The 120,158-nt window shown below is 39.5% G+C and overlaps 4 protein-coding genes across 8 annotated transcripts; 1 reads left to right on the top strand and 3 right to left on the bottom strand.

Annotated features, from left to right (window-relative positions):
* Positions 1 to 1,846: 1,846 nt before the first annotated feature.
* On the bottom strand, positions 1,847 to 11,271 carry LOC127663170 (wolframin-like). 3 transcript variants are annotated; one of them, XM_052154660.1, is made up of 8 exons: positions 11,150 to 11,271; positions 6,744 to 6,983; positions 6,068 to 6,132; positions 5,842 to 5,986; positions 5,561 to 5,734; positions 5,279 to 5,356; positions 5,016 to 5,176; positions 1,847 to 4,868 (listed from the first exon to the last, which is right to left on the bottom strand). In XM_052154660.1, exons 2-8 carry the CDS (start codon positions 6,979 to 6,981, stop codon positions 3,030 to 3,032), a joined length of 2,700 nt encoding a protein of 899 aa, XP_052010620.1. In that variant the 5' UTR covers positions 6,982 to 6,983; positions 11,150 to 11,271; the 3' UTR covers positions 1,847 to 3,029. The 3 variants fall into 3 exon arrangements, with proteins under 3 accessions (XP_052010620.1, XP_052010622.1, XP_052010621.1); XM_052154662.1 differs by having other exon boundaries at positions 11,221 to 11,265; XM_052154661.1 differs by having other exon boundaries at positions 11,090 to 11,225.
* Positions 11,272 to 15,275: 4,004 nt separating this feature from the next.
* On the top strand, positions 15,276 to 60,206 carry LOC127663173 (janus kinase and microtubule-interacting protein 1-like). 2 transcript variants are annotated; one of them, XM_052154665.1, is made up of 21 exons: positions 15,276 to 15,447; positions 23,497 to 23,765; positions 26,439 to 26,933; positions 29,549 to 29,728; positions 29,893 to 30,006; positions 30,526 to 30,672; positions 32,163 to 32,312; positions 34,875 to 34,934; positions 36,200 to 36,328; positions 39,399 to 39,524; positions 39,917 to 40,000; positions 44,995 to 45,057; positions 45,153 to 45,251; positions 47,117 to 47,212; positions 49,937 to 49,990; positions 50,479 to 50,544; positions 50,941 to 51,009; positions 51,536 to 51,613; positions 58,987 to 59,190; positions 59,535 to 59,600; positions 59,817 to 60,206. In XM_052154665.1, exons 2-21 carry the CDS (start codon positions 23,622 to 23,624, stop codon positions 59,865 to 59,867), a joined length of 2,475 nt encoding a protein of 824 aa, XP_052010625.1. In that variant the 5' UTR covers positions 15,276 to 15,447; positions 23,497 to 23,621; the 3' UTR covers positions 59,868 to 60,206. The 2 variants fall into 2 exon arrangements, with proteins under 2 accessions (XP_052010625.1, XP_052010624.1); XM_052154664.1 differs by having other exon boundaries at positions 15,276 to 15,451.
* Positions 60,207 to 71,549: 11,343 nt separating this feature from the next.
* LOC127663184 (reticulon-4 receptor-like 2) lies at positions 71,550 to 77,370 on the bottom strand. The gene is made up of 3 exons (XM_052154681.1): positions 77,235 to 77,370; positions 75,597 to 75,823; positions 71,550 to 73,964 (listed from the first exon to the last, which is right to left on the bottom strand). Exons 1-3 carry the CDS (start codon positions 77,290 to 77,292, stop codon positions 72,882 to 72,884), a joined length of 1,368 nt encoding a protein of 455 aa, XP_052010641.1. The 5' UTR covers positions 77,293 to 77,370; the 3' UTR covers positions 71,550 to 72,881.
* Positions 77,371 to 90,753: 13,383 nt separating this feature from the next.
* On the bottom strand, positions 90,754 to 112,754 carry LOC127663180 (equilibrative nucleobase transporter 1-like). 2 transcript variants are annotated; one of them, XM_052154675.1, is made up of 12 exons: positions 112,522 to 112,754; positions 112,309 to 112,438; positions 109,931 to 109,977; positions 109,766 to 109,842; positions 109,074 to 109,166; positions 108,327 to 108,466; positions 107,399 to 107,529; positions 102,128 to 102,271; positions 101,825 to 101,932; positions 94,837 to 95,023; positions 93,240 to 93,363; positions 90,754 to 92,949 (listed from the first exon to the last, which is right to left on the bottom strand). In XM_052154675.1, exons 1-12 carry the CDS (start codon positions 112,706 to 112,708, stop codon positions 92,830 to 92,832), a joined length of 1,488 nt encoding a protein of 495 aa, XP_052010635.1. In that variant the 5' UTR covers positions 112,709 to 112,754; the 3' UTR covers positions 90,754 to 92,829. The 2 variants fall into 2 exon arrangements, with proteins under 2 accessions (XP_052010635.1, XP_052010636.1); XM_052154676.1 differs by lacking the exon at positions 108,327 to 108,466 and having other exon boundaries at positions 107,399 to 107,459.
* Positions 112,755 to 120,158: the final 7,404 nt, after the last annotated feature.

Raw genomic sequence — 120,158 nt, 5'->3', positions numbered from 1 at the left:
CACATGACTCCTCTTATTACCATATTTTAGATTTTCTTGTATTATTAGTATGGTTTTACTACAAATGTCATGGTTAAAATATGGTTACTGTAGTAAAATCATGGTAACTTTTGTGGTTACTATGGTTTTACAACACATACCATAGTTAAACTGTGGTTACTTCAGAAAATACATTTGCTCCCAACGTCTCCCAAGTGAAACCTGTTTGAGAAACAATCTTTATTTTTGCAATTCCAATTGATGACACTAGTGGCCCAGAAATTACATACTTCAGTTTTTACCTGATAAACTCAGATTTTGTTTTTTTAAATGGTTCACTGGGAGTATTCCTGGGTAATGAAATGAATTTGTGTGTGTGTGTGTGTGCTGAGGGTTTATTCAGTTCATTTGCTCTCTAAATAAAAAAGGATCTAATATAATGTTTTTCCATACAGGCCACTAATGTTTGATACTCTGTAGCAGTACATTGTTTCATACCATTAATTAATTCAGTAGCATCATACAGTATATTTTCATAAAAAATACATTAGCGTCCCAGTGTGGCATATGGGTCAATGTAAAATGAAAAGCAATCCTGTTATTTGTAGTATGAGCAGGTAATCCTTTATAAGGAGGCTGTTGCCACTAGTTTATTTTGTTTTATAGACACCCTAAATGCTTCTCTGCTGAACTGATCATGTATCATTGGCTTTCAACTGAAGCAAGCCACATGTCTGCCAACCACTGTAACTCTTCTAGTTACTCGGGAATAGGAAGACTGGAAAAAGTCTAGCTTTAACCATGTCTGTGGCTGACAAACGCAAGCTTTCAAAACCGATTCAGGAGAAACCCTGCATTTCATACATACATTCAATTACTGAATTTAATAACAAAACCAGTTTTCCAGACATGTCTTATTTCCTCTCTAGACAACACCCCACCTTTACAGAAAATATTAAAAGGGATGGCTTAAGATAATAAGTCACATTTGAGATGTTTAGATGTTTTTTGTACAGTAAACTGTATGTTTTCTTATCATCTGTGATCACTTAAATATTTGAAAACTCTGATAATCTCCTGAATCACTGCCGGACATCAATGTGATAGATTTTACATACAGTCAGTCAGTCATAAACCTTTTCTGGTTTACTGAGAAGGATCTTGATGAGTAAATTTCATATTTAGATGAATTATCCCTTTAAGCTAAGGTAACACTTGTATTTGGAGGTGGCTCCCACTGCTGTACTGAAGTTCCAGTTGATATCAGTATTTGTACTTCTACTGCCATCTAAAGGTTAAACAGTTCATTTGACATCTCAAGTGTCTACCGCTATTATAAAATACTATTGCTCCTCAATATAGAACACAAAATAAACCAAATGGCATTATCAAGTAACAAAGATGATGCACAGACTCATCCATTCAAACATTTTACAAATATTGCATTAAGCATGTTGAAAATATACTGGTTTGCTCAATGGGAACACTGTGGTATTGTTAAGAATTTTTGTGGGGCTCCTGTATGCACGTTCATCAGATTACTGAAGTACAGTATCTTTACGTTTCTGAGTAAATAATGAAAATAAATAAATAACTGAAATGTATAATCTTGAATTCTAGAATTGTAGCAGGACAGAGTCAAATGTGTGTAAAAACAGGCAGCGTCTGTGTAAATGGGGAGAAAGGATGTGTGGGTGGCATCTGTTTGGTTGTATAGGAATAATAAATTATGAGTGGCAATTAAGCAATGACTGTTATCTAACATAGTAATGGTACATTCCCATTATATATTTCAGCTACCTAGAACTCAAATGGAATTTACAAAAGCAAGGACAAATTCAATCACTACTGTTTTAATATTGTGCAATGTAGTGTGTCAGATTGTACATTCAATAGAGTCACAAGCCATCCCATGTCTAGGTTTGAAACATGTGAAGAAATCTAAAATCAAACAGATCTTATTGTTTAGCATTATGATTTGTTTGATTTCAAATGTATCTGATTTTCAGGTTTATTAGTCTATATGATAACTCAAAATCTCAACTAAATATATAAATCCCAACTTTATCCCAACATTTTGTATGTATATATATATATATATAAAAGATCTGCAGACTTATCAAAGAAATCTATCATACAGTATTTTCACAGAAAAATCTAATAATTTTCATATTTGTTCTATATGTCTTAAATTACAAAGAAAATAAAATCAGTTACATCTTCAAAACAACACTGCTGCTAATCTAAGGCAAAAATAAAACACAGATACATGGCAAAAAATCATATCCTTACTCAGTATATTTGTCATGTTTTTTGGTAAAAATATGTAAACATCCTTAAAACAAGACAAGTTTATTGACAAAGCAAAATTACATATTAATATGTAATTAAGTCTTGTTTACAGAGAAATCTAACCAAATTAAATGAGGTTTTACTATTTGCCAATGGAGCAAATAAACTTAATTAAAAACAAGTTATTTTTCCTTATCCCACTGGTAGATTATTATTTATACTTTATAGAATTTTGTTAGATTTCTCTGAAAACACAACTAAATATTGTGTCATTTTGTACATATCTTGTTTAAAGGTTGTTTAGATATTTTTACTGGAAAACAAGACGATAATACTGCTTAAGAAATCCAAAATATTAAATAAATCAGATATAATCAAATATCAGATGAATAAAAGCCCTATTATTCATGAAACAAAAGGGGGAAAAGCCAGTGCAACTTCGTTGTAGTAAAGGAAGTTAGTCCATATCCACTGGCTTATACAGTAACTAATGCATATGATTGTGAATTTTTCCATGATATGCATGAGATTCAAATTAAAAACAGTGTTGCGACAGTTCAGGAATTGTAGTGATATCTGTTTGTTTGGTTCTCGTAGCAGCTACCGAGACTTGCTTCAATCGTGAAACACAAAACATGATGTTAACGCCTGTCATCAAAAGCACTTTACCAAATCTCAACAGTCTCATTGCTCTTCGAAATTCAGTATAATACTGCGGTGTATGCCAAGGGTGAACTTGGTTAATCAGATAAATAGCTTCATACGGACACTTCTGTAGTACCAACATTAACGTCCACCTCCACCGAAATCAGGGGGTGAAACAAGAAATTGAAGGCGAAAGCCAAAGCATTTCTAGCGTTAACCCTCCAGTCCTGCTCGATCTTGACCTGTCGTTGTATTGGTACAAGTGGTGAGGCACATGTCTTGCAGTGAAGCGCTTTGAGCTCAAACACAGGCCATTTGCTGCCCAGTCTGCCTTCAAGTACCGTACTAAACTCAACCACACTCCCTGAGCTGAGTGCCAGCAAAACGCCACGGAATTCGTTGCTAGCCCGCAGCACAATGTCTTTGGTCGCATCGTCGATATCATGCCCTCCATTTCGCCCCTTCTTCTCCTGCGGCATCCCCATAGTCACTTCAAACTTGTAATGGTCGAAACGTTTCACATGGCACTTATGCTTTGTCAGTGTCTTGAGCTGGCATAGCGGCTCCGCAGGCCCCGGCTGACTTGCATCGCAGGCAGGATACTCCTCTCCATAAAGACAGCGAACCCAGTCTGCTATAAAAACTGGTAGAAGATTAATAACAGCTTGTGCGCCATTCTCAATCTCAGTGACGCGAACATACTTAAACCGGCCCTCCCACGTAACGCGGTGACCCTGCAAGTGGCTGCAGATGATCTGGGTGTGTGCCATGTTACGCTCCTTCCAGGCCCGAGGACCACAGATGTCGCTGTACTGGTGCCAAGTCAGAGTCGAGTTGTATACCTTCATTCCCTCTGAACGGTACACGTAGAACCAGCTGAAGAGCACCAGGGCTGAAATCCAAACCAGGATCAACTTGACCACGCTACTACGCCGCAAGGAGCGCAACACCGCTAGTGGCGACATGCTAAAACGTGTCCACCAGCGCAGTAGCACTGGCAGCACGCAAACGCACACCGTTAAAGCCATTTTGGCCAGTTCTAGAGCGAGAAACCACTGCACCAACTGCACCAGCATTACGACTGCAAGGGCCAGCGATAGCACGGGCAAAGCAAAGAAGAAAAGGAGGTAACCCACAGTGGTGCGCATTAGCCCCAACGCTGTTGATTCTTGCAACAATGTGACGGACAGCTCACACCAGATAAAGCATACCAAGTACGGAAGCAGCACGCTGTAGGTCCCACGTGCCCCACCTGCTGTGGCCATACGAGCACACAGGTATAGAAGGTAGAAGTAGGAAATGCAAGGCACACCCACGTGCAGTACAAACAGGTCACTAAGGTGTATGCTAAACCAAGAACCTCCCACTATACGACCCTTCCACCCTCCCAGCAGATGATTTGACAGTTCACATATGGCGGAGGCAACTTGCATGAGCAGAGCGAGTTTGGCATGTTGTCGCGCTGTTGGTCGCAAACTCAAGTAGCTACTTACGGTTAAAAAAAACGCAATGGTAGCCAGTTCCGAGCATGGCAGCCATGATTTGTCTGCAAGTGGAAATGAAATTATTAGAAATAGCGTTGAGAGGAGGAAATAAAGGTATGGCTCCAGATGGTTCCAAGTAAAGTTACACTCGGCCTGCACAAGGTCAATGCCCGGCTCGAAATGAGCCAGCATGGCCGTTAGCGCTCGAAAGTTCTCCCACGCTTTGCTGTTCTGGAAGACTCGGAGTGTACAGATGACCATCGACATAAAGGAGAGGTAGAATATGATGAGGGGAATGACAAGAACAAAGAACTCCAGGGTGAGGTTGGAGATGATAAAGAAGAAGATAAGAGTATTGACGTGATGTGTGGGAATGAGGGCGCTAATCCACTGCATTCCTGCGCGAGACGCCCAGTCAATCAGCACCTCTTTCACTTCCATCACAGCATGAAGGGGAAACTTCAACACCTATGGACATGGAGAAAATTATTACGTTAATCCTTTTAACTCATTATATTTCCATATAATTAATCACACGTTAAATCAACAGCCCTAGTTTTTAACGAATTAAGAAAATCCTTAATGAATTGATTGATCCCGTGTACTTAACAATACCTTTTGATTCAAAGGCAGTTCATCTGGGTTCTTTACAGGCTCTTCATCATCGTCATCATCATCATCAGTCCCTACTCCTTCCATGGCAGGTGTTGGCGAGATACCCTGAGCAAATAGTTTCGTATTCTCAACAAACTCCTCTAGATCTACATTATCAGTCCCTGTAGAAACACAAAAACATAGGATTCAGGATACTATATTCATAAAACTATAATACATAATAGAGTCTAAAAGAAAGAAAACAAAATCTCTTTTGCACTCACCATCTCTTGATACCAGACTCTCTAAAACTTTCCTTTGTTTCCGTGCTGGGCTTGAGAGAGAGCTGCTGGGAGCGCCATCTAAATGAGAAAGACACACATGAATTTCAAATGTCCAAGAGATATTTAAGACACTGGGGAGTGCAGCATTCACTCACATTGTATGGAAGAAAGACACAATGAAAGTGAATAGTGACGTTTTGCCTAACATCGTCTTTTGTGTTCAATAGAAGAAATAAAGTCAAATGGGTTTGGGCATGAGCAAATGCACTACTGTTGTTTTACCGGTCTCAGTGTTGAGCTGGCTCATGTTTTCCAGAATTTCAGAGGCACTGATCGTTTTCTTCCTCTCTGGATTGAGTTTCCAGTACATGAGCAGAGCTGCTTTCCTGACACTGCGCTCAAAACGAGATTCGCACGCCAGTGAACGCACTTCCTCTCTGTTTTCAGATGTGATACCTGCCACAAATACACACACTCATCTGTTATAAAATCAGTCTTGAAGATATGAGAAAGACACATTATGATATCTTGAATCTCAGTTTATCAAAAGTATCTGTTTTTACCCCTCCTGTCATGCAGGCAGCGTTGAAGAAGTTTCACTGCATCTTTTCGGCCATGTTTTGCCGCCTGGAGTAGCCATGTTACCGCAGTAACGCAATTCACCTCCTCATCTTCTTGCTCAGCTAGTCTCAGGTAATACCTACCAATCTGTCCAGCAACAGAGTGTACGTTTTATAATTATTAAAAAAATGTGAATAACTCAAATCTGTTTGTTTGTCAAATCCAAACCTCTGTCTGTGCTTTGGCGTCCCCATTTTTAGCCCTCTGTTTAAGCTCGTCAATGCTCAGCTCCTCTAAGAAATAAAAGGAACCACAAAGATAAACAGACTCATAATCCTATTATGTGACTATTTACTCATATTATGTCATTATCACAATAAATACGTATGGTAAAACAAACCAGGTCAGTTCGTACTAAGGTTATTTTAACGCTGCAGATTTTGCTCACAGATTTGTTTTTCAAATCAGATCATTACGATCGACTGCCCACACCACATTATTTGCAAGTTATCAAATAGACCAGCCGTATTTGATTTAAAGGGATAGTTCAATCAAAATGGAAATTCTGTCTTCATTTACTCACACTCATGTTGTTCCAAATCCATATGACTTAAGTTCTTTCATGGAACACAAAAGGAGGTGTTAAGCTGAATGTTAGCCTCTGTCAACTGATCATCTTTTGTGTTCCATGGATCGAAAAAAAAACACACCAATGTGAAGGCGAGTGATTTTTGGGTGAACTCTCATTATGACTGATAACTAATAAATGCTCTTCTTAGATCTCAGCTGTATTGTACTTTTCTTAACCGGGTGAAACAATCACTGACACTGCACTAAGTAACTAGACAAAGTGTCTAAGTTTAGGTTTTGGAATGGTGTTAGCTAATGTTGATTGTGTCTGTACCCCATGGAGAAGATGATGATTGTCCTGGAAAGCCAGTGAGGGCATTACTGGCTGCATTCAGCTGTGAGCGTCCTGTCTGAGAGGCAAGGTGTGGGGGTGAAGTCATTGTTGAAGGGGAGGGGCTAGGTGTTGATAAAGAGGAGGACACCGGATGAATGGCGTGTCCAGATGCAGAGAGAGCTGAAGGCACATGAGAAGCTTGAGACGGTAATGGAAATTCAAGATGAGAAGCATCCATTTCTAAACAAGGAACAAAGACAAAAAGACAAAGATTGTAATCTCTTGAAGAGTTGCAATCAATGTTCCCAATGTAAAATTTTTTATGAAGCTAAAGCTTAATTGAAATCTTGAGAGTACACAAGAATGGTTAAATGTGCTTCATGGTTAATGCCCATCCCACGAGCGATGAACATAAACAGTCACTTATGTCTTACACAACTGCAAACAGGTGCAACGAATCAGGTGTCAAAATATCAGATCTGTGGATAAGACTTCTTGTTTGTTTATTATGCTGTTATTATTAATCAAACAACAATATTGAAAAGAAATCCACTGACGTCTTTATTTATTTGTCATTATTAACCTACTTTGTTCTTAGTGTACTTAATTCTTAGGCTACTTCTTTATTATTATGACTATTTAACTTAATTAAAAAACATGAAATTAATTGAGAAGTAATAAGGCAACATGCCATTGTTTTTGTTTAAAATGTTTATATTTACATTAATATTTAAACTGTGTTTAATTATAATTGCACAATATGATATTATTCATTGTTACTGTGGTACTGAATTGCAAGAACTGTGTGAAATTTCACTGGTATTGGTACCAACTAAAATGTTGGTATTTTAATACAAATTACATATATAAAATATTCTGCTCAGGTGGCCGAAGGTTTTGCTGACAATAAATATGATTTGCTCAGCAAGAACATAAGTTAGAGGGAACATTGGTTACAATGGAAGAGTTACCCTTCCTCTGCTGTGATCATTTTTTATTTATTTTCATCTGGAATGTCCTACTTCTCCTTTCCTGCTAAAAAGTCTGCATTTCTGGTGAGAAAAAAAAATGAAAATAAAGCAGAGCAGTAGCAACTCTTTTAATTTAAAATATATTAATTTAATATAATATTATTTTAAGTTAAAATCAAAAGTGTAAAAAAAAAAAAAAGGTGTATATTTTAGGTTTATATTTTATAGTGTATATATAATATAGTCTAAAAAAAATTGCCTTCACTCTTACTCTGAACAGTCCCTTGGTTACAAATTAAGTTTTATTTTCCATGTACATTTGAAGTCAGAAGTTTACATACACCTTAGCCAAATACATTTAAACTTAGGTCAGTTAGGATCACTACTTTATTTTAAGAATGTGAAATGTCAGAATAATTGTAGAGAGAATGATTTATTTCAGCTTTTATTTCTTTCATCACATTCCCAGTGGGTCAGAAGTTTACATACACAGTTTGTTAGTATTTGGTAGGATTGCCTTTAAATGGTTTAACTTGGGTCAAACTTTTTGGGTAGCCTTCCACAAGCTTCTCACAATAAGTTGCTGGAATTTTGTCCCATTCCTCCAGACAGAATTGGTGTAAATGTGTCAGGTTTGTTGGCCTCCTTGCTCACACACGCTTTTTCAGTTCTTTCCACAAATGTTCTATCAGATTGAGGTCAGGGCTTTGTGACGGCCACTCCAGAACCTTGAATTGTTGTCCTTAAGCCATTTTGCCACAACTCTGGAGGTATGCCTGGGGTCATTGTCCATTTGGAATACCCATTTGCGACCAAGCTTTAACATCCTGGCTGTCCTGAGATGTTGCTTCAATATATTCACATACATTTCTTTCCTTATGATGCTACCTATTTTGTGAAGTGCACCAGTTCTCTCCTGCAGCAAAGCACCCCCACAACATGATGCTGCCACCCCCATTATTCACTGTTGGGATGGTGTTCTTTGGCTTTTTCCTCCAAACATAACGATGGTCATTATGGCCAAACAGTTCAATTTTTGTTTCATTAGACCAGTGGACATTTCTCCAAAAAGCAAGATCTTTGTCCCCATGTGCACTTACAAACTGTAGTCTGGATTTTTTTTATGGTGGTTTTGCAGCAGTGGCTTCTTCCATGCTGAGCAGCCTTTCAGATTATGTTGATTTATTACTTGTTTTACTGTGGATATAGATACTTGTCTACTTGTTTCCTCCAGCATTTTCACAAGGTCCTTTGCTGTTGTTCTGGAATAGATTTGCACTTTTCGCACCAACCTATGTTCATCTTTAAGAGACAGAGTGCATCTTATACTTGCATACAATTGTTTATTCAGATGAATGTGGTACCTTCAGGTGTTTGGAAATTGCTCCCAAGGATGAACCAGACTTGTGGATGTCAAGATTTGTTTTCTGAGGTCTTGGCTGATTTCTTTTGATTTTCCCATGATGTCATGCAAAGAGGCATTGAGTTTGAAGGTAGCTTTAAAATACATCCACAGGCAGGGTTTTTCCTGCATAGAGAATTACTTGGTGGCCTCCGTCAAATTTCGTGCCGCCTCTGGCTGTCTACAAAACTCTGGCGTGTGTCTTTTTGGAAAACACTAACAAGCGTTGTGTCTGATAGAAACACAGATCACAGCTTGGCAATATATCTTAATTTTATCCTTAATTAAAGTTTGTATAATACAGGAACGTAACATGTAAATAACCACAAACACCAAAACAGTCATTCTCTGTGCGGTCAGAACTGCTTCAACCAGTCACGGAGGTGACCCAATCTGAGCGGGAGTCGAGACCGGGAGAGATATAAAGTTCCGACCGGGTGATGCGCACTCTAACACGGAGACACTCGTCTCTCACCCTCGCTGTCTGCAGCTCACAACATGTTGCATCATTGATGAGATCATCATGATAAGATCAATCTTTTGTGAAAAATAACCCTAAATTTACAACATCAATAGTATATATATATTGGTATTGGATAGACTAGATTGACAAATGCTTATCAATAATACTCTTATGGCTAAAATTGTTTACAGTGTTCAGTGACTAAAATATCAATATGACTAAATGTTACTAAATTATGACTAAATGTCATAGTCAACTAAAACTTGACAAAAAAAATAAAAAAGGATACGGTTGACTAAATATGATAAAAACTAAAAAGGACATTTGACACCAAAGACTAAATTAAAAAACAGCTGACAAAATGAACACTAGTATTCAGTTGCCAGGTCAGTAGCAGTGTATTAACGCAAAGCCAATGTTTACGTGTTTTTAACATCACTTTTTTTATCAGTATGGTACCACCTCCACCTTATTTTGAGCCAGAAACAACCCTGCACAGCTACACCTCCAATTTATTACACCTCGTATCAGAAGCTAATTGGCTAATAGTCTAAAGGTTTGACATAATTTTCTGGAGTTTTTCAAGCTGCTTAAAGGCACAGTTAACTTAGTGTATGTAAACTTTGACCCACTGGAATTGTGATATAGTCAATTAAAAGTGAAACAATCTGTCTGTAGACAAATGTTGGAAAAATTACTCATGTCATGCACAAAGTAGATGTCATAAAGGACTTGCCAAAACTATAGTGGCTAATATGAAATCTGTGGAGTGGTTAAAAAAATGTGTTTTAATGACTTCAACCTAAGTGTATGTAAACTTCTGACTTCAACAGTAGTTTCTCAATTAATATTAAAGCTGCATGCATAATGATAAAATAATGAGCAAAAAGCTGTTTTACAATTGAGTTGTTGATGGAGTATAGCACTGTCAGCTACTTATATATATAAGTTATAATATATATACAGTAAGTTACAAGTAATAAGTACACACAATGCCTATCAAAAATGTACCATCTTAACAATATTTCCATAATAGTTCATAGTAACTATAGCTGCTGTTACTACAGTAGTACTGTGTTGCGACTGTCATCTAAAAGAAGAAATTACATAAATTGACTTACACTGTTTGAAGAAGATTCCTCATTAATTTACTATGGTATTACAGTAGTAACAATAATAGTAACTGTGGTATTTTTTTGGAAACTATTGCTGCATGAGTAAATGTTTGTCAGGGGTGTTTTTATCCACCAGTCAGAGACGCAAATGAAGCTGAGCTGTCATACTCTCATTGCACACTCGTGTCACCTTCACTACAGACCGACCGGGCAAAAGAGAAAGCAAATTTAAACACAAACAAAAGCACGTTAAATTATTTAAACAGCGTCAAAGCACTGGTCAATATCACAATGATCTCCGTACGCTTAAAGCTTCACAGATACACAGAAATTAAGCTACTGCGAGTTATTCCCTGACCAACTGATATCACATTCTTTCGTTGTATTTCTCTTACCCGAGTTAATTTATTACTCCATCATGAGTGAGTATATCAGAGCTGTCAGTATTGTCTTACTTTAGTCTGTTTGACACCAGATACGATGTAAGTAAAGTATGTGACGCTCCAGTGATGTGCAGACAGCTGACCTAGGCCTGTCCAGATGCTTCTGCTGTCTGTCTGACTGGACAACAATGTTGACATCGTCGTAACAAACTTCCTGTTGCAGCCTCCTTTGAATTTCAAATTAAAAGCCAGTTAAATAAAATAAAATAAAATTAAATCAATTTAAATAAAATAAAATTAAATTAAAATTAAATTAATTTGAATTACTGAGGAGCTGAATGAACTGTTTTAAATATGTTTTTAATTGTAATAAAAAAAGAAAAACACACACACCAACATAACATTGGGGACATGCAGATATTACAGATATTTTTAGGAATCAGTTTTACATTTTCTTTATGACTTTTTTAAGAATATTGTATGTTTTGATTCCTTAGTTTTCAGGGCTCTGAAAATGTTCTCAATGGAGGCAACAAGGGATTTCACATAAAATATATATTCATCATATTTTAATTTTTTTTCTTCTAAAATTTATTTGGAATGTATAACTCTGGCTTTGTGACTATAAAAGTTACCCAGAAGACAAGGTAACATTAAAGAGTAATCAAGATTAATATCGTTCAATTAAATATCTGAAGCAAATAGGTATATAAATCACCAGATCTGTCTTTCACATTTAATCTTTGACTAGTTGTGCCTACATGTGAAATCTTTTCCAGTAATTAATACAATACTGCTTAGTAAGTATGCATAACTTGTTACTGTACATTATGAATTGATTTCTTCATGTTTTGAAGAAATTTTTCTTCATGTATGTTTAACAGCACAGCTTCAGGAATGTCAGATCAGTTGACCTGAAAAGACAACCCCTCAATATAATTATTATTTTGAAGGGGCAGTGCTTTAACCTAAAAAGCTTTAGATACCAAACTTTGTCTAACTGGTTGAAATATAGTTTATATTTATGCTCAAGGAAAATTCTCCTGTTATACTTCCAAAATTATTATTATTATTATTATTTATAATGTTCAGTAGATTTTTAATTCACACAATCTACTCAAATAATTGTTGCAGGCAAATAAATGGCAGAAAATGTGTTTATCTGAGGGCTGTTTCATTGGTTGTGTGAGTGTCAGTGTGTGGAGTGTATTCTTTTCTGCTGATGAGGGATGTGTGCTGTAACCATGGTGACAGAGCTTGCCACACATAACCCCATACCATCCAACGCTTATGGCATTCTCTTATAAGAATGGAAAGCATATCATGATTGCTTTAACTTGCAAAAGTGAGCTAAGACAAATTTAGTTAACATTTTCCTTGTGTCATTCTATGTGTTTGAAGAGTGTCATAACTGTCAGAAATGTATTAAACAGAAGAGGAAGATCGTGGTATCTGAGATGGCTCAGATGATCAGATTTCCCTTTTCATCACATTTTCTGTCACTCATGTATTTCACCGTCTCTCATTCTCAGGGGTCGTTCACACAGAATGTTTCCTTGTGTCCATCCATACTCTTTTTAATTGACTGAGCATGCACTACAAGGACATCTTGGACACTTTGAAGGGATAGTTCACCCTCGTGCCATCCCAGATATGTATTACATTCTTTCTTTGGCTGAACACAGGCAAACATTTTTTGAAGAATATATCAGCTATGTAGGTCCATTCAATGTAAGTGAATGGTGGCCAGAACTTTGAACCTCTAAAAAGGACATAAAGGCAGCATAAAAGTAATCCATATAAATCCAGTTATTTTATTTACTATTAAGTCTCCTCCATGCCCAATAGGTGGTGATATGCACGAAGAATGCAAATTGTTAAAAACAAAAGAAGAAAGTGAAAGTGGAGATTTATAGTAAAAAAATATTTAAATGTTTATCTTTTTCTCACCCACACCTATCATATCACTTCTGAAGACATGGATTTAACATCTGGAGTTGAATGCATTAATGCTTTCTATTTTTCTGCCTTCAAAGTTCTGGCCACCATTCACTTGCATTAAATGGACCTACAGAGTTGAGATATTATTCTAAAAATATTTCTTTGTGTTCTGCAGAAGAAAGAAAGTTATACACATCTGGAAAGCCATAATGGTGAGTAAATGATGAGATAATTTTCATTTTTGGGTGAACTATTCCTTTAAGACACTGTGTCCAGTTAAACTTTTGAAAACATGTCTCCATGTTGTTTTTAAATGCAAGAATCAGTACTGTATAAGAGCCTCCTATCTCTTGTCATTTTAATTTTTTCACTCTCATATGATCAGCTATTGCTTTGGCCAGGTAGGTTCACCAACAGGAAGAGAGAATAAAAAAAAAGAAAAAGAGATCTAATCTTTGCCTCATTTGAGTTGGACTTTGGAAGGGGGTTTAGCTGAAGGTTAATACACACTCCACAAGCTTTGTTGAGTAATAAAGATTAGACTGGCTTAAGTTAATGAGCTTGCTATGAGATTCACAAACAGAAAAAGGAAAGAGAGTATCTATGCATATTCCATCAACTGCTTTTATATGTATGGAAAAAACAGGGTTTGCCTAAATTTGTGTGTTACTGCAATCAAAACCAATAAGTGTCTATATTGAAATTAAAGTAATCTCGCTTTATAAACCTCAGTGTGTTTGCTGGCTGATTTGTGAAATGAACAGTAAAGAATAGTGGTCTACACAGAGCAATTCTTGCCCATTTCCTTACTGTCGTCCATTTGTTTCTGTTTAACATACTGTGAACTTCCTAAAATTTCTTGTAATAATCATTACTAATGATTATTTGATAATTAAATATGCAGTTTGTGCAGAACAAAATCAATTTGCTATTGACAGCTTGAGAGAGTAGCCTACATTTGAGAAATCGCACTTGTGTACGCAAGCATAGAAACCGCTCAATTGCAAAACTCTCAAAAATAGAGTATAGTCTCAGGCATCAGTGTTTTCCCATTTGCACGATAATAGAAAATATATTTTAGCAAATTCACATTTCACTTTACAATATTGCTTTTAAAATCATATCCTCTGATCCTTCAGAACTAAGTAAGAAATTGCACAGTTCAAGAGCAGTGTGTGTGTGTGTGTGTGTGTGTGTGTGTGTGAGTGTGTGTGTGTGTGTGTGTGTGTGTGTGTGTGTGTGTGTGTGGGTGTGGGTCTGTGTGTGTGTGTGTGTGTGTGTGTCGGTTTGGCCTGGGGTAGTGGCCCGCATATGGTGCTAATCATGCATGCTGTAATGTCTGCACTCAAACATACGTTTACATGGGGAGAGTCAGAGAGAGGCAAGCAGATGAGGAAATCTAGGTCAGTGTGATGCCACTTCAGTGATGTTTCTGAGTCTGATTTTCCACTTCACTCAGCACAGACCCACTCCCAACCACACACCCCCCTCCTTACCCCTTTACATGACTGTGCCAGTGGTTGGTGGAATTTTGCCCTATGACTGTAGTTTCATTCATTCATGCTGTATACCATGTTGTCCACTCGCCCTTGTTTTCACAGCCATCACAGCCCAATTCCTGAGTTAATTAGCTGGGAAAGGAATCCTGTAGACTTATTTAAACACACCAATTTCTGAGTGAGACAGTAGCACAATGTGTGTTCTTGTAAGATGATTTACAGATGAACAAGATACATATATACAAATGGCATCCATATCAAGGTTGATATACAAAAAGCTGGGGGTTACAGATTAATATAAATAAATAAATAAATAAATAATGACTAATTTAATGTCTAATTTAATTCTAATCTTCAATTATATTGAACTCTGTAGCATATAAAATATCTCGATTTATTATCATTTATATCATAGTATAAAACTCTATTATTGAAATATGTAATAATATGAACATTTTATTCAAGGATTTCTTGGTGGGTGTAGTGTGTTCGTGTGCCCGCCCGGTGAAATTACGAATTTTACTATGACGAAAGGCTTGGCTCATGAATATTAATTACATCATGCTGAACTTGCAAGAACGACCTTCCCATAGTGATTGCTTGGCTCACGAATGATAAATATGCAGGAATGATTTTGGGTCTTTAGCTTCTACTAGCGACGCCCTGGCTCATGAATATTAATAAGCAAACCTTCACGGTAGTAGGATTCGTAATTTCGCCGTCGGATTTCTCTCGCGTGTGTGCTGTGGTGGGTACTTGTGTAACGCTATCCGGTAATACTATCAACAGCATTGTAAAACAGCATCAACTCTCACACCACCCTCATCTACACTTCCGCAAATGCTGTCAGATGCCGCCGCCTGGGGTGTTTCTGTGGATATAGCGGAACACATTTTCGGCCTCCGTGGACACCTGAGACGCTCACGGCAAGTTAGTATGTAATATACGATCATTTATAACCTGGATCAATGATATGCCAACCCATGTACTGTTAGGTTCTGCCTAACATAAGACATGCATTATTGAATGTGTGCATTGGATAAGGGTTGGTGTGCGTTTTGAATACATTTGATTGTCTCATCACTTTTAACAGAGAGTTTATTGATCGCGCTCATCGCTTCAGCAACCTCACCCATTTTTCATTTCATTGCATTTATTTTGTTCAAATGGTATGTGACAGTAACATCTGATATTCTCTTCTTTTAATGCGATGTGTCATGGTTTGAATTGTAAACGGTGTAGATCCAGTCCAGACTCAAACCCCAGATGACGGATGTTTTGCGCCGATTGCTCCATCTTTCGGCTGTCAGTCAGTCATGATATCCCGACGCTGTCAGTCATAACGCCATCTGGCCGTGAGTTTGATATGGTGTGGTTTTATGTCCACATAAGTGATCTTGATGTTTAGCTGCATTGGATCTGTGATGGCTGGTGCTGTGGGTGTGGTTCTGCCGGCCCGGTGCTGATAAATTTCAGCCTCCACAGACGCGCTATGTGTCCCTGGACGCAGCACACATGGTTCCCACGGTCATGCAAAAGCTGGCAATATCAGAGACATTTTCAAATTGTGATTTCCAGGCTTGTAAAAGTAATTGAATTAAATAATAATAATAATTATTGACATTTTTATAGTGAATTTATTGAAGAACGGTGATATTGTCCGTTTTCAAGTCAAAAAGCCAATTACATAAATGCTTGTTTTCTATAGCAGTTGCTTTGTAGCCTATGCCGATCAATTAGATTTAGATTTTTTGTGTGTGTGTGTGAATTCTATCCTTGTTTACATTTATCTGAAGAGCCTAAAATGGGATGTTCCATGGACAACTTGCCCCATACAATGTAACAACATGCTAGGTCAATTGACTACCTGCTATCTTGTTCCTAGGTAGCTAGTAATGGTGGAAATGTGCAATATATTTTTGTAGTCAGTACATTAAGGTACTGTACTATATATACACTGGCAGCCAAAAGTTTGGAATAATGTACAGATTTTGCTGTTTCGGAAGGAATTTGGTACTTTAATTCACCAAAGTGGCATTCAACTAATCATAAAGTATAGTCAGGACATTACTGATGTAAAAAAACAGCACCATCACTATTTAAAAAAAAAAAAAAAAAAAAAAAAGTAATTTTTGATCAAATTTAGACAGGCCCCATTTCCAGCAGCCATCACTCCAACACTTTATCCTTGAGTAATCATGCTAAATTGCTAATAGAAAATCACTTGCCATTATATCAAACACAGTTGAAAGCTATTTGGTTCGTTAAATGAAGCTTAACGTTGTCTTTGTGTTTGTTTTTGCGTTGCCACATTATGCAATAGACTGGCATGTCTTAAGGACAATATTAGGTCAAAAATGGCAAAAAAGAAACAGCTCTCTCTAGAAACTCTTCAGTCAATCATTGTTTTGAGAAATGAAGGCTATACAATGCTTGAAATTGCCCAAAAAAACGGAAGATTTCATACAAAGGTGTTCACTACAGTCTTCAAAGAGAAAGGACAACTGTCTCTAACAAGGACAGAAAGAGATGTGGTAGGCCAGATGTACAACTAAACAAGAGGATAAGTACATCAGTCTCTAGTTTGAGAAACAGATGCCTCACATGTCCTCCGCTGACAGCTTCATTGAATTCTACCTGCTTAACACCAGTTTCATGTACAACAGTAAAGAGAAGACTCAGAGGTGCAAAATTTATGGAAAAATCCACTTTTGAAACAGAAAAACAAAAAGAAAAGGTTAGAGTGGGCAAAGAAACACAGACATTGGACAACAGATAATTGGAAAAGAGTGTTATGGATCTTAACCCCATTGAGCTTTTGTGGGATCAGCTAGACTGTAAGGTGTGTGAGAAGTGCCCGACAAGACAGCCACATCTATGGCAAGTGCTACAGGAAGTGTGAGGTGAAATGTCACCTGAGTATCTGGACAAACTAACAGCTGGAATACCAAAGATCTGCAAAGCTGTCATTGCTGCATGTGGAGGATTTCATGATGAGAACATTTTGAAGTAGTTTAAGAATTTCTGAAGTTTTTCTTTAATTGTAAAAGTAATTTTTCTCGTTATTAATGTCCTGACTATACATTGTATTCAGTTGAATGCCACTTTGGTGAAAAAAGTACCAATTTCTTTCCATAAGAGCTAAATCTACTTTATTCCAAACTTTTGGCCGCCAGTGTACCTTTACAGAAATTGACATTCATATATAAACCAAACTTGAGAAAGAAAGTGTGACTGGACCTGGTCACCCCTTTTATAAAGTGTTTTACACAGCCGAGTTAAAGGAATAATTCCCACAAAAATGAAAATTCTCTCATCTCCCCTCATGCCATCCCAGATGTGTATGACTTTCTTTCTCCTGCAGAACACAAACAAAGATTTTTAGAAGAATATCTCCGCTCTGTTGGACCATACAATGCAAGTGAATTGTGAACAGAACTTTGAAGCTCTAAAGAGCACATAATTGAAGCATAAAAGTAATACATATGACTCCTGTGGATAAATCATTGTCTTCAGAAGTGATATGATAGGTTTTGGGTGAGAAACCGATCAATATTTAAGTTCTTTTTACAGTTAATCTATTTTCAAACAGCCTTAAAGGGACGAAAAAGAGAAATAAACCATATTTGCACAACAGCCCAGTAGATGGCGATATGCATGAAGAAAGCGAATATATTGTTTTTTGATAGAGCCTATGGTTTCTATGGAAAACTTTGTAACAGCCAGTAAAGGGGCAGTCACTGAACACGTCACACTGCATTCACTCCCAATGCATCCGAACGCAGGAGACCGGTAACGAAAGCTAATGCAATACATTTTGTACTCCGCTGCATATAAGAGGTCAAGAAGTGGCAAACTCTGATAAGCGAAACCATATGACCAGAGGACAGGTGACCAATAGAAGAGTGAACCTTCAACCCACGCTGACCTTTTGGCTAAATACAAAGAAAACATACTTAAAAGCTGTGTATTGTATTGTAGCAGGAGAGTCAGGAAACAATAACATTTTAAATATAAAATATTGGACTGTTGCATCTTCCAAAAAAAAAAATGGTAAATGGTCTGCACTTATATAGCACCTTTTTAACCTTAACAGTATTCAAAGCACTTTACACTGTGACTCATTCACCCATTCACACAGACATTCATACACCAATGGTGGCAGAGCTGCCATGCAAGGCACTAGCCTGCAATTGGGAGCAACCTGGGGTTCAGTGTCTTGCTCAAGGTCACTTCGGCATGTGGAGTCAGGTGGGCCAGGATTCGAACCACCAATCCTGCAATTAGTGGCCAACCTGCTCTATCAACTGAGCCACAGCCGCCCCGCAAGTAAAATTTGTATGCTTAAAGCCTAGTGTGAACGCTCCTTAAGTTTGCCAAATCTACCTGACAATCAAGTGCTGAACCAAGTGTTGCACTTATTGTAGTGTCAGGTTGGTTGTGTGTAAGTGGGTGTATGCATATTTTTCATTGTTGGGTGTGTATTTGTGTGCTGGAGTTTGTTTGAGGTTTCATATTTGATTAGCTACATTTTGTTCTGCACCTTCAATAAGTGCCCAAATGTTGCACATTAATACTGCAACCCTCCTTCCCAAATAACTAAACATACACAGTAGAGTTTACATTGTCAACACAACTATTACACCCTTACAAAACTTCCCTTATTGCTTCAAACCTGTCCTGCATGTGTACACATATTCCTAACTGAAATAATTTCATTCTTAACTAACTCTACATAGAGAGAGTCTTTATGAAAGAGAATGGATATCACATGCGTTTGCCCATGACCAACGAGCTGCTTCAATAATTTGAATGTGCTGAGATAACACTCAGATGTTTTATACCCTAGCCATTTAGATTATGGGGTTATGCAAGTTCTTAAGATATCAGGGCTATTAAAAGTTTCAAAAGTCCACAAAAGAGTTCAACAAAGTATAATTTTAATCAGATTCTGCTCTCATATTGGTTGTGTTTTGGTTTGTTAGGTGTTCCTAGAGTGGAATACAATTTGCTAACTATAAAGTCTGTTCCTCTCAAGTTAACCCTTGTGTCCTAGGAGATTACAGTATGTGTGTCCAAATACTTTTGTCTTTATTTTAAACAGTATATCTAATTTGTATTGTTTCATTTAAAGCAGGGGTCCCCAAACTACGGCCCGCGGGCCGTATTTGGACCAGCCCTCTGAACAATGCCATGCAGAGAAATATTTTTACAATTTAATTTTAAATATGTTTTAATCATATCATATTTGTATTTGATAATACCTATTGGCTTTCAAAATAAAATTTCCCTTAGTTATAATTATTAAAGTAACCAAATTATTTGTTAGATTCACCCGGATTAACGTTCCATCGTGATCGAGCGGGTGCACGCGATCCAGCAAGAAAATTTAAAATGACAACAAAATGGCCAAACGGTTGGGAAAGAGAAAAGTTGATTCAGAATGCAGGGTATTTAACCAAAAGTGGACAAGTGATTATTTTTTGTTCAATGCAAAGAAATGGCTGTTTGCCTCATCTGTCAAGAAACAGTCTCCGTGTTCAAAGAATACAATCTGCGCCGACACTATGAAACCCGCCACAGAGACAAGTATGCGAGTTTACAAGGCCAAATGAGAGCAGACAAAGTGTCGAAGCTAAAAAGTGGACTATCTGCTCAGCAAAATAGGTTTGTACGGCAAACCCAGTTGAACCAGTCATCCATTCGAGCTAGCTTTCAGGTAGCTAAACTGATTGCAACCTGCGGTAGGCCATTCAGTGATGGTGAGTTCGTAAAGAAATGTATGAATGCTGTTGCGGAGGAGGTGTGCCTCGATAAGAAAGACGTCTTAAATGCGGTGAGTCTGTCCGCAAGTACAATCACCAGACGAATTGAAGAAATGGGGTATAATGTAAATGCTCAGCTGAAGGAAAAAGTGAAAGAATTAGATTTTTTTGCATTAGCGCTGGATGAAAGTAATGACATGCAGGACACGGCACAGCTGCTCATTTTTCTTCGCGGAGTTAGCTCAAACTTTGAAGTGTCCGAGGAGCTGGCAGCCCTAAAAAGTCTCAAAGGTACTACGACAGGGGAGGATATTTTTGGTAAATTGTGCCAAACGATAGAAGAGTTGGATCTAGACTGGTCTAAGCTGGCCAGCATCACGACTGACGGAGCTCCTAGTATGGTTGGCGCGTCAAGGGGACTGATAGGACGCATGAATAGAGAAATGGAGGAAAGAGGTCTCATGCCCCCTTTACAAGTACACTGCCTAATTCACCAGCAAGCACTGTGCTGCAAAGTTCTGAAGTGGGAATCGATTATGAAAGTGGTGGTGTCATGTATAAACTTCATCAGAGCAAACGGACTTAAACACAGGCAGTTCCAAGTCTTTCTGTCCGAGCTAGAGTCTTCTCACGGAGATGTGCTTTACCACACAGAAGTCCGATGGTTAAGCCGGGCAGAGTTTTGAGGCGTTTTTACGAGCTGCTACCCGAAATCAATGTTTTTCTTCTGACAAAGGGCAAAACTGTCCCAGAACTGATCGACACAAAATGGAAATGGGACCTCGCCTTTTTAACAGATGTGACAGAAATGTTGAATGGCCTCAACGTGCAGCTCCAAGGCAAGGGAAACTAATATGTGACATGTATTCCCACATAAAAGCATTTGAGGTGAAACTAGCACTGCTTGTGGGACAAGTGCAAAAGCAAGACTTCACCCATCTCCCTGTTACCCAAAGCCTCTCAGCTGAGAAACCAGTGGTCCCATTCCCAGCTGAAAAGTCAGTGGAAGCGCTGGAAATGCTGAAGGCGGAGTTTGATGTGCGATTCCGTGAGCTACATGTCCACGCTAAAGAAATCAGCCTTTTTCAGAACCCTTTTGCTGCTGACATTGACAAAGCCCTGCCTTCTTATCAGTTTGAGTTGGCTGAGTTACAGAACTGTGATGTTCTGAAAGACGCGTTTAAGCCCAACAGTCTCATTGAATTCTATACTGTCCTCCCTAACGAGACCTACCCAAACATCAGAAGGAATGCAATGAAGATGTCCACACTTTTTGGCACATATATCTGTGAGCAAACCTTTTCACGCATGAAACTGATGAAAAATCCGATGAGATCAAGACTCACTGATGAACATTTGCATCAGTCTTTGAGACTGGCTGTGACAGGAATGGAACCTGACATTGGACTTCATTGTGCTTGTGCTAGCTCAGACTGATCTCACAGTGAAATCAGAAACAGTAGGTTGACTTTTCCTTTAGCTGAAATTGGTCTAAGCTTTCCAAAATTCTAAACACTGCCTCCAGTGGCCAAAGTGTTAATTGTTGTTGGGCGTATATGCACACATGAGCTCCACTTTGCATGTGATACGTCCACAGAGGGGCGCCAAAAGCAAGTTGTGATTATGAAGTGAGTTGTTTTCAGCTGTACAGGCTGTATACAGTGAAGAAGAGGAATGCATGTTTTATAAACTTATAACCCAACCCCCCCCAACACCCACCCAAACCCCAAACCTAAACCTAGCCATCAGTGGAGTAAAAATGTAGCCTGATATTAGAGGGAAAAATGCAACCTCCGAATCGCACTCGTCTCTTATTATGCGAACGCAATTTCTTACTGGTTTCAATGCTGCATTGAAACTCGGGTCTCCCACGATGCTAACGCAATGTGTTTCCGATCGCAACACGTTTCTTTGCTTTCATAGTGTTCAGCTCGGCTTTTAATTTAATTTTTCCCCTGTAAAATGTTCCTGCAGAATGCCGGTAAACTCCTGTGACTGGCTGGACATCTGGTAGCCATATGTGTGTGTGTGTGTGTGTGTGTGTGTGTGTGTGTGTGTGTGTGTGTGTGTGTGTGTGTGTGGTAGATATTTTTAGCAAATGTTCAACTTTTTCACATTTTCTACTGGTTTTTGTAAACCTCTCGTTTGATGTAATTGTTGGAACAGATAACTTCATTACGCAACGTCATTTTCTTAGAGAAACTGAACTAGATTCCAGATGCTGATGAGTTGTTGTGGAGTTCAAATAGGAAAAAATAGTAACTTGTAGTATTTGTGCCGTAGTGTACCCTTTTTCATTCTTCAGATTAGAGATATTTTGGCATCTAGACGTTAATCTGTGCTTTAGATAGAGTCTGTGTACTTTTGGAGCAGTTTATTAATACCACACTGAGGTCAATATAAGCCCCTGCTTAATTTGAGTTTAATTAAGTTGTATGGATATTCTGTTTTTTTCCAGAGTCTTAGATTAAATCAAGGAATTTACTAGGCTCTGTTTGTCTGATGTTCTGCCTCTGTCACACCGCTGGTTTGAAACACTGAACATCTTCCACTTGTTGGAAAGTTACTAGCCTATCACAAGGCTCAGCCATTTAACATTTTAAGCATAAAGCATGTTTATGAATTTATGGCTTTCACTGAGTTACATTCTAGCTGGAAAATTGCAAATTTAGAGCCTAAAATGATTAGTTGTAACTTACTTTTCTTTTGTAAATAAAACTTTGACACATGAAATTGAAATAAATATGTTAATTTTAATCTTAACTCGCAGAGAATATTGTTGAGCCCTGTAATAAACAAATAAATAAATTAGAGCAAAAAATAAATAAAAAAACACAAGATATTATCAAGAAGATTCAGATATCCAGTTTTTTGTGCAGGTGGCCTATATGAAAAGATCACGGGCTTCTTCCAATGTGACAAAGTTCTGCTTTGAACCATGTTTTATCCATATTGTGCTTGAAACTATAAGTAGTGCCATGAGGCCCCACTAGGTGGAGTCCCAAACATGCCAAACACATGGTAGCCAAATTCCAGTGAACAAATGGTACAAGTGAGTGTCCAGGGCAGTGTGCATAATTGTTTATGTTAACTGTGGCTTTGTGAGCATGTGTAAGGGTAACGCCCTCACTCTTACCAAGTGGAACAACTTTGTGTGTGTAGTCAGTAGTCAGTTTTAATGTCAAATTTAATGACCGGCTGTCTCCGTTTCCAGATTCAAGGCAACTGAAGAACAGGAAGATGAAGTTGGCGGTGCGGTTGATTTCTAGTCTCAAAGGTTTAGCGTGAGATTTGACTGCAGAAGTGTGGATTTGACTAGTAAATCTGCAACACAGGACGATGGCTGCAACCACACCCACCTTGGCCCCGCCTCCCAAAAAGAGCAGAGGGAAACAGGAAATGGAGACTCTACAGACAGCCAATGAAGAGCTGAAGAGCCGATTTAGTGATGTACAGAATGAACTGCAGCAGGAGAAAGGCAAGGTATATCCCATTTATTTACTATATTTAAAGAAATAGTACACCCAAAAATAGATTTTCTTTTACCCTAATGTTGTTTCAAACCACCCATCTGACTTCCATCCTCCATGGAACACCAAAAGGAGATGTTAGGTAGAATGACAGCCTCAGTCACCATTCACTTTCATTGTCATTGGAAAAAACATACCCTAAAAGTGAATGGTGCCTGTGGACAACATTCTGCCTAAGAAAGTCATACAGGTTTGTCCTTTTTGGGTGAACTATCCCTTTAATATGTTTTCTTGTGTGCGTGTAAACCAGGGGCTGTATTACAGAAACATCCTACCTTAATTTCTTAAATTAAAGATCTTCATTTAAGATACTGAAGATAGGAAGTTTCTGTAATGCGTTCCCAGGAGAATTAGCTTGTCATGACCATTTGTTTTAAAATCAACTGACTGAGTTGTGGTTTTACATTATGCCGCTCCAGACTAACTTCTTTTACTACGAGCACTGTAGCCCCTAACTGAACATTTTATGGGTACAGGCAGAAAACTTAGGTGCACACACCTTAAATTGCCCTGCAATGCTATTATTCACATTTTCCCCATTTTAACTGTATTTCTGATAAATGCTTTGGTAATAAATACAGAAACTACAATGTGCTGTTTTATCTTAAATCACAGTCACATTTTAACTGAAGCCCCTCCTCCTGTCCTTTTCCAGAAGAGAAGTGGGTTCATGTTATTTGCGCGAATTCGAGTTTAAACACAAATTTATAATCCAGCGGTCAAACTCGTACGAGCAATGCAAGACGAATATTTTCTTTGCGTTGTATATGAATGCACCATTACGGACGATGAGTGTGATGCCACGAAAGCGAGACACACGAGTGTAGATGACGTTACCCACACAGTTGACTAATCACTCACAGACCCAACTCTGGCAGACTCGCACCCACCTCATTTTCAACATGAAATAAAATACAAATATATGTCGTTAAATTTGCATGTCGCACATGTGCGAGTAGTTGAACAAAATACTCGCACTGTCTCAAAAAATAGTTGCAAAATGCGACCATTTGGTTGCAGTCTGGAGCCCTGTACTATCTATGAAGCAATCAATGGAACAAGTTATAAAAGAGAACTTGCCACAGTCTTTGAAAGAGTCAAACAATGGAAAAGCTCAATGCTGCTGTATAAAGCCTGGACAAACGTGGTGGTGTAGGGTGTTAGTGGGGATTATTGCACATAATCAAATTATGCAAACTTACTTTTGGACATAAACATAAATGGTAGAAACTGTGGAATTACAAAGAAATAAAAGAGCCTATTGTAGTGTAATGTATGCAAGTATTGTATTGCAAGACCAGACTAGTACCTTTCATTATTTATTTACAGCTTATTGCATTCCCACACTCTCTCTCTCTCTCACTCACTCACTCACTCACTCCTCACTCTATTCAACTGTAAGGTTATAAAATATTGACAAAATATAAAGACAGATTTGAAATAGAGAATAGAAATATATTAATTAAAGGTATTTTCTTAATTTTGGCTTCAGCTAAGTCAAGACTTGCCTTTCTGTGTTGCAGGCCTACATGTGGGTGGCTGTGGCTCAGTTGGTAGAGCGGGTCGGCCACTAATCGCAGGGTTGGTGGTTCGAATCCACATGCCGAAGTGTCCTTGGGCAAGACACTTGGCTAGCCTGCCAAGTTGCTCCCAATGGCAGGCTAGCACCTTACATGGCTAGCTGCCATTGGTGTATGAATGTGTGTGTATGGGTGAATGAGACGCAGTGTAAAGTGCTTTGAATACCTTTAAGGCTTAAAAAGGCGCTATATAAGTGCTGACCATTTACCATGTGCATGATTTACATGTTTGCAGAAAACCTGGAAATATCAGGGAGTAAGCAGTAGAAAATTTGTTTGTCATGACAAATTATCCTGAATTGCTTGAAGGTTATATTGTTTGAATACTTGGGCTGTTTAAAAAGAGAGTTGAAGGGTTTAGTGTTTTTTTTTTTGTCAAGTCGTTTTTTATATGTATAGTACTTTTCACTAGAGGTAGACAGATATATCGGTTTTACCAATTAATTAGGTTCTTTTTGGAACTATCATCATCAGCAAAAATCAATGGTGATTAGTTGCAGATAATTGTTTCATAATTTCTTCATTTCAAAACAAAAGTCCCCGGTGTATTTTGGGCTAGTTTAGACTTAAAAGTCCTGCGTTATGCACCAGATTTTTTCTGGGTATTTTGGTTGAACAATGAACTGCTTCTAGGATTTTATACATTTAGTACTCTTTGTCTGTGCCCGTCATAGTAAGGAAAGAATACGATTTTAAATTTGTTTTTTTTACATTCTATAAATCAATTTTAAAAACCATTGGCAAATTATTTGGTTATTGGCCTTTCCCACCACCTTAGTTATCGGTATCTGCAAAATCCTCTATCCGTCGACCTCTACTTTTCACAATATACATGGTTTTCAAGCAGCTTTACCGAAGATTATGCTGTAATGTCTTAAAAACAAAACTTCATTGAAATTCATGCCTTAAATTTATTTGTCTTTCGGCCCCAAGTTGTTTTAACTAATTTGTCTTTAGGTTTCTAGGGCATTCTTGGTTGTTGCTGTTGCTTTTTGGCATCTTTCAATGAAATGGTCAATGCCGACATCTTGTCTCTAACTTCCTAGGTGGGCAAATTACGGGAACGCTTGCAAGAGTTGAGGGCGCTGCGCGAGACAGAGCAGCACAAGCACTCGGTCGCTCTCACTGAACTCCGCGTCAAACTCCATGAGGAGAAGCAGAGGGAGGTCGTGGCAGCGCGAGAGAGCCTGTCCCGGCAGCACGAGGCCGAGCTGGCCCGGGCGGCACGCCTCAGGGAGACCGAACTGGCTCGGCTGCAGGCGCTGGTGTGCGTGTTCCGGGACGGAGCCAGCAGCGAACTACGGAACGCCCTGAAGGAGGAGGCACGAGAGGAGGCCCGCAAGAGCTACGAGGCAGAGAAACTCAGGCTCACACAGGAGCTGCAGGAGGCGAAGATGTCACGGCGACAGGCAGAGGAGGCGCTGGCTAATGCAGTGCAGGCAGACAGGGCCAAAGCCACGGATCTCAGAGTCGCCCATCAAGCTCACCAGGAAGTTATCCAGAGAATTAAACGAGAGAGCGAGAGAGAAATCAGGAGATTGGTAAGATGGATGGATGAAACTATGCAGTAAAAGTACTGACAATCAGTGTTGGGGAAGTTACTAAAAAGTAATCTACTATATGTTACCAAATACTTCTATAAAAATTGTGATCAGTTTACTTTACTGATTACTTTATCAAAGAAGTAAACACGTTACTAATTACTTTACTTTTAAGTTACTTACTAAAAAATGTTTCACAGAACCTTTTTTTTTTTTCAACGAATTCAAAGTAATGTCTGTATTTCCTCCTTGTTCACTGTCGCACACAAGACAGGCACTCAGCACCACGTGTCTCTCCCTTAAAACGACTTATTGGGGGTGTGCGCCCATCAGCTACAGTAAGAAAATAAATAGCTTTAAATTCTACATAAATAATACTGTTTTTGCTAATGTACTTAAAAGTAATTAACGTACTTAAAATTCACTAACTAATCTGATTACTAGAATTAACAGTGTAAAGCATTATACTACTGTTTAGGGCTGAAACGATTAGTCGACGTTATCGATAACCTCTTTTTTTGTGGACAAAAATGTTCATTGTCGAATAGTCGTTTGATCTAATTTAATGTGACATGAGATCACTTTAAACTCTAAAGATGACGTGTGAGAGCAGCACTGCAGCTCGTGTCTGACTGAGGAAGAATTACACAGATCACAGTCCAGATGCACTCTAATCCTTCCAAACAGATTCAGCTTATGTAGATCGCAAAGTAAAAGGGAATTATACAAAAGTACCAAATAAGTAAATAAAGAAGCACTCTCCTTGTGGAATAAGTGGAGTCGGAGCTCTTTTAAGGTAACACCCCGGTGTTACATCTTAAATGCAGTTTTAATGCGTTATAGCTTTATTAAAGTTCAAATAATACAGAAGCAGATCATGTAAATTACTACAAACTCTGAAACTGACATTTCTCTGTGCGGTCAGTGCCTCTTCTATGAGTTGTGTGAATGTCCCGATCGGGGGGTGGGGGGGTTTGAAACTGCACCCAGCTGAGACACTCCATCACCGGGACGCTCGTCCCTCGAGCGCACACACACTTAATGCGGCTAGATTACAACGTGATGGCTCGTGACTTATTTAATCATTATATATGTCACTGTGCATTTCTTATCGTGTAGAAAATTGGTAATAAGCAGCTTTATTAATAAGAGAGAGAGTTTTTAGAATGATTGAAGTGAACAAAAAGGTGAGAGATTATACTTCACCCCATTATACACTGCAACAATATACGTTTATGATTTGTTTTGGCTTGTTTTCCAATAAAAATATCTAAAAATAATTAAAACAATGTAAAAATGTTTTGCAACTATACTGCAGATGTTATCTGTGAATGTTGAATACAATATTAAAAATACAAATATTTTTAAATATCTAAAAATCCTTTAAAAAAAAAAAGATGCATTCACCTGAGAAGCAGCAGATAAGATATTCAGACTTGCTTTTAGAGAATAGATCTTGAAAATAAGTATAGTTTGTCTTACTTGACTCGTAGAAGTATAACCAAGTGAAATAACAAGCCCAGCCCAAATCAGATACTGTGTGTTAATCATGGTCAAGCTCCCAAAATGACATAATAGAACAACAAAAGCACCATTAAAGTCTCTCTAAGACTAATGATAGCTTTTGAATCGCAAAAGGCTGCATTTAATAAATAAATATATAGTCTGCATGCGCAGTGTGTTTCACTAAATATGCGCTGTTCTGTTGACACACTCATAGCACGTGAGGGGCTATCATGATCATGTTTTCAGCTCTCCGAGTTGTAGGGCACAATCGGTGTCTGGTTGGGTATCTGATCAGAGTGTATCAAGGTTCGAGAAATACATTTCTTTTTTTTGAAAAATGATGGAGCAACATAAATTGTGTGAAAAAATAATAATAACGGAAGTACAAATGTTCAAAGGTACAAAGTACTAAAAGGTTGTTTTAAATAAAATTTATTAAAAAAAGAAAATTTAATTAAACCGGGGTAAAAGTCCCCCTCACTTGGGGTAAAAGGCCCCCAGGGGGGGCTAAAGTGATATAGTGTAGATACCAGGGCAATAGTTATAGGGCACAATTTGTCAACTTTAGCAAATTACGGCAAGATGACAAACAATTAACTTAATGCTTATTCAAAATTACCACTTAAGAGTGCAAGGTTTCAGTCACGCCCAAATCTCATTTGACATTTCATTACATCTCAAGCATTCTATGAACAAATGAATCTCCATTGTGATTGGATCAGTCTATGTAAGCCCACTTTAAACATTCTTCATAACAATTCCCCCCACGTTAGAAAAACACTGTGTTTAATGGGGGCCTTTAGCCCCAGCAACAGAGGGACTTTTTACCCTAAATACTGTCTTTTTGTTTTAATTGGATTGGGAAAAAACATTTAATAATAATAATAATAATAATAATATTGAATCATCTTGAACAAATTTGGAAATAACTCCCAATTAGTATATATTCTATATAAACTGATGAAGAAATAAACAACATTGGTAGTGGTTTGGGATCTGTATCATCCGTGGATCTGTATCAAAGTGGTATCGGTACATCCATAGTTACAGTTTGGTCAACTGTCCCACAAAAGCATGTTTGGTCTGATGCATTCTTGTGTTTGTCTCAGATGGAGGAGTTGAAAGGCAGAGATCGTATGGTGCAATCCCTGGAAAAAGAGCTCGGCGTGCAGGCAGGACAGACACAGCGGCTGCTGCTGCAGAGAGTGGAATCAGAGCGACATCATGGGAGTCCAAAAAGAGAGGTGGCGCCTTCCCTCGGGGAGAACACAGACTCTGTCATTAACCAGGTCTGTTTTGTTCCACATGTGATCAGAAACAGCTGACTAAAAGCTTTTACATCATTAGCGTTTATTAGTTCATGAAGAACGTGTCAGAGACCTTTTCTTGCATGCTGCAAACAAACAGTTATGCATCATGACACAATAAATCATGTTTATCCATGTGTTTATAGGAAGTGGATGAGAGGGATGTGCGCAGGTTTCAGCTGAAGATCGCAGAGCTGCAGGCAGTCATCAGAAAACTAGAAGACAGAAATACATTACTATCAGATGAGAGGAATGAACTGGTACATAAACATAGACTTGAACTATGGCCATGTACACACGCATAAGGTAGTATTCAAAATATCCAGACAGAATTTCAGTTCCCATTCTGTCACTCACTCGACGTTGTGTCAAATGAAGTGACACAAGGGGTCTTCCTGGGGCGCCTTGTGTCACTTCATTCGACACAACTTCTCGTTCCCTCCATCGGGGAACGGAGGTTACAACAGTAACCATGACGTTTATCCAGCAGGATCTCCTATTGGATATGCTGTCATATTTAACACATCCCAACCTGAAATTGGTTGGAATAATTATTATTATGTTTTATCACTGCCTGGGCATTTAAAGGAAAACACAAGTGGAGCTATAAGCATTTTGAAAGCATAAGAGTCTTTTTGGGAATTAGCTAATGTTTCGTGTTAAGTGTAAAATTATAGTAAAATACCCTTGGTAGGAATTCCAATTGGAACACTGTACTAATGGCTTTGTCTAAGTAAAGGCAACCAGCTTGTACGTCGACCGGTCTCTTTCTGTTTTAGCTTAAACGTGTGCGAGAGACAGACGGAGAGATGAAGCCACTCGTGGAGAAGAATAAACGGTTGCATAAAAAGACTGATGAACTTCAGCAGACGCTACAGCGCATGGAAGACAAACTGAAGACGCTCAGCAGAGAGAACGCCGAACTGGTGAGAAGCAATATGAAACTGCTTTCACAATTCACTACTGTTATGCGTTGCATTTCCAAGTGAAACAGAATAAGTGAAAAAGTGGGATGTAATGATAACATGTGATATAGGTTACAACGAGGCTAAAGGCTCCATGGGGTAAAAGGCTCCATTGATTTTATTTTCTCCCAAAACACTAAATAGCAACACAAACTATCACAGCACTTTCCTAAACACCTGTTTGTCACTATACACTGCAAACTTTCCCCCATCCATGAGCTCTTTGCGTGTTATGTCTAAAGACTGATTTTGAGGCAATGTGATCAAATTTTGTACATATTTTTTTACATTTTGCAAATGTATGAAGCTAATGAGAATCCCTGAAATTAACACATTTCTTTTTAAACAAAATACTAATTTATCATTTTCAGTTTGGTATGAGGTCATTAAATAAAGCATTTTTCAATAACTGTCTAATATGTGTAAGGATAGCATTTTGGGTAAAAAGGCCTCCTATTGCAGAGGCTAAAGGCCAATATTAAACACATTGTTTTTTAAAGTGGGGCGAATAGATTTGTTATGAAAAATGTTCAAAGTGGGCTCACATTGACTCATCCAATCATAATAGAGATTAGTTTGTTTATAGAATACTTCAGATGTAATAAAATGCCAAATGTGTTTGAAATTAACAGGAAATGGTTGACTTTTTTCTGAAGTAGTTGTTTTGAGTTGGCATCATCTTTATTTGTTACTCAAAAAAAAGCATCTTGGTGTATCTACATGATATCACTTCAAACCCACTAGGGGTCTTTTACCCCAAGTGTGGGGTAAAAAGCTTCCTCACCACTTTAAAAAAAAAAACGGAATTTTAGGGGGCCAGGGTAGCTCGGCGAGTATAGACGCGAACTGCCACCCCTGGAGTTGTGAGTTTGAATCCAGGGCGTGCTGAGTGACTCCAGTCAGGTCTCCTAAGCAACCAAATTGGCCCGGTTGCTAGGGAGGGTAAAGTCACATGGGGTAACCTCCTCGTGGTCGCTATAATGTGGTTCGCTCTTGGTGGTGCACATGGTGAGTTGTCTCCGCGGTAACGTGCTCAACAAGCCACGTGATAAGATGCGCAGATTGACGGTCTCAGACGCAGAGGCAACTGAGATTCATTCTCAGCCACCCAGATTGAGGCGAGTCACAACGCCACTACAAGGACTTAAGAGGGCAAGGGAAATTGGGCATTCCAAAAATGTTTCCGAAACAACCTTATTATTTACTTAAAGTTATTATTTCTTTTCAAACAGATTATGTTGCTCAATGTATATATATATATATATATACATTTTTATTGAATATTGATATTTTACCTTCATACATTTTGTGACCATGAAAAAAGCAAAATTTCCTTAAGGGGTGCCTTTAGCACCATTGTACCCTAGCATGTCATTAAAACACTCATGGACTGTACTGTATTCACAAACGGACACTTAAAATGTATAACGCTCTCTCTCTGTTTCTGTTAGAAGGAGAAATCGCAGCAGAACTGCCAGCAGGGTGTGCTGAAGAAGCACAGCTCTCTAACGGACCTCAGTCACGCCCACGAGCAACAAGAATTCGAGTATCTTCGCCTTCAAATCAGTGAGCAGCGTGGCGTTATCGAGGAGCTCACACAGGTTTGTTTCTTTGACTTCATACACACCGTGTTGATATCAGTGATGTAAGAATGTTTGTCTTTCTCGTAAGACAAAATGTCAAAGACCCAAATGTTTTTGAAACAAAATAAAAAGGCATTCGAAATGTGTCTACTTTTCATTTTGTGACATATTTCTGAGTTAAACAGTCATTTTCAGTGGGTAAAAATGTGGAGTGGGACTTGATTTCATCCAGCAGATGAAAACTTCATCATTTTTCCCCGCCCATGCGCCCTCGGTTACATCAAAAGGGGGAGAAAGTTAATCATTTTGATGGAGGGTTATGCAAGCAAACATTTGATCCTTTTCAATAACGCTCTGTGATGAATTGTGCACAGTAAGACCAAGAACATTTATTCTGAAAAATGTAATGGTCCATTTCGTTTTCATGTTTTCTAAATATATTGTCATCATCTTATTCTGCCTCCTAAAATAGGTGTTTGTATGTGTTTATCCTCTAATTGTTCTCACTCTAATTATTTGTGCACGGTCTTTGTTAATTAGCTGGTTTCATTAAGAAGAGGCCTAATTCTAAATGAGTCAAGCCCTTTATGAGTTCTGTTCATTTGTTCGGTGCTGTCACAGAATTATCAACAACATGCAGTTATTTCATTTGAGGCAGCCATCCATAAAATTATATAAAGAATAATTTATTATAGAAGATTTTTATTTTGGATCAACATTGTTTCTTGAATAAAACTTAAAAACCATGCTAAAAAACTATTTTAGTTATGTCTTGGAAGTAGATTTTATTTTGTAGTTTTATTCAATGTTTGTATATATATATATATATATATATATATATATATATATATATATATATTAGGGCTGTCAATCGATTTTTAATCTAATTAATTACACGGTGTCCCAATTAATTAATTGCGATTAATAGCATATACAAATATTTGCTGAGAAAGCCCCTCATATAACAATAATTCAATATATAATGCTGAAATAATGATACATAGTTATCTTTAAAAATTAAACAAAATAATAATATATATATATATATATATATATATATATATATATATATATATATATATATATATATATATATATAAACAAAATTCAGATAATTAAAATGCATTACATTCTTGTGGCAGAAGGGTTCATCATTGATAAGACAATATAAAAAGCGGCTTTAGAATATAATGTATTGTTTACTACCATATTATTGATCATAAGTCAATCATTGGCATACAGTTCACAGCAATCCATTTCACAAGTGAATCTGTCAATCAGTTCCACATTTAATATGAGGGCTTGTTTAAGGACCCATCAATGAACAGCGGCATCAGACATGCTTGTGTAGCGTCTTGGATGCGTTGCGTCATGAACATAAAATGTTTAGGTCAAGTTAAATATAGTTTAATACTTAGAACACATCTTGAGATCCCTTAGTTCGGATTTTCGTTCAATCAAACAAAATGAATGTGTTGTTCTTCTGCTCAAGGGTGTTTTTCAAGGGAGCTAAAACAGAACATAATTCCAAACTTTTCCGCCAGTATGTGTGTATGTATATATATTAAATAATCATCTGGTAATTTAACAGGATATAAAAAGCTACATTTGGTAAATACAGATCATTGTAACAGAGCCAAGTCTCCGTCATTTCAAAATAAGAGTCCGTTGTGTGTTTTTGGGTTGTTTATTGTTACGAGTCCCATGATATGTGGCATATAAAAAAAATTTGTTATTTTTGGAATTTTGGTTGAACAATAAACTGTATTTTGGATATTAATTTTGGACTCTTGTAGCCTCCGAGATTAAGATTTTTTTTCTCCATATTCTATAAAACTAAAAACTATTGGCCGAGTAATCGGTTATCGACCGTTTCCACCACCTTAGTTATTGGTATCGGCAAAATCCCCTATTAGTCGACCTCTACTTCAGGGATACCAGAATAGTATGATACTACAATGGTATATGTCCAAAATTGTGGTGTTGCATTGGTACATATCCAAAAAAAAACATACTATAGACCTTATTCACGCTAGCGGCATATTTGATTTTTAATGGGAATGACAACGAGGCTGTGAGGGATAGACTTACCATCTCTTCTATGGCATGAATGGTATAAAGCTCCTAGATCACATCTGATTTTCCACAACTCATGTTGTATACTGAATGTTTTGTCCATAGAATGATCCAAAAACACTTTAAACTGCAGTGCAGCCCATTGAAGAGACTGTATGTCTATCCCTCACAGCCTTGTTTTCATTACTGTTAAAAATGGCAAAGATGGCACTAGCGTGAATAAGACCATGACCATGGTACTTGTTGGTACGTTTTTGCTAGTTGTGTTTAATCTTTGATTTGTGTCATTCTGTACAGTAGGTTCACTCTGTCTTTAAACTTGTACATTTCATTTACTGATGTAAAACTCATTCTGGTCCAATAGAAAGTAGAACCCCACTCTGATATATCCCAGTCTGATTCTGGGATATATCAGAATGTAGTAATGGAGTGTGTGTGTGTGTGTGTGTGTGTGTGCTGTGCATGAGCTCAGCAGTTCAATGTGATGTTTGGTTGTGTTTTCAGGAGCGAGACAGACTGATGATCCACAAAAAGAACAGGCGGAAAAACATCAAACTGCCCAAGGTGAGCTACTCTCATTCATAGAAAAATCGCTCTCATTCACTACAGTTTCCTTTTCAGTCGCACATTTTAAGGAAGTTTCGCTTGGCTTACTTTGTCTTTATGGGCACACACTCACTGTCCTGTCACTAAGCAACTGTCTCATGTGAGAAGCGTGCATGTGTTGGTTACATTGGTGCCCTAATTGGCCTCTCGAGACATCTGAGTCAAGCCAAGCTCTTTCATTTCCATCGTCTTTTTTTGTTTCTCATGCATTCTCAAGCTTAATGTCATTTAAACAGTCTCTGATTTCTTTTCATTGGTTGTTTTGAACATTGTACTTGGCCAAAAATAAAATCCTTTGTATTTTTGAAACCGAGACCTAAAATTCTACAACCACAGACACGATGTGGAGAAAAACCCCCACAATAAAAACAGTACAAGAATGTGCTGGAATATCAGAATTATTTTTCCATTTACTCTCAGTTGGTGTGTATGAATCTGACAAAATCTCCCTTGAAGGCAAACATTACAAAAATGGGTAATTGTTATTTGCTTAAAATAAAAACAATGGAAGTCTATGCTCTGTCCTCATTTAAATAGCTAGTTCTCTGTGTTTGTGTGATTTCTGGTGTTGTGGGTGGGGTTTAGTTGTGCGTTCTCCAGAACTGTTGCTAAGGAGGAGGAGTCTGTGGACTTCACTATTAACTTGTGTTCTAGAGAAATATCAAACATTACCATAACACAGACCTAAACACACATACAGTCCTCAAGTTGGAACTCTTGTTTCCTGTGGACACTGGAGAACATGAGGAAGATGCTGGGTGGAGAAATGATTTTGGAGTTTTGCTCAACAGTTTTTTGAGAGACAAACCCCAGACCATGACACTGGACTGAGGAAGATCTATAGAAAAAGCACACGCACAGTATGCCAGAATATTTCCTGCTGGTGCTGTATCTCTCCATGTTCCTGTGTCTGTGTGCTCTGGTGTGTCTGTATTTCTCTGGCTGTCAGGAGATGACCTACAAACACGATGGTAAGAGTGATGGAAATTTGTGTTTTTAAGGAAATGTTTCAAGGTTCATAACAAGATTAAGGGATAGTTGGCCCAAGTATGAAAATGTTCCATACAGTTGCAAGTGAATAGGTACCACAGCTGATCCTGATCACCCTCCAGCTTGGACATTCTGCTCAATATTTCCTTTTTTGTTTCTCAGAAGAAAGTAAGTCATACAGGTTTTTTTTATGTGCTTTATCCAATACTAGTGACTTTCTCTCTCTCTTTCAGAGGCATGTTGTGGAGACATATTTTGGATTTGATGAGGAATCGGTTGATTCTGAGACATCATCACTGACATCATATAACACAGACCGCACAGATCACACCCCTGCCACACCAGAAGAGTATCTTGATGAGGTGCGTTATGTAATGTATTTTTTTTGATAACTTTAAACACCTAAAATAAAACACTGTCAATGCTATCAACTCATAAGTGCCTCATCTTCATCCAAACCAAATGCCAGGATGACAACTCGACGAGTATTGCAATGTTTGTATAATTCAATGCATTCATTTGACTTTTGGCTTGTTATTTTGGCCAATCTCAGCAGTTCTGGGGTTAAGTGGCTCCCTACCTGGATGTTGTTCACTCATATCCAGAGATACTTCATAGAGCTGCACAATTAATACGTAACGTTAAAAGATCGCTATCTCGATCCAGACACCCACGCAATCTAATTTCTAAATGACAACAATTCTGCAATGCATATCAACGTTCCTGTGGCATACCTTTGCAAGGTGGTCAAATTTAAATGAGAAATTCACTTCAAGATGCATTTTTAAATGCTGAAACTTTATATGGCATCTACAAAACATAGCGCTTCTGCACGAGATGCTGAATAAACATGTTTATTATAAGATATTAAAGCAAACACAGATGTTAATGTATAAGCAGATGGGACAAATTCTTCAAAGTGTTAGATTTGTGTTGTGATCTATATAAGCTGCTAGCTGCTATATACCTGGCTGCTACCTCAATAACTGCTATGTACATAGAACACTATCTCATAGTATGTTATGTTTACATTTGCCATTTTTAGAAACTGTCATCTTTTTGCACTACTGGTCGGCACTGCACTGTCTCTGAATGTGCCTATTGTCCTGTTCATTGTTAGTAATTTATTGTACTGTCTCCGTACTTTTTGCACACGTTTGCACGTGCACTTTATATATGTATGTTATTAAGTCAGTGTAGTCTCCTGTGGTTCTGTGTTTGTCCTATGTTGTTTTATGTAGCACCATTGTCCTGGAGGAACGTTGTCTCGTTTCACTGTGTACTGTACTAACTGTATATGGTTGAACGACAATAAAAACCACTTGACTTGACTTGACTTGACTTGACTTGATAAGCTGCATGCTGTCGGCATTCTTACTGCATTAAGTCAGTATTAATGTATATCTAATAATCACAAATGTTTCAGTAGCTTCATTTTGCATTAAATTAATATAGATAGATAGATATTTTTTTTAATGTTTAATTACTGTTGCTGAAAAACACTGTTTACTCTGTTCTCTATTTAATTACTGGCTCTTGAATAATTCCTTCATTTATTTATTTATATTTGCAAAAAATAACAAGGTGCTGTTTAGTTTGTAATGTATTCGTTGCGCCCTCTTGTGGATTTAGGACATTTTAATATTTGATATTTGAACTTTTTTTGCATAGATTGAAGTAGAGAACATTTTGTCAGAACCTCTAATACATTACATGTTCCTTTGTTTAGTACCCTTATGTCCAGGATTTGTAAATCACATAAGCATTTTTTTCTTCCAAAACGTGAGAGAATCTGGATCTTTATTCTAAGCAAAAATCTCAATTTATCCATAATCGTGCAGCTTTAATACTTAATGAGGAAGAGAATTGTGAGCGAGTCATTAAAGGATTCACACAATTTTTTTTTATACTTTTATTCACCCTCATGCCATCCCAGATGTGTATGACTTTCTTTCTTCTGAAGAACAGAAATTACATTTACATTTATGCATTTGGCAGACACTTTTATCCAAAGTGACTTACAGTGCACTTATTACAGGGACAATCCCCCGGAACAACCTGGATTAAGTGTCTTGCTCAAGGACACAATGGTGGTGGCTGTGGGGATCGAACCAGCAACCTTCTGATTACCAGTTATGTGCTTTAGTCCACAACGCCACCACCACCCCAAAAAAATTAAGATTTTTAGAAGAATATTTCAGCTCTATAGGTCCATACAAAAGTGAATGGGTGCCAAAATTTTGACCTTCCAGAAAGCACATGAAGACATCATACAATAATCCATACGATTCCAGTGGTTTAATCCATATTTTCAGAAGTGATATGATAGGTGTGGGTGAGAAACAGATCAATGTTTAAGTACATTTTTGCTTGAAATTCTTCTCTCTGCCCAGTAGGGGTCGAATTGCATGAAGAATGTGAATCACCAAAAACACAAGAACAATTTGAAAGTGAAAATTAATGTGCAGCCTGACTGAGCCGGGAGGAGAATTTATAGTAAAAATGGATTTAAATATTGATCTGTTTCTCACTCACACCTACCACATCGCTTCTGATGATGATTCAAAATATTGGTACCCATTCACTTGCATTGTATGGACCAAAAGAGCTTAGAAATTCTTCATTTGTGTTCTGCTGAAGAAAGAAAGTAACACACCTGGGATGACATGAGTGTGAGTAAGTTAATGGACATCTGAAAAGTCTTCTTACTTTACTTTCGCTATGCCGTTTTTTTCTGCCGTCCTTCGATTTTATGGTGTTTCACCCATTAGTCATATTACACACTTGACCTTCGATGAGCGCTATTTTGCAGCATTCAAATCAAAATTAATTAATTTAAAAATACTTTATCCAACAAGACTTGGACTTGGACTTATCCAAGTCTTTCACCATCACTTGCTGACATAGCTTAGATATATATAAGTGTCCTAACCGCTTAAAAAAACAGTGTATTACATTTTTTAATGTAATTTAATTCATTATTCATATTAAAATTATGAGTTTGTTGTCCGCATGCTCAGAGAGTGTTATACGTATGCGGGTCAGTTTAGGAGCGTCGGCTGTTCAGACCAGTATCTGACATGGGCTACATTTAAAATATAATGTGTTAATCTGCTTCTGAAGACTTGGAATATAGAGCATGAGTCATATGGACTGCTTTTATGTCCTTTGTGGAGCTTGACAGGCCTTGTATGATTTTCATTGTATGGAAAAGAGCGGCGTGAACATTCTTTAAAACATTTTCTTTATTCTTAAATGAGTTTGGAACAACACGAGGGTGCCTAAACAAGGAACTCATTTTCATTTTTAGGTGAACTATTTCTTCAAATTTGACTACATTTTTTTCACCTTTTACATTTAAAGCTGGCACTTACCAGGTCAGAATTGCAATTAACAAATGTTATGTATGGGATCGCATTTGTTATTCGCCAGGTCTTTTCCCGGGAGGAGGCAGAGTTGCGTTTTCGTCAATTGACGCGAGAGTACCAGGCGCTGCAGCGAGCATATGCCCTTCTGCAGGAGACCACGGGGCCCCTGGACCCTGAACGACACTGTAGGGTGAGGGCCCATGATGCCAAGCCCACAGATGCATGTTTAACCTCACCAACCCAGGACATTCTGAAGGATCCTTTTCCTGCAAACATATTTGTCTTCCTACATCTGAGTTTAACCACCATAATGTTTTCACAATAAAATTCTCAATATTCGCAAGCAATTTTCAAGACCTTTTCAGAATCTCCTTTGCCCGATATATTCCGATAATAGCCAGCAGTCTAGCAAGCATGGCCGAAAATTCCTGCCTCGAAAACCGAAATTTCACATATTTCTAAACATAAATCTGAAATTGATTTGAAATTCAAGAAAGCCAAAATACTTTTGTGTTTAGATTATACGTACAGTAAGTATGCCCTAGGCTGGCTCTTTGATTGGCTGTATGCTCTGTCCGTCAGACACTGGAGCAGCTGCAGACGGAGCTGATTGGCTGTCAGGCACGGATTGCCGACCTGGAGCGGAGCTTGGCAGAGAGGGGGCAGGTAAATGAGAAAGAGGGTGGGGAGAAGAGACCCCTGACTCCACTCACATTGGCTTTGCTGCTTGTCTTTCTGACAGCCATGCTTGTGTGCTGGCACTACACACAAAGGATATGCCGCCAAATCATGTGACCATCCGGCTAATCCAAGCATGCACATTCTCCTGCTGGATAAACAAATTAGAAATGAGTTAGTGTAAAAGTAATTTTTAAAGCATAGTCAAAGTCATTATTTCTTTAAATATACTGTGCAAACCAGTAGTACAACATTGTGAACAGTTCTAGTTTAGCAGAGTTATATGGATAATGAGTGTGACGGTCTGGTTCCGGAAGCAAAGAATCCATACATTTTCTCCATAGGTGAATTTATTTAAAAAAATAACATAAACTTTTAAAGACAGACCTACCATGAGATCCAAGGTTGTTAATCGATGGTATATGCCTCTGCTGAAGCCATCAGTCTGCGTTATTTCAACGTAATTTAACAATAATTGATCCTGCACACAAAGATCTACCAGTCAGAGAATCGCGGCCAATGATGTGCGCCAAACGAGCCTAGCTGTGACCACACCCTTCCATGACACACTGTGAATGATGCAATCAAGCCAGTCTCCTTATACTCTCAAACTACTTATATAATTGCATATATGTAAATATATATGAATATTTTGCAATAAACTTAAATGTATTGTTTCTATACTTACGTACAGTTGAAGTCCGAAGTTTACATGCACTTCAGCCAAATACATTTAAACTCCGTTATTTACAATTCCTGACATTTAATTTTAGAAAACATTAACTGTCTTAGGTCAGTTATGCAGAGTTTACACTACATGATTTTAAGCCCGATTTACGCTCGCCGACAGATTTGTGGTAATCGCCGACAAAAGCCCGAAAACGTAGGCAAATCAGAGCTCACTCCAGTGAGCGACGATCGCAATGTATGAATTATCAAAGATGCGATCTGAGAGAATCGCCGATGTCAGCGAGATATTTAGATTGTTAAATATCTGGAACAGTCTTTTGACGTTTTGACTGAATACAACTGCCGCGTTGACCTACAGCCAATGAGAGAGCAAGATACGGGGCACGGGAAGTTTCAGTGTGAGTCCAGGTGTACCAGCAACAGGCTGCGGTATCGAGAAAGTCACATTGGTCCGAAGCAAGGGAGGAAAAAATAGTGGAACATTGGCAGGAGCACCAGGTTTGACAGTCCTCTGAACTGTACCACAACCGGGTGGAGAAAGAGAAGAGTTGGAGAGAAATTGCCAATTCTCTTGGAGAATCAGGTAAAAAAATAGATAGATTTTTCAGTATGAGGTACTTTTTCATATTGTAACCAATAAAACATATGATGCCTTTAGGTGATTAAAAACATACACATCATATTCTGAAACGCATAACATGTGATCATGTATTTGCTTTCGTATCTCTTATCACTTCTCACGTGTACTCTGTTGGGAAATGTAATTTGGAGTCCAGGCAGAGCTGTTGGGGATTCGTCAACAGTGAAATGTCTTGTAATGTGTTCACCCATGTCGCCGATTCCTTGTGTAATTTGAAAACGCTACGACTTATATGACAAGACAGACAGTTGTGTAATATGAATAGTACCACGATCCGACGTCTTTGAAAGTTGTGTAGTGTGTAGGAGACATTAGGATTACTACTTTATTTAAGAATGTGAAATGTCAGAATAACACTAGAGAGAATTATTTATTTCAGCGTTTATTTCTTTCATCACATTCCCAGTGGGTCAGAAGTTTACATACACTTCATTGTATTTGGTAGCAATGCCTTTAAATTGTGTCAACTTGGGTCAAACATTTTGGGTAACCTTTCACAAGCTTCTCATAATAAGTTGCTGAAATTTTGTCCCATTCCTCCAGACAGAACTTGTGTAACTGAGTCAGGTTTGTAGGCCACCTTGTCGGCTTGCAAGCATCACCCTTTTTTCCTCCAAACATGACGATGGTTATTATGGCCAAACAGTTTAATTTATTTCATCAGTCCAGAAAACAATTATCCAAAAATTAAGATCTTTATCCCCATGTGCACTTGCAAACAGTAGTCTGGCTTTTTTATGGAGGTTTTGGAGCTTCAGGTTATGTCGATATAGGACTCGTTTTACTGTGGATATAGATACTTGTCTACCTGTTTCCACCAGAATCTTCACAAGGTCCTTGCTGTTGTTCTGGGATTAATTTGCACTTTTCACACCAAACTGCGTTCATCTCTAGGAGACAGAATGTGATCCCATGATGTTTATTCTTGCATACTATTGTTTGTACAGATGAACGTGGTACCTTCAGGCATTAGGAAATTGCTCCCAAGTATGAACCAGGCTTGTGGAGGTCCACAATTGTTTCTCTGAGGTTTTGGCTGATTTCTCTTGATTTTCCCATGATGTCAAGCAAAGAGGCGTTGAGTTTGAAGGTAGGCCTTAAAATACAGCTACAGGTACACCTCCAATTGACTCCAATTAGCCTATCAGATGCTAATTGCCTAAAGGCTTGACATCATTTTCTGGAATTTTCCAAGCTACATAACGGCACATTTAACTTCTGACCCACTGGATATAGTCAATTAAAAGTGAAATAATCTGTCTGTAAAATGTTTTGGGGAAAAATTACTCATATCGCACACTAAGTAGCTGTCCTAAAGGACTTGCCATGTTTGCTAATATGAAATCTGTGGAGTGGTTAAAAAAGGAGTTTTAATGACTTCAACCTAAGTGTATGTAAACTTCTGGCTTCAACTAATTTAAATCAATAATTTTATATTTTTCTACCATTTGTAATTAAATAACATCATTCACATTGCTTCATGGGATAGTAGTTAATTCCCTCATTAAAGATTTTAAGTACACAGTCTTGAACTTTTTGTCTGATTTTCAAATATTTTTTGCTTCGTATCAAAGCTTGTAGTGTTGAGATCCATCGCTCAGAACTCATTTAATAAGGATTTTATTAAATCTCTATGGAAAAAAATAAATGACTGGAAAAATACTTCCGGAACCAAGACGACTCAAAAAGTGGACAGGCACTGTTGCGCTCTATTAGACCACACTGTTAGTGTGAATGGGTCACCTAACGTGTTACCAATGCAAGTTTCTTACATGTTAACTTACATCTGAATCAATCAAAAACTCACAGTGGAAAGGTTCAGACTGGTTCAACAGTAGATTTGAGAAATTTGCTCCATCCCGAACATTGACTGAAACCTCAGGGTACACTAGGGCATAAAAATATATGTGCTCATTTATTCCCATTGGCTATGTTCAGAATAGAAAAACAGCTTACAGAATACTAAGCAGTATATACTGTATACTATCTACTATACTGCCTGTATGCAAAGCAGAATGCATTATGCAAAGATAAACATTTGAAACAGTAGTGTGGTGCTACATTGTTGTCAGCAACCTTGTCTCACAGACTGAACATTACTATAAAAACCTTTTTGCAAACTGCCTTTATGTGCCGATTTGACGTTTCGTCGCAGTTTTCTGGTGAAATTAACTCTAGAAGTGCTACAACAACTGTGTGTTTTATTCACTTTCACACAAATCAGCTGACACGTGAGATGATACTGTCATAGAAGCTACACGAGATGACGTGGATGCATCAGAAAATGTGCTGTTCATTTCTCATTTTGATTTTGGACACTATTGGTTTGGATTAGGTGTTGGTATAGGGTAAAGATGTCAGTTTTGTTTCTATCTCCCATTTGATTTTATATTACTATTGGTTAGGTTTAGGAGGTATGTGAGGTACATTTTACTTATTAAAACCTCTATCGAATGTTCACCTTAAAAATCTTGATTACAACACCATTTCACTCGCTTTTGCCGCCCCCTGGTGGACATTTCACTGGGAAACTGCAGCCATAAGTGTTATAAGGCGCATAGTAGTTTCGTTTTGCAAAAATGTTGCTGCAGTCACATAATGTTCATATATTTATATTTGCTTTTGTCACAACAATGAATTTCTTAGCTAAAAACAAAATGTATCAATTACTAGTATGATGCAAAATACATACTTTATAGGTTCTCTGTGTGAATGTGCTGCTTATAAGTATGAAATACATGAAAAATGTAGATAGTATTTCAACTAAGCAGGGAGGTTTAGGTGTAGGGGTTGGTGTAGGGTGTTTGTGGGACTCTATGCTGTATGGTATTTAATTTAGGGCGAAAATAGCATCAAACACTATTTGCCCTTAGTGCAAAGAGGATGATTGTTGTTGCTATTTACACTAACCATCAAAAGTCACTGCCTTCTTTGTTTATTTTATACTTATAAGTTGCACATTCACATAGTGTAATGAGAACCTAAAAAGGATGTATTTTGGTATCTTATTAGCTATTGGTATCTATTGTTTTTACATAATAAGTACATTTTTAGGAAGAAAACAAATGTAAATGGGCTATTAGTCAAGAGTAAGAAATCGACAAAAAAAAGGCCTAATAAATACATTATAATTCCAAACAAGTCCGTAACTAGTCCTTTACAAGTCCAATTATTTGTCATTACTGTCTAATTTCTGATCCTTAAAATAAAGTGTTACCACATATGTTATACTGCAGAAATAGTACGAGTAGTGTTGTAGTATGCTATTCCAAACGTAGCCAATCTTATTGGAGCTTATTGATTTGTTGGATCTCAGTGCATGTTTCTCATTGGTCAGCTTGCTTTTGCATGTGTTTCTTGTCTGTTCTCTGCTTGTCACTCGTTGGTTGGTGTCTTTACCTGTATTAAATGGAAATGGACATGCCTGCATGTGCCCTAATAAATCTCAGCCATTTCTCCATCAGCATCTCCTTATTTAATTTGTATGAGTGTGTGTGTGTGTGTGTGTTAATGTGCTTTGTTTATGTTAAGTTAAATGTTTTAGGTGCAATCAAGTGAGTAAGAGTGCATGATTGGTATGTAGTGACAAATTGGTCAATAAGTGCTTGTAGTGTAATTTGTAGTGGTGTGTATGTGGGTTTATGTAATGCAGGACTCAAAATGGGTGGAGGAAAAGCAAACTCTCATCAAGGTAAACCTGGAGCTCAGAGAAAAGGTAATGCTTTTGTCCTCTGTTTCCACCATACAGTCATATCCAAATGCAAACTCTTACCATTTCTTTTGGTGTGTGTTTCTGTGTATGTGTGGTAGATAGTATCATTGGAGCAGTGTGAAATGCGATTACGCTCAGAGGTTCAAGACACCCTGGATCAGAATGAACTACTTGAATTCCGCATTCTAGAACTGGAAGTAAGAGAATCCGTCTTGTTCCCACAGCACCCAACAGGGGTGGCCAATCCCGGCTCGTGTCTACATCAGCTACATACATAAATCCATTTGACCCCTTACATGCACAAAACTTGCACTGCATTTTTTATGTGTTCATGTTAAGTGGAAAATGTTTTCATTCATGTCATTTTGAATGTATGTTTGTTTTGTATTGCATATTTATATTTGTTTTATTAATTAAATAATTGTTTTGATTCATGTACTGTAAGTTTCAATGGAATAAAGTTTTCTTTTTTAAACTCCTCACCAATCCTTTTTTTCTTTTTATTTTTTGACCACCTTCGGCATGTATTTGTTTTGTTTTTTGTGTGTGTATGAGATGTATTTTAGTTTTTTAAACCTTTGCTTATGGCACCACAATGCACAAATTCAATATTATTTTATGGCCTTGTCAAAATGTACTATGGAGAAAACAATATTACCATAGTTAACATATTATTAGTCCCAACATATTTGCTTATTTATGTTTTACTTTTGTGTACTTGCTAAATGTTGGATGCATCCATTTTATTTGTATTTATTTCTTGGATTTGTGAAAAATAATCTCCAACTTATAACTGCAATTTTCCATATATACGCTGGGTAGTGCACAGTCCTAAGAGTTCTATATTATTACAGGAATTAAACAAAACATTTGGTTTATAACTCAATTGAAACATCTAAATGCATATGTAGTTCCTATGGGCAGTTTACTCACCATTACAAGGAATAATTGACTGAAAAATGAACATTTTGGCATCATTCGCCCCTCATTGTCACTCCAAACCCGCATAAGTTTCTTTCTTACGTGAAACACAAAATATGTTTTGTAGAATGTGGACACTGTTCTTTTCCAAACACATTAATGCATGGGTATTGATAAATTTCCCTAAAGTTGGGGGGCTCAAAGGTACAGAGAAGGAAGGAACTTTTTTTTTAAATGGTAATAAAGAATAGGGATTTTAACAAATTAAAACATTTTTGTCTCACAAAAAGTTTTGTGTTCCCTCAAAAAGTTTGCTTTCCCACGCAACAAGTTTTGTGTTACCTTGCAGTTATTTTAGATTTAGTTATTTTACTACAGTAACTATAGTTAAACTACAATATTTGTAGTAAAACAACAGGAACCACAAGATTTACCATAGTTTTACTACTGTAACTATAGTTGAACTATGATATCTCTACTAACAACAGTAACCACACAATTGACCATGGTTTTACTACAGTAAGTTAAACTATGATATTAATCAGAGTGAGCTTTATTACCAAGTATGCATACACATACAAGGAATTAGTCTTGATGACAGAAGCTTCCAGTGCACAAACAACACAACAAGACAGAGATCATAAAGTGTGTGTGTGTGTGTGTGTGTGAATCTGTTATATAAAGATAGTGCAAGGAATGTAAATGACAGAAGAGTTAGGATATGTTGGATAAATATAAATAGACTAAGCTGTGTATTTATATTTATCCATTATATCCTACCTCTTCTGATGTTTCTAGTAAAGCAATATTAACCACACAATTGACCATGATTTTACTACAGGAACTTTAGTTAAACTGTGATATTTGTAGCAAAACAATAAGCACAAAATGTGATTTTTTTATAGTTTTTTTATTACAGTAACTCTAGTTGATCTATGATATTTGTAGTAAAACAACAGTCATGGTTTTACTACAGTAATGGTAGTTGAACTATGTTTACTATAGTAAGGCCATGGTTCATTTTCATAAGTGTTGCATAAAGCTGTAGCGAGGGAACGCAAAACTATTAGGCTATTGAAAATAATTTTCCGTACAACAGATTTTTTCTTTGTACATTTTGTGAACTTCTTTTGAACAATAGGAGAGGGAGCGCCGTTCTCCTGCCTTTAACCTGCAAATCTCTGCCTCTGAAAACAACAGTAGCCTACAGCTATACTGCCAACAGGAAGGTGTCAAGGTAAATAGGCTACATGATCAAACGAACATTGCTGTACGTCTGTATGTTATAATGTGTGGATTTGAAAGTATATATATATATATATATATATATATATATATATATATATATATATATATATATATACATACATACATACATACATACATACATACACACACACACACACAGGTGCTGGTCATATAATTAGAATGTCATCAAAAATTTTGATATTATATTCATTCATTACACACAGACTGATATATTTCAAATGTTTATTTCCATTTAATTGTGATGATTAAAACTGACAACTAATGAAAATCCCAAATTCAGTATCTCTGAAAATTAGAATATTACTTAAGACCAATACAGAAAAAGGATTTTTAGAAATGTTGGCCAACTAAAAATTATGAACATGAAAAGTATGAGCATGTACAGCACTCAATACTTAGTTGGCACTCCTTTTGCCTGAATTACTGCAGCAATGCGGCATGGCATGGAGTCCATCAGTCTGTGGCACTGCTCGGGTGTTATGAGAGTCCAGGTTGCTCTGATAGTGGCCTTCAGCTTTTCTGCATTGTTGGGTCTGGCGTATCGCATCTTCCTCTTCACAATACCCAATAGATTTTCTATATGGTTAAGGTCAGGCGAGTTTGCTGGCCAATTAAGAACAGGAAAGTTGGTCAGCAGCAGGAAGCATGAAGTGCTCTAAAACTTCCTGGTAGACGGCTGCGTTGACCTTGGACCTCAGAAAACACAGTGGACCAACACCAGCAGATGACATGGCACCCCAAACCATCACTGACTGTGGAAACTTTACACTGGACTTCAAGCAACGTGAATTCTGTGCCTCTTCTCTCTTCCTCCAGACTCTGGGACCTTGATTTCCAAAGGAAATGCAAAATGTACTTTCATCAGAGAACATAACTTTGGACCACTCAGCAGCAGTCCAGTCCTTTTTGTCTTTAGCCCAGGCGAGACGCTTCTGACGCTGTGTCTTGTTCAAGAGTGGCTTGACACAAGGAACGCGACAGCTGAAACCCATGTCTTACATACGTCTGTGCATGGTGGTGTCTTGAAGCACTGACTCCAGCTGCAGTCCACTCTTTGTGAATCTCCACCACATTTTTGAATGTTTCACAATCCTTTCCAAGATGTGGTTATCCCTATTGCTTGTACACTTTTTTTCTACCACATCCTTTCCTTCCCTTCGCCTCTCTATTCATGTGCTTGGACACAGAGCTCTGTGAACAGCCAGCCTCTTTAGCAATGATGTTTTGTGTCTTGCCCTCCTTGTGCAAGGTGTCAATGGTCGTCTTTTGGACAGCTGTCAAGTCAGCAGTCTTCCCCATGATTGTGTAGCCTACAGAACTAGACTGAGAGACCATTTAAAGGCCTTTGCAGGTGTTTTAGTTAATTAGCTGATTAGAGTGTGGCACACGTTGTCTTCAATATTGAACCTTTTCACAATATTCTAATTTTCTGACATACTGATTTTGGGGGTTTTCATTAGTCGTCAGTTATAATCATCAATTAAAAGGAATGAACACTTGAAATATATCAGTCTGTGTGGAATGAATGTATACATTATCCAAGTTTCACTTTTTGAATGGAATTACTGAAATAAATCAACTTTTTGATGATATTCTAATTATATGACCAGCACCTGTATATATATATATTACCTACTATTGTAACAGTACTTACGTTATTTGCTATTAAAGGCAAAGTTCATCCAAAAATGAATTACTTGCCTGCTCCAAACCCACATGATTTTCTTGCTTCTTTGGAACACAAAATGAGATGTTATGCAGAATGACAACCTTAGTCAACACGTACATTCATTATATGGTAAAAAGAAACAATGAAAGTTAAAGGGATAGTTCACCCAAAAATTTTAATATCTCATTATTTAGTCACCCTCATGCCATTCCAGATGTGTATGACTTTCATCTGCAGAACACAGACAAAGTTTGTTAGAAAAATATCTCAGCTCTGTAGGTCCAGACAATGCAAGTGAATAGGTGCCAACATTTTGAAGCTCCAAAATGCACATAAAGGCAGCATAAAATTAATCCATAAGACTCCAGGTGTTAAAGTTATATTTTTAAAAGTGATCTGAAATTATAGGTGTTGGTGAAAAACAGATTCATATTTACGTCCTTTTTTTACTATAAATTCTCCTCACGGTCAGTGATATGCATGAAGAAATTGAAAGTGAAAAAATCTGTTTCTCACCCACAACTATAACAACACTTCTAAAGATTTAGATTTCACCACTGTCGTATGGCTTACATTTATGCTGCCTTTATGTGGATTTTGGAGCTTCAAAATTTTGGTCAGCATTCACTTGTATTGTATGGACCTACAGAGCTGAAATATTCTTCTAAAAAAAGCTTAATTTTTGTTCAGCAAAAGACAGTCTTACACATCTGGGATGACATGAGTGTAAGTAATTGATGAGAGAATTTTCATTTTTGAGTGAACTATCCCTTTAATGGTGACTGAGGCTAACATTCTGCCTAACATCTCTTTTTGTGTTCCATGGAACCAAGAAAGTAATATGGGTTTGGAAAGACAAGACAGTGAGTAAATGATGACAGAATTTACATTTTTGGAGGAACTTTCCATTGAGGATTAATTCAAACAGACCAAATTGCATGGTCACGCATAGAAGCAGTTATTAGGAAAACACCTAAATAGTGTTATGTATTGTCATGGCATTTGGATGTGTGTTTGCTTTAGGATGTCATTATTCCTGACCTCATGAAAAAGCTTGACATTCTTGGGGATAATGGGGTAAGAACTCTCTCTCTCTGTGTGTGTGTGTGTGTGTGTGTGTGTGTGTGTGTGTGTGTGTGTGTGTGTGTGTGTGTGCGCGTGTATTTATCACTTTGTGGTAAGGATAGTAAAACCCGAAATGTTTGACATTGTGGGGACATTATGTCAGTCCCCATGAGGAAAACAGCTTCTAAATTATGTTTTTTGAAAATGTAAAAATGCAGAAAGTTTTCTGTAAGGGTTAGGTTTAGGAGTAGGGTTAGGGGATAGAATATAAAGTTTGTACAGTAAAAAAGCTTGACATTCTTGGGGATAATGGGGTAAGAACTCTCTCTCTCTCTCGTGTGTGTGTGTGTGTGTGTGTGTGTGTGTGTGTGTGTGTGTGTGTGTGTGTGTGTGTGTGTGTGTGTGTGTGTGTGTGTGTGTTTATGCCATGACATGTGCATGCAGTGTTCTTGTTTTTCACAAATGAGAGTTGAAATTAAAGTTTTATTTCTCACTGACAGAACTTGCGGAACGAGGAACAAGTGACAGTAATTCAAGCAGGGACTGTGCTGTCTTTATGTGAAAAGGTGTTGTCTCTAACCCTCTTCCCTCCTCATGAAATCTTAAGTTTAATTTTATTGGACCCCTTTTCTAAAAAGTTTCTAAAGTTTCTAAAAGGTTATATGCTATCTTACGTTTGATATATTTAGTAAAATTCTGTTCTAGGGCTATCTAGTTATGGGTATAGACACCAATTAACTTTCAATTAACTGATTCAAAGAAAATATTTGTCATAAATGAACAACATGCTGTGTGATGACTGAACATGACTGAAAAATATATCCTCATGTAGCTAAAAAAATCCCTCAGTGTTAATCACAGGGATCAAATATCACTCTTTAATTAGTGTAAAATAAATTCTAACACAAATGTAATTGTTGGTTTAGATTAATTCTCTGTTTTACCATTTCTTTTGTAACCAGTGGTTGAAGCAAATAGACAACACTGAAGCTGCACTGACCCAGAAGATGATCGATCTGGAGAATGAGAAGGTGGGAACATGCCATTTTAGATAAATATCTCATAGTGTCTGTTCTAAAAGCTGGTCTGCTGAGAGATTAAGCTTAATTACATTTCATTAAAAAATGCATCAATTCGGGGGGCCTGGGTAGCTCAGCGATTATTGACATTGACTACCACTCCTGGAGTTGCGAGTTCGAATACAGGGTGTGCTGAGTGACTCCAGCCAGGTCTCCTAAGCAACCAAATTGGCCCTGTTGCTAGGGAGTGTAGAGTCACATGGGGTAACCTCCTTGAGGTTGCTATAATGTGTGTTTGTGCATGGATGCTGCGGAGAATAGCGTGGGCCTCCACATGCGCTACGTCTCCGCAGTAACGTGCTCAACAAGCCACGTGATAAGATGCGTGGATTGTCTGTCTCTGATGCGGAGGCAACTGAGATTCACTACGCCACCATGAGGACTTAGAACGCATTGGGAATTAGTCATTCCAAATTGTGGAGAAAAAAATATATCTAAACAAATTATCAATTTTGTGTACTGATGTTATCATCAACAGGAGCTGTTCAGTAGACAGAAAGGTTTCCTAGAAGAGGAACTAGACTACAGGAAGCAAGCTCTTGACCATGCCCAACTGGTGAGATTGTAAAAGTTCCTTTTTTTTTTTTAAACAAGTGTCTATGAAAAGAAGTGCTAGACCAAAAATAATGCTTAAAATAAAATATAAAGAATTAAAGAAAAGTATTTATTGCTCTTTTTTTTTTTACAATTTGAATGGTTGACAAATGCAATTGTCAAGAAAGTAAAAAACGATATACAGTAGTGTGTGTACACATATACACACGTACCGACCACTTTATTTATTCATCCAATTATCTACTCAATCATGCCAATCGTGTGGCAGCAGGGCAGTGAATAAATCATGCAGATATGGGTCAGGAGCTTCAGTTAATGTTCACAGTTTTGATGTTTTCACAGGTAATGTTTCCAGTTTTTTTAATTGGGCTAATATGATCATATTTCTTAGTTCTAGTCAGCAATCTGGCAGCTGTCAGGTTTGAGTAGAAGGAAATTTCTGGCCATCCAATCTTTGATACACTGCTAATTTGTTCGTTGGGTTTCGGAAAAATATAAAGTTGGGTATCGTTGGCATAACAATGGAAACTTATTCCATTCCTGGAAATATCTCCCAGGGGACGCATGTATAAGGAGAGGTCCTAAAACTGATCCCTGTGCACTCCATACTTAACTTTTGTTTGATTTGACAATTCCTCGTTTACACATACAAAGTGGTAGTAGTCTGATAAATAGAACCTAACAACAATGTTGTGATTAATCAAGTCAAAAGCAGCACTAAGATCTAAAAGCACTAGAATAGAAATGCAGCCATGATCAGATGATAAGAGCAAGTCTTTGTAACTCCAATTAGTGCAGTGTCTGTACAGTGATGGGCCTAAATCCTGACTTAAATTGTTCATACATACTATTTCTCATAGTTGTGAGGATACTACCTTTTCTAGTATTTTCAACATAAATGGTCATTTTGAAATTGGTCTATAATTAGCCAATTCTCTAGGATCAAGCTGTGGCTTCTTAATAAGTGGTGTAGGGACGCAGATGGTTTTTAGAGGTCTGGTTTTAATGCATGCTTCTGAATTGAATAAAATAAACACATTGTCCATAACTTCGGGATAAAGGTGGTCATTTTTTGCTCACCTAGCTTACCTTTGTGTCGTTTGCAAAAGGTACAGCTTGAAAGGATTTTTCTGGCTGTTCCATTGGCTTGAGTAATCCAATATTTTTCTCTTAATTTAGTCAGCATATGATTTCTTCAACTATGGCCAATCTGTACATGAATATGCCAAAGAATTAGTTTGGAAATTTGCTCATCTTTGGATAAAATAACTGGATGTTTCCTTCGGGTATATTAGCTTTGCATAACCTCCCACCTATTCATAGCAATCCATCATCTAGAATGGGGCTTAATCTTTTCTGATTTTAGATTTTTCAGATGTCAGTGATGAAATATCTACGCTGAATCTTTCCTGTTTACAGAACTGAATAATAGCCTTTTCCACATCTGAAAGGTTGTCTGGAGACAAGCACTGTCCTCCAAATGAAGCTTTGGTTTGTTGCAACTTCTGTTCCAGCACATTGGAATCATATAAATTCATCCTCAAATGTTTTCTTTGGCAACTTCAAGTAGAATTTTCTTTACTTTCAACATCCATGCATCTGCTCTCTTGAGTCTATTCCAATCAGAAAAGTAACTGATCAGCCTATGAGTTGCATTATTGGCCCTCAACATTTACAACATTTGTTGAGAGCTCTTTCTTTAGTTCTGGATCATCAACAACAATGTTTGATTCAATGATGTAATTTGACCACTTTTAAACTGGTTCTTTTAGAAACTCTCTTTGTTGGTAATGAGCTGCTGTACAGTCACTCCCCTGGACACATCATCTGCAGGGTTTTGTGAAGTATGAATATACCTCCACTGTGTCACATCTTAAGCTTCTCTGGGGTGCCACCCTGGCTTTGCCAAGCAGAAAGGAAACGTGAACAGCATTCTTACATATCTGTAGCCTCAAGTACGTCACAGATCCATACCCACTTCCACTGGTGTCTGAAGAATTGTGTAGTTGGGCACTAACCGGTTGTCCAAAATCACATGATTTCAGACATCTGTCAACATTGAAAGTGCTTCACTGATTCAAGTCTGTAATCCATTTAACCCACCTTTGTTCAAGAACTTTAGGAATCTCATCATCCCAGTTATGGTTTGTTCTGCAAAATTCCTGGAGGATGAGTTTGACTGGAAGTGTCAGTGAGCGAGATATCCTAAAGGTCATACAATTTAACTAATCACTGACAATATACCGAGTCTAGTTAGCATTCTTTCTTTGTAAACAGTTTTGAAATTCAAGGTGTCAGTTTGTATGCACCATTGAAGTCCTAAGGCCCTTTCCACTGATATCTGGTCTCAATCCAAGTTGAGCTCAGTAAAATTCTTGGATCTATCTTGTTCTGCAATGGACTGTAAGACCTCATGGCTGTTCCTGACCCACTGTGTTAGATGGAGGCCTCTTTTTTGACATAGAGTGGTGAGGTCTTTGACCATCTGGATTGCCTCATACACTGTAGGTAAGTTTTTTAGGCAATCATCCATATAGAAGTTCTTATACACAGTGTCAATTGCCTCTTCATTAAAGCAGTGTTGATTGTCTTTTGCAGTTTTCGTCAGAGCAAAACATGCACAACTCGGGGATGAAACTGCTCCAAATAAATGAACAGTCATTCCGAAGACAGCAACATCTTGTTTAACATCTCCACCTGACCACCACAGGAAGTGAAGAAAGTCTGTCTTCCTCTGCCACTTTGACCTGGTAAAACATTGCTCTAATGTCATTCATGAAAGCAACAAGTTCCTGTCTGAACATCAGAAGAACTCCAGTAAAAGAGCTTGTGAGGTTTGAGCCTTGTAGTGTTTGACTGTTTAATGATGTGCCATGGTATTGTGCTCCACAGTCAAATATCACTCATAGCTTGCCTTTACGAAGATGGTACACACCATGATGTGTAATGTACCAAACCTTACTGTCACATCGATCCAATTGATGCTCCGGCACCTCCTCAACATAGCCTTGGATAGCCATATCGTTGAGAAAGTCAGTATATTCTTGTTGAAATTTTGACTCTGTTTGGAAATGCTAAGATTGTTAGACATGACAACATCTTTGTTTTTGAAAGGCAGCTTCAAACTATAATGAACCTTGAAGATCACAGATTTCTCCATGATTTTCATGAACTTTGCATCCTCTCTGGACATTTCTTCTTTGTCCTCTGACATATTCTCATTGAAATCATGCTGGTATTGTTAATTTTGATAACTGCCTAGAGAACCATTAACGACCCACCCCAATAGGGTTCGTATGGAATAGGGACCATCTCCCTGACTATTCACTACTTCCCATGGTTCAAGTAACTTGGAGGTATTGGTAACTATCAACAACTCTACTACAGCTTGAATGTGCGGAATGTGAATACCATCAAGATATGGCCATTTAGTTAGGTCTTCCTGATTGACCATGTTAGCTTGGTTTATAGGCATTTCTTTCTGTGTGTATACTTCTGGTAACCCATAAAAATCCTTACCAGCAAGACTTGAAATCTCCAAACTGTTTACCACATAGCGTGAGACTGTTGTTTTGGGACTCATGGTAAGCAAACAGATTTTTGTCTTTCATCCATTTAGGTGCAGTTTCCTCCTCAAACTTAATGAACAGAAAGTAGAGGTACTGCCTGTGTCCAGAAATGCATAGGTCTGAACAATTTTATTTCCCATTGCAGACTTTACTTGGACTGGAAGGATAGGTAAGATCCCACTGCTATTCCCGGCCCCTATATGACCACATGTTTGGGCAAATACAAGCGTGTTGTTTATAGTTGGTCCTACATTCTGTTCATTGTTAGTGTTGACAGCTTTATCAGCTTTGAACTCTTTAACATGAATGTGAAAAACACTGGGATGTTTCTGGTTGCACACTTTGCAAGTAAAGCGTGTTTTACACTGTTTGCTCCTGTGTCCAACATGTAAGCAACCAAAACAGACAGCTTTTTCCTTTATAAAGCTGAACTTTTCCCTGTGTTTCTTCTTTTACATTGCTCCAAAGAATGACTTTGTGAACAAAACAAACAAGTGGTGGAGTTACTCTTGATTGGATATTCAGCATTAGTGTTTTTGGATTTCACCAACAATGGGTTTGTCAACGTTGGGGTGACTTTGGTAGCAAAACTATCACCTTTCAACTTTGGCTTTGACTGGGATTGTGACTTCCATTTGTAGACATACTTTGGTTTACCAGTTGTTCTCATCTCTACATTTTGAATTGACCCAAATATTGGATCTGAAATAATTTTAACTTAGTATTCAATTAAGTTGACGACATCGCTAAATTTGGCTCTTCATATTTTTTTCTATGATATCCCATGCAGCTGAGTTTAAATGGAAGCTTTAGAATTGCTGGTCTCATGTTTGTTGGCATGTTCAGTTCTTGCATGTACTGTAATTCTGCCATCACATTACAACACCGACGTAAAGAGTGCATAATCTTGAAGAGCTGTGATATCTTAATTTCTGATCATGGGTCATGCAAGCACCTTCTCCATATATGCAGCAGAAACCAAATAATCTTCTCCAAACTGCTGTTTAAGCATAGCTTTAGCAGTATCATAGCCTCTTTCAGGTGCCATATTCATACAGCTTCGAACAATATCTCTTGGGGGCCCTCTTGTGTAGCTTTCAAGAAAATACAAGCAATCACCCTTGTTATTTGTTTTTTCCTCTACACAATGTTTAAAAGCTTTGGTGAACAAACTGAATTGCAATGGATCCCCTTCAAACACTGGAATCTCACGTGGAAGCATACTCGGTGTGAAATCAAACCTTCCATCACGTACTGAAGCAGTTATTCTGGGTCTTGAAGATGCATGTTGCTGCAAATTATGAGATGTTGGTTATGAGGTAACATCAATGCTGCTTTGCAAAGTTGTCCTTGGCTGTGTCTCAACTTCTGAATGAAATTATGCAGTTGCTTATACTGCTTCATTGCATTGCGTTTCAAACATACTTTTGACCTAATTTTCATATTCTCTACTACCCATTAATTTTGGGCAATCTTGTATTGTCTTTTTCAGTTGGGATGCTTTGTCAAATTTTGACTTTTTGTTTTTGTAAAATATCGAGTTTTGCCATTAACCCTTTTGCAGTAAGCTTAAACTCTCATTTTCGTACAGACAATTCAACATTTTCACCCTCTACTTTCTGAGATTGAGCCCCATCATTTTCAATTTCAGAACCATGAAACAAATTTTTATCCACCATTTTTAAACCTTTAAATACTCACTGCATATTTTACAAAATAAACATCACCTTAGACACTGTAAACATGGGCAAACATAAGCATTTCAAATGATAAAACAGGTCTTAGTTTCACAAATATCGTATTTATTTATTTTACCACTAATGCGCATCGGATTTGTGTTTGTTTGTTTTGTGTGCACACTGTTTATATGGCCATTTGACTCAAGAAGACTTTGAGGTTTGTATGCTCTGTATCCTCTTTGTTTACACATGCAGGTTTGTAGTCCTTTAATCTGCAATCATCAAAGCAATAATCCACAGTAAATCTATAAAACGAAACAGTCATAAATGAGCATCACCCGAATTCAGATCAGCTGACTTTTCCTCTAGTCATCCAATTTGACCACTTCAGTTGTCAATGTCGATACAAAAGCTCATCCAGGCTACTTCGGTCAAACTTTTTGACTTAAACATGTAGGGATGCAGATGGTTTTTAGAAGTCTGGTTTTGACACGTGCTTCTGCTTTGAATAAAATAAACACATTGTCCATACCTTCGGGATAAAGTCAGATATGCCAATACATTTATTGTCCATTTGGCATTGCAAAAACCAAACAAAACAAATGGCAAAAGAAATATTCCAAAACTTCAGCTTTGTATTTAATTCAAAACAAACTGTTATTGGCACAAACACAGCCTTGCAAAATACACTGCTTGGCTGCACAGCACACTCACAGCATGGTCAAAAAGTTTGTTTGACCTTCCATTGCACACCTGTAATGGTGAGTTCACATACAACGCAAAGAAGATTTCTGCCTTGCATTGCTCGCGCGAGTTTGCGACAGTTGGAGGGGTTTCTACGACTTGGTTCATAGTAAAGTACAAACATTAGCTGGAATCAAGTAGACCTGTATATTTTCAGCTTCAATTTACCACATATTCCAACTTCCTCGCTCACTTTCCTCCAAGCGATGTCTTTTTTCGTCTGTCTCTGTACATGTATGACGTTGTGTCATACTATTCCGGGTGCCCACACACCACTACAACTATTTTTTCATAAATTTTTCCAGATTTCTTCTGCTACTACGTCAGTACGTCGGTACGTCAGTGACATCTGGACATTCTCAATGCTGATAGACTTTCGCAAAACTGCGTCATGCGAATTTACACGTGAAGGAAGCAATTTCACATGTTCGAGTCACGTCATTTACGTTGCATCTTTGCATTGACTTTGTATATAATTGCACAGTGCGAAATGCTCGCTTTACATTGAATGTGAACGCACCATAACTCGTCATCACCTTACTTAAATACTCAAAATACTCATATGCCTTCTAGTGGCTATACTCAATAAAACTCAAAAATACGGCTCCAACAAGTGGTTTGAAACTACCATTTTAAAGTATCTTGGGACATGTCTTAAGGATAGTGAGGAGGTAATAATATTAAGAAGAGGTTCTGAGATTACAGGGAATACCTCTTTTAAGATCTTAGTTGGTATTGGATCTAATATACATGTTGTGACTTTTTATTTTTTGTTAAGTTTTGTTAGCTCTTTATGACCTATGACAGTGAAGGATTGAAGCTGCTCATGAGCAAAATTATGAGACACTGTTTTCTGAGGTGCTGTGACAGTTGATTGCATAGTTCCAAATGTATTTCTGATTATTTTAATTTTAGCAGTAAAGAAATTCATGAAGTCATCACTATTGCACTGCGACGGAATATCTGGTTCAGTCAATATTTTATTCCTAACTAATTTAGCCACAGTACTGAATAAACACCTAGGATTGTTGTGGTTATTTTCTATGAGTTTGCTCAAATATGCTGAACTGGCAGCTTTTAGTGCCTTCCATTAATCATTCCACTTCCGCTACATTTTCCAAGCTGTTCTCTTGAGAGCATGAGTGTGATGAGTGCGAGGCTTTTTTATTTTGTTTTCTTTAATCTGGGTGGTTGGGGGGGTTTACACTACCAGGAATGCAAGAGAAGACTGTTATTTCTTCAAGTCTTTCTTGACTTTTTGGCTTACTGAGTATGTGAGACAAATCAGGAAGATTATAAGTGAAGCTATCTTTTGTGGTTCCACCTGAATGATTGCGCTGTGTAGATTGAATACTTTTTCTGTGTGTGTTTGTCATCTTTAGAGGGTACAAGAGCTGGAGGCGACATTGTATGCTGCCCTGCAGCAGGATCCAGACAGTTGTCTGGGGGAGAGTTTGAGTGACAGACAGCGAGCAAAGCTGGAGGAGTCAATGGACGCGGTGCGCAGACAGATCCTCCGGCAGAGTCGCCATGCCGACACACTAATCCTAAAACAGCGTATGGAGCTCCTCCAATCTGCACAGCAGGTCAGGATGGGTGTAGATGTTAGAGGACTTGTGTGTGGATGGTGATAATTGGGCATTTCTTTAAGTATACAGTATATACTATGGAACAGTAATATGATTAAAATTTAGTGTCATGGTATATATCAAAGAACCATGATATTACCAAGTGATGCCATCAATGTTCCATAGTACCACCCCATTATAATTTATTTAAGGGATGCTGTAATAATATAAGGACTAGTATGTAAATACAATGATGACATTCAGGATAGTCGGATTTCCAGGTCAGAAATGTTGTGCCATGCTTTGTCTACAGTAGTTGTACTCATATGAGTTTCTTTTAATTCTTTATAATTTGTTTATAGAGAATCAGAGAGCTTGAAGACAAGATCGACATGCAAAGAAGACTAATTAAAGAGATTGAAGAGAAGGTGTGTATCAATGTGCCTCTCATTTATATGAGATAGACAAAAATTGGATACAACTCTAGACATAAATTCCTAAATGTCCATTTTTTATTAGTTGTTAACAGTGTGGGAGGAAGTAGCTATCAATTCTGTGTAAGTGCAAATGTTATTCGTCTGAGACTGATTTTTCTTCTCCTTTCCTCTCTTTTGTTTGAAATTTGTGTTTATTATAATTTATAGTTTTTGTTCCTTTTCTTGTTTTTCTCCCTAGCTTTTATTATCTGGCCTTAAACCTCCTAGACACCATTTTCTCTCTCTCTCTTTCTTTCTCTCTCTCTCTCTCTCTCTCTCTCTCTCTCTCACACACACACACACACACACACACACACACACACACACACACACACACAAACAAACATAGGTGCAGTATCTGAAGGAAGATACAGACACTTGCCACTGGTCTGGAAACCTTTGGACAGACATTCCTTAGTTTTTAGTATAAAATCATGTTTTTAAATATTTTATGACATATTTCCAAAGAGGAACGTTCATATACTAAAAGGTCCCATGAAGCTGCTATATTCCTTTTTGTCTGACTGAAAAATAGCATGAAATAATATAAATGATATGTACCCTAACCATTTGTTATAATGAGTATTTAAACACTCATCAACCCTTGTTGAACAACTGCATTTAGTTTCAATAAATACAATTTTATTTTTTTCATATGTGGTTTTAAAGATGACTGCATGTGTGTGTGTAATATATATATATATATATATATATATATATATATATATATATATATATATATATACAGACATTTAAGGGAAAAAGGTAGCAAAATCATGTATCCAAAAAAATACATGCTTACTTTTTCTGTAAAACATTTTTTTTACTCTCAGGAACTTGTATAGTCAGTGAAAACGTTAAGTTAATGGTAACTAAACTTTACACTCTCAGATAACAAATATTTTTTATTGAAGATACAATGTAAGTACGTACACATTTTAGCTGCATTTTGGCATTTAAAGCCTTTTACATAGTTTTGCCCCAGATACTTCCATTATAATGTAGGCCTAAATGTAATTTTTTTCTTAGTTGTCACAAACTGGGGGATGAATCAAAATTATTGTCTATGGTAATCAATACCATACCACAGATACAGTCAATAGAAATAAAATGAATGTTTCAGGTTCAACACAAGTTCAACTTTGCTGTAATGAACGTAACGGTTACCTAACGTAACCTCGGTTCTCTCTAGATGAGGGAACGAGTATTGCGTAAGCTAGCTTACGCTACGGGAAAGATTCATCTTTTCTGAGATATTGAAGCCAAAAAATTATCCTTAATTTTTGTATCCATTGTCAACGCAGTGCGGCAGCTGCAGACCTTGAGCGGGCTAGCTAGCGAGCTCATAGGTTGCTCTGCGGCAACTGCTGCAGCCTATAGACGAGCTTGGGCGAACTCGCATCCAATGAGAGGCGTCCGCGCGCTCACTGCAACAAAGCCCGCCAAAATGGGCGTGACTAGAGTGCATATAAGCGTAGTTCGTAGGCTGGAACCCTGGTTTTCATTGACTGAAGCGAAAAGTCGCTCGTGGCGCGAGCACGGCCGGCTACGCAATACTCGTTCCCTCATCTAGAGAGAACCGAGGTTACGTTAGGTAACCGATACGTTCTCTTATGAGAGGTTCTCTCGTATTGCGTAAGCTAGCTTACGCTTACGGGAACCCATTGTCAACGCCGTGCGTGCCAAGCATCCACTGTATGAGCCCCAGGGAATTAAGGGGGACCCGTGGGAGCCCTTATGAGTGGGGAAATAATATTTGGCCGGCAAGAATGCGGGTCATTGATTGTGTAATACATAAGCACATAGTGGGAAGGGAACGACAGAGCGCCGGTGCCGGTCTGTGTGGAATGTGTCCCATCAGTGCAGCTCACCAGGGGAGCTGTAGCGTATTAAACCGCTAGTAGTTTTGCCTGCAGAGCGGGCACTTCCATATTGTAAAATCTGACAAAGGTGGAGGGGGAAGTCCATCCCGCTGCCACACCTATGTCGTGAATGGAAATCCCGCTGGACCATGCCCACGAGGATGCCATGCCTCTAGTGGAGTGAGCCCTAATGCCCAACGGGCATGGCAGGTCTTTTGACGCGTATGTAGCAGCAATAGCGTCCACTATCCATCTAGATAGTGTCTGTTTCGAGGCGGCGAGACCTTTGGTGCGCCCTCCGAACGAAACGAAAAGCTGCTCAGAGCGTCTGAAAGCGGCGGAGCGCGCAGTATACAATCTCAGTGCTCTGACCGGGCAAAGGAGATTGGCGTCGCGTTCGCTAACGGGTGCTGGCAGCGCCGATAGGGAAATGACCTGTGCTCTGAAAGGAGTACCGATCACCTTGGGAACATAGCCGTGTCTAGGCTTTAAAATGACCTTGGAGTCACTTGGTCCAAACTCAAGACACGCAGCGCTGACAGACAGCGCGTGAAGGTCTCCCACACGTTTGACTGATGACAGGGCAGTCAGAAAAACGGTTTTGAGTGAAAGGTATTTCAAATCCACGGATTGAAGTGGTTCGAAAGGGGGGCTTTCATAGTTTCGAGAACTATAGAAAGATCCCAGATAGGAACCGATGGGGGCGCGGGGGTTCATCCTTCTAGCTCCCCTGAGGAAGCGGATGACCAGCTCGTTTTTACCCCATGACTGGCCGTGCAGGGGTTCAGCGAACGCCACAACGGCCGCCACATACACTTTGAGCGTGGATGGGGATCTGCCCTTATCCAGCAGCTCTTGTAGAAATACGAGCAGCGACGACACCCCACATGTCCGCGGGTCCAGGTCTCGGTTGGTGCACCATTTTGAGAACACAGACCATTTTGACGCATAGAGTCTTCTCGTGGAAGGGGCTCTAGCGTGTATGATGGTGTTTATTACTCCTTCTGGCAGAGCGACGGGTAGTCGTTGATCACCCACGCATGCAGCGCCCAGCGCTCTGGGTGGGGATGCCAAATTGTGCCGCGAGCTTGAGAGAGGAAATCTGCTCTCACTGGGATGGGCCACGGCGCTGTCAGTGACAGCTGCGTAAGCTCCGGGAACCATGTCTGATTCTCCCAACGCGGGGCTATGAGGAGCACCGAGTGACGCGTTTCCCTGATCCTCTGCATTACCTGTGGAAATAGCGAGACGGGAGGGAAGGCGTAAAGCGGGCGTCTGGGCCAGTCCTGGGCCAGCACGTCCTCGCTTTTCGAGAAAAATATTGGGCAGTGAGAGTTCTCTTTGGACGCAAAGAGGTCTATCTCCGCTCTGCCGAATAGGTGCCATAACGTCTGGACTGTTTGAGCGTGCAGGGACCATTCCCCTGGGGGAATATTGTCTCTGGACAGTCTGTCCGGGCCGTCGTTCAGGTGGCCTGGCACGTGCGTCGCCCTCAGCGAGCGCAGGTGGCACTGGGACCAACTCAGTATGCGTTTCGTCAGATGGAAGAGGTTCCTGGATCTGACACCGCCCTGACGGTTTAGGTAGGATACCACAGATCTGTTGTCCGAACGGACCAGGACGTGGTGACCCTGAATGACCGGGAGAAAGCGCATGAGCGCGTACTCGACCGCTATCATTTCCAGACAATTTATGTGAAGGAGCTTTTCCTGAACTGACCATAGGCCGAAAACCGGAGAGCCCTCGCAGACCGCGCCCCAACCCGTGTTGGACGCGTCTGTCGAGATGACTTTTCGGCGAGATACAGCTCCCATTGTCACTCCCCGCTGATACCATTCGGCCACTGTCCAGGGCTGCAGAGCTGAAATACAGGTCTGAGTCACCTTGATGGGCTGGCGGCCTGTGGCCCAAGCCCGGCGAGACGCGCGGGTGTTTAGCCAATGCTGAAGCGGGCGCATGTGCAGTAAACCCAGCTGAAGTACTGCTGCGGCTGAGGCCATGTAGCCTAGCACTCTCTGAAATTTCTTCAGAGGTGTGAGGCTGTTCATCTGAAATGACGCGGCTAGTCGCTGCACACGGCGCGCGCGCTGTGTAGATAAGCGAGCCGTCATTGCCACTGAGTCTAGTTCTATTCCAAGGAAGGAAATTGCCTGACTGGGCTGTAGTGAGCTCTTGGTCCAATTGACTGCAAGGCCCAAACTGTTCAGATGACTGAGGAGAACTGTCCTGTGAGACAGAAGCTCCGTATGTGATTGTGCCAAAATCAGCCAATCGTCCAAATAGTTCAGAATTCGCAAACCCTGACTCCGCAGGGGTGCGAGCGCCGCGTCCATGCACTTCGTGAAAGTACGGGGTGCTAAGGACAGGCCGAACGGAAGGACGGTGTATTGATAAACCTGGCCGTCGAAGGCGAATCTCAAGAATGGCCTGTGACGGGGATTTATCTGAATCTGAAAGTATGCATTTTTCAGATCGAGAGAAATAAACCAGTCCCCCTGGCGCACATGCGCGAGGAGTTTGCTGGTTGTAAGCATTTTGAACGGTCTTTTTGCAAGCGCTTTGTTCAAAACCCTGAGATCTAATATTGGTCTGAGGCCGCCGTCTTTCTTGGGGACAAGAAAATAACGGCTGTAAAACCCCGACTCGCTCAGGGGAGGCGGCACTCTCTCTATGGCCCTTTTGCACAGAAGGTTTGCTATTTCTGAACGAAGCATGCACGCTGCTTCCGTGTTCAAAGTAGTTTCGAGCCGCGCTCTGAAGCAAGGAGGACGGCGATCGAACTGTAGCAAATAGCCCTGTTTTATTGTGCTTAACACCCATTCGGATATCCCTGGAATATCTTCCCACGCTTCGAAGCGTAATGTTAGAGGGTGAATGGCCAAATCGCTCTGATTGCCGCACACAGCGCGCTGAACAGAATGTGTGAGCGCGCTTACTGTGCTTATGCTGGACTGCTCGCAGACAGCATGGACAGGCTGTTCTGTGAGTGACTTCCCGATTGAGGTGAATGGGGAAAGAGTCACGTCTGTTAAGTGATGCGCAAGCATAGCCACGGGCACGGGACTTACATACAGAGAAGTGTTTGCTGGCCGTGTGACAGAGCGGGCAGAGAATGGGCGCGCGCACGTATTCGTGAGCGCATTTATTGACTCTAACACTCGAGTGGTTCGTAACCACTTTTGAGTGTGCTCTGATGGGGACACGGAACGTGTAATGCTTGTGTGTAGAGGTGAACACTAGATCGTGGGCACATTTTCTACACATAAGGCTGGTCGTGTGACAGAGCGGCCAGAGAATGGGCGCGCGCACGGATTCGTGGGTGCGTTTATTAACCCTAACACTCGAGCGGGTCGTAACCGCTTTATGTGAGTGTGCTCTGATAGGGACACGGGACGTGTAATGCTTGTGTGTAGGGGTGAACACTGAATCGTGGGCACATTTTCTACACATAAGGCTTTATTTTGGGCCGCCGTGGAAACGGCGTTTGAGTGCAGGCAAGCGGGTAATATCACCGGCTTGTTGGCTGCTGAATCCACCACTGCAGTAGCCTGAGAGAAGGGGACTGACAAGGGGCGTACGGGACTTACATACAGCTGGCCGTGTGACAGAGCGGGCAGAGGAGGGGCGCGCGCACGGGCTCGTGGGCGCGTTTATTAACTCTAACACTCGAGCGGGTCGTGACCGCTTATGTGAGTGTGCTCTGATAGGGACACGGGATGTGTAATGCTTGTGTGTAGGGGTGAGCACTGGATTGTGGGCACATTTTCTACACATAAGGCATGTTTACTCTTTACAAGATTTCTTTGGGTCGCCGTGAAAACGGCGTTTGAGTGCAGGCAAACGGGTAGTATCACCGGCTTGTTGGCTACTGAATCCATCACTGCAGTAGCCTGAGAGAAGGGGACTGACAGGGGGCAAAGCTTTGACGGTGGTCCGGCCGTGGCGGGACTGAGCCGTCGTTTTCTCAACAACGCTAGGAGGACTTCGGTTGCTCAGGTTTCAGTACAATCTTAGGCCGAGGCCCGCAGGGGGGCGGCTGTCTGAGCGCGATCGAGGGCGGCCGCCCTGTCGACGCTGAGAAGTCTTTCTTGTTGAGCTGGGCACTGTGAAGAGGCTCGTGCAGGAGGCTGGTCACGTGGGCGGCCTGCAGAGGAGCTAGCGCGACGAGGCAGAAAGAGATTCAGATCTGAAACAGCCTCTGTCTGTAAGACGGCCATGGAATGCAGAGCAGATGCGGCTTGGCCGGCGGCGGTATAGGCGCGGCCAACACAGGCGGAAGTAGTTCTGCAGGCCTTAGACGGGAGCACCAGCTTAGACCGCCATCTCGCGGAGGGCGGGCAAAGGTGCGGCGTGGAGTCTGTTGGGAGCCTGTTCAGGGGGCGGTGACCACTCGAGCCCGAGGCGGTCGACGGCCTGTGTGAGGAGGCGCGTTAGTTCCCCTTCGACTCCGGCGCGGGTCCTGCTGGATTCCTGGGTCGAGGAGGAGGCGTGTGAGCCTGACCACTCCTCGCTGTCCGAAGCCATGATGGAACAGCCCTTATCCTCCGCTTCTTCGTCCGAGATGGCAGCAGAGCAGCCGCTCGGCGGCAACTGCGCGTCCCGAGTGGACGGGGAGGGTGAAGGCGATGCTCGAGGGAGGGGCTCCGGCAAGGCAATCGCTTCTACCACTGGTTCCGGCAGCCTTTGAGAGCGGCGCTTTTTACTGCGCGGCTGAATGGAAGGTGGCGCTGTGGCTTCGGTCCTGAGTGCTTCGAGTCGAGCCCGCAGGGTCGACATCGGAAGCTCCTCGCAGAGATCGCATCCGCCTTCAGCGAGGGCGAGCTCTGCATGCCCCAGTCCCAGGCAGAGAGCGCAGATGACGTGGCAGTCTCCGGTGCTGAGAGGGGCGCAGCATGAGGCGCAAGTGGAGCGAGACATCTTTAAAAAGACGCTCGTACTCTTTTGTGAAGTTCATAAGAACTAGCTTGCTTTAAAAAGGATACGTCGCCGGATGGCGTAGCTCGCAGGACGGCTGAAGGTGGCGAAGACGGCCGGCTTCTTCGAGCGCTGTCCACGCTTGCTTGATGCCCCTCAAACGGCGACGCGGCTTCCAGTTCAGAGATGCGAAGAGCTTCGCTGAAGAGATGAAAATCAGGGTTCCAGCCTACGAACTACGCTTATATGCACTCTAGTCACGCCCATTTTGGCGGGCTTTGTTGCAGTGAGCGCGCGGACGCCTCTCATTGGATGCGAGTTCGCCCAAGCTCGTCTATAGGCTGCAGCAGTTGCCGCAGAGCAACCTATGAGCTCGCTAGCTAGCCCGCTCAAGGTCTGCAGCTGCCGCACTGTGTTGACAATGGATACAAAAATTAAGGATAATTTTTTGGCTTCAATATCTCAGAAAAGATGAATCTTTCCCGTAGCGTAAGCTAGCTTACGCAATACGAGAGAACCTCTTGTAAGAGAACGGTACAAGTCAGACCACCTACCCATTTTTACCAATTTTGTGAAAATATTTTTTTTCACCTAATCCAATAGGTGGCAGTAAAGAGTAATTATCAATCAATTTTCACTCGCTGTCTAGAGCAGAGTCTCCCACAGACCTGACCTGACTTCATGTTACCTTGCTAGACTTACCATATGGAGATAACTCGCAAAGTTATAGGTGAGAAGACCAGGTGCTGCAAGAAAAGTATGAATGAACAGAGACTGAGAGAGAAGGGGAGAAGAGCGTTGAAGAAATCAGCCGGAGTGAGACTGAACACCTCAGAATGTTCCCTGACAAGCCTCCCGGGATTATCTATGTACAGCTTCTTTAGGGAGGGATTACTGTCTCTCAGCCAAAGCCTCAACAGACTCACAAGTCAAAAATAGTGTATTGGATCGAAAAAGAGATTTGATTAAATCACTGCGAGTGACATGATTAAACAGCACAGATTTGGAGAGAATGATGAATGATTGATGAAGTATGACTGACAGCTTACGCAAACCACTGAAAAAAAGCAAAGTTAAAATGCGTGTTTAGAAATCACTACAGCTGCTGAAATCATATCTTCGAAACATTTTCAGAATATTTTATATTTCATATTTATTCAGCAAACTTACTCGCACACACACACACACACGCGCTTCTGTCTTTCTCACTAGGTGCCTTCTGGCAGAGCATATTTATAGTTCAGAACAGAAGTTTTGTGGGGATGACAGAGAAAACGCCACTGGTGACGCGTTCACTTAATCACCCCAAACTCATTCACGCCAGCCCCCTCCCCATATATTACATTCTGTATGATCGTTTCATTCATTGCTTTTCAAATAAAAAATATAATTATTATTGCTTAGATTATTTATCTTTATTAAATTGATGTATACATCTGTGATCTGTATATATATATATATATATATATATATATATATATATATATATATATATATATATATATATATATATATAGGCTATATATACGTTTTTCTTTTTATTTATATAATTATTTGTTTCTTTTTCCTTCACCTGTACTACTTGTTTTATGACTCAGTGATATTATTCATACATTGTTGGATCTGTGTAATTTTGTACATATTATTGAACATTTATATTGAACTTCTGTTTTTCAATTAAAAATAAATCCACAGTTTTTGCACAATGTGTGGACTTTTCGGACGGTCCCTTACCGCACACTCCATAATATTAGCACGTTTCAGCCAAGTGTGCCGCCCACAAAAGTGAAGCCAAAATGTCTCGATTGTCCCCCGGTGACTGGTCCTAGTATAGGTCATAAACCCCACCTCCCCATGTTATTCAACAGGACGTGAGACCAACTAAACAATTCAATTACACTTCACATATCTTTTTTCCAAAGATAGTTTCTGTCATTTACTGTATTTTCTATCACGTTGATGTAATTTCAAGTGTTTGTTTTCAAAATAAGTTTGTTTTTAGTTATTTATTTGATGCTATAAAAACAGTGCTGTGACATCATGATTGACAGCTGTGATTGACAGGTTCTCTGAGCGAAGTAGCCACTGAAGCACCAACTGACTTTTTTTCAGGATCTTCGGAGGACTGAGGAGATTGGAGCTTTAAATGTAATATTTAAATTTCTATAATTAATTATTTCACACCGTCATAAGTCAAAAGTGCAGGGGCGTGTGCTTGCGATTGATTCAGTGAGAGTGAGGGCGGGGCCTTGATTTCGCGGCTTTACTTCCTGCGCACTACTGCGCAGGTCTGGTCCCGAAATCGCAACTGTGCAGTCTCAAGTCCCAAGATGTCAGCGCCATATCGGGACACTGGCGGCTTCAGTTCTCACCAATGGAAAAGAGCGAAGGGGCGTCGTCCATCTTTTTTTACAGTCTATGGTTTCAGCACAGTGTGTGTATTTTTCAGACGTTCCCTTAATTTCTGTATGAAAAATGACCAACTTTAAAAAAAAATGAATTAACAATCTGGAACGATTTCGCTGTGACGCCATCTGATCAGTTTACGAGACAAATGCAAATCGCTTGTCTGATCATTTCATATTTTAATACTGGAGGGTCCTGTATGCAAAGTTGAAATTGTAAATCGAGAGTACAGCGGGAGGAAGGGTGGGAAACCGGATGAAATCCGGTAAAATCGGGAATGTATTTTGCTAAATATACACATATAATATTATTATATTAAATTAAAATATTTAAGCAGTTTGGGAGTTGAGGGAGACCAACTGGGTTGCCCACTTTTCATGCTCACTTTTTCAATCAATTGTAAAAAAAAAAGATTTATCCAAAGATTAAACACTATTTCTCACTGAATGATTTGTTTCACTTGAAAATACATCAGAATACGGAATTAAAAGTGGACTGCAAGTTTCATGTTGGCTTTAAAGTTAGAATATGTGAGAGTGGTAGAGGAATTACCTGAAAACATAAATAAAACTCAAATCTCACAGCTTTAAGTGCCTTATGGCCTGAAATGCACACACTGACTGTAGAAGACTGACCAACATTTGTTGGCTCATTAAGCAATTGGTGGAAGATTGTGCATGTAAACGCACTCAGAAACGCAAAAGTACACTTTAATTATGTTCAGCCGGACTGCATGCTTGCACTGCATTGACAAACATTCACGTTTGCATTTGAGTACTTGAATACTGAAGACTCTGCCTTGTCTGATTGTGTCTTCTGCAGTGTACCTTATTACAGTCCTTTATTTTGGCCTTGTTTTTCCCCAGCACACTGAGGTTCAAACTAGCCCCAAAAATGAACGGTCTGGTTGATCCTGCAGACTGAAAATGTACATACTCTTTCTATTTCTCTCTCTTACACACAAACTCAGATACACACATTTGTACTCTCTCAGGCTTGACACATGACTGATGATGCACGTCAACCACTCCAACACACATCCATGCAAACAGAACCATCTGGAGAGAGAATGACAGCATATGAGGACATGATGAGATTTAGAAATGAGAGATGAATGAATAGCTGGTTCTTGAATGCTTGAATGCTTGTGATTGACATAAAAGACAGCAGAACAATGTCAAACAGAAAGCGCAGAACAAACAGTGCTCAAAGGGAGAATGGAGCCAATGCGTCTTTGGAGGAGAAGCTTCCGGTCAAGAAAATCAGGAGTTATTTTTAACATTTGTGAGCACTCGTATGCCTATAGGAAAGAAACTTTCAGATGATATCTCTTTTAATATGTCTGTTGTTTCTCCCAGACTGCAATACGATTAAATGGAGAGCAAAGGGACACTTAAAGTGTCCTGCTTCTCAGATTGTTCTCCTCAAAGTCCCTTGCAATCACTTGTGTCTCCTGTATAATTTTAGAGATCTCAACCATGTCTTAGTCTGGGCTCAGATTTTGCCTAAATACCAGTCTGCAAGCAAACGCCAGAGATTTGACTTCAACTATTTTGACTTTCTATTAGAATTCTTCAAAATTACTCTGTCAACAATGCTCTCATTTATTTTCATTACATTTATTTGTTTCTTATTTCTTTTATATTACTTTAGGTGAAACATCTGAGACAATGTTTATACTTTAATGAAACTACTGAAGAGCTCCATATCTCCTGAACTATATGAAAGAGCAAACTCTGAGCATTAGTATTTTCCACTGGTTGTGTGTTAGAATGTATACTTGTTTTGTTTAAGGGGTATATACTGTATAAACTTTTATACTAATGTTAGCTTGTGTGTTATTTAACTTGTGTGTTTTTTACGTATGACCTTCCTTATGTCATACATGTAACATTTATACATTGTAATGTGGCAGGTAGTTTAAAACTTTATTTGGGTTGCAGAGTATTTCAAGAAGTTTAATGAGATTCAAATGTCAAATTGCTTATCTATTTTCTCCATCACCATCTGCTCTTTTAATGCTACAGACACACACACAAAAAGATCCAACAGACTGTAGGGGCAAGTGCTGTTAGCGAGCACCTATGAAGGCCGGAATGGTACACGAGGGGGAGGGTGGGTGGCCAGCACCACGCCCGACCGCCTTTGTCTCCCCAGTGGCGATGTTTTACACACCGCACCAGGTGCTCATTTTAGGCTGAGTGGACCTAGGGGAGGCCTGGGTCTGGTTCAGATAATCGTCACTGGTGTTAGCCATGAGCGGGAATCGAACTCAGGTCACCAGGTTTGTAGCGCATCGCGCCACACACACACACACACACACACACACACACACACACACACACACACTCATGTTGTGTTTCCATGTTTTATGGGGACTTTCCATAGACATAATGGTTTTTATACTGTACAAACTTTATATTCTATCCCCTAAACCTAACCCTACCCCTAAACCTAACCCTCACAGAAAACTTTCTGCATTTTTACATTTTCAAAAAACATAATTTAGTATGATTTATAAGCTGTTTTCCTCATGGGGACCAACAAAATGTCCCCACAAGGTCAAAAATTTCGGGTTTTACTATCCTTATGGGGACATTTGGTCCCCATAAAGTGATAAATACACGCACACACACACACACACTCACACACACACACACACACAGAGCCCAAATCAGTCAACAATACACCAAACATGTGGATTTGTATGTAATGGTGCTTTATTTACAAGTTTTTAGACAGAAACCATAATACTGTTTATCATTTGATTCTGTACACAACTGAACACTCGCTCAGAGAGAAAGACAGTGGGATATCTTACAGAAACGGAAAACACAAATCTGTCACCTCAAGAAGTTTCTAAGTACTTGAGGTTAAATTAAACATTGACTTCCTGCCCTACATTTACTTGACACCCAAAGTACCTGGCACAACTCAGATTAACTTATACAACCCAAAAAACTTAACACAGATGTCTCAATGATTAACACGAAACACTACGAATGAAAAAAATAAAGTGAAGTTGGCTCATTTTTTCTTCCATTAGTTATTTTTTTCAGGATCTGTTGGCTCTATAATTTATAGTCGCCCCAAAAAGTGTTTTGACACTCAAGCCACTCTAAGAAATGAATGAATTCCATAACATTAGATTAAAAAATATAAATCCAAGTGGCATCTACAAACAAATGATTCTAGAGCATTTTCTCAGAACTAACGTAACTTTTCTCTGCCATTTTTCCAATTGCTATGGTTGTTTTAAGCAAATGTTTGACAACCGAAACGTGTCCAAATGCTTGTTCTTAATTTTCAACAGTAATATCTTTTTTTTAACTTTTTAATAAACTTTTTAGCTTGAATAGTGTGTTTGTGCTAGCTGAATGCAATGACATTCATACATCTGTAAGAGTGGCTTAGGTGCCCAAATACGTTTTGGAGCCAGTGTCCTGTATGTGATACTATGTCTGGTGTAGTTTAATTTACGTTCTTTATTCTATAGATAATCGCCAACAATCACCAAAATCTAAAATAAATCTACTTTCTAATCTAGTGTCTATAGCATGTTCTGTCTCTTGTTGAAAAAAACCTGTCTTGTGTTCCTGTATATAATGGATATTATGATCATTCATTATTTACATGGTCTCATTTGCTGGTATGAGAGCTTGAAGTCTCTGTGTAGAGACTTTTTCCCACCCTCTACGACAGTTGAGTGACATTTGCTTCTCCCAAGTTTCATTTCTGCCTTTATTTCTCATTCTCTTTCTGTCTTGTTTACCCTCTGCTTGTCCTGTTGTCTGATTTTAGATAAGGACATGACTTCAGTTGGTGGTGCAAAGTCTGCTGGGAGTGCTTGCATGCAATAGCTTTTGTAAGACCTGCACTATTGATCTGTGCATGTGCTTGAGTGCGAGAGTGTGTTACAGCATGAGACTTGTTCCGTGACATTCTTGTCTCCTTTTTCTGCACGGCTGCTTCTTTGCGTCTGTTAGCATCAGCCCCATCGCAGGAGAAATGTAGTGTAACAGAAGTGGAGGAGAAAGTAGAGAAGGATAACTCAGCTGAAGAGCAGATGGAAAGAAAGAGTCAAAGCTGACATTGAGAAGAAGGACCAAAGAGAAGTTGAAGATGAGAGAACAGGAGACTCATCATCGAGTGGACACTCGAGCTCAAAACAGCGGACTGAGGCTGCATCCTCATTGCCGTAGTTTGCCCAGTACTCTTCAGGCTCCAACTTGGGTAACGCGGCCTCATCCGCCGTGAGATCATACTTGGAGGACGAGGAAGATGAAGATGAAGATGAGGAATGCTTGAAGGAGGTGAACGGAAAGGCCTTCAGTGACTCTGTACTCTTGTGAAAGCTCTTAGATGATGATGCTGGTTTGTTCTTAGAGAACCACCAGCGTGTTTTGGTGCTGAAGGTGGTGGTTGTAGTGCCAGCCAGGGATCCTGGGTCAGGCAGTGGGCAGAGGGCAAAGTCCAATTCCCGCAAAAACCTCAGGTCCTGGCCCTTACGGGGGGCTGGTGTCATGCAGGTTAGGTCTGAGCTGGAAATCCGAGCTATGCGGAACCACTCCCAGAGCGACCTGGCTTCACAGCCGCAGGTCCAGGGGTTGCCATTGAGTCTGAGAAACTGCACCGACGATGTATCTTTCAGCACCTGGCCTGGAAGCTCTTGCAGAGAGTTGTTGAACAGATAGAGGATGGTCAATCGGCCCAGGTCACGAAAAGCACGCCGGTGGACCTGACGGATGCGGTTTTCATGCAGCAGGAGACGGTCGAGGTTTACCAGGCCACGGAAGACATTTTCAGACAGAGCTCGAATGCGGTTGCCATGCAGGAATAGATGGGTGAGATTGACCAGGTCGGAGAAGAGGCCATCAGCGAGGTGGGTGAGCTGGTTTTCCTGCAGGTAGAGGAACTGAAGGCTGTAGAGCTTGTGGAAGAGTTCGGCGGGCAGCTCGGTTAGGCGACAACGGTGCATGTGAAGACTCTGTAGTCGCTCCAGCCCTGTAAATGTGCCTCCGTCCAGTCTGCGTAGAGATGGGTTGTCACTCAAATCTAGCTCCTCCAGTACACGCAGATTACTGAATGCACCTGCTTCGATCCATGAGATGTTATTGGAGTATAACCACAGGACCTGCAGATACAGAAAGTAAATTCAAATGTACTGTAAATTTCGATGTATTGCATATTTTGACAGTCGGGTTCCGGAGGTAAAAATTCCATTAATTTTCTCCATAGACTAATTGGTTTTAAACAATAAATTATAAACCTTTAAAGGCAGACCTATTATGAGCTCCGAGATTGCTTCTGTTGAAACCATATGTCCACGTTATTTAAAAAAAAAAAAATGTGTTAAATAGCTTAATTCCTGGTGAAGAACTATGCTACCTGTGAATCGTGAAGAGAAAGATCCACCAATCAAACCACTACAAAAGAGTCTCCTACACTCTCATGCTACTCATCATATCAGAATCAGAATGAGCTTTGATGCCAAGTGTTCTCACATACACAAGGAATTTGTTTTTGGAGATAGGAGAAACAAGTGCACACAGTAAATTACAGTGAGCACAGAATATAATACAAGGTAAGAGTATAAATAGACATACAAATAATAGGACATATAACAAAATGGCATATGAACATGTGCAAGTGGTAATGTATGTGCAAGGTAGGGGTATGTACATTTATTGAATTAAATATGTGAATTTACATATGTACATGAGATATGTATTTACATTATTGCACAATGGGGGAGTCCTGAGGTAGTATAACTGTTCATGTGGAAAATGCAGTGACAGAGCTAGGGTATGTCCAGGGGAGGCCGTGGCCACCATGGACCGAATCCTGGCCACCCCATTGGCCACCCCACGCGCAATTGCTGTTTTAGTCATTTCTTTGGTCATTTTTTGGAACAATTTAGTTATTTAGAGGTGAAATCATCTCTGTGCAAATGTTCAAACTTAACATGTGCGCACACCAAGGTCGCCGCACCTCTCTGCACCTCCTATGTCATTGTGTCCACTCAGCAACTATAAATCAAACGTTTTTTTTTATTATTTGATTATGAAACTCTCAATGATTCATGTGGAATGTAATTCATTCCCTCATAAAATATGGTAAGTATGGTCTTGTCCAATTTTCCAGTAAATTTTTCTTCAAATCATAGGTTGTAATCTTGTTATCTTGTTATCTCAGAGCTGGTTGGTTTAGTTAGAAATCTTTGAAGAATTTTATTATTCCTATGAAAAACATGAATAGGAAAATACAATACTTTTGGACCAAGATGGCTAAAAAAAAATAAGAGGGCACTGTTGCGCTATTCTATTGAATTAATTACGCATGTTTTGCCATTTTTGTGCTCTTTATGTGACTTCCATGAATAACAACAGTTACATTGTTCTCATTGAATAGTAAGTCTTGTAAGTCAATGTAAGTCTTTGGGATTTTGGGTATTTTTTATTTTCCCACTTCTGGAAAATTGTTAGTCAGATCAGTTAGAAACGACATAACACACTAAGTCTCTAAGAACAATTTGAAGGTTTGTGCCAAGTTTGGTGGATGTGAAGCCCTAGGAGGAGTTTCAATAGATAGTTTTGATCTTAATCTTCGTTTATAGATTTTGAAAAAACATAAACATCTGTAGAATAACAGTATGTTGGTTGTGGCAAGTCAACGTAATAATACAAATGTTGTTTCTTGGAGGCGGGCCCTTATTGAATTCACTACTTCAATGCATCATACAATTTACACAATAATACACACTCACCTGAGTCTCGAAACCAAAAGAGTCAGCTCTGAGCTCAATGATGTGGTTGTTCTGCAAGAAGACACGCTGGGAGTCATAAGGCACACCCGCAGGAACAGCTGTGTAGTTCTGAGACTGGCAGCTGACAGTCATGGGCATATGGTAGCATACACACAGCCTGGGACATGCCTGACCCGGTGCACAGCGACATGCCAGCAGCCACACCACCAACCAGAGAGACAATCCACCTGCAGAGAGAGAAGGAGGGGGTTAAAAGCATGTAGTTGTTGTGCTCTTGTGTGTAGAAGTAGCTGTTCCCACAGTGGTGCTTTAAGTTCTTGAGCCTCATCATTCACTTTCAGTGTGTGGAAAAAGATGCAATGAAAGTGAATGGTGACGCAGGCTAACATTCCACCTAACATTTTCTTCCACCTAACGTGTTCCATGGACGACAGAAAGTCATAAGGGTTTGGAACAACATGAGGATGAGTAAAGGATCATGTTTTGGGTGAACCATCCCATAAACACAACACTGCTTGGTTAAGCAACCAAAAATATCCATATACTATGGGTTTTTATGACAGACTCTCTGTCCAATCAGAGACTGCACCTGTTTATTTCAAAACAGGACAGGGCAGAATAGTACCTAAGAGTGCGTGAAACAAAAAGGTCGGATTAACTTCAGGTTTGTGAAACTGAACCCGATTCAGTTACGGCAGCGCATGAATATTTAAGAGGAATCTCGTGGGGTTCGGTGGCTCTACACAATTACGTGACGCGAATTAATCATGTCGCGTGCGTTCATGTCGCCTGCGCAAGATTTTCCTATTACCTGAGCCATGACCTGGTCACTGCTTGTTCCCCTGCAGAACAATCTGTACTAATCTATCCACTGCACAGGACTAATGTGGAAATTTTAAATGCCTACTCTATTATACAGAATAATCAATAACTTATTTATTAGCTGCAGACTATCTACATTATGTAATGTTAAACTTATAAAGCAACTATCAAACAAAACACAAATGTATGCACTAAAAATATATACAGTCTGTATACATAACTTTTCAATGCATACCTGTGCGTTTTTTTTTTTTTTTTTTTTTATTGTTGTTTTATCATAGTTTAACATAGGAACCACACACACACACACACACACACACACACACACACACACATATAGCCTATATATATATATATATATATATATATATATATATATATATATGGGAAAACTGTATAACATTAAAAAATATAAATGCCAAATTGTATATTTTATATGCATACATATATTTTGTATATGTCAAAAAGATAAAAAAAAAACAAACATTTATATACTTCACAAATATATACACAATTTAAATGTTTATACATTTTTTATCAAGCATAAACAGTGATGATAATAATATTAATAATAATACGACGAAATAATAAGAAAAATTAGGCGTTTGTAAGTTATACACTAACAGTATAACACTAAAATATAATATATATTTAATAAAAACAATTATAAATGGCTATGCGTCAATTCATATGTATCGAACATCACAGTGTACGAAAAAAAAAACATGCAATAAATGACTATAACTTAATTTGTATCAGTAATACGCATGATTATTAAATATAAACTAATAATCACAGTAACAAGTTGGTACTCACTCTTAAAGGTAAGAGTGTTGGGGGCGCGAGAGCTCCGCGCAGCCGTACGAGTTTCCATACCAAAATCCAAACCGAACGCGAGTTAGCCTGAGCGGGTGCCTGCTATCTGCGCTGACGGTCAGCTCTGGTGCTCGAGTCGACTGCGACTGAGGAGCTGCGCGTGTCCCGCGAGTGTTTATACTCTCCAGCACCGGCTGCCTACGCGAGCTGGACGCGATGGATTCTCCCATACGCCACGTGCGAGGGCGAAATGCACGGAGGTGGGGGAGCGCGCGCGGGTGTGTGTGTGTGTGTGTGTGTGTGTGTGTGTGTGTGTGTGTGTGTGTGTGTGTGTGTGTGTGTGTGTGTGTGTGTGTGTGTGTGTGTGGATGCTAAAATAACGTACTTTAACGGTGGTTGTTATAGATAGATGACTGCCCTTTTCTCTTGAGTTTTTTTTAGTAAACAGGCCTATCAAACAACCTCATCTATGATTTTATTGCGTGGGCACAGATTAGGTTAAAGGATGTAGGCCTATCCACAACTAAATACATGACTAAATACACAAATTAGGCTTTATAGTTGAAAACAGGGAGGCCTACCAAAGAAATACAAAAAAAATTCTCAATGGCATAGGCCTATCTTTGTAAGTTTATACTTTCCAGTGCCATAATTCAATCTCTCAGCATTTCCTGAAGGAAATCCCAGTGCTTGCCAGGCAAAATAAATAAATAAAATAAAAATAATTTTAAAGTTTTAGTTAATCTTATGTTTATGGCTTTTCTTTTCTTTTTTTTTGTCAATGTGTAAATGGCTTGTAATGCAACTTAAAAAAAAATTAGCCCTGCCTTCCCTGACTTTCTATTAAAGCCTGTAGACTTTGTGAAGGGAGTGAGTCGTTTTGGCGGGAAAATGTAAAGTATGTGACAAGGGGTGGACTGGGATGAGAAATCGGCTTGGGATTAACTGGCCCAAAAGTGTGTGTGGGGGGGGGGGGGGGTTGTGGCCAGTTCTGCATAACACAGTGGCCCATTTCAGCTTATCGCGGCCCATTCGGCCCCATTCGGCACCATTTCATGGCCGGCCCATCTGGAAAAGTCCCAGTGCTCCCTATGGCCAGTCCACCCCTGGATGTGACATTTATGAGCACTCCAGAGAGCTTTGCCTCACTTAACTTTCGTTAAGTTTAACACACATGCTGTTAATTGAACATGTATTGAACCAGGAATATTCCTTTAAAAACTGAACCTTTAAAGAAAAGAGTGTAATTTTTTTCCAATGTTAAATGTAATGTTAAAATACTTCTCTCTCATTGTGAAACATTGTGGCACTATCAAAACATTGCTCTGTTTGTTTGAGTATCCTGACAAGCCCCACAGAACTCTCAGACAGTCAGTCTTTCAGATCAATGGCCGATGTGGTGTGTCCTGAAAACCTGTTTGAAAACAGTGGTTATTTTTGCAATTATATTTGGTGATGCAAGTGATGCAGAAATTACACACTTCACCTTTAAATAGACGTAAGAAAGAACACATTGCTGTGCGCAAATATTGAGATGACATCATCACTGTCAGTTAGATCAGATCAAGTGGTGAATAATCTAATAATACAAGTTTAAAAGGAGATTTTCTCTCCTACAAATGAGTTTGAATATCAATAGAGTACAGAGTACTACCTCATAAACACTGTAGAAAGCAACAATGTGTGTAAAAGAGTTAGAAATTCATGTATGCATTTGTGTAATTGTCACGTGTGTGGGCTGCATTGAGTCACAGTTCTGTCTCCTGACCATGACTGAGGTCACAGTGTGTTCCAACTTCAGCATGATGCCATCCATCTGTAGATATGTAAACACACACTGTTCATTCTATTCAAATGCTATCATATTCATGTACAGATTTGCTAGTATTGCCATTCTACACATTAGGCTACAGTTCTTGTGTTTCTCCTACCCTTTCTCTCACGGGACCCAATAACAAAAGACAAACAGTGAGTATCATGTACACTCAAGAACACACACTTTCATCTGGACCCACAAGCCCAGTCATCTCTGAGAATTCAAAGGTTAGGACAAGGGACCATGAGGGAAAGATCACAGCCTGTAGAACCATACCGTTCACACAGTAGTAGTCCATTCCTCGTCATTACCAACCTTTGTTCTAAGTGTGCAGAAACAACACTAGAGGCTGCATACACAATGAGATGCTACACACAAACACAATTGTCTTAGCCCACATGCTCAGTCATCGCTCAACATTCTCAACACTACAGGGGTCTGTGGGGGAAGACAAACACACATACACACACATACATAAATGAGGCAAGATCAAACAGATGACCACACTCCCCCTCACCACTCGGGGCAGTGACACACTTTTTAAAGAGCAATAGACAGGTTTGAGGAGAGTGTGTGTACATGTGTTTGTATGTGTGCAGTTGCCAACCTGCACTGAGCAACCAAATTCTGTGTCTTGTTCCACTGCTGTTAACATATTTTTTGTGGCTTTGAACATGTGCTCTTTGTTACTTTACAACTCAGCAAAAAAATAAACGTCCCTTTTTCAGGACACTGTATTTTAAAGATAATTTAGTAAAAATCCAAATAACTTTACAGATCTTTATTGTAAAGAGTTTAAAGAAAGTTTTCCATGCTTGTTCATTGAACCATAAACAATTAATGACCATGCACCTGTGGAACGGTCGTGAAGACACTAACAGCTTACAGACGGTAGGCAATTAAGGTCACAGTTATAAAAACGTAGGACACCAAAGAGACCTTTCTACTGACTCCAAAAGAAAAACACCAAAAGAAAGATGCCCAGGGTCCCTGCTCATCTGCGTGAACATGCCGTAAGCATGCTGCATGGAAGCATGAGGGCCGCATGATGTGGCCAGGGCAAAAATTGCAATATCCATACTGTTAGACATCTAAGACAGCGCTACAGGGAGACAGGAAGGACAAGTGATGGTCCTCACAGTGGCAGACCACATGTAACAACACCTGCACAGGATCGGTACATCCGAACATCACACCTGTGGGAGAGGTGCAGGATGGCAACAACAACTGCCTAAGTTACACTGGAATGCACAATCCCTCCATCAGTGCTCAGACTGTCCGCAATAGGCTGAGAGAGGCTAGACTGAGGGCTTGTAGGCCTGTTGTAAGGCGGGTCCTTACCAGACATCACCTGCAACAATGTCGCCTATGGGCACAAACCAACCTTCGCAGGACCAGACAGGACTGGCAGAAAGTGCTCTTCACTGACGAGTCGTGGTTTTGTCTCACCAGGGGTGAAGGACGGACTTACGTTTATCTTTGAAGGAATGAGCGTTACACCGAGGCCTGTACTCTGGAGTGGGATTGATTTGGAGGTGGAGGGTCCGACATGGTCTGGGACGGTGGGTCACAGCATCATCGGACTGAGCATGTTGTCATTGCAGACAATCTCAATGCTGTGCGTTACAGGGAAGACATCATCCTCCCTCATGTGGTACCCTTCATGCAGGATCATCCTGACATGACCCTCCAGCATGACAATGTCACCAACCATACTGTTGTGTTCTATCAAGTGGGGTTACTAATGCATTGAGTTAGTGTTCAGTGATGCTTAGAGTTTGATTGTGCTGAATCATTCGGTTATGCCTGACGAATCGATGTGTTGTTTTACTTGGGTCTGGACAGACAGTTGGGATGAAGTAAAAGTGAAGATAAGTTGAGGCTACTCACTGTGTCGGTGTGATCATTATCAAACATAACACATACTGCTCGTTCTGATGTCCTGCAAGACAGGAATGTCAGTGTTCTGCCATGGCCAGCAAAGAGCCCAGATCTCAATCCCATTGAGTACGTCTGTGGGATCAGAGGGTGAGGTTTAGGGCCATTGACCCCCAGAAATGTCCAGGAACTTCCAAGTGCCTCTGTGGAAGAGTGGGGTAACATCTCACAGCAAGAACTGGCAAATCTTGTGCAGTCCATGAGGAGATACACACTGCAGTACTTAATGCAGCTGGTTGCCACACCAGATACTGACTATTACTTTTGATTTTGACCCCATTACTCCATTTCTGTTCGTCTTGTGTCTGTGAAACTTGTTCTGTTTATGTCTTTTTTTATGTTCATACAAATATTTATACATGTTAAGTTTGCTGAAAATAAAAGGACATTTCTTTTTTAGCTGAGTTATGTATATATATATATATATATATATATATATATATATATATATATATATATATATATATATAGTAATCCATGTGACTCCAGTGTTTAAATCCATGTCTTCAGAAGGGATTTTATAGGTTTGGGTGAGAAACAGATCAATATTTAAGTCCTTTTTGCTAGAAATTCTTCACCCTGCCCAGTAGAATGCAATATGCATGAAGAATGTGAATCACCAAAAACACAAGAAGAAGAATGTGAAAGTTAAAGTGGAGATTGACTGAGCAGGGACGAGAATTTATAGTAAAAATTTAAAAAAAAATCTTAAATTTTGATCTGTTTCTCACCCACAACTATCATATTGCTTCTAAAGACTTTGATCTAACCACTGGAGTCTTATGGATTACTTTTATTATGACTGATATTTGGAGGTTCATAATTTTGGCACCCAGTCACTTGCATTGTATGGACCAAAAGAGCTGAGAAATTCTTCTAAAAATCTTAATTTGTGTTCAGCAGATGAATGAAAGGCATACATATCTATGTGAGTAAATGAGAGAATTAAAATTTTGGGGCAAGCTATCCTTTTAAATTCATTGCTACCTAAATACACACACAATTAAATAATATTTTCACACTTTTTGCATAATTTAGAAAAACTACAGCTTGATTGAAAATCAAACATCACTTGTCTCCATTTTCATCTCAATCATTCACTGACACTTGTGTCGATATGATTAACAAGAACAGAAATTTGTGGAGAAAAATAATTAAATTAAAATTAAATATTAATAGCAAAAAAATGTGTGTGATGGAAATGATGCTGTAGGACAGTTTTAATTGTATCATAATTTTAAATTGATAGAAATAATTATAAAAAATAAATATTTAAAATGTTTTGTTTATTTCACTCTGTTTAGAGATTAGCATAGTTTTAAGCATGTAATAATTTGTATTTTTAAAAACATTTGTATAGTTTAATATTAAATTCTGAGTCTGAATCATGCAGATTCTGTGCTACTAGCGGCATATTTCCAAAAATAAATATAGTTTCCATATACAGGTTGTCTCTCGTTGTTTGAAAATCACCTTTAAGGTAAGATTTATGTCACAACTTAGTAAAGATGCTGGTTATTGATTTTGCATTCCTTATGACAGAAATATTGAGAAAGGTAATCTGGAAAGAGAATTAAAATTAGTATATATCATTATGGCCTATTTGCATGAGGAATGGTCAGAAAATATCCACACATGTTTTTCTAAACAGAGAGGCAATTCAGCACAGATGTTCTGCAACTCATATTAACATGATGTCATGTGATTTTTGACGACACCAATGCAAATCCCGTCCCTCAGATCCTCCCTTGCAACAAAATGTCCTCCCACCATTTTATTACACTCTACTCTGTTTACCTATATACATAGATTTCTGACTTGTTTTTGTGTCTCCCCACAGTCTAGATAAATGTCTCTCTTACTTCCTACAGTCCCTGTGTTTCATATTATAGAATTAGCCTTATAAACTCCTTGTCATCATTACGTTGCTGACTAATATTCACCTCCATCCATTCCTATTTCACTGCCTCACTCGTCTGCCTGCTGTGCTGTCCATTCATTAATACATCTCTATTTTTAAACAGAGGCAGTCCCTGTCATACTGTATCTCAAACCATTATGACGCAGAATGAATGATGCAGACATAGTTCGAATTACAGGGGGTACTGGGGGTACTATACCCCAAAAGGGACAGAAATATCAGTTTTGGGGGGGTCAGATAATTTTTCTGATATTGTGAAAAAATATATTTATGGTTACAATACAAGTCAACTCCTATTTTCACTGTAGGAACATTTTAATGTAAAGCGATTTCAGACACCCCTATTGTGGACCGTACCATTTTTAACCACCGTGGTGGCTAGAAGTAATGGAGATAGAGAACGGTTTGCTGCTGACGTGCATGGATAATTGTAAGTTGCTAGCTGACGTCTAGATTGTTGATTTTACAACCTTCATTTATTAACGTGTTTTTGTTCTTTCATAGCTCATGTCACGTCTTCATACATTGAATTACCGGCTACTTACCTGTAGGGATGGGACGATTACCGGTTTCACTATAAACCACTATAAAATGTACTGACGGTTAGTATTATCGTTTCAAATTTAATTATCATTAAAACCGTGTTTGATTATCGCAATTTTGGGTGCCAGGGAGGAAGGCAAAGAGGCAAAACCCCGACCTCTGTGGTCAGTATTTTAAAACAAGCCTGATTTGCTGCATATATTACAACAGTGTTTGTTGGACTACATAGCCATTTACTATTTCAGTTTTCAGTGCACTTCAAGCATAATACATATACAATACAATATACACCTTTTACACATACTCATACATAACATACTTATGTCAGATTTGGACAGGTCTAGAAATATAGTGCTATATAATGTAAATACAATGTCTGGAAGTAGTGTATCTGTGTTTGTGCATGTGTGTATATGTGACTCATTTGTAGGATACTGTAGTGTTGATGATACCCATCTTGTTCTGACATTAACAGGTTATCGGATTCTTGTGTGTTACCGCTATGTAGTTCTTCTGTGGTAGTATGGTTTTTCATAGTATGCTCCTTAATCACATTAAAGATGGCTCAGGTTTCACATATCTTCAAGTAATTGTGTTGATTTGACACTGACTACCATAGACTATAATGGAAAATTGGTTTCTGTTTACACAGTATATGAGAGGGTTGAGTCTTACCTCCAGGTCTTATGAAATCTAAAAATAAACCAAATCAATATTTCATGAAATAGGCAATAGGCTTCTTGTAAAGGTATTACTTTTACTAGTAATTAGAATGGTATTTCAGTGCACTTAACTTCTAACTTTTGGGAGTTGATCAAAACAGTTCTCTTTTGGATATATAATAACAATGAGATATTCTGTAGCCTACTGATTATCAGTTTGTCGCATGTTTAGACCTTGTATGTGTGTTGCACAACACATGTTGCACTTGGCGATCATGGTGGGGATTGATATGGTAGTGGACCATGATGGTCATAGAAGAAGTGAAGGAGCAGTACCCCCCAATTATGGTGGGGTAATTCGCACTCTGGATGCAGAGAGAAGAGAGCGTGTGTGTGTGTGAGAGAGATTGACATGCAAGGTTAATGCTGTTGGCAGAGAGGAAAATAAACAAACCTCTATGATCAACAACGTGTTTAAATCCTGCAGTTCTTTATCCCCATTTTATCTCTAATATTCTAATGTATCTGTAATAATGTAATATTTCTCAATTTTGATTGAGCATCATTCAGAGGCAACAGACTGAAAGCAACAAGCCATCAAATGTATCCTTGGAAACAAATGCTAAAAAGCCAAAAAGTGGCATGTCTGTGGGATAGCTGAGCTTACAGATCAAGGATAGAAACTGGTTACTGAATAAATATAATGCCTCTAATTAAAGGCCTAGATACTGATAAACCAAGGCTTACAGAACACTCAGCAAGACTACAGAGATACACCTGAACAGAAGACACTAAATGAATAAATCCCTTGTGCTTACACCTGCAGAATTAAGAGAACACCTGTGATTACCTAGAACAGAAGCCGTCACAATGGCAATGTCCAAAAACATCTGGACCACATCCCACATGGCAAGGCAGGCAATTGCCTGGGGTCCCAAGCTGGGAAAGGGCCCCCTTCGGGCGGCAATTACAGTAGTTCACAACAACTTGAAACCAATGATTGGCAATGCCAAGAGGTATCATGAAGTGGACATCCAACATACTAATCTGGCAGTCAGAAGAGGAAAAACAGGAGGAGAAGTATGACTGTGCTGACTGTACAGAGTCTGTAATGTTTATTATCCCTTCTTTCAAAAAGATTGCCAACGGCCAGTATTGTTGAGTATTGTTTACATTCACTGCATGTTATTCGCCATACAATTCTTATTTAATCGTGACAAAATATAGCTACATCATTAGAAAAGCGTAATCTCCAGCTTTGATATTTCACCACTGTCTTATGATAGAAATGTGAGAGTGATTCCTTAATTTACATCAGGAGTAACAGACATAAACATGTAATAAAGACGCACATGCCTATTAAAGCCAGCTCTCGTCTTTTTGTTAGGCGAGGCTTTAGCAAAAAACATCCATTTATGTGTGCATTTAGAGACAATTTTATTGATTCTCCTGTTTACTTCAAATTTCTTTAGGTAAGATTAGATTGTCATTCAGGGCAGATTCACTAAGAATGAATTGTGCCCGGTAAAAGCTCAGTTTTTTGGACTCACCCTCTGAGCTTGTTTAGCACCCGATTTAAAAAATAATTTGCAATTCTGGTCTGGTGTGCCAATTCTGAGCGCTATAATAGCATGATCTAATTTGCCTAGGGTTCCTAGAGTCCCTAGAATCATCTCTGGGTTAATGAAACATTATTCAATGGCAGCCTAAGAGCACAGATGGATGGAACTCGGAAAAGCTTAATAATCATTAAAGACAGGGGGCCTGGGTAGCTCAGCGAGTAAAGATGCTGACTACCACCCCTGGAGTCGCAAGGGGGCGACTGTGGCTCAGTTGGCCACAAATCGCAGGGTTGGTGGTTCGAATCCCACACGACTCCACATGCCGAAGTGTCCTTGGGCAAGACACTGAACCCCAAGTTGCTCACAGTGGCAGGCTAGCGCTTTGCATGGCAGCTCTACCGTCATTGGTGTATGAATGTGTGTGGGTGAATGAGTCAACAGTGTACAGAGCTTTGAATACCGTTAAGGTTAAAAATGCGCTATATAAGTGCAGACCATTTACCATTGGAGTAGCAAGTTTGAATCCAGGGTGTGCTGAGTGACTCCAGCCAGGTCTCCTAAGCAACCAAATAGGCCCGGTTGCTTGGCAAAGTAGTCACATGCGGTAACCTCCTCGTGTAAGACGCGCAGATTGACGGTCTCAGACATGGAAGCAACTGAGATTCCTGAGAGTCCTCCACCACCCGGATTGAGTCACTACACCACCAAAAGGACCGAGGGCACATTGGGAATTGGGCATTCCAAATTGGGGAGAAAAAGGGGAGGAAAAAGAAAATTTAAGATAAAAAGAAAATCTTCCAACCTTTTACCTGCCTGTCGGCAACAATCTCAAGCTCTTGTCAGGCATCATAGACCAATGAATGTGTCTAAGTTTGTGAGCAATTGTGATCAAAGACAAGAAGCAGAAAATGGCATTGATGTGTCAGTCCAAATTCATAATAACATCAAGAGGGAGTGTGCAAAGCTCAAGAAACACTGGGGGCTCAAGGCAGAGCTACAGTAGAAGATCCCTGGAAAGACAAAGAAGATCTCAGTCCAGAAGAGCACAGACCTTGGAACAGTCACTGAAATTGTGACAAATTCTTAAGAACCCCAGTCAAGACTGAGAGAACAATACCACTTGCAAACAGTGATGAGGAAGGAGTTTATAACAGTGTAGCAAAGAAACAAGCATTCCAGTGTAGGTGAGTGATGATGGACCATGTTCAACCAACAATACCAAGTATGCTTATAATCCATGTGCAGAGAACATAGTGTCTATTACGGTGGCCCAGGGGTGCAGAGCACAACAAAATTAGCAAAGCATATAAAAGATGAAAACACAACCATGAGTAAACACAGCAAAACAAAATAAAGCTGTGTTAAAGTGAGGTTTGGGGTCCACTCAGTGATCAGAAGAACTACACTAGATGGGACAAACATCCAACAGAAGCCCTACACACAGAATTCGGCAAATTAATTTTGAAATTACAAAGGAAAACACCCAATAATGCATGCAGGGCAGAATTAGGACGATTCCCATTGATCATTAACATACAAAAAAGATCTCAAAATTTTTGGATGCATTTAAAATCAAGTCCCACAGAGTCGCTTCATTATAAAGCGCTACAAACCCAAGAACTGAACCCTGAAAACAGTCCCCTCAGTCAGCTGGTTCTGAGACTCACTAACCCGGTTAACAGTACTAACAGTAACCAGCCTCAGACCAGCACTGCTTTACAACCAAACATCAGAATAAATCAGATCATCAAACAATCTCAAATCACCTATCTGGAACATTGGGATCAAGAAACTAAAACACAAAGCAAATTACAATTCTATCGGACTCTAAAATCAAAGTATGAATTGGAAGAATATCTCCTGACTGTCAGAGATACAAAGCAGAGACAGATCCTGAGCAAGTACAGGCTCAGTGAGCACAGTCTCGCCATCGAGAGAGGCAGACACAGAAAAACATGGTTACCCAGAGAAGAAAGGGTGTGTGCTCACTGTACGACAGGTGAGGTTGAGACAGAGGTGCACTTTCTCCTTCACTGCCCAAAATTTAAAAATACAAGGGACATTTATATGGATAAATTAACACACAGGATAGACAAATTTATAACAATGACAGAACAAGAACAAATGAACATAATACTTGGAGAGGGACACACAGCAGCACTGGCTGCAAGATACGTTTTAACGTGTCACAGTCTGAGAGACAGTGGGTTAATCTGTGTTATGTGTTTTACCCCCGTGTGTCACCCCAATGTTCACCACAGTGGCCCTCAGTTTATGTGTGTATATTCATTTATGTGTCAGTATATGTCAGTTCTCTTCAGTTATTTAAACACTGTGGTCTTCAGCAGTTCTGAACCTGTTTTGTATTTATTTTTATTATTTATTTTTATATGTGTTAAATTTGTTAAACTAAATGTATAGATTAAGATGTAGTTCTGCTTTGGCAATATTGTATTGTTTACATTCATGCCAATAAAGCCCCTTTGAATTGAATTGAATTGAATTGAGAGAGAGAGAGAGAGAGAGAGAGAGAGAGAGAGAGAGAGAGAGAGAGAGAGTTAACACAAAAACTGTGATGTTTGTTTGGCCTTATCCAACAAAACTGAGTTAAAACGATGCCATTCTGTGTGTTCTACAAACATCAGCGGTGATGGACTCTTAATGAAATGAAAATACCCACGTATACTATTTGGCAAGAGGGAGGTAAGTAAATATCATTTACGGCTTCACTCAAGTTCTCTTTTATGCACTGGACACAAATGGCATCATCCTTAAAAGTACCACATTTGGAAAAATTTATTTTGTGATTTGTCAACACACGTCACATAGCCTAGTCTACTACAGTTTATATATATATATATATATATATATATATATATATATATATATATATATATATATATATATATATATTCCTTTTATTATTATTTTTTACAAAACTAATGTGTTCACTTTGCACGGCATGATTTTTTTCTCAATAAGCCTTATAACAGGGTTTGTACGAGGTGCTTCAAGTGCCTGGAAAACCTTTGAAGTCATGAAAAAGCTTTCAAATAGCGAAAAAAAAAAGAGTAATTAAGGTGTCATTATATAACCTAACATTTGATGATATGAAAAGGCTTCACTCTGTTTTGCAATTTTTTTAGGAAATATATTTGAAATTGTCAATTGCCTGAAAAAAATAAATAAAATCCTTGTCCCCTTCTGCTGGTACACCACTTCTATGACATGTTTTTATTTATTTTGTAGGCTACTTCTTTTTAATACGAGCATTAGTGCAAGGCCGAACAATTGTTCAAAAAAGCTAAACAAAATTTTTAATAAACAAAAAAATCTTTGTTTGTGTTCTGTTGAAGAAAGAAAGTTATGCACATCTGTTATGGCATGAGGGTGAGTAAATGATGAGATGATTTACATTGTTTGGTGAACTATCACTTTAAACCCATGTTTTAGAAGTGATATGATGGGTTCGGAACTCACTTTTTAAGTCATTTATATTGTCATTGCTGTTTGAAGCGATTTGACAGCATGGCTATCATAGTTGTTCTCCCTTCAAAGTGCCCTTCGGAGGGTGATTTATCCCGTTTGAAAATGCAGGGCCTATCTCCAGTTTTACTTTCACTTTCACGTTTTTATTTTTTGGGCAGTTTGCATTCTTTGAGCATATCGCCGACCTACTGGTCAGGGTTGGTAAAAGGTGGAGATTTATTGTACCATTGAACTTAAATATTGATCTGTTTCTCTCCCACACCTATCAAATCACTTCTGAAGACATGGATTAAACAAGAGTCTTATGGGTTACTTTTGTTGACTTTGTGATTTTCGTAGATTCAAAGTTCTGTTCACCATTCACTTGCACCTACAGAGCTGAGAAAGTCTTCTGAAACCTTAATTGTGTGTTCTGCAGAAGAAAGGAAGTCATTCACATCTGGGATGGCATGAAAAAAAGAAATGGGTCAACGATGAAAGAATTGTTATTTTTGGGTGAACTATCCCTTTAACATTCTAGCTCCCCTCTTAAGAACAGATAAATCGCTTCTTAAAAAGATGACCAGTCTCTTTAATCACACTTGCCCCAGACAGAAGAAGAACGTCTAGAAGATCCTGCTGAGAACAAATCAATGCAGCCTTAATCAAGATGATGACAAATGAGGTAAAACAGAAAGCTCTGGCCAGAATGTGTCTGACATGATTTAAAAGCAGCAAATGTAACTTGGATTTAAAGAAAACTGAAACAGAATAGAAAGAGCCATTTTAGGGTTTTCGATGGCAAGATAAAAGTGCAGCTCAAAAAAGATGAATGAAGAAGCTTTTGAGGAGCCTCAGACAGCAAGTGAAAAGCCATTCAGATGTGATGAGTGACTGAAAGGCACCTGCAACCCTAACTTTCATATACTCAAGCTTACTACATAAAATTGACTTTGTTATGAGTGTTAGGGTTACAATGTTTGCAACTTTGTAGTGGAGATGACTACCAGCGTAGGTAGTAATTTGAAACATTATTGTGTAAGAAAGGGCTCCAACAATGAGCTTATGGCAATTCACTTCATGCACCACCTGCTGAGACAATCCTATGAGCAGCACATGTTCAGTATGATGATATGGAGTGTGATGTTCACAAAAAAGTTAACTTAGTGCGCCGTCTACTGGTGCACGCTCTACTTTACACCATGTGACAAAAGGGTATGGATGCCAGGATGTCTGCAGAACATTTTGGGGCAGAAAAACACAATCATTTTTAACACATTTACTTTACCGAATTAGAACTGTTCCATGCTGCTTTCTGAAAATTGGTCAGAAATGATTTGTGATCATTTTATTCCATTAAAAGCCTACGGATTTTCAAAACCTTTTACTATTAAAAACTCGGTCTGCATAGTTTTGCAAACATATTTCCAAGTGTGTATCTCTTGTTCATGGCTAAGTACATATGTTCAAGAATACTTTGTATTTGTGTAACTTAATCTCTACTGAGTTTCTTACCAGTCACCTTAAGGCTGCTCACTGGGGTTTGTAAAGCACTGTAAAACTGCTTTGGAGTGGTATTTTTTGGGGAAAAGGGTGCTATACAAATATATTTGGACCGAATTGAAAATGTTTGTCTTCAGATTTATGCATCTACAATTGTCTAAATGTGGGTAGGAATAAAGATATGTGGTCAATTTCATACAACCTGATTTAATTCACAATTTGAAATTATGTCCAATAAATTAATTTGAGGAATGTCTTCATGATAACACACTTATGTTTATTGTACATAGTATAAATGGGCTTTTATACCTAAAAAAAAAACAAAAAACATAGCTGCTTTAATATTTTATAAAGGGGTCTCTACTTTATTCAGTTTAGATTTACAGGGACAGTGTTAGGAATTCCTTGTCTTGTTTCACTGTTGCCCTTTGTCTGCCACCTTTGCATTCCTTAGTTTTCACTTTTGTCTTTTGGTTAGCCTTCGTGTTGACTTGTCATTGTTTAGAACTACACTTCCCAGAATCCACCTGCCATCATCACTGCCATTTTGTTCATTGTTTTCACCTGTGTCTCATTCAGTCATCACTCACTGTGTATTTAAGCCCTGCTTTTTGTTCACTCCTTGTCGTTCGTTGAATGTTGTTAGCCTGGTGTGTGTTCCCTGCCCGTGTTTTCTATGTTATGTTTATTTCCCCATTGAGGGTTTTCCTTTGTGATTTGCCTGTTTGTTTATGTAATAAAGTTGAACTGCAACTGGATCCGCATCTCCTCGTCTGCCTTCGCTGCTCGTTCATAACAGACAGTGCACATGAATAAACAAGAAGGAAATGCATGCAGATCATTTGACATATTATTCAGATATCAATTTCTGACTTTCCAAAAGTCAGTCTAAACTTCATTAGTCGTGTCTAAATATTTTCCCTTTATTTGAGTAATACTGATACATCTGAAGAGTTGCAAATCATTTAATAACACTACTCTGAGACAGTTATAAGCACTATGTAATTCCTTTAGTGTCCTACAGAGGGCTCTAACAACCATACAAATTCACATGAACATGTAAACATTGGATGAGAAGGAAATCTAGACGTTATATGTGGTACCATGAGTTAAGTGCTCATTACTAGTAATAGCAAGTTCAAGCTACACTGAATTTATACCAGTTTGACAATACATTTGCAGAGATTTCACCCCTGTTTGGTTGTAACCTCCATGTCATCATATTCTAACGGGGATCCCTTATGATTATCCCTACTCTAGTAATCTTATAACTTTATATCATCATTTCTAACATTTATCTTTATAACTTTTATTTTTATCTTTATCAAAACGTTTTGAAAGCAGACATTATTTCTGCAATTCCATTTGGTGTCGCTATAGACACCAGAAGTACATACTTCAACTTTAAAAGGAAAAGTTCACCCAAAAATTATACTGCTCTTATCATTTACTTGCCCTTATGCCGTCTCAATCTCCTATGATGTTCTTCAAAGGTATTTTGATAGATGTATGATGTCCCTATAATGTAAGTCAATGGGGTCCAAAACCTTTATTCAAAAAGGACATAAAGACAGCATGAAATGAATCCATACAGCACAAGAGGTTTAATACAAGTCTTCTGAAGTGATATGGTTTTGGGTGAAACACAGACCAAAATTTAAGTCCTTATACACTATAAATCTTGAATCAGCAGTCTAGGTGCAACCATGAGAGAACACGGTTGTCTCACCCAAAGAGATCATCCCATCGCTTTAGAAGACATCGATTAAACCACTTGAGATATCTGGATTACCTTAACTCGGCCTTTAAGTCCAAATGAACTATTCCTTTAAAGTTTGCTATTACGAAACACATAACAGTGTCTCAATATTTTCTTATTCGCGTACTGTATAATCTTCTTTTACGCATGTGTATGAGTGTTCATAATAACATGCCTCCCTCTATATTGCAAAATCCAAGAGGCGGGGACTGTGAGAATATTAGTAAAGTGGGTGGAGGGTGGCTGTTAAATTTCCTGCTGTAATATGTCTTCATGTGGTCAAGGGTCACGGAAAGGTTAGTAACACATTCCTTTCCATGATAGGAATGTTTTTGGTTCTTTTTGTGAAAGACAAGTAGTACTTGTAACAGAAAGCAGTTTAAAAATCAGAGGTCAGGCTGATATTCCCTTTGCAGAGTGGGCTTATGAAGAGGCACTACTGTTGTTATTGGCTCGCTGGGCCGCTTGACGCTGGCAGTGCAGATAAACATAGAGAGGGTTGATGAAGGCCAAAAGACTCAGAACAGTCAGACCGATGTTCACCTGGAAAAGAAAATCAATTATTACAGTTCAGTCAGCACTACTGATCCTAAACAAGCCTTTGTAGAGTGTCAGAACTCTACAACGAAACATATATTTCATGTATACCGAATTCTAATATGTTGTATCTACAGTATTCAATTAAAACAGATAGATAGTGATATGGTTATATGTGCCAAAATGACCACCACTGGAGGGTTATTTTAACAGTGGGGTTGTTTTGTTAATTCATATGTTTACTTTATTATGAAACTGAAAAAGTGTAAGCGTGGTGGGACACATTGGGGGCTTACATAGAGAGCGTCTCCACCAAGTGGTCCCTTTATAAGGGTGAAGCAGGGATACTGGAGCAGAGACACCACGGCTGAGAGAGCCATCACCATTCCAAACAGCTTTCCAAAGTGTACTGGTGGAAACCTGACAAGAAAATTAATTCACACACACATGCATAATTAAACACAAACACCCATCACCCAATCATAATGCTTTCTCCTTCAATTAGGGAAGCACAAAATACTGGTGACTATATTGGTACCGGCTACTTAGGGCTGTCGCAGTTATGAAGTTTGGCTGATGAATTGTCAAACAAATAATTTCGATTATGACGATTGTCTCTTTGGGTTTTAACGATTAATTGCTTCTTAAATTGTCCTATTTTTTAAGCTGCATGTGTTAAAATATTTAACTTACAAACTTATCAATGCCATGAAAACTGTTTCTAATATCATTACTTTGAATACTTACAATTTGTCTCTTTTGGTCAACTTGAATTTTGGTAAATTTTACATTTACAATGTTGTTTTTATAACATAAAACAATAAAACAATATGAATGGGCCTATATATCTTATCGTATTATATTATATATAGATCATATTTTATTTTATTAAATTAGATTATGCAATAGTAAAGTATTTCTGTCCTAATTTCTTCACTTTCACACATTGTTTTAATGCTCATTGATTAAACCCAAAAGACTTTATTTTTCATGAAGCAAAACCATTGAGATTTAGTTTCATCATTTTATTACTCCCACTTACTACACAGTTACATTTGATTTGAGTAAAATCTATTTTATTAGCTTATTTGTAGACAGCATAGAGTAACACAAGAGATTGAACATGAGCAAATCTAATTCTTGGTTTAGAATATTCCGGTATGCTGACATCGACCCCTTTCAACCAAGTTATCTGACATCTTTGCAGCAACTCAAATGGGTTGACTTTTTCCTGTGGCACTACTGATAGCACATTGTGTCAGCAGCCTCAGAGAAACCAGGAAGTGTTTGCATTCACATAAATAATGTTTCTGAGGTTGTATTTTCCCTATAAAGCCCAAATTATTCTTCGAATTTGGTGCGAATGCTCAGCCTTTCAAAGTGTACTCCATTTGACTGTGCACGCACACACACACAGGTGGCTGACACATGCGTGCTATGATTGCCATGAGATACTGGACTATGAATGAGTTCAGAATTGCATACTACCATACTACTCATACTTTTTCTGCTATAGACACATATGGCAGAATTAGTAAGAGCAGTATGGTAGTAAGCCTTTTTCTCTTCAGGCTACTGTTGTTTTGTGGTGATTACATCTTATAGCTCTTCTTCATGACAGCAATGGTTCAAATGTGATTGTTGACACCTTGTGGACCCATTATGTAGTGCAAATAATTCCATGTGCATGCACATTTTGCACATTAAGAGTATATGTGATTAAAAAAATCAGGTCGAGCACTCTGCCATTGACGTGTTTATTGTCAGAGCGCGGATCATACCTTCAATGTATTACAAACGCCAAATGGTTCGACGCACCCAAAAAATATAAAAGCAATAAACTGTAAGACGATAGAGCGCAGTGTAAAAATAACTTTGTTTTTGATGACTCACGCCACACTGATGAAGGCAGCATTTCCTCCATAGAGGAATGATCTGTTCAGGACCTCAAGGATGAAGGTGAGGTATTGCAGAGGGAGGATAGGTGTGGCGGCACACACTGAAAACAGCAAACACTGAAGTGCAGTCAGCGACAGGGACAGAACAGCTGCATTCAGGTCAGCTTCATGGTCACTCTGTCCTGCACAACACCAGATAGGAAAGAGGAAAGATTGTGGTTTAATGGTTTTATTTATAAGAAGAGAAACTAAAGAGAAAAAGGGAGTTGGTCATTAAAATTGCGAAGTTGTATTCGATTTTTATTTGTATTTTTTCCCCCTTGAGGTACATTTATAACGTTAATGGTTTTCCCACACCAAAACCAACATTAACATTTTGTTGTTCATGAGCTTTTTCGTGACCACTCTCAGACCCTTGGAATTAAATGTGCTGCTGTACCTTTAAGAGTTATGTGTAAATGCCCTCCTTGCATGTGAAATGAGAAAAGGCACTTTGCTGCAATTATTCACAAACTGCAGGTTTGCTGTTAGGTCAAATATAGTTTGCACCAGGAGAGAACTGGCCAGGGCCAGTTGATACGCAAGTACCGCCTATCCTACAGGCGAAATATGCAGCCACTCTGGGCCCCATGAAGACCCCATTACAGACCAAATATTCAATGGGCTCTGTAAAGATAAGCTGATACAATGGCTTTAATTAAAACATTTAAAATAAATTACTTTTATTTTGAAATTACTTACATATTGTAACGCATCTCCATTTGAGCGAATTAACATCTGTACCTTGTGTGGACCCCATTTTTTGACATACACGTCACAATAATGGTGACAAGACAACATATTAAGTATAAAGATGAGCTCTGAATAATCACAAAATGACAAATAACGGCAAGTGACAACAAATACAATAACAACAGAATATATAAAATATGAAAACAGTAAAGCTATGAGCAGTACATAGTAATTTGCATAATTTATTCATACCGAAGTGAGCTGAAGTGCGGCTTGCTGAATAATGTTCACGCCTGATAATAATGTTGAAAATAAGTCATGAAAAATATTACTTTGTGGCCATTTAAATCATTGAGGCTTACTTTGTTTAAATGATTGCAAAAAAGCATTAGGCTTTTAACTTTCTCTCAAGAATAATATGGGGAAGGAATTAAAACACTGTATATATATAAAGATGCAACAAACTCACATAGAGTGAAAATATGATAAATTAATCTGCAAAATATCTGCAAAGATCTGCACTTTTTTTACATACAGAATATTTATATATGTACATATTCTGGCTAACTTTACAGTTATGTGAGTAATTGACATTAAATTTGAAGCATTGTCATCAGGGTCCTGCTGTGTGACACTTTCTTCATCTAACTATTTCAAACATCATTTTATGAGCTTTTATAACTATATCTAATATATTATTATTATACTTGTTGTTTGCTGTGAGAAATATGAAATTGTACATGCTGTTCTGCTCTGTGTGTGTGTTTCTGGCCTTCCATGTGTGTTTGGTTGACCCCAAATGCAGGCTGCAGTGCAAGCGTATTGAGTCAATATATTTAGCAATTGCTGACCGTTTCTCTCTTCCTCTTTATGATGTTCCGCATTTTATGCAGCATACTTATTTCTGTGAGTTGATTAGGTCATACTTGTCCTCTTGAGGTGAACAGGGTCAACCATATGGCATAATGACTGGGGCATCTGTATATGGCCTTGTTCCTGTATTACTCCAGAGTACCCTGTTTCTCCCCCTTGATCATAAGCCTTGTTGTCGCTTTACTATTGGCTGTTTATTGTCTCATGAAGAATAAAAATTACATGCTTGCTGTAATAAACGTTGAGTAGATTGAATACAGACCGACTGTGAGTGTTGTCGTTCTTTCTACTTCCTTCGTGAAGTCTACAGAGACTCAGACTCACGACTGCACCTCACTGGGCACAAACATAGAAAGACGGGACCGGGGAATTGGAGATCGCGACTAGATCCAAAATATTCCAAACACAACCTCATATTACATTTACATTTATGCATTTGGCAGACGCTTTTATCCAAAGCGACTTACAGAGCCCTCATTACAGGGACAATCCCCCTGGAGCAACCTGGAGTTATGTGCCTTGCTCAAGGACACAATGGTGGTGGCTGTGGGGCTCGAACCAGCCAGATTACCAGATTACCAGTTATGTGCTTAGACCACTACACCACCACCAATCCTATATTAACTATATACTAGATGTTTATGCTGACTTGTCACAGCGCATAAAATACACATTTTCCCTTGAACTTTCATGTACATTTTAACCTAACATCTGTATGTCTGAAAAAACATTTTCGGATATGTGTAAGGAGGGATTCAGGGGAAAGGTGGAGGCGAGAACTGGCTTAACAATATAAATAATATTTCATTAAATAAAAAGACACACACATACACATACAGGGCAGCTGCCCGTAATTCTCTCTCTCTCTCGAAATGTCATCACCGGCCACCTTTATCCCTCGCGCACACCATCAGGCTGATTGGGGACCAGGCGCGCGTCGTTCCAGCCCGGCCCCACCCTCCTCCGCTCTAAACTCCTCCCGGCATGGTCTCAGGCCGGGGAGGCATGATGAACATCTACCCCTTCTCGGGGCGTGCCTTGCACCCATCTGCCAGCTGGTCATCCCCACCTTCCTAGACCTGGGAGGAGAAGAAAAAAAAGGAACAAAATAGGCGAAGGAATAGCCACCACGGAGCGACACAGAGAGAGAAGCAGCTCACTCACCGGTTCTCTGATGTGCCTTCGCGTGGTGTGTGGAGTGTGATCACTCCTCCACACTCTCAGGCGGACAACAGTCGCTCCTCCCCGGGCGGACCGGAGTCAAACCGTGTTCCCGGCGACCCTTGGGGACACTCCTCCCCCGCTGGCAGTGGCCCTACTGCTCCAGGCGGTTGGGGAGTCGGGCACGGATGGCGGTTTCTCTCGACCCCTCCGCTTTTCTGGGGGATGACAGGGCACTCCTATGCCCCTGGCATCAGCTCCATCGCTCCAGGTGGTCGGGGAGTCCAGTGCCCACTTGCCCCGTGGACAGCGGCCATTCCCCACGTCTGGGCGGTCGGGCTACTCCATCACCCAGCGGATGGCGGCGGCGCACACCTGGGTGGACGGCAGTGTCGAGGACTCTGCGATGGGCATCCCTCACATGATTGGTGAGAGGCAGCTCCGGTGAGTCAATTTGCTCTGTGTGTTTTGTAATTTTCTCTCCCTCATGTCTTGCAAGCACTGCTGGCATGGATGATCGGTGTTTCCTTGGGAACAATGATTGTTCACTTATCGTATGTAGGGAGAGTGATTGCCTTCCAGTCTGATGGGCGCTGTTCTCTGCACCTCTCCGCTTTAATGGAGGATTCCTACGAATCTCCACGCACGCATCCACAATCTTCTCCCCGATACAGCAGCCAGTTCCGGGATCCACAGTCTTCGCCAGCTTAGTTGAAGTGAATATTTATTGTTAATAAATTGTTAATAAATCCTTTGAACTGTTCCTCTGCTCCAATCTCCTTCGGCACCGGTAGTGTTGGGACATCCTTGGTTGGTAATGCACAACCCACACATAGACTGGTCAACCAACACTGTTCTTGCTTGGAGTCTGTTCTTACCAGTTTCACGGTATACCACGGTATGAAAATGTATGATTTTCATACCATGCACGTTTGCTTATCTACGGTATTGAGAAAAAAATGCAACCGGATGGAGATTCTCACCTGCACGTACTCGTCAACTTGCGCCACACACACATGCAGTGAAGAAAATGTCAGAGAGAAGTGAGGGGAGGGGGTCTGACAAAAGTAAGTGTGTGTGTGTGTGTGTGTGTGTGTGTGTGTGTGTGTGTGTGTGTGTGTGTGTGTGTGTGTGGTAAAGCAATGGGTCGCGGACAGCAGGGAAAGAACAATGCCATGGTTCTCTCATTGAAGATATTTCGGTGGCCGCCCAAGTGATAGCCTATTTAGGACCGCCAAGGCAGATTTAATGATAATCTCGCAATCAGCTAAAGGCTTCTCATCTGCACTTTCACACAAGTGTAACGGAACCAGCTCGTGATCATGATCTGCTCTTCTCTCGGGTGCGTGCGTGCAACAACCGGGCTTCCCTCGATATTGCGGAGCACAGACCGCAAAACTGAAGTAATCAATTTCAATTCTAGTGAGACTTTTCTAGTTTAAAGCATTATGGAGGAAGTCAAGTCAAACCTCTCAAACAGTAGGCAGCCCTGACATCCCAAACAGCACTGAGGAAGAAAAGAGCAATACTGTGCTATGCGCACATTTTTTTACATTATACATCATCACCTTTACCAAATTTTCCCGATTTTACATGAGTAAATGTAACTTATATTTTTACAAAATGTTATAGTTTCTTATGAAATAATCTACAGTTACAATCTATTAGACCTTATTTTATATCAACAGTGGCATTTGAAGTTAAAGTTTCAAGATGTGTTTCAGCTAGTATTTATTTTTTCATAAATACATTAATTTGTTATTATTATTACTATTATTTAAGACTAGCGACTAGCTACTGTTATGTTTACATTTTTAGAAACTGTCATCTTTTTGCACTACTGAGTACTGGTCGGCGCTGCACTGTCTATTGTCCTGTTCATTGTCAGTAATTTGTTGTACTGTCCCGTACTTTTTGCACATGTTTGCACGTGCACTTTATATAGGTATATATAGGTTTTTTATATAGGTATTTTATTTCGTTGTGTTGTCTCATGTGGTCCTGTGTTGGTCCTTTGTTGTTTTTATGTAGCACCATGGTCCTGGAGGAACGTTGTCTCGTTTTGCTGTGTACTGTACTAACTGTATATGGTTGAAACGACAATAAAAACCACTTGACTTGACTTGACTACACTGACCTAACTATGGTAATAAGGAGCCTATCTACCAACCTCCTCCTGTGTAAAATGTATGTTCTGTTTGAATTATGTTTGAAATTAGGAAACAAACAGGATAATGATGAGCTCATATAAGTAAATATGCTCTTCAATTTTTAAAAGAGGGGATAGAAAACTTCCTGTCGCTTTTGTTGTTGACGTCACTCGATGCATGTCCTTGTACTAGAAAACCATGAACAAAACTATGCAACATAAAAGGAAATGCAACCCAGGGTACATTAAATACAGGTTATGTTTTTACTACGGTGGGTCTCTGTTTGATTTCTAATGTAAAATCTGTCTTGTAGCAAAACTAGTTGAGAACCACTGAGTTAAAGGGACAGACAGGAGCAGTCTGTGTTAATTGTTAACAATCATGGACATTACTTTAAAAGCTCACACAGCTGATGTTATTTTTCATTTAGTAGTTAATTTAACATGATATGCTAACATGTAAACTAACATGCTTTAGTTAAATAACATGTTATAGTTACATGCAATTTTTTAATCATGTTTATTTTTATAATTCTGTTTATTCTATTTATTTTATTTATTTTCAAAAGGGAGAATTTTTTACACATACTTCCATTAAAAAACTTGTTTCAAGTTTCAATTATAATAAAGTGTTTGTTCAACCCCCCAAAAAACATCTGTTTTCACTCCTTTAAGGGTAATTGTAACTGATAATAATAATTGTGTAATACCGTATACTGTGATACCGTGAAACCGTGATATTTTCTGAGATGATTATCGTACCGTGAAAATCTCATACCATTGCAACCCTTGTCCTTACTGATCGTCTTAACTCTGCTGTCTCCCCTGTCCAGTCTTGTGTTTTATTTCAGGATGAACCGGCAGATTTATACGGAGTACCGTTGACATACCATGACTTGAGGGCAGTGTTCATCCGGTCCCGCACCGCAACCCTGCCTCCTCATCGCCTGTATGACTACTGTGCGATTCAATTGATTCCTGGCTTTATTCACTCCATGAACAGGTAAGCTATGAACAGGTAACCCTAATATCAATGATTCTCTGGCAGCTGGTCTCATCCACCCTTCCTTGTTGCCAGCAGGGGCATAGTTGTTCTTTGTGGAGAAGGAGGATGGCTAGCTTAGACCCTGTATAGATTATCAGGGGCTGAATGACATCACGGTGAAGAATCGCTATCCTTTGCTTTTGATGTCCTCAGCTAACAAACTCTTGTCCGTCTTTATGAAGTTGGAGTTACGCAATGCTTATCATCTTTAGGATTAGGAAGGGGGATGAGTGGAAGACAGCTTTTAACACCCATACGGGGCACTTTGAATATTTGGTCATGCCTTTCAGATTGGTCAATTCCCCTGTCGTCTTCCAGGGGCTCATAAATGACGTGCTTAGAGACTAGTGAATATTTATTGTTGATAAATCCTGTTCATCTGCTCTTGGGTCTCTTTGTCTCGCTCTTGATTTCTGACATGTTTACAACTATATTTAGTACTGACCATTTGTGAGCAGATCATCCGAAACACATCTTATTACCAACTGTAATAAGGGTCTAAAATGACTGAAGCCAGAGCTAGGGAATGCTATAGAACGGCTTCCAGCGGAAGTCCCACCCACATTAGTTTCAGTAGTATGACACCCAGGAATAAGGTGGATATTGAACCCAGAATATGCCTTTAAGAACTGGCAAGTTAAATAGAATCCTAACAGAAATCGCTATGGTTACTAAGAGATAAGATAGATTCTAGAATTAAGATGCTTCTGTTATATGGCCCCTGAACAGCAAATAGCTGTAATTTAGAAATAAATGTGGGTGGTCATGCGTTGATGTTATCCTGCTGATGTCAGAAATCTGCAAAATTCATTTTGGCAACTTAATTTAAATAATTTAAGCCTAATTTTAATTTCAATAAAATGTTTATAAGAGGTTGTGATTTCTGAAATGCACTGTATGTTTTCTTAGTAATGTTTTATACTGATGTACTACTTTTATATCAAAAACCATTAAGGAAAATTAAACCTCTCATGATGGTCTCATTACCCCTTTAAAGAAATGTATGCATGTTTATATACTGACCTGGTTTCCGTTCTTTTCCCTTGTGGCGGTCCATGATAAGACCGTTCCAGGGGGCACAAAGGATACCACACAGCTGAGTGAATGCAAATGCATTTGTATATCGGCTCACTGTATACAAAAACAATAAGACTGTTTACAGCAAGGAAAATGAAAATAACACATTTCGAGCTCATGATACACACATGACACAGCTTGAGTTGTTAGCATGCATATCTCTACAAATACATACTGCCCACAGGCATGGGTTGACCTGCACATAAATAGCTGGAAATAATGATAACACGGTATGTGTGTACTGTATACCAAGGCCTGGATCTCCACCAGCAAGATGATTTAGCATATGGTTTAAAGTCCCAATGAACAAGTAGTGTCTCAGCTGCATCACAGAAAGCCACAGCATATGCCACATGAAGAACCAGGACAGCAAACAGCTCTTGAAGCTTTGCTCTGATGACAACACATACATGCATTGTGTTAATAGACTTAAAACTGTCACACTTGAAGTGCTATTTTAAACCATGACAAACAATGTAATGCTAAACCATGTGACTTTTGTTCTTTTTAAATAAATTGAGAAATCAAAGTGAAATTCAATTTTGTAAGCACTATTTTATATAACATCTTTTCATGAAATATAACCATTTAAATAACAAAGGTGAAAAAAGCACAATGAAAGTGCTTAATAGTTTTATTAGTTAATACGTTTGACTGTCGGCAGGAATTCTGGTGTACATTGTAGCTTATTCTGACCAAAAACTACTGAGATACTATTAAACCTTTTTAACGTGAATGGTCAGCCTTTCAAAGTGAACTCCAATTGGCTGTGCACACATTGACAAGTGGATGACGAATGCATGCTACGACTCAAAAATCACTGAGATACTACTAAAGAGATTTTCTAAAAATTATCTCATATTTTACTCACCCTAATGCTATCCCAGATGTGAATGACTTTCTTTCTTCTGTAGAACACAAACTAATTCATTTTTTATTTTTTTTTACTTTAGAACAGGAGTTGGGAACCAATGGCTCGCGAGCCACAACTGGCTCTTTGATAAAAAATCAAGCGGATTGCCGGGTGTCTCACCATCAACGACACATGATCATTTAAAACTTTCTAGAGATAATTTTCCTGCAGAAAGTGTGGGTGCGATGGCAATGCTTAAAGTCAATGACACTTTTTGGATTTCCTTTCTCCCAAATTTGTCATACAGCCTACTCCTGATGAACAAGGTTTGAAATTAACACCTGCCAAATGTAGATTTTCCAAGCAAAGTATTTTGCTGATGTAAGAAATTAGTCCCAAATACATGCGTTTGACAAAACAAGTGTGATTATATTTTGAAGAACAGACGAAAGAAAACTCACAGTGCAATGAAAGCACCTCTCCAAGACACATACATGCATATAGTTCTGGGCCTCGTTTCCCAATAACTTTTGATTTTAAATGTTAAGATCTTTTTCTACGAGCGATTTTACGAACGTTCGTTATTCGTTATGTGTGCCCAGAATGTGTGAAATAGCCCCCTCCACCCGCCAAATGCGATGAGGCTCAATCCAGTTCACAAGCTTCTTGTCCAGATGCAGGTATTTCATGCACGAGTAATGTTGCTCATCTACCCCCAACAGGCGGGTGACCTTTAAGGCATCTCGGAGTAGCACATGATGTTAGACACAATCTATTTTTACCCAAAACCAAATGGATCACTTCAGATGCCATTGATTAACCCACTGGAGTCTTATGGATTACTTTATTGCTGCCATTGTGTGCTTTTTGGATCTTCAAGTTTTTGGCCACCATTCACCTGCTCATACCATTATATGATATTCTTTGAAAAATATTCAATTGGGTTCTGCAGAAGAAAGTCATACACATATGTGTTGCATGAGGGTGAGTAAATGATGAGATAATTTTCATTTTTGGTGAACTCCCTTTAAATAACCCTCTAAAGTGTTTGGGAATGTTATTATGAAAAGTAACATTACATTATTGTGTTACACCTAATACAAAACAAACTATAGGACTTTTCTTTGTAAATTGAGGCATTAAAATACTTTTGCATTACTTTTTAAAAAGAAGTGAAAACTTTTTTTAAAAAGAACACTTTTTGCACATCACACACATTACTACATATGTGACTATGTTTTGGAGAAGGGACAGGTTTTTTAGTTGTATTTGTCAGTAAATACATTACATAAATACAAAAGTAGGCCTACCACAAAACGTAATAAAAAATAACTCTTTCTCTAAGGTCTTTTGTTGTAAATTTAAACAGTAGAGTGGCACTTGTTACATCCAAAAAGTTATCTGACATATTACTTGTAATGCGTTCCCATCAATATTGAGTTTCAAATAAATAGGTTGGCATGCAGTGAAGCGATAGCTCATTCAAACAATGGTGCAGCATTGTCCATAAAATTTGTACTGAAAATAAAGAAGAATTGAATAAGTTAATAAATACTGTACCTGTCACGGAATGGGGTGTTTAAAGGAAGGACCCAATCTCAGATGGCATCAATGAGCTTTTTTATTTAAAATACAAAACAAACATAACATAAAAATGTAACGACATTAACAAAACCAACTGTAAAAAAACACACAAAGATCGAATGGACAAGGAAGAAAACCAATGAGTGAAGACAATCCAGCACAGGACAGCAAACATGAGGTGCTAATAAAAGGAGAGAAATCAAACAGGTTATAATGGGGAACAGGTGAAACCAATAAACTAATAATCAACAGACAAGGAGGTGGGGTGTGACGCAAGACTGAGAGACACATGGCCATATTAAACTAAACAAAGCCACTCGCTCTCACAGAAAACACCCGAATGACACGAGCGTATATCACCAGAGACAACGGCAACATGCGCTCATGCCAAACAAGAAACAAGATGGGACATTTATGCAAGGGCTTGGCCACAGATAAACAGGAAACCAAGACCGAAGCAGCCAAACCCCAGCACAACATGTCAACGGATTGCAACCCGGACACACAACGCAACGCGAAGTGCGCCCGAGGTCGCAAGAGACAAACACAAATCAATTGACAAGAGTGCATGCTGCAAGATGACATAAGAGCAATGCACTTGTGCCAATAACCAACAAGACAAGAGAATGCATGACAATGCCAAAAGGGTGAGCCATGCATTCTCACATAGAGTAGACAAGACAAAAAACAAGGATGTCAGAACTCAGCCACAAAGACAACAAAACACAATCAACATAAGTGGCTGAACTCTGACATTACTCCCTCCCCCAAGAAACACCAAACATGACACAAGACCAACAGAACAAGCACAAACACAGAACAGAACAGACAGAAAACAGGGAAAGGAGGGCAGGGAACCAGAATGGAGCCGGTAGCACAGACCAGGAAGGAACTAGCAGGGCAAACCAGGGCAGAGCTGGTAGAACCAACCAGGGTGGAGCCGGCAGGACAAGACAGGGAACCCAGATCGAGGCCAGAGTCCGGTGGCCAAGGTGGATGTCTCTGAAGAGGGTCAGAGTCCGGCGGCCAAGGATGAGGCCTCAACAGGGATGACAGAACAGACACACTGAGCATGGCACAGTCGATGACCACAGGGAACAATGCTGACAGTGGACGGCAATGCTGGCAGTGACTGGGGAATGGCCCCTGTGGCCGAGAGCGCTGGCAGCAGCAGCAGCAGAGGAATCACCTCAGTGGCTGGGAACACTGGCAGCAACTGTGGAATGACCTCCATGGCCATGAGTGCAGGCAGCGGCAGGGGAACGGCCTCCATGGCCGGGAACGCTGGCAGCGACTGGGGAACATCCTTCGTGGCCAGGAATGCTGGCAGCAACTGGGGAAAGACCTCCATGGCTGGGAACGCTGGCAGCGGGAACGGCCGCCACTTCCTGGCGGTCGGCAGCGTGAACAAGCAGGAGGGCTGCAGCTAACCCGTTCTTCTCCCTGCTCCTCCTTTATGGGTCATAGGTGGAAATGCTTTTCCACCTATGACCCATAAAGGAGCAATGTCACTCGTGTCATAGGTGGAAATGCTTTTCCATCTCACCCCAACTGAGAGACTGATAGAGGTCAATGTTAAAAACCTCCTTAAGATAAGTCTCATCATAATCCAGCTCTTCCACAATGCAAATTCCCACATGTGAGTTGGGAAGGACCCAATCGCAGATGGCATCAGTGAGCTTTTTATTTTAAATACAATATTAAACATAAAAATCTCACAAGGGCAAAACCAACTGAAAAAAAACACACACACGAAGATCGAACAGACAGGGAAGAAAGCCAACCAATGTGTAAAGATAAACCAGCACAGGAGAGCAAACACGAGGAGCTAATAAAGAGAGAGAAATCAAACAGGTTATAATAGGGAACAGGTGAAACCAATAAACTCAGTAAAAAATGCGGGACTGAGAGACGCGTGGCAATACAGAACTAAAAAAGCCACGCGCTCTCACAGACACAACACCCGAATTACACGAGCGCATATCGGTAGAGCCAACGGCAACATGCACTCATGCCAAACAACAAACAAGATGGGACATTTGTGCGAGGGCTCAGCCACAGATAAACAAGCAACCAAGACCGAAGTGGCCGAACCCCAGCACAATATAACAATGGATTGCGACACGGACACACAGTGCAAAGCGCGCCTGAGGTTGCGAGAGTCAAACACAAAACAATTGACACGAGTGCATGCCTCAAGACGACATAAGAGCAATGCACTCGTGTCAATAACCAACAAGACAAGAGAATTCATGACAACGCCAAAAGGGTGTGCCATGCATTCTCACATAGACTAGACACAAAACAAGGATGTCAGAGCTCAGCCACAAAGAAAACAAAACATAATCAACATAAGTGGCTGAACTCTGACAGTACCACCTATTAAAATGTTCATAAGAACAAACTTTTTCAGACAAAACTCAGCAAGCAAAGCAGACTATTCAGTTGTCCAAAGTGCTGTTAATTACCTCAATAAAACTTTTGAATATCTTTCAAAGATTTTATACCATTAACCCCACAAACACAGGCAAATCCAGTAAAATGATTTATGGGTATCACTTACTGTAGACTTGTGGACGCTTTTTAAAATCAGACTCTGATTTCTCTTGGAAGTTAAAACTAGTTGATTTCAACAGCTATAACCACAGCTTTTAAGCACAGAAATTTTAGAGGCGAAATAAATAAATTAATATTTTGTAACTGAACTTTGGAAGGTGAACAATAATTATTAAAATTTGAATGCTGATATTTTGTAGGAAATTTTTCACAGCTTAAATATACAACCATGTGAATTTTATACCCAAAAAAAACGCAAGCACTGTTAATGCAATGCGTTTATTTTACAATTAGAGCAATTCAGAGTGCTTTTTTGTTTTAAAGATTTTGTCATAAATATACTTCCATACCCATTTCAGATTCAATAACTCAACCCATTAGGGAAACTGGCATAGAAATAGATCTTAATTAGTCTACTAACACTTTGTTTTAGAAGTAGATTACATCAAATTATTTATGAAATTGTTCAGATGTTTCATGGGGTAGATCACTGGATCTGTCTGGTTAAGACAGTCTATTGCACTTACCCATTTTGTCTGTGTTTTGGCCTTTGGCTGAATTTTCTTTAAATGGCATTTCCTCTTCAGTCTGTGAAGAGTGGATGTTGTTCTTTTCAGTCATTGCAATATCATAATCCTGAGTCTCTCCACATTTCACACTATCACATTAAAAGAGAGGCAGTAAATCCTATGCTAACTAGCCTGGACAATGTATTAAATTAATAATTCACCCAAAAATGAAAATTCTCATCATTTACTCACCCCGATGCCATCCCAGATGTGTATGACTTTTTTTCTTCTGCAGAACATGAATAAAGATTTTTAGAATATGTCAGCTTTGTTGGTACAATGCAAGTTAATGGTGACCAGAAATCTGAAGGTCCAAAAAGCACAAAAAGGCAGCATATAAGTAATCCATATGAATCCAGTGGTTAAATCCATATCTTCAGAAGCGATATGATAAGTGAGGATGAGTCTTTTTTTTTTGTTTACTATAAATCTACCCCTTTGACCTACCCCAACCAGTAGTTGGCTAAATGTGAAAGTGAAAGTAACTTCCACACCAGAATGTGAATGTGAAAGTGTATATTAACAGTAAAAAAGGACTTAAATATTGATCAGATTTTCACACACATCTATCACATTGCTTCTCAAGACATGGATTAAACTACTGGAGATGAATGAATTACTTTTATTTGGCCTTTATGGTATTTTTGGAACTTCAAAATTCTGGTCACCATTCGCTTACATTGTATGGACCTACAGAGCTGAAATATTCTTCGAAACATTTTCGTTTGTGTTCAGCAGAAGAAAGAAAGTCACACACATCTTGGATGGCATGAGGATAAGAAAATGATGAGAGAATGTACATTTTTGGGTGAACTATCCCTTTAATGAATAAAACAGAAAATAATTTAAGGTTATTTCGAAAACTTTAGTTTTAGTTTTAGTTTACCCGTAGGTGAAGTTCTCAGGGAGGGGGTATGGGATACGTGTACGAGGCAATAGCACAAATGTACGGAACAAATGAATGACACTGCAGCAGGACAGGAAGAGAAAAGACCCTCGCAGAGAGACTCCATCCTCAAACAGAAGCTGAAGGAAAGAGAAGGCATCATCGCTATCATGACAAAATATTTACAGACGCAGTAATAGTTATTATTATGTAGTTAAAGGAACAGATCACCCAAAAAAAGTAACATAATTTATTCACTCTCATGTTGTATGACTCTCTTCCTTAGATGGAACACAAAAGATGTTTTAACGAATATCTAAGTCCGTCTTTACAATACAAGCCAGTTGATAGTAACTCACTTTAAAGCTTAAAAAAGGATCCATAGGTATCATAAAAGTAGTCTATGAAATTCATGCATCATATACCAAGTCTTCTGAAGGCATGCGGCAGGTTTTTGGTGAGAAAGCACCCAAAACATTTTCAGAGAAAATCAGTGAAAAGTGTCATGTTAAAAAATGACAGAATTTTTCATTTTGGGGAGAACTATTCCATTAATGTCTATTTAAATATTTAGAAATGCCATAAAAATTCTACAGTATATGTTTTATATATTTTCTCTGTGGAGCCCCTGCAATACCCTCACAAACCACTGGTTGAAAACCTCGGCACCAGATTATTCTAATTCATTTTTTGTCCCTTCAATCATCAGCAATGTCATATTTTTATGATCAGTTATTGGCCTCTTACCTTGATGATGAGGAAGACTGCTGAGGAAGAGTCAAAAGCTCCATTATACATAGTGATTATAGTTGAGCGATGTTTGCCAAAGAGATTCCCCACCTGAATGGAGCAGATTGAGAGAAATGTAGATTTTTACCTGATTACTGTATATGGTAAATCATATACACATAATGTCTATGTCTTGTTATTATCATCATTCCTATATCACAGAAAACAGGACATTCATTGCTCTACTGAAATAAAAAAGTGCCGTGTACAGTGTAGATCTACTCTGACTTTCAAAAACACAAAACTCCCCAGCCAGTTAACCAAGACAAGGCTTTAAAACATGGCTGTTAAAAAAGAGGATAGAGGAAGACAGTGAACGCATGGACGGCCGTTACCAGAAGCCAATGATTATAGTTTATAAAGTTATAAATATGGATATTTTAAGGCTTCAGAAGGCCTTTATTAACCCCCTGGAGCTGCATGGATTACTTTTTTGATTCCAGTTATAAAGCTTGGAAGATAATTTGTTATATTTATATTTTTTTATATAACTCCGATTGTCATTTTTGGGTGAACTAACCCTTTAAATCCAACCAGTAGCACACTCATATCCTATGACAAATTTAGTGAAAAACTGCTTGGAGAACTCTGGCTGCTCATACATTTATTATTAGGTTTGAAGAATCATTGACCCCTGAAATATCCAGTACCTGTATATTGGTCACGAAGAACAATACTCCACCCACAGCAATGAAGGACAGAGCAGGGAAGAGGAGGATGGAGTTAGCTGTAGGAGTGAACATCAGTTATGACCATAAACAAACTGAAATGTATCAATACACTGAAGGTGAAATAAAGATACAAACTGTATTTACCAGGACTTGAAAAGGCTATTAACAACATTCCTGTAGTGTAAACGGATCTGTAAAGTAAATCATAAAACATTGAGAATACACTGTATGAGAATAGACCAATGTAAGAGAGGCCCTCAATGTTTTTCTGACTTCACTAACTGTCTCTGCCCTCCCTCGCTCTCTCTGGAAAGTTTTATACAACAGATTTAGCTGTCTGAGCTGTGAGATACAGATTCCTCCAAATGTATTTTGGACATTTGCAAATTAATTATTTGTATTATTTATAGATGGTACATATCAAACCAAGTGGCATCTGTCACAGAGCAAGACAGAGACCCAAGAGCAGAGGAACAGTTCAAAGGATTTATTTACAGTTCAAAATAATAACTTCAAAAGCAGAGTTATGAGGAAACCTCCGTTGAAGAGCAGCAGACATGCAGCAAACTGGAAGACAACCACAATTCTGACACGCGGGTAGAGACGGGCAACCAAACAGATACACAAGACAGGACCGACTAGGCAGAGAGAGTGAGGGAAGTTACATAACCAAACAGCTTTCTATAATGGTAACACACAACAATCACTACAGACTACATTCAACAATCCATACAAGAACATGACACACGAGGGGATTAAAATAGGTAAGAACAAACAAGGGACAGGTGATGCTTGTCAGCTGAGAGTTGTCATGATCAGCGTTCCCATGGAAACAATCAGGGTTCCTATGGAAACGCTGATTCTGTTTGCCAGCGGTACCTGAAACACATGAGGGAAAAAAACGTCAACACACTTGGAACAAAACAAACAGAACATGGAGCATGAGTGTCTGGATCCTGACACAGACCGAAACCAAACCAGATAGTAAGTCAGGATCCAGACACCATGCACTGGACATGAACAAGTCTGACCGAAGAGGGCACGGTGGTAATTCACACCCGGACCTGTGCGCTCAACACAAACACAGAACACAAAACACAACATGGGGTGATTATGTCACAGTCCCAGCAGACAAAAAACCCAACCTGACAAAGTGACAGGACTGTGACTACATCTGCAAACAAATGCTGTATTTATTTGTTCATCATATTAAACATGGGAATTATTTTTTAATTGCACAAATGTCAAACGCAAAATCTTTCACTGTAAGCACTATATATTGTTTAAAATGTTTTCCTTGAAAAGTGTGTATGTGCTTACTTTTTTATTAAAGGTGGTTTGATATGGCATTATACATTTTAAAGTGTTGCCTAAATAATAAATACTTTCTGGTACTCTTTTCGCATGAAATGGTAGACAACAAAATATAAACACACACACACACACACACACACACACACACACATTCCAGTGGCTGCAACCTACTGGTACAGAGTAAACATAAATCTTGAATATTGATAACACAATTTTCATTCCTCAGCAATAGAGGATTTATGTAACAATATGTTTATTTCTTGGCTCCATTTCTACTGAGACTAAAAACTCAAAATCTCTCCACCACAGATCACTCTTTCCTGCCAAAAATGTCTAATTTTCTCACTATTCTTCTCTCTCTCACACACACACACACACACACACACACACACACACACACACACACACACACACAGTCTCCTTTTATATTACCACATAAATCCAAGCATTTCTCTAATTGCTACTGCATAAAAATACTGATAACAGGAGAATGAATACCACTTTCACAGTGCATATTTTTCACTCTTCTCAAAATTCCTGCATTTTGGAGATGGAGCTAAAGATAGAGGAGCACATCCATTTAAATAAAGTACTGTGGCAATACCAAGGTACTGTAATGTATAAAATGTAACGTCATGGTATTTTGATATACACCATGGTATTGAATGATTACCATATTTTTTACTATGGTATTTACAGGCTACTCCAAGTTACTTCAAAGCATACTGTGCTTCTATGGTTTTCTTTACTAAAGACACATGCTTCACAGACAGTATTGTGGCAGTGCCAAGTTACAATTATGGTATTAGATGGTAATACAATGGTATTTTGATATCCACTATGCTACTGAATGATTACATAATAATTTACTATAGTATTAACATGGTACTCCAATGTACTTCAAAGACTATTATGGCACTACCATAATAGGTTTTCATAACCAAAGAAACATGCTTTACAAACAGTACTGTGGAAATACCAAGGAACAATGATGGTATTAGATGGTAATGCCATGATATTTGGATATATACCATTACCATGGTACTGAATGATTCACTTTTTCATGTGCTGTATGATGGTATTAACATGATCTGCCAAGGTACTTTAAAGCATACCATGGTACTTTTACCAATTAGCCAATCCCAAAAAAAAAAATTATAATAAGTCTTGTCATCCAAACATCCACATGAATTGAAACTTTGACTCACATTCCCAGTAGTCTGGAAACCATGGTGCCAAAGTGGTCAAAAAGGAAGCCATTTGGCAGCAGGAGGAAGTTGTTCATGAAAGAGGAGATAGTAAAGATGAGGGAAAGCTGCTCATCCTGCCCTCTGCAATCTAGTACACAAATAAATAATACACAAACTAAACACTTTCACAGGTGAGCATACGTACTTCACTCATATGTATTTACAACTGACCTTCAATAATAGTTCCATTTATGGTGGCATTCACACACAGATCACTGAAGTAGCCCTCAGTTTTCAGCACAAAGACCAGCGATGCCCAGCCGAACACGGCACCAGCAAACCCCAAACACTCCACTAATCCTGAGACTAGTGTAAACCAGGAGCGAACATTCTGTCCACCACCCTTACAGCCAAACATTTTGCCTATCACTCAATCCTCTTTTCAAACAGCCTCAGTGAGCCACCAGTTTCCTTAAAAGAAAGGTTAAATAAGATAAACCCTCTCACTTTTTCTCTTTATGTGGATGTCTGAGTCTCTTTTCCCTCCCATCTTTTTCCAAATCCCTCCCCTTAGGCATGAAGTTCACAAACTGTCGGATTCAACACAGTAATTAAACACAGCCAGTAGGAATTGTCAATACACAATTCGCCAAATAACAAGTTAAACATAAATTCTAAATAGATATTATTCCAAAACATAAGCCTGGAAGTTTCTGCGTTTGTTAACTACTCAAAATGATAAGCACTGCGTTTGCATGCTGGAATATTTCTGTGTGCTTATAAAAACTCTCCATAACTCCTCAAACTCTAAGAACATCAGCGTTAATACAACGCAAACAACCAAGCCTTCCATATTAATGCTTAAGGTAGGATTTTAGCAACAATGCTGCAAAGCAAGATTGTTTGAATGCAGCATTACAAGCCCATGTTTCCAGCTTCCCTGGTCTTTGAGCACAATGGGTGAATGTGACAGTAATACCTTATTGGTGTTTCTGTTATTTTAAAGCTGAACTTAAATGTGTGATTGGCACAGGATTCACTATTTCTGAGGTTCCGTGACTCCCTTATGGTTTGTGGGATTCTGTGATGCAACTGTGTTCAGAATAAGACGAATCCTAATTGAACTTTCACAGTCTTTATCACAAGACCTGCAAAAGATTTCCTCTTAAGTGTGACGTCTACATCAAATGGCAAAATGTAATGCTTAATTCATGCTCAAGAAATGTAGACATGGCCAGACATGTTCCTATAGGCCTACTCTTATGCAAAAATAAGTTGTGTCCACACAACTTCATACATTTACTGATGAGGCAAACTGTAATTAATTAATATTTAAGTGTGATATACATAATCTATTGTTTCCAATGTAAAACAACACATTCAGACACACTGGATCAAGTCACATGTGGTCATGGATGTGTCACATTTGCTTGTCAGCATTATTTTGTATCTATATCCAGCATGTCATCCCTTCTAAGAACATCATCAGATATATACTTCCTCAAATTGGGCAAACCTTAGAATGTATCTTGAACTTTCCCCTAATTTATCCTGAAGACCTGAAAGATTTCAGTTTAGCCACCAAATAGCCATGTTCAAATTACAAAATGTGGCAGGATGAACAAGGCACAGACAAGACAAGGCAAGGCAAGGCAAGGCAAGGCAACTTTATTTATATAGCACATTTCATACACAATGGTAATTCAAAGTGCTTTACATAGAAGAGATTAAAATAAGAATCATGCAAAGAAAACCCACAAATGGTGTGTTTTAGAGTGATAAGTAGAATGAAGGACTTAATGGTGCGTGGTGTCTACGGTGCAGGGGCGGGGTGAGCATGCCAGGGCGTCTGTGACTGTGAGTCCGGTGATCTGTGTTGCTTCCATGAAACGCGTGCGGTGATCGGCGCTCACTCGTCGCTGGAGTCTGTAATTCCAGAGAGAGAGATAGAGAGAGAGAGAGAAGAGGATTAGACACATGCCTAGGAGTTGGTGCTCACCGTCTTCCTCTTCCTCCGGCATTTAATTCCCCTCCAGCTGATCGTTCGCAGGTGACGCTAATCAGCACCGGCCTTCCAGAGCTGATTGGTTAACAAGCTCCAATTCCAGGGCGACGCTGAAATGCATGGGATACTCGCCACATCACCCCCAAGCGACATCCTGGACCTGGAAGTGCACAGATGGGATGGTAGGGAGGGGGTGAATTTTCACACTGACCTAACCAGCCTTTGAACATCCTGGACAGGCTGACCGCATTACCGTTGGCTGCCCCTGCACGATGTTACACCTTGAAATGGAAGTCCTGGAGGGCAAAGAACCAGCGGGTTACCCTGGCATTAGAGTCCTTTGCTCGTGCCATCCATTGCAACAGGACGTGGTCCTTCAGTAGAGTGAAGCTCCAGCACAGTAGATAGTACTGCAACTCCTGGATGGCCCACTTTATGGCCAACGCTTCCTTTTCCACTGCTGCATACCGGGTCTCAGCCGGGGTCAGATTCTGGCTGATGTGAACTACGGGGTGCTCTTCTCCCTGTTGGACTTGGGACAAGACGGCTCCCAACCCCAAATCTGAGGCATCCGTTTGTAGCAGGAAGGGGCAGCTGAAATCTGGGGCATGTAGGACCGGAGCCGAGGCCAGGGTATTCCTCAACTTCTGGAAGGTTTCCTCCACAGGGCAGCACCATTGCATCTTCTTAGGCTGCCCCTTTTGGGTCAGGTCTGTTAGCGGGCAGGCTATAGAGGTGAAGTGAGGTATGAAGCATCAATAATATCCCGCCAATCCAAGAAATGCATGTACCTGCGTTTTGGTGGTTGGTCGGCCAAAAGAGTATACTGCCTCCACTTTCTGTGGAGGGCTAAACATGAAGGGCTTCTAGCTCCTTCCTTTGATTCACGGAGAGTTGGTTTCCTAGATCTACCACTGGGGCCTCTGTTTGTGCGTACCTGACGACTCGTCTCTCGGGCTCGGTCCGGCGTTTGAGGAGGTTGGTAGATCTGCTCCGTTCGTCTTCGTCCCGGCTGCCGGATGCGATACATTACCGGCCCTGTCCTTTCCACCACGGTGTAGCTGCCAAGTGGTCAGAAACTTAGATGTTGCAGAGGGGATCAGCACCAGGACCCTGTCTCCAAGGTGAAATTCATGAGCTTGGGCAGCACGGTCGTACATGCGCTGCTGGGCCCGTTGGGCCTCCGCCAGATTTTTGCGCAGCAGGGGCATCACTTTCTGGATTCTCTCTCTCATCTCACGCACATGTTCAATTATTGTTCATTATGGCGAGGGCTGTTGTTCCCAAGCCTCCCGGGCAATGTCCAGTAGGCCCCAGGCTGGCGAACGAACAGCAACTCGAAGGGCGTGAATCCAGTGGATGCCTGAGGTACTTCCCTGATGCCGAACAGCACATAGGGTAACATGAGATTCCAATTGTGCCCATCTTCAGTTACCACCCGCTTCAGCATCCGTTTTAGGGTCTGGTTGAAACGCTCCACTAATCCTTCTGTCTGGGTGTGGTAAACCGAGGTGCGGAGTTGTTTCACCTGCAGCATCTTGCAGACGTCAGCCATGAGCCGGGACATAAATGGAGTGCCCTGGTCGGTGAGGATCTCTTTTGGGATGCCGACTAGGCTGAACAGCAGGAACAGCTCTCGAGCGATGTTCTTGGAGGTGGCTTTCCTCAGAGGCACTGCTTCAGGGTATCAAGTCGCATAGTCCACCATGCCCAGGATGTGCTCATGCCCCCGGGCAGACTTCGGCAGCGTTCCCACCAGGTCCATCCTGATGCATTCGAAGGGCACCTTCAGGTTAGGCAGGGCTGGCAGGTTGGACAGCATGGGCCAACAGCTGTTTTAACCCCGGCCAGTCTCATCCAAAAATTAGGGGCACTGGCAGATCTTTGACAATCTCGATCTCCATTGGTTAGCTTCCCGGCTCAGCCTTGATGGTAACTGACCATGTTGGGACATATTGAGTGTCGCCGTGTACACAGGTGATGGGGATTGTGGCCTTGCTGTGTAGTCGGGGGAAACAACCTGGGGCTGGGCCAGGCTTACGGTGCTCCCAGTGCTTCCCGGGGCACTGCTAGGTGAATGACGCAACCTGCCAGTCTCGGGCCTCTGGGGGTTTTGGGTCTGTGGGCAGACCATAAGTCAAAACCATAAGTCCCTCTCGACTGCCCCTCCCCGAGCGCCCTCCAAAAAGGCCTAACAGTTGCCCCACTTTTTATAAAATAACCCCCTGTTGCCTAGCCTTCAAAATGATCCTTCCTCAAATGCCGCCACCCTGCCCATCTCTTTGCACCACTCCTGAAATGAGGGCACTCCAGCTGACTTCCATTCCCTAAGGATGACCTGCCTGCCGAGCTTAACACTGGCTAGGACCCAGTTTTTTATGAATTATCCCCTATATTAATGACCGATCCATCGCTTAAAATACAGAATCTGGGGCTAAATTAAATCTGAGTGCCCAATACGTCACACATAAAACTCTGAACCCTAAACCAAAATTCTTGGATCTTAATACACCACCAAAAAACATGGGTTATGTCCCCATCCTCTGATTGGCATCGGCAGTAGGTTGTTGTGTCTTTAAAACCAAGACTATACAATCTAGAGGGGGTCCAATAGAGTCAATGTAAAATCTTAAATTGCATAAGGCGCACCCTTGTATCTCTAGATGTAGACTTGATGTTTTTAAGAATCCTAGCCCACACTCCCTCCTCCAATATCAAGTTTAAATCTTTCTCACATAATCTCTTGAGAGAAGTTGAAGCTCCATCCCCCAGACTCTGAATACTCCTTGACTCCTTTTTCAATTGGTCTATACAGCTTACTGAAATGTAATCTGGGACGTTTACCATTCCAAATGAAAGACTTCGCTATGCTATCAAATTGCTTGAAATAAGAGAGGGGAACTTCAATAGTGAGGGACTGAAGCAGGTAGTTTAATTTTGGAAATTAAACTACCTTCCGGTGGCGCGGTACTGCTGCGACACGGACTCTTGTTTCACGCTGTAGCTTGGTTGTTTTGTTTTTATTTTGTGTAAGACTGTACGTTTAAAAAAATCTCCGTGGAAGTGTGTATATGTAGTGTATGTATAGTCGACACAATGACGACCTTGGAAAAACTTTTACTGGTACTTTTTATTGCGGAACTCCTCCGGCCATGCCAAACCAAATGAAACAGTCTGGCGCTGTCATACACCAGAGTTGAGCTGCTGACCCTTCGTGCTGCGGGAGACCATCTACCGCCCGACCTCATTGAGGATATATGGTCCTTGGACCCGAGGAGACGAACCCGGAGAAGAGGGAAGAGAGGAGGTATCCGACAGCGTCTCCGAAAGAGAGGTAACAGGCCACCGTTACCCTCCATGATCCTCAGTAATGTGAGATCTTTGAAAAGGAAAATGGATGAGTTACGGATTAATGCTTCAGCCTGTTATGAATACCGTATACATTATAGAGTCATCTATAATGGTGTTCACGGAGACATGGCTGCGTCCTGATGTTCCTGACTCACTGTGTGAGGTGGAGGGTTTCTCTTTCATTCGCTCCGATAGGAGTGAGACGTCAGGTAAAGACAGAGGCGGAGGTATTTGTGTCTTTATTAATGATAAATGGTGCAGGCAACATACATTGAGGAAAAGTATTTGCAATCCCGACGTCGAATTAATGTGCTTGAGTCTAAGACCTCTGTATCTACCCAGAGAGTTTGGCAATATCATCCTCTGCAGTGTGTATGTCCCTCCAAGTGGGAACGCTGCAAAAGCTGCAGCACATATTACTGACTGCGTACATCAACAGTTACTGCGCACTACGGAGGCTGCGGTTGTGATTTTAGGGGATTTTAATCACTGCAAATTGGAATTGTCACTCCCGGGATTCTCACAGTACGTTAAATGTGGTACAAGAGAGAATAGAATCCTTGATAAGTGTTATTGTAATGTGAAGAATGCTTATATGAGCAGGGTTAAACCCCCGTTAGCAAATTCGGACCACAATGTAGTACATCTCATTCCTACTTACAAAACTGTCCTTAAAAGCAGTAAACCATACACCAAGACTGTGAAGATATGGACGAGTGACAGCATAGAGTCCCTTAAAGGCTGTTTTCTCTCGACAGAGTGGAGTATTTTTCATGAACTGGACGTGGATAAAGCAGCAGAGACGGTTACGGATTACATAAAATTTTGTGTGGACAATGTTATACCTCAAAAAGAAATAATTATGTATCCTAACAACAAACCATACATAACTAAGGAGGTTAAAGACTGTATCAACCGCAAGAAATTGGCATTTAAGAACCATGATAGAGCACAACTGAAAATAGTGCAAGCCGAGCTTAATCAATTGCTCAGGGAAGCCAGGAAGAGACATAAAGAACTAATCGAACAAAATTTTAGAGAAAAGAAATCAAAAAACCTATGGGACACGATGATGGCAATCACGAATATGACACCGGCTCAAAAACGTATCAGCACTTCAAATGACCTGCAAAGAGCTAAAGAACTGAATGACTTTTATCTGAGATTTGAAACACGGGACTTCTCTTTTGAAGGGAAGAATATTTTAGAGACAATTTTAGTCACAGAGCAGGATGTAAGGTTGGTGGTAGAACCCAAGGTGGTAAGATTGCATTTTAAAAACTTATGTACTAAGAAGGCAATGGGACCGGATGGAATATCAGCATTTTTGTTAAAGACATGTGCAGATGAGCTGACACCTGCATGGTTTCCAATCTTCCAAAAATCAGTAGACTCGCATGTCATACTCACTCTGTGGAAGAAATCAGTAATTACACCGGTAGCTAAAAAAACCATGCCCAAAGGTGAATAATGATTTTAGGCCTGTGGCGCTAACTTCTATTGTTATGAAATGTTTTGAGAAGATAATGGTGTCATTTCTTAAAAAAGATGTTGGTGCATTTTTAGATCCGTTTCAGTTTGCTTACAGGCAGGGGCGTGGCACAGATGATGCTATTAGTAGCATTTCACATCTGGTCAGTAAACATCTTGAAGACCCCAAAGCCTATGCACGTATTTTATTTGTTGATTTTAGTTCAGCTTTTAACACTATACAGCCTCACATGCTTATTCAGAAACTGAAACATATGAATGTTAACCATTTTATTCTTAACTGGTATTTTTCATTTTTAACAAACCGTACTCAACAGGTTAAAGTGAATGATGCTCTTGCGAACCCAGGCCAATCAGCACTGGTGTCCCGCAGGGCTGCGTCAGTTCACCAGCCCTTTTACATTATATACTAACGATTGCCTCAGACACCATATTGATAATTATATTATAAAATTTTCGATGATACAGCAATCCTTGGCCTCATGCATAAAGATAAAAGTCCAGCTGCGTATCATACAGAAATTGAGGAATTTGTTCTGTGGTGCGATGATAATTATCTTATGCTAAACGTAACTAAGACTGAGGAGATGGTGTTTGACCCAAAAACTATAGGTGACACCAGGCCTGTAGTAATTAATAGTGTACCCATTACTCAGGTTAGCTCTTATAAGTACCTGGGTGTACATATTGATAATGCACTGACCTGGAAGGACCATGTAAATACTGTCTGCTCCAGACTTCAGCAGAGGATGCATTTTTTACGAAGACTCAGATTGTATGGAGTAGAACAAAAATGTATGTTGTTATTCTATCACGCAATATTAGAGACTATTTTTAAAGTACGGTATTATAAGCTGGTATGGTAACCTGACAGTACAATCAAAATCACAGATCGCTCGTCAAGTAAAGACAGCTATGAAAATTATGGGGGTTAAAAACTATCTGCCCCCCCAGAAAATCTATGAGCAGTCGGTTATCAGACAGGCACAAAAAATAGTTTCTGACTCGACTCATATCCTCC

Source organism: Xyrauchen texanus, chromosome 23 (assembly GCF_025860055.1).
Source record: "Xyrauchen texanus isolate HMW12.3.18 chromosome 23, RBS_HiC_50CHRs, whole genome shotgun sequence".
Lineage (NCBI taxonomy): Eukaryota > Metazoa > Chordata > Actinopteri > Cypriniformes > Catostomidae > Xyrauchen > Xyrauchen texanus.
The sequence above is the reverse complement of the archived record's forward strand: the minus strand, read 5'-3'. Positions and strand labels throughout refer to the sequence as shown.

Bases quoted from the DNA above. Each gene is read 5' to 3' on its own strand.
- LOC127663170 (XM_052154660.1), bottom strand. From the start codon at position 6,981: ATGGATGCTTCTCATCTTGAATTTCCATTACCGTCTCAAGCTTCTCAT. The intron at 5,735-5,841 runs GTAAAAACAGAT...TATTTGTGGCAG, and splicing joins CTGCCTGCATGACAGGAGGG to GTATCACATCTGAAAACAGA. The intron at 5,177-5,278 runs GTGAGTGCAAAA...GTGTTTCTACAG, and splicing joins GAGTCTGGTATCAAGAGATG to GGACTGATAATGTAGATCTA.
- LOC127663173 (XM_052154665.1), top strand. From the start codon at position 23,622: ATGGCTGCAACCACACCCACCTTGGCCCCGCCTCCCAAAAAGAGCAGA. The intron at 50,545-50,940 runs GTGTTGTCTCTA...TTTTGTAACCAG, and splicing joins TGCTGTCTTTATGTGAAAAG to TGGTTGAAGCAAATAGACAA. The intron at 51,010-51,535 runs GTGGGAACATGC...TATCATCAACAG, and splicing joins TCGATCTGGAGAATGAGAAG to GAGCTGTTCAGTAGACAGAA.
- LOC127663184 (XM_052154681.1), bottom strand. From the start codon at position 77,292: ATGGAAACTCGTACGGCTGCGCGGAGCTCTCGCGCCCCCAACACTCTT. The intron at 75,824-77,234 runs GTGAGTACCAAC...CTCTCTCTGCAG, and splicing joins CAACACTCTTACCTTTAAGA to GTGGATTGTCTCTCTGGTTG. The intron at 73,965-75,596 runs GTGAGTGTGTAT...CTGTATCTGCAG, and splicing joins CTTTTGGTTTCGAGACTCAG to GTCCTGTGGTTATACTCCAA.
- LOC127663180 (XM_052154675.1), bottom strand. From the start codon at position 112,708: ATGTTTGGCTGTAAGGGTGGTGGACAGAATGTTCGCTCCTGGTTTACA. The intron at 102,272-107,398 runs GTAAGTGCAATA...TGTTGTCATCAG, and splicing joins CCAAAACACAGACAAAATGG to AGCAAAGCTTCAAGAGCTGT. The intron at 92,950-93,239 runs GTAAGCCCCCAA...TTTCTTTTCCAG, and splicing joins TTGGTGGAGACGCTCTCTAT to GTGAACATCGGTCTGACTGT.